This window comes from Acinonyx jubatus, chromosome A3 (assembly GCF_027475565.1).
Source record: "Acinonyx jubatus isolate Ajub_Pintada_27869175 chromosome A3, VMU_Ajub_asm_v1.0, whole genome shotgun sequence".
NCBI lineage: Eukaryota > Metazoa > Chordata > Mammalia > Carnivora > Felidae > Acinonyx > Acinonyx jubatus.
In genome coordinates this window covers 28,700,919-28,830,609 of record NC_069388.1, presented here as the reverse complement: position 1 = coordinate 28,830,609, position 129,691 = coordinate 28,700,919, and the positions used below count along the sequence as shown (strand labels likewise).

Sequence of the window (129,691 nt, the reverse complement as noted above, 5' to 3'; positions counted from 1 at the left end):
TTCCTTGGTCGGCTTCTGGTTCCCCTGCTGAAGCAGAACCAGTACCTTTGGTAGGGCCACGTGTTGCTCGCCCCGTTGAACGCCCAGTTCCAGGTGAATGGAAGCTGCTTCCAGGCCCTCTAGGACGGGGTTCTGGGCAATCTGGTGACTTTTGAAATTCCCTTTGCTTTAGTAATGAATATTAGAGCTATAAACCCCAAACCTGGTTATCCTAAAGTAGTAAATATGCTGGCAAATTAAAAAAAATCATTTTAAGGGGATTTTTATTCCATATATCCCCATAACTAAAGCGCATTTATAAGTTGAACATATTTTCTTCTTAGGCAATTCACTTCCTTGGTAAACAAAATCCAAGTACTGAGCTCACTCTTAAAAATAGGAGGAACCTTAAAATCTCATAATCTCAGTATTGCTTAAAATGTGATTAAATTCTTATTACATATATTCTTGTACAGTCATGAATCTGAATCAGTTACTCTTTCACATTAAAAAAAATTTTTTTTTTTTTTAGAGAGCGTGAATAGGGGAGAGGGGCAGAGGGTGAGAGAGATAATCTTATGCAAGCTCCACACTCAGTGGAGAGCCCAAGGCAGGGCTTGATCCCACAACCCTGGACCTTTGGCGGTGGATGGTAACCTGAGCCAGAATCCAGAGTCAGATGCTCAGCCAAAGGAGCCACCCAGGTGCCCCACTCTTTCACATTTTAAGGAATTGCAAAATTAATCTGTTACATCAGTATGTTAAATTCTCTTAAATTATAAATACCAAATTAAGTAGATGTTTCCAAAATGTAACAGAAAATATTAATGCTATGACTGATTTTTTTCATTATTTCTGTACTTAATCCTAAATATTCCCGGGGTTACAGGTGCTTACCTGCTAAAGTAGGGGTTTTCAAGGTAAAGTCAGAATGCATCAATGGATTGCAGAATTAATTTAGACATTCTTGGCCAGCATTAGAAAAATAGGATGTGGGACACTGGGTGGCTCAGTTGGTTAAGCATCCAACTCTTGATTTCAGCTCAGGTCAAGATCTCATGGTTCATAGAATGGGGCCCCCCACTGGGCCCTGTGCTGATAGTGCAGAGCCTGCTTAGGATTCTCCCTCTCTCTCTTTTTCTCTGCCCCTCCCCTGCTTGTGCACACTCTCTCTCTTCTCAAAATAAATAAATAAAAAAAATCGGAAGGAAGAGAATAGAACATAATAGTAGGTCACATAGAGGATTGATCTGTAAGACGTTTGCTTCAGCTAAGCATACATAGAAATATGTATGTATGTATGTAAAATCCATATGCACACATGCAAATTTATAGTGTGGGTGTATATACATAAACATACATTTCTGTGGATTAAATTCAAGAGGCCTGCGAGTCACCGAGCTGAAAGTTAACCGTAGATTTGAGCTGTCTGGTTATAAAGGAACTGTGGTAGAGCCCTTGGCTAACTTACAGAAATGGCAGAAGAGAATAGCACTTCAACTGGTGAAATACACACACGATTAGATGGGATGTGGTGTAACCACTAACACTATTTTGGCTTCCTCACTTCCACCTCTTTGCTTTTTAAATTAAACAAATTTTTTTTATTTTTTTATTTTTATTTAGTTTTGAGACGGAGAGAGACAGTGTGAACTGGGAAGGCGCAGAAAGAGAGGGAGACAGAATCTGAAGCAGGCTCCAGGCTCTGCGCACAGAGCCTGATGCGGGGCTCCAGCTCACCAACTGCGAGATCGTGACCTGAGCCGAAGTCAGACGCTTAACCGACTGAACCAGCTAGGCGCCCTTGCTTCTTATTTTATTTATTTATTTTTGAGAGAGAAAGAGTGCGAGCAGGGGAGGGGTAGAGAGAGAGGGGGACAGAGGATCCGAAGTGGGCGCGTCACGGACAGCAGTGAGCCTGGTGCAAGGCTCGAACTCCCGAACCATGAGATCGTGACCTGAGCTGAAGTTGGACACTCAAACAACTGAGCCACCCAGGGGCCGCTCACCTCCAGCTCTTTAACTAAGTTGTCTCATTGATACGTCATGATCCTGACCTCGATGGGCATCTCTGCAGCATGTGATATTAGAGACCATATCTTCCTTCCCTTTGGGCTGCGTTCATCCCTACCTAGGTTCAGTTCTTGGCCACCAAAGTGGCAAAACTTCTGGCTTCCCCTTCTCTAAGCCATCTTCCTCGCCACTGCCAGAATGATCTTCCTAAGGCAGAGAATCCAATCACGTTCTGTTTGTAGGTGCTCATTGTAGTGTGAAGTAAAGGAAAGATGAAGAGCTTGGTGTCTCAGGAGCTCCTTGTGGTAGCTCGTCTCCGAAGATGACCGCCAGTGATCCATTCCTCCTGGCATTAGGTCCTCGTGTAGTCCTCCCACGAGGAACCAGGCTGGGCCTGTGATTCATTTATTTTAGCCAATAGAATGTGGTAGCAGTGATACTGTGCCAGGGCAAAGCCTCAGCCTTTTGCGTTCTTCGGAGCCTTGAGTCGCCTAATGAGAAATTCAGCTACTCTGCTTGCGAGACCTCGTAGAGAAGGAAACGCCCTGAGACTTCACGGACAGGTCCAGCTTTCTGAGCAGCTCAACAGAGCCCAGACTTCCAGCTGTCCCCGTCAAGAAGGTAGATAAAGCCATTGTGTGTGTTCCCGCCCCAGCCACCGTCTGACTGCCGCCACACAAACAACCCCACACAAGGCCAGCAGAAGAACCACCTGTTGGAGCCCCATCTACCCGCAGAATTGTGAGAAATGACCTTGTGGCTCAAAGCCACTAAATTTGGGGATGATTTGCCAAGCAGCCATAACCATGAATCAGTCAGCAAACGTGGGTTCATTTGGCTCATTAATGTAAACCTTTCTTTTTGATTCTGCATTCCCTCCAAAGTACTGCTTTCACTGTAGTCTACGCGTTTTTGGTGTGCAACATTTTCATCGCAATTCAATTCCAAATGTATTCTGGTTTCTTTTATGGATGCTGTGAGGACCCACATGTTATTTGGATTGGTGATAAAGGTTGATGTCCTCCCTGCTTCCTGTTGCTGCTTTCTAAGCGTTATTTCCTCCTCTTTTTCTTTGAAAAACTTCGGCTACCCATCGCTGCCCGGTGGCATCCAGTTATGCACTGTGAGGGCTGTTGCTTACTTTTTGGATAAGGAGGCAAGATGCTGTTGCAAAAATGGGGGGGGGGTGCCATAAGCCGGTGAACTTCCTAACCTCAGATTTACTACCCTGATTGTATCATTTCAGCTCAGTCTTGTAGATCCTGATGTGGTCCTGACCTCTGGCATCGTTACATGCATGAGGCCCAGGGGACTCCCCTTCCTTCCCTCCCTTCTTCCTTCCTTCTCCAATGTAGAACCCAACATTGGGCTTGAACTCACAACCCAGAGATCAAGACCCAAGCTGAGATCAAGAGTCAGACGCTTCACCAACTGGGCCACCCGGGCGCCCTGGATTAGGCCCAGGTGATTTCTTTCAGCGTGCAGTCACCTTACAGACAGGAAGATGGGCTGGTGGCAAGTGGTGGGGGGAGGGAGCAGAGAAGCAAGCCCAAAGCTACCTCCATTCATCTCAGAAGCCACACTAAACAACTGAATACAGCCAGTCTTTTTTGGGCTAGTCTTTGAGGATATAGGTAGGTTTCAAGCTAGCAGGCACCTCGGACGCTGTACGATCCGACGTCTTTTCGCAGAGGAGGAATGAGGATGTTCAGGGGTCAGGATGAGGAATCTGGGTATTCAAGAAGCGACAGCATCAGTGCATTCTTCTATTCATCCAAAAAAAAAAAAAAAAAAGATTTTAGGGCACCCGGGTGGCTCAGTTGGTTGAGCATCTGTCTCTTGATTTTGGCTCAGGTCATGATCCCAGGGTTGTGGAATCTAGCCCCTGTTGAGCATGGAGCCTGCTTGGGATTCTCTCCGCCCACCCCCCCTCAGTCACTCTCAAAAAAAAAAAAAAAAAAAAAAAAACAAAAACACGGGAAAAAAGGTTTTTTTGTCCCTATAGCATGCTAGGTATCTTTCTAGGTGCTGAGGATACCGTAGTAAAGAAACCAAGTCACTGCCGTGGCAGAGTTTACATTCTAGAAGGAGATAAAAAAAATTAAGTAAATGTGTAGTGCAACAATACGGAAGGTTGCGTTGTTTTACCCAGGCCCTCAGGGAAGAGGCGGCATCCAGCAGAGATACAACGGTGTCATTGACGCTAACCTGTGACCTCTGACCTCGGAGACTTTATAATCCCTGGAGTGGAGCATCACCAAGGGCTTTAGTGCAATAGTGTGGGAGGCTGACCGGAAGACAACTTCCTGGGGAAGTTCCTGGGGAAGACTTTACAGCTAGAAGAGGTTTTAGGTAGTTAGGAGAAGAATGTGTGGGTCATTTAGAGATCGGGATGGGGTCTCGGCAGATTAAGCTTCTGACTTCGGCTCTCACGGCTCGTGGGTTAGAGCCCTGCATCGGGCTCTGTGCTGACAGCTCAGAGCCCGGAGCCTGCTTCGGATTCTGGGTCTCTCTCTCTCTGCCCCTTCCCCACTTGCCCTCCGTGTCTTCCTCTCTCAAAAATAAATAAACATTAAAAAAAAGAGAGAAATGTTTGAAAAAAACAAAACGAGCTATAGGATGGAACAAGAGTGCTGGTTGCCAGGGCATGTTCCAGGTTCAAGCTTTTTTTTTTTTTTTTTTTTTTTTTTTTTTTTTAAAGTTTATTTTTGAGAAAGGACAAGCAGGGGAGGGGCAGTGAGAGAGAGGGAGACCCAGAATCCAAAGCAGGCTCCAGGCTCCAACCACAGAGTCCCAACGCAGGGCTCAAACTCACAAACTGCAAGATCATGACCTGAGCCAAAGTCAGACGCTTAACTGACCGAGCCACCCCGGCGCCCCAGGTTCAAGCTTTAAAGCCATGTGGCACCTGGAGCCTTTTCTTTCTCCCTGTAGATAGAACTGTCCATTCACTGGGAAGAATCATACTCTATAGCATCTATTCTGCTTTTATTTAGCCCAGGCTGTGGCTCACTGTGTCATTTTGGTGTAAGTTAGCCCAGAATTTTCACTCCTGTCGACACTACTGGGGACCTATGGAAATGGAAGATGCTTTTTGAATTCCAGCGCGTAGGGAGAACTTCAGGAAAGGAAATTGCATGAAACAACCTCAAGATGGCGGCACTCTACACTCATTTCTAGAATGGAAAACCCTCACACTGAATTTGAAAGACTTCCAGGAATTCCTTGGCCCTCTTCTCAGATGTGGAAATAACCCCTGCAACAGTCTTTGGTAATGAGTTACACATATGAACAATATTTCCACACACACAGAAGAATGAAAAGCGTCCAAGGAAGATCATTGAGTTCATAAATTTTTGATCTTAAATTTTCTTTTAATGTCTATTTTTGAGACAGAGAATGAGTGGGGGAGGGGCAGAGAGAGGGAGACACAGAATGCGAAGCAGGCCCCAGGCTGTGAGCTGTCAGCACAGAGCCTGACACGGGGCTTGAACCCTTGAACCGTGAGCTCATGACCTGAGCCAAAGTCGGACGCTTAACCGACTGAGCCACCCAGGCACCCCTCCAGGATGTTTGATCTCGTCCACGCCTGTGATCATATCTGTTATTTCTGAGCCTGTAGCACCGTGCTTGACTTACATGTGTCTTACACGTGTCAACTTGTAGGATCTTTCTAACGGAATTTGGAGCTCAGATTTCTATGGCTCATTTTGCAGACATGGTCCGGTGACAGAGATGTCTGTAATGCTCTGTATACCTCATCTGCCCCAACCCATTATCTTGGGCCTTTCTTCACGCTTTCTAAAACCAATACTGCATCGCAGAATAAATTACCTGGCACAGTGCTGCAGAGAGCTGTCTTTAACAGCAATCCTCAGCACTCAAAAACAAGCCTAACTTACAAAATTGGATGGCCCTCACACCCCTGGTGATTTTGCCTTTGAAGATTGTATTTTAGTTTTGTTCCCTAGGAACAAAAAGGGATAAAGTCCCTACTGACTCTAGCCTTAGGTTTTAAAGGTATCTCTTAGAAACAGCACACGGGATTATAAAATATTCATCTGATAATCTCTGTCCTCTATCTGCAGGGCTTGGTCTATTTGCATTTGTTTTGATTGCTGATATATCCTATTTCTCTCATCTTACACGCTTTCTGTTCGTTACACTGTTTGTTGTTGTTGCTTTGCCTTTCTGCCCCCCTCTTTCTCAGAGTGCTATGAACCTAAGATCACTTTAAATTAAAATTTTCCATTTGAGGTTTTGGGAATGCCCAGTTGGTGTGGGAGCTGAGATCCTCTGTGTGAGGGTTGCCTTGTGGGTATAAATTCTCAAGGGAGACTTTTTCCTCCTCCACTTTCTGCCAAGGTCAAAAAAGGACAAACGTCCCTTTCTGCAGTGCAGGTTTTTTTTCCTTATTATCCCTTATAGGAACTTGGGTGTCTCAGCTTTGGGTGGGCCTCTCCCGAGAATGACTGAAGGGAGTTTACTGAATTGAGGGTCACCAGCAGAGTGGATGCTCTTGGTACATGGCCCAGCTCCCCTTACTGGCTGGTGCACCATACCCCGGTTTCTGTGAGTATGCAAGCCATGGCGAGATCAGGTGTCTTCCTTGATCTTCCCCAAAGATGTGTTCCTACTTATGTGAGTCTGTGTACAATGACGTTCTTTATGGTCATAGAGCGCGATTATCGGAAATGAAAGGATCTGACTGCAGAAATAACCCCTGACAGATAGAAACCAGTGTCCATCTCATTTTCCCCCAGTAAGAAATGCACAAACAAGGTACCATCAGTAAGACACCAGCCGTAGTTCTCTGGATAAATTGTTAAATAGACTTTCTATTTCAAATCGTTCTTAGGTGAGCTGAACAAGGAAAGACAGAGAGGGAGACAGAGGGAGGGAGGGAGTAAAAAGAAGAAAGAGTGATCTTCATGTCTGATGGCTCCTGGGTAGGCTGAATCGCAGATAGGACCGTTTTCTAATAACACGCCCCCACTGTAAAGCCACACTGTATCAACAACACCCTTCCTCTCTTACCCGTGCCTTCTTCCCCTGCCTCTCTCCCTAGCTCGGTGGAAGATTCCTGTTGCTTGAGGGTCCTGGGAACCACCTTAGCTAATTCTCTGATGGACAACTCTCGAAAAGGCTTTAGAGTCTGACCGAAGTCTTGCGACTGTTTGAGTTAGGAAAGCTCCTTTTAAAACACGTTCAAAAATTCTTCGATAACTCCCTTCGAGAGATGGGGCCTAATCTCCTACCCTTGAGCGGGAGCTAGACCCAGTGACTGAGTTCTAATGCATGGAAAGTGGTAGGATTCACGGTGTACCTTCTGAGACTAGGCTATAAAAGGCACGTGGCTTCCTCCGCGCGCGCGCGCGCGCGCTCTCTCTCGGATCACTTGCTCTGGGGGCGTGGATGGGGGTGGGGACCAGCCGCTGTGTTGTGAGGACACCCCAGCAGCTCCCTGGCGAGATCCACATGGGGAGCAATCGAAGTCTCCTGCTAATAGCCAGCAGGGAATGAAACCTCCCGTCAACAGCCATGTGTAGGAACCATCTTGAGAGCAAATCTTCCAGTCCCAGCCAAATCTTCCGGCGCCTGTAACCCGGCCTGAGATCTTGAGCGATACCCAGGGGCAGAACTGCCCAGGAAGGCCACTCCCAAATGGTTGACCCACAGAAACTGTGAGATACTAAGTGTTGAAGCTGCTAAGTTTGGGGGGTAATCTGTTATGCAGAAACAGACAACAAATACATTCCCTCACATAAAATTGTGCATCCTCAGGACAGGATCAAGTGTTTGTGGGGCACCTGGGTGGCTCGGTCGTTTGAGCGTCCCACTTGGGCTCAGGGCATGATCTCCCGGTTTGTGAGTTCAAGCCCCGAATCGGGCTCACTGCTGTGAGCAAAGAGCCTGCTTTGGATCCTCTGACTGCCTCTCTCTCTGCCCCTCCCCCGTTTGCACTCTCTCTCTCAAAAATAAATCTTAAAAAAAAAAAGAAAAGGATAGTGTGTTTGTGTTTATAGTGGGTGCTTAGGCATCTGGGTAGCCATTGGGAGCCGGACAGGGATCACTAGGAGGCTGAGGACTCAGGCTCCTCTCATTCCCCTCCCCAGGGGCTGGCATTATCTAGGCGGGTGACTCTGAAGGTCAGGTGTCTGACCTCCCAGTCCTGGGTGGTTGGGTTAGGCAGCCTGGATTCCCATGTCGAGGGGTCAGGTAGGTAGTAAGCTCAAGACCAGATTGTGTCCTCCCAGAAGAAGGCACATGACACACAAGAGTTTGGGATTGAGGGTTGGACCTGAGTTCCACAAACATCTTCGTTAGCCTCGCCCGGAGATAGGGGAGAAAGAACTGATCTGTTTCTCCCCGTCATGTGGTCCCCGTTCCCACTCCGTTCCAGGTCACACGGGAAGCATTGGTGCTGGGTTGGGAAGGGGAAGGAAGTGGGAGGGAACCTGGGACTTATTTTAATTTATAGCTTATGAAATCTCTGTAAAATCTCCATCTCCCCACCAGGACTTTGCCTGACCTCCAAGGTGTGGGGGCTTCTCCTGAAAACCCCTGGGGCCATGGTTGGGCCGTGGGTCGGGGAGAGGACTCCCCTTAGAGCACTCAGAGACCAGGCATGAGATGATTCTGAAGCCACATGGCTCAGGGGGGCTGGGAACAAGGGGCAGAGGAGGGGAGGAAACCACCTGCAGGATACCTGCGCTGTCAGTGTCCTGGGCTGTGACTCGCTCCCTGCCGAGCCTCTGTCCTTGCTGGCGAGGCCTTCTCCGTGGCTTGGGGCTCCCTGGCTTATGCCCCCGAGGAGACATTTTGCAGAGAACCGCATCGTGATGCTAGCTGAACATCGAATCGCCAGACAAGGCGATTGCATTGCATCCTTTGCAAAACTCCTCAGAGAAACCATCTTCAACATTCCCTAGACAATAAGCAGACTATCAAATTCTTTTAAGAATTTGATGCTTGAGAAGGATTTTCTGCCCCGAGCAATCTAAGTCCTCTTCGGTTGGAAGAAACACTTGCTTGTTGCCTTGCTGCTAGAAGGCTCCGGTGCATTTTTTGCTGCTTAATGGCCTCAGCTCCCCTCAGGCTGGGTTCTGGGGGAGAATCATCTTCCCACTCACCATGGCTGCGCTTTGGCTCATTTACCTTTGCTTTCAGTGCTTTCTTGCACCTTTTATTTAAACCGCCTCATCTCCTTTGGATAGGGCTGACAGTTAAGAATGTGGGCCCCTCCTCCCAGTTAGTAAGGCTAGCAGAAACCAGGGTCCCAACATGGGTGCCATGACAAAGTCTATGGTGATGATCATGGCCCTGGTCCCTCCTCCCAAAGTCTGGAGCCGAGAGAACCATGGTGAGTTCAAGGTCTAGGCTGCCTGAACCAAGATACTAGGAAGGGCAGTTTAGGGGGAGTCGGGAGGCTCAGCTCCCCTAAAGAGTGGATAAAGCCATTGTCCTCCAGTTGTGGTGGCCAACAAGTGCCTGAGACTAAGTAATTGAAATTCCCACATTCAATGAGAGGAGAGAGAACGTGCGTGCATGGGTATCGTGTGTGTGTGTGTGTGTGTGTGTGTGTGTGTGTGCATGAAAGAGAGAGAGAGAGGAAGAGAGAATGAGAGAATATCGTTTTGGGTGTGTGAGCTGGCGGGGCCCAAGGATCAGCCCCACAATGGTGCTTGTGTATCCCCGCTATCAGTGGGGAGGTCTGGGAGCGCTCTTTCCTGAGGCTGACCTCCAAGGATGGGTCTGAGGCCGAGGTTGGCCAGAATCTGGTCTGACACCAGGAGGCCGAGATCCGGGCAGGTGCTGGGAGACAGGCAGCGTGATCCTGCTGGCAGAACTGGAGATCCCAGGATCCTGGGCCTTCTTGCCTGCGGTCTGGCTTTGGCCGGCAGAGTGAGGCATGGTCCCTGGAAAAGGAACCAAGACAAGAATGAGGGCGTGGGAGGATTTGCTTCAGTTGCCCGCTATCGAATCGGAGCCCTTCTGGAGCTGCCCTGCTCGGCCTGTGGATTTCAGTCCCATCTGGTGATGTGACAATGGTCAGGTGGCCCTTGGGTGTCTGGGGGCCACTATTGGGCCTCGGCCTAGCCTTAGCATAAACGGATCTGCCGGAGGAATATGGTCTGCTGGCCGGAGAGCTAGACTTCGAATGTTGGCCTTAAGCTGCACTCCCTGAGCCTGGGTTCTCTTGAGCATGACGTTGGGATGATAATAACAGCCTCCCCGGTGGCTGACAGGGTCACAGACGATGCTGGAAGGGCCTTTGCAACCTGTGTGGCATCATATCCAATTTCCAGTGCTCTCGCTTACCCGTGTCCTTCTCTTCCCCTCACTCTGACCTCGGGGCAATTGCTGGCATGTTCTTCACCAGACCCAGTTCCTGGGACACAGAAATGGACTAGGTTCTCACGGTGGGTGAATGTGGCCTGTGACTGAAGTCCAGGCTTTGCCCAGCCCCACTTTCAGGTGTCCTCTGGCCTCTTCCCCCCGCACCAACCTGATGCGGGTGGAGTCACGGGATGGAAGGAGCCAGCGTCCCTGCGGGTGTCACTTGCGAAGAAAGTGGCCGTCAGGTGAAACACCCAATTTGGACTTTACGTGGAGTGAGAAGGAAACTTTCGTTGTGTTTGAGTCATTAGTTGTTTGGGCCTGTCTGTTACAGTAACTGGTATCATTCTAGCAAATTCTTCAAGAAGAGAAGCTAAGTGAGGGCAGCGATGGAGGCCATGAGTTTTTCAGATGAAATGCTGGCCATCTTCCTAGGTGCTCCCCCGCCAGCCTACTCCCGCTGATGTGTTCTAGATCACACTAACTTTTTAAACATCAAACACTGCAGTGCTGAGTTACTCAGTACACAATTGAAAGGGCTTTGGATTTGTAACAAAAATTCAAAAAAGGTTTTTAAGTGTTTGTTTTTGAGAGACAGAGGAGGGCACGTGCGTCTGGTTGGGGTTGGGGAGGGGGAGACGGAGAGGGGGACAAAGGATCTGAAGCAGGCTCTGCCCCGGCAGCAGGTTCGAACCCACGAACCCTGAGATCGTGACCTGAGCTAAAGTCGGACGCTTAACCGGCTGAGCCACCCAGGGGCCCCTGAAAACTCACATTTGGAGAAGGGCAGGCTTGAAAGCAGCAGCCAGAAGGGCAGGGCGGGGAAGGAGTGGGTAAGAGGGACAGGCACATTGGGACTTGTGGGGGCCATGACACTACCACTGCCAAACCAGTGTGCGTTTCTTGGTTTCTCATAGAAAACCTTTTGTACATCTATTTTTTTCCCCTTCCACACTTAAGTCTATTGGCGCCCAGATATGTCCGTTCCATTTTTTGGTCTCACTTCTGCTGGTGAAAATACAACATAACATCGCATTTACTCCATTTCCTGTCCCATGTGGGAAACTGAGAAGATTTCAAATATTTTCTTCAGCTTTACGATAAGCTGCCAGCCAGTCACTCTTCTGCATCTCATCCCTGGACACTAAATTTTTTTTTTAAATTTATTTTTGAGACACAGAGAGACAGAGCATGAGCAGGGGAGGGGCAGAGAGAGAGGGAGACACAGAATCGGAAGCAGGCTCCAGGCTCCGAGCTGTCAGCACAGAGCCCGACGCGGGGCTCGAACCCACGAACTGTGAGATCATGACCTGAGCCCAAATCAAGAGTCAGATGCTCAAGTGACTGAGCCTCCCACTCGCCCCTAGAATTTACCTTCTTTGGTGAGCTGGAGCTGGGTGGCATTTTTGGAGTTGCCTTTAGCTGTGTCCTCTGAATCTCTGGCTGTGGTCCTGCCTTTGACAGATTTGTGGCTCTTCTCAACTTCACGGAGCTGCAGGAGAAATAATTAGTTCTCAGGGAAATGAGTGTTTGAGGCTCAGAGCCTAGGATGTTGAGATCTAGGGGGACAAGGACTCCGTCTTCAGTTCTTGTCGGTCCTCACCACTGGTTGAAGAGGGACAGCCCAAGACTAAAGTTTGCACAGTATTTGAAGGAACATCTGGCCAGGGGAGGACAGAAACCTCGCCTGTCCTCCATTTCAAGGCTTTCTGGAATCTGGGCAGGAGGATGGTGAGATTAACAGAGGGAGATGTGGATAGGGAAGTGGCTGCGAGGCAAATGAGATTATTCCAGAAGCGGGGGGCAAGGAGCCAGGAGGACAAGGCTCAGAGAGGGTTGGGGTCTGCCCTTTCCCATGTGTAGGAGGGGTTTGGGGGCTGGGAGAGTGGAAAAGAGCAGTCAGAAGTCAGCTGGTGGAGAGAGGGAGAGGGCGAGAGAAACAGTGGCGAGGGGCTTAAGAGACCCCTTAGGCCCTGGGCACAAGCACTAAGTCATTTTGACAATATTTTCTCTAGTGTTTACTGTGTTAGCTTTAAAATGTAGGTATTGTTATGGGTACTGGTTTTACTGAAATTTTTACTGGTTTTATTGAATTTCTCCTGTTCATTAGCAACCTCTCCAGATCGAAGGCGTTATTATTGTGTGCCCCCCAAATATCCTCAGAACATAAATGCGTGTTGTTCGATCTTACAAGGCTTCCTGCAATATGGATAGTTTGGGATTTCGTTTAGAAGAAAGCCATGTAGATCGTACAGTTGGGCTCAAAGAGCGAATCAGCAGAAGACAAAAACGTGACATCTGTTTGAGCGAAAACTCCCGACAGACTCACCGCTTGGATTTTCTTTCTCAGCTGGGCATTCGCTCGGGAAAGGCTTTTGGAAACCGAGTTCAGGTAGTAGATGGCCAGGCTGCAAGAGAAAAGTGAGCCTCCTGTGATACCGCAGTCTTGGAAAGTGACAAGAGCTGGACCCCTTCCAGAGGAATCAAGGCTGGCTTCCCGGAGTAGGTTGCCTCTGGGCAGACTGGAGGGATAGAACACCTACTCTCCTGTCTCCACTTAGTGCGGGGGAGGTTCTGGACACCTGTGCCTTCTGTTTTATTCAATGTGGAAATGACATACACATTTTTAGCTCTCAGAGTGCTCAGTAAAGCCTTCCTTCTTGGAAATCTGAAGAGGTGGGGGAGGGGCAGGGTCTCCTGACCCTGCTTCCTGGGTACCTGCCCTGTGTCAGGCTCCGCGCCACATGCATCCCACTCCACATCTCAGCGGTCTTCACCAAAACCCCATGAGGTAGAAAGGACGATCTTTTCCAGATCAGCAACCTGGAATGGTGAGACGTTAAGGAGTTTGCCCGAGGTGGCCCCATCTATCAGTTCTTGGGGGAGCCCGCATTTAGCTAAAGCTCTTTTCCACAGGCCTCGAGGGCTGAGAGAGGAGAGTCTGGGAGCTAGGTGCCTGCTCCAAGTTTGCTTGAAAACACAGCTGCCAAAGTCCTGGAGGTCCCTGCTTAGGAAGCACTGTCTTGGGCTGATGGTTTTCAAGGTCCAGCTCCTACCGGCTGCCTAGGCATCCTTTGAGGCCAGAGCGTGGGCTTCCCTTTCACAGGACCTGAGATCGGGGGGGTTGTGACTTGGGTGCACCACCTGAGAGGACAGGGGCCACAAAAGCCGAGGTGCCACCCGGATGGGGTGCTGTGTCGGCCTGTTCCTTGGGGGCTTTTGTGGTTCATCCTTATTTGTCACTTTTCTCCCTGGATTTCAAGCCTTAGCTGCTCCGGCTTGGGTCTTCTAAGCTTTCCCCTCACGGTGGGGCCCGCTCAGGGCAACTCCAGTCGGCCAGCTCCCTCCCGCCAGAGGGGAGGAATCACCTTGTCTTCGGGGCACAGCGTGGGCCCCAGACTGTCATGGGAGCCTCCTGCAGGAGAGACTCAGAGGAGAGAAGGGAGGACGGGCAGGGGGAGCAGAATCTGTTGTGCAAGTCCCTGCTCTGTGCCAGGCCTCACCTTCTCTCCTAGTTAACAACCCATTTATTAGGGAGGAATCGGAGGTGGGAGAGGATGAAATCCTCATGGGTGGCTGTGTCCCTCCGTCCCCAAATTTAGCACTTCCTGGTGCCACCTGCAAGGGTCAGGCTTGGTGTGTGGGTTCCAGAATTTCCTCAGGCGGTCAAGGCATAGGCCAGGTTGTCACCATCATCCCAGTCCTCTCCCAGGCCAGCATGAGAGAAGCTGATGTTCCAATCAAGGATGGGAGGAAATACACCTATTTGGGGGAGCACTTCAGCACTATCTAAAAGGACTGGAAAGGGGCACCCGGGTGGCTCAGTCGGTTATGTGTCTGGACTTTGGCTCAGGTCATGATCTCATGGTCTGTGAGTTCGAGCCCCATGTCAGGCTCTGTGCTGACAGCTCGGAGCCTGGAGCCTGCTTCGGATTCTGTGTCTCCCTCTCTTCTCTGCCCTTCTGCTCTGCCTCTCTCTTTCTCTCTCTCTCTCTCTCTCTCAAATAAATACATACATGCATACATAAAATAAAACAAAACAAAAGAAAACAAAATTAAAATAAAATAAAATAGAAAGATTGAAGAAACCCATACCCACAATTCCCTACTCCACTTCCCTTGGTCTGTCCTAGGGAATCCCTCACATTTGCCCAACGACCACATCTGCAGTAGCAAAAAAGTGGAAACAATCTACCCACCTCTAGGCAGAGGGGTGGATAAACTGTGGTTTAACCATACAGCAGATGGGAGTAGAGCCATTAAAATGTGTGCTCAAACATAATGTTGAGTGAGGAAAGCTATGCTGGGTGAACCATTCACGAAAAAATTTAAAGCCCAGGAAACAATAGGACACGGCCAACGTGATGAAAATACCAAACCGTGCGTGCAAATGGTTCCAAGAGTGGTTACTTTGGGAGAGAGAGAGAGAGAGAGGGAGGGAGAGAGCAGGATTAGGTGGGACTTGAAGTTATCTGTAACATTTTATTTCGTGGAAAGTGACAGATCTGAAGCAAACACTGCAAAATATTAACATCTGTTTACTCTTGGAATCATGTTCATGGTTGTCTCTACTTTTCTGTAGGTTAGGAATATTTCACAATACATAATTTATTTTTATTTTTTTACTAAAAAAATTTTTTTAAACATTTATTTATTTTTGAGACAGAGAGAGACAGAGCATGAACGGGGGAGGGGCAGAGAGAGAGGGAGACACAGAATCGGAAACAGGCTCCGGGCTCCGAGCCATCAGCCCAGAGCCTGACGCGGGGCCCGAACTCACGGACCGCGAGATCGTGACCTGGCTGAAGTCGGACGCTTAACCGACTGCGCCACCCAGGCGCCCCTGCATAATTCTTTTTAAATGTTTGTTTATTTTTGAGAGAGACACAGAGTGCGAGCGGGGGAGGGGCAGAGAGAGAGAGGGAGACACAGAATCCAAAGCAGGCTCCAGGCTCTGAGCTGTCAGCACAGAGCCCGACACGGGGCTCAGACCCACAAACCTCGAGCCAAAGTCTGATTCTTAACTGACTGAGCTACCCAGGTGCCCCAGGAATATTTCACAATTAAAAAAAAAAGCATGCCAAAAAAAGATTTTTATGAAGAAAAATACCCTAATATTTTCACTAGTACATTAAAAAAATTTTTTAACCTTTATTTATTAAAAAAATTTTTTTAACGTTTATTTAGTTTTGAGAGAGACAGAGAGACAAAGTGTGAGCTGGGGGAGGGACAGAGAAAAGGAGACACAGAATCCGAAGCAGGGTCCAGGCTCTGAGCTGTCTGCACAGAGCCCGACGTGGGGCTTGAACCCATGAACCATGAGACCGAAGTTGGGCGCTTAACCGATTGAGCCACCCAGGTGCCCCAACATTTATTTAGTTTTGAGCCACAGAGAGAGTATGAATAGGGAAGGGGCAGAGAGAGAGGCAGGCACAGAATTAGAAGCAGGCTCCAGGCTCTGAGCTGTCAGCACAGAGCCCGATGCGGGACTCGAACTCACAAACTGTGAGATCATGACCTGAGCTGAAGTCGAACGCTTAACCGACTGAGCCACCCAGGTGCCCCTCACTAGAACATTATTGATGACAGTAATTCAAATTCAGGACTCTTGCTTCCCACCTTCTTTTCTCTCTTCCCTCGTTCCTTCCTTGACTATTTGTCATTTACTTCCTATGGCCTAGGCTGGTGTTGGGGGTAGAGAAATCATCAAACCCACCCACTCACTGTCCTTGGGGCTTTCTCAGTCTTTGGGAGGGATAGTGGTGAGACCCAAATGTGCAGGTGCACGGCGTGCCCTGTGGAGAAGTCCTCCGGGCCCAGCCAGGGACAGGCTGAATCAGCCCTCAGAGACTCAGAGCCCAGAAATCTTTGATATTTCTAGCGAACGTTTAGGAGGGTGCTGCAAAATACTGGCTTGCCCATCTGTATTCCTTGGACCCCGTCTTTTTTTTTTTTTTAACGTTTATTTATTTTTGAGACAGAGAGAGACAGAGCATGAACGGGGGTGGGTCAGAGAGAGGGAGACACAGAATCTGAAACAGGCTCCAGGCTCTGAGCTGTTACCACAGAGCCCGACGCGGGGCTCGAACTCACGGACCGCGGGATCATGACCTGAGCCGAAGTCGGACGCTCAACCGACTGAGCCACCCAGGTGCCCCTGGACCTGTCTTTCAGCGTGCTCCCCGAAAGACTTACAACTGCCAGTTCCTTCACCTCTGTGCCTGGAGTTTCTCTTCCATTCCCCTGCGGAATCCGTTCTACCCGCGAATGCACCTGACTCAAATGGCTGAGGAAACAACCCCTCTCCCCTTTGATCTCACCCAACCAGTGACCGATGGATGCTGGTCTACGAAAGCCCCATCCCTCACCCTTGAGCAGGATGACTCAGACACACTGTTTCCCGGAGCCCCCCCCCCCCCCAAACCCCCATCCACATCCACATTAAAATCATCCCAGTGATAATGACCTTCCTCCCTCACCAATTAACTATTTGCGTTCGAGTCTTCGTCTTGGGCTCTGCCTCTGGGAAGTGTAGATTAAGTAAGAGGGCAGGAAAGGAGGACCCGCCAGGGGAGTCTCAAGGGCAAGGGGAGGGGCCCTGGCTGACTTACAACATCAGCAGGATGGCTGGGATGATCAGGCCAGGGTTGGCGAGGAAAGCAAAGATCTTGCCCAGGAAGGTTGGAAAATCATTTTCAATCGTCTCTTGGATGACGTCATACATTCTGTTTTTCCCACTGTAGAGAGAACACATTACGGCACGTCAGAAAGCTCGCCTGACACACAACTGTGCCCCTGCCCCTGTGGGTCCAAAGCTGCCACTCACCCCTGCTTCCCTGGAAAACCCAGAGCTCTGCTCCAAATGGGCTGCAGGTGAAAAATGCCCCACGAGGAGCTGCCATTTGGCTACGGTTTAGAGCTGGGGCAGAGCCCTGGTTCGCCAGCTTCATGCTGGCCCCTTGGTCCCTCAAAACTTCTCAGACCACATGGGTCTCCTGTGTCTGATACCTTCCTCCACAAGATGAAATGGGTTTTCTACGACACTCTCGTGGGAGAAAACTGCCTGCGAGATGTACCCGTAAGCCCAACATGGAGCTCCCTCTGGACCCCCTGGCTTGGAAACAGCTCTCCAGAGGCTTACGTGATAGACAACCTCATGGTGACTCTCAAAAACACCTGCAATCAGTCTTCAGATTATAGTTTCAGGAGAATGGACCACCTGGGACGGGCTCCTGGACAGGTCACAGCGGTAATTTCAATTTTCTTCAAATACCTAAGAACCTCTACGTAGACTGACTTCCACAAGCACCTGCCCAGAAATCATGGTCCACTGCTAGCTTTGGCTGGTCATTTCAGTGCCAAGACAATGGACTTTAGGGCTTGAAATTCCTGCTTCAAGTCCTTGCTCCTTCATTTATTAGCTGTGGGACACCGTGGATAATTTACTTATTCTCTTTCTTCCTGTGTCTATCTTCCTGTATCCCTCACTCTCCCCATTAGAGCAGTATTGTCCAGTGTAGCTATTGAAAAGAAACTAAACATTAAGTAAAATTAAGTAAAACTAAAAATTCAGGGTTTTAGTCACTCATTTCAAGTGCTCGGTAGTCATATGACTTGTAGCTACTGTATTTGAAGAGGAGATATGAAATGTTTTCCCTTGCATAGAAAATTTTATTGGACAGTGCTGCAGGGGTTTGATATCTTTGGCCAAGGTACTGAAAATTTCTCTTCCCTAGTCGCCTCTTCTGTATAATATAGTATAATAATAATATAGTATAATATGGGATTATAAGCATAATAATAGTATTTGCCCCCGAGGGTAGTTTAGAGGACATAGATATGAATTTATATATAACATCGTGTATGGGACCATCAGACTGTAAGTGCCCTCCAAAATGTTATAGCCAGAAGCTTCATTTTTCTTTTCTGGAAAGTATTGATCAAGGATTGGCAAATAATGGTCTACGAGCCAGATTTGGCTTGTTATTTTCATATGGCCCGAAAATGAAGAATGGTTTTTATGTACTTAAATGGTTGGGGGGGTAAAAAAAAGAAGAATATTTTGTGATCCATAGAAACTGAAGTAGGAAATTCACATTTCGGTGTCAGTAGGGAAAATGTTATTGGAACACAGCCACGCTCATTTCTTTATATATGGTCTAGGGTTGTTTTTGTGCTACGATGGCTGACGATGAATAGTTGGGTCAGAGACCATTTGTCGCCATCTCAATGCTGAGCGCTATCGCACAGCAAACTATGAATTGCCCTGATGCAGTTATAACGACAGCATTTCAAATGCCCTGCGTATGACCATATTATGACAGGTAATTAATTTTTTATTATTATCAGCACCTACCCGTCATGTAAACACAAGAAAAGCAAATCTCACGTGTTCTGATTTCAAGTCACAGTCAAGCATGGGTTATTTTGTCCTTGAATCGTGATGTATTAGATGATGTATTAGTTTCCAGTATGCGCTACAACAGATTCCCACACGGGTGACTTCAAATAATACAAATTTGTTCTCTTATCGTTCTGGAGGCCAGAAGTCTGACGTGTTTCACTGGGTTGAAACCAAGGCGTTGGGCATGGCTGCGCTCCCTTCAGAGGGAGGTTCCAGGGGAGAATCTGTTTCCTTGCCTTTTTTCAGTATCTAGACCTTTACTCCTTACATTCTTTGGCTCATGGCCCCTTCCTCTTTCTTCAAAGCCGGTGCCATAGAATCTTCAAATCTCTCTCTGCTTCCATGGTCACATCACTTTCTGTTTTTTCTGTGGTCAAATCTCCCTCTGTCTCCTTCTAATAAGGACACTCGTGATTTAGGACTCACCTGGATAATCTAGGATAATCTCCCCATCTCAAGATCCTTAACTTAATCACATTGGCAAAGGCCCATTTGCTGAATAAGCTACCACCCGCAGGTTGCAGGGATTAGGACATAAATATTTTGGGGAGCCATTATTCAGCCCACCACTGCATCCTCTCTGGTCCCTGAAGATTCACATTTGTCCCACCTGCAAAACACATTCTTTGCCTTCCCTTCCTCCCCCAAAGTTGCAGCCCATTATGGCATCAACCCAAAGTCCAAAATCTCATCTAAACATCATCAGCTCAAAAGTCCCAAATTTCATCATCTAAATCAGGTATAGATGTGACTCTGGGTAGGATTCATCTTGGAGCAAAATTCTTGTCTATCTGTGGACCGGGGAAACCAGAAAACAAGTTCTTTACTCCACAAATACACTGGTCAGTCGGCCATAAGATAACAGTTAAAGCTGGCTTATATAACATTCTTAAAATTTTTTTAAATTTTTTAAATTTATTTTTGAGGGAGAGAGAGAGACAGAGCATGAGCAGGGGAGGAGCAGAGAGGGAGGGGGACACAGAATCCGAAGCAGGCTCCAGGCTCTGAACTGTTAGCACAGAGTCCGATGCGGGGCTTGAACTCATGAACTGTGAGATCATGACCTGAGCCGAGGCCAGATGCTCAACCGACTGAACCACCCCGGAGACCCGGCTTATATAACATTCTTAAGTACCTGGTGGGTCTTCCATGTAGGTTGTGGGAATTCAGTCCCTTAGACCAGAGGGTGGTACCCAGATCTTTTCTGGAGAATTCTATCTCTACTTTTGGCTTCCGCTGGGGTCATTGAGAGGATCCCAGTCACAAGCTTAAAAAAAATCCTCTGCATGAATGAATATTCAGGTTTTTTGATTCTTCAGAAGCACTAGCAAAAAGTTGCCCAGGCTGCCCCTTTGTTTTCTCTTTCGAGTGTGCTTTCCTGACCATGAATTCGTTTTTAGGGTCTTTTTCAATCTGGATAAGGTTTTCCCAAATCATCAAGTTCTGGTTCCTTTTCTCTCGTCAGCTCTTTTCTCAATTTATCTCTTTCCTCTCACGTTTCAGTTTAAAGCGAGAAGAAACCAGGCTGCACCTTCAACACTGTGCTTAGAAGTCTCCTTAGCCAAACATGCAAGTTCATGATTTATAAATTCAGATTTCCATACACTTGTTGGACATAATTCAGCGAAGCTTTCTGTTCTCTATATAGCAAGGACCCCCCCCCCCCCCCCCCCCCCGCCTTCCTCCGCTTTCCAAAATTATGTTCGTCACTGACCAGTGGTGCAGTAATTAAACTGCGTTTGATTGCAGGAGCTGAAGAAATGCATCTGGAGAAAAGAAACTTACTTAAGACTTTTAGAGTTTCCGGCAAAAGCAGCTGCTGGAAGAGCTGAGGACACTGAGAGCAACATTGTATTCAAAGGACGGCAAATGACCTCGAGTGCTTTTCTTTGGCTCTTGACGGGTCCATAGATGTTACTGATGCAACTCAGTTGTTCATTTGAGGAATTAATGCTGAGTTTGAAGTGGCTGAAGGACTGATTTCTGTGAATATACTGTGTGGAACAAATTTGGCTGAAAATTTCTCAAAGAAGTTAAGTAAACCCTAATTTGGTACAACTAGCCCCGAATTCCATCGAGAATGTACCCATTCCATTGAATGGAATGGAATTCAGTGTGGGTGAAATGAAATGGATCTGCTAAGATGTGCTGTAGCTGATAACGGTCGAAGTATGTGTAGAGCAGAAGACGGCTTAGCTGGACAAACTGACAAAGCTCGTGAAATTTTGGATGTGTGCAGACTATGGTTATTCATTCTCTTATTCAGCTGTAGGTAATTTGCAGAAAATAGATGAATCTGTCACGCGCAATCGCCATCAGTAGTGTCGATGGTGGACTTCTTTCGCTCTCATGACTTAGTCCTTTTCCAACATGTACGTTTTTGTCAGAGACAGAAGCCCAGGGGCGCCTGGCTCGCTCAGTTGGAGGAGCGTGTGACTCTTGATCTCAGGGTCGTGAGTTTGAGCCCCACGTGGAGTGTAGAGATTAGTTAAATACACAAAACTTTAAAAAAAGGTAAGAGATAGAAGCCAAGTATTCTGACTTGTCCTACTGCACAGCAGTTCGATGGCTTAGCAGCAGGAAAGCTTACTGGCAATTGTTTTCCTATGGGAGGAGATGTGTCGTCACGTCTGGTACAGTGATGGATCCGGGCGGCAAAGGTGGCCATCTGAGCGGTGAAATTGACGTTTGATGACGGGGAACAGTAACTTTGAGCCTCTCTTATGTGAAATATTATCGCCCCCTCTCATAAAAGAACTCCATTCTTTTCACTGGTAGACCTATATTACAAAAAATTACTCTCTCTTGTCCTATCTTGAATTTCGTCAACAAAAACTTTGTGGCCATTTCTTTCTCTTGTTATATCAGTACTTACATGATATGCTTGATTTTTCCTCTTGATTCCTAAAGCCTAAAATATTTGCTCTCAGGCTCTTTACAGAAAAAGTTAGCTAAGCCCTTGTGTAGATAATGCCTCCCACCTCATAGCATTGTTACGAGTCCCAGCTCCCCCCCAGTTTGGCCAGGGCTCAAGTTTGGCTTACTGTGGATTAGCACACTCCTTTAAGTACTTGGCAAATAATACACTAAATCTTCAAAACAACCCTCTGGGGTAGGCACTACCGTTGTTTCCATCTTAGAGGCAATTAGCTTGTGGTGTTGGGAGCTAAGTAACTTCTCAAGATGACCCAGCTGGCAAATGACAGAGCTGACTGGAGAGTCTATGCTCTAAGTCAGGAGGTTGGTGATTTTTTTTTTTTCTGGAAAGAGCTAGACAATAACAATCTCAGGCTTTTTGAACCGGATGGTCTCTGTTGGAATGACTCAATTCTGCTGTTATATTGAGAAAGCAACCGTAGATTAGAAGCAAGCAAGTGGGTGTGGCTGTACTCCAATTACACTTTATTTGCAAAAACTTTATGTTATGCAATACTGCCCATCTCGTTCATTTATGTTGCCTGCCTGGATCTGGTTGGAACCCTAAGTCCCTCCCTGTACAAGTGAATTTTTGTGACGTGAAGGGTCTAGTTTGAGCGGTGACCATAAACCAGATGTGCTCTTCTAGACGCCGCGTATGAAGCAGCGAGAAAGGAAGCAAACATCACACCCTCATGGAGCTTCCTTCCTGGCCTCACCTTACTCCTGGCCCTGGATGGTTGTTACATGAAGAAAGAGTCTGTGGTCAATAAGGCTGGAGAGCCACAGAACTCCTTCTTACGAAGTAGAGAGATGGCTTTCTTTCCAAGGGGCCTCACACTTGGAAAGATAGCAACAGATGCATATGGCTTCTCAATGTACCTCCTTATGCAATTATTTATTTCTTTACGCAACGCCTAGCCCCCTAAACTAGTCCGGCTTATCTCCTGAGCCCACAGCACTGACAAATGCTCTGCAGAGCGTGGGGACCCAGGCCAGGGTCTCAGTGGCTGCTTCACGCTTGAAAGGCGCTTGCAAATGTATGGTTATTTCGTCTTCAGAGTATCTCCCATTACTCATGCTACAGTAAGGTAATCCAGGGCTGTAGATTATCCAGATGTTAAAAGGTCAGATCTGTGCTGTCCAACATGGTAGCCTTCGGCCATGTTTCTCGTTCTTTCAGTGAAAATGAATTGTAATGAAGTATAGAAATTTAGTTTCTCGGTCCTCATTTCAGGTGCTCAGTAGCCACGTGTGGCTGGTGGCTACCATATTGGATCGCGCAGCCATAGAACCCTTCCGGCCCTGCAACAATCTCTATTGAACAGCCCTGATGATTTGCCCAAGGCTCCATGGCCCTTCGCAGCCCGATGTGACGCTAGACCTGGCCTTCTGAGCCAGCACTCTCTGAGCGGGCTGCCTTGGGAGAGGAGCTGCTCCCGGGCCACTAAGCCTGTGCACCTGAACGGCCCGCAATCAAAGGAGGGCGGGAGGGACATGATGGCGTAGGCCACGGGCAGGAGGCTGAGGAAGAGCACCAGCAGCAGGAGGCCCATGTAGAAGTTGTTGGATCGGGAGGCTTTGAACACGCGCTCGTGGGGGACGTTGCTGCTCATCACCGCCCAGCACTGGAAGTACATGGAGGTCAGCAGACGCAGCACGTTGACGCCTACCAGTCCCGGGGCATAGAAGGAGCCCATCCTGGAAGGGCAGACATCACACACCTGGTTGGCCCAACAGCAGGAGAGGCCAGGGAAGGAAGACAGGAGGAAACGGGACCGAGAGGTTGGGAGCACGAAGCCTAGCCGCTTTCCCTGCAGGTCCTGAGGGCTGGGGTCTCCCACGTAAGCAGGACATTTCTCACCAAGCCTTGGCCACCGGTTCCTCAGGGGAAGGAGGCGCTCTGAGCACCCCCGGCTTGGGCTCTGGCCAGGATTTAACCACTGTCTCACCACAAGGCACCTAGCAAATTTTTTGGCCTCCTGTCCATTTCTCCGTGGCCCCCCTAAAACAGCATTGCTGCCCAGCAAAGTATCTGAAGTCCTTAAATTGAGAGCATTGGACACTGGCTTGCGGCGAGCCCCTGGAAGTCTTGAAAGCCTTTGGCTGAAGTTACGCAGCCTTTTCTTCCAACTCATGTCTCAGAGGAGGGAGCCCCTTGGCTCCTTTACTCTTCTTCTCCTTCTTATTTTCTCCCTCCTTCCCTCTTTCTTTCCTTTCCCCTCTGTTTCTCCTCCCTCTCTCCCTTTTTTCTCCTCCTTCCTCCCCTCTCTACTTCTTCCTTTTTTCCTTCCTCCTTCTCATTCCCCTCTCTTTCTTCCTACTCTCCTCCCCTCCCCACTCTATGGTAGCACATGGGTTGGCCAGACACTGCCCTGGTTCTCATCCCATCCTGTCCTCTATTTGTCATCTCAAAAGAGGCAGTTCAGAGAGGTCTGAAGATTTGTCCAGCCTCTCCCCAGCTAGCTGGGGGGCAAAGCCTGGGATGCCACTTTTCTGACTCCCCCAATGAGGTGGTCCCCAGATAGAAAATGCAGAGCTCACCAGATCATTCCTTGATTGAAGATCAAACCGAGTACATTTCCACTGATATCGAATTCAGCGTAAGAGGGCTGCAGGGGGAGGCAGACAGAGAGAAAGGAATCCATTAGGTATCAGCCAGCCTCTATTACCAGCCAACTGGCTAAGCCAAGGCCACTCTATCCCAAAGGGCCTGCTCTGGTGACTGAAGAAACTTGGGTTTCACGGCTCTGTTTCTTTAACACGTTTTCCACGTTTCAAGAGAAGATTTGAAGTTCTCAAAGTTGAAATTTTTTCCAATGACTTTTTCGACGAAAAAAGTGAGAATTTTTACCTTTAAGGGATTGCAGGCCAACAGTGTGTTCTTGGGAGGGCACTAGCCCCTAGGAGAACATTTTATCAATGCTCTAATCAGAGATGGACCTTGAAATTATAGCCGAGGCATAAATTGAATAAATAACCAAATGCGAGTAATCAGATGAGGAGTCAAATAAAACTATAGTTTTGAAAGCAAACAGGCAGGGGCACCTGAGTGGCTCAGTCGGTTAGGCAACCGGCTTCTGCTTAGGTCATGATCTCACACTTGTGAGTTCGAGCCCTGTGTCGGGCTGACAGCTCAGAGCCTGGAGCCTGCTTCAGATTCTGAGTCTTCCTCTCTCTCTGCCCCTCCCCTACTTGCACTCTGTCTCTCTCTCTCTCTCTCAAACATAAATAAACACAATAAACATTTTCTTAAAGCAAACAAAATAACTAAACCACTCTTTCAATTCTCTTTTCTCCTTTTCACCTTCCTCTAGTCTCAGAGCAGTTCATGGAAAGGAAAGAGCTCAGCCAGATTCCTATTTTCAGCCTGAATTTGATTTTCAGAGTTTCGGAGATCTGTCAACTATGTGAAAGAACGCAAAGTGTGTGAGCACTAGGGAGTTGGGCCTCCTTATGCAGCATGCTTAAACCGACTTCCCCATTTGTCCTTCGGGGAATGGAGGTCAAAGGTGACGGGGGGGGGGGGGAGGAGGAGGAAGAAGTCAAGAGAGAGAGAAAGGAAGGTCAGGCATGGATCAAGGGAGGAAACATACGTATTCCAGATACGTGAGGGTTAAATCTTAGAAATTTGAAATTTAACATTTAAAAATATTTTTAAAAGCTTCTCATCTGCTGGGTTTTGTGTCCCGGTTAGAAAATTTTTCCTCACCCCAGGGCGCCTGGGTGGCTCAGTCAGTTGAGCATCCAACTGTTGATTTTGGCTCAGGTCATGATCTCATGGTTCGTGAGATCGAGCCCCATGTCAGGCTGTGCACTGACAGAGCACAGCCTGCTTGGAATTCTCTCTTTGCCCCTTCCCCCCTCCATAAACAAAATAGATTAAAAATGAATATTAAAAATTTTTTCCTTGGGGGGCGCCTGGGTGGCACAGTCGGTTAAGCGTCCGACTTCAGCCAGGTCACGATCTCGCGGTCGGGGAGTTCGAGCCCCGCGTCAGGCTCTGGGCTGATGGCTCAGAGCCTGGAGCCTGTTTCCGATTCTGTGTCTCCCTCTCTCTCTGCCCCTTGCCCGTTCATGCTCTGTCTCTCTCTGTCCCAAAAATAAATAAACGTTGAAAAAAAAAATTTAAAAAGAAAAAAAATTTTTTTTCCTTGGGGCGCCTGTGTGGCTCAGTCCGTTAAGTGGCCGACTTCAGCTCAGGTCATGATCTCGCGTTTCACGAGTTTGAGCCCTGCGTTGGGCTCTGTGCTGACAGCTCGGAGCCTGGAGCCTGTTTCCGATTCTGTGTCTCTTTCTCTCTGACCCTCCCCCATTCATGCTCTGTCTCTCTCTGTCTCAAAAATAAATAAACGTTAAAAAAAATTAAAAGAAATAAATAAAGATTGAAAAAAAATTTTTTTAAACGTTTTTATTTATTTTTGAGACAGGGAGAGACAGAGCATGAACAGGGGAGGGTCAGAGAGAGGGAGACACAGAATCTGAAACAGGTTCCAGGCTCCGAGCTGTCAGCACAGAGTCCAATGCGGGGCTCGAACTCACGGACCACGAGATCATGACCTGAGCCGAAGTCAGCCGTTTAACCGACTGAGCCACCCAGGCGCCCCAAAAAATTTTTTAAATAAAAAAATGAAGATGGCATTCCCTTTGAGCATAAAGTTCATTACTCTTGTTCTCAGATGAAATTATGAAGTTTTCCTTGCTATGAGGAGGAGTTGAAGAGGCTTGTGTAACATTGTGGTTGGTGACTAAAAGAAAAAAAAATATGACACAAACCTGTACTGGAGCCCTTACCTAGGCCAGGCCAATTCTATTGCAGGCCAAGATGAAAACGACTCAGGTAAACAAGATATGGAGCTCAGTTCAGGCAAAGTGCCCCCCACCCCAACACCAGTGACTACAGGGTCAGTGAGTGATGCGTTGTGAGAGAGCCACACACAGGATGGATGAGGCCAGAGATTCTGCCATATCACAGAAGGCCACCCAGAGGGGAAATGACCCACATTTAGAACGAGCAGTTTCCTAGGTAGGTGGGGAAGAGGAGTATTCCAGGTGGAGGGAATGAGTCCAAAGAGGTTTCTCAGAGCATAATCCAGAAGACTGCACCAATGGCGACTGTGTTCTTTGGGTGTTCCAAGACTTTCTGAAACAGTCATGTCCACATCTGCCCTCTCCCACCCCGAGATTTCACAGAGTCTCAAAAATTACGAGCTACCTTGTCCCCTCATCCACTTCCATTACCGTTCCCATCGCTTGCTCAGTGCTGACTTCAAAGGCTAGTGTTCTTTGCCTTCTCGAATGAGAGGCGATGCCACTGTGGAATTTCTTTACTACCGTCTGCTCAGCACTGAAGCATGGGATCCACTTTTCCCCAGACCAAATGCCCCATTTCCCGGATAGGAAGGCTGCATTGTTAATTACATGGGGGCGTGGGGGAAGTGGAGTTTCCTCTGAGAAGGCAAATATGACACTTAAAGGACATACACATGGGATACGTCAATACTTCCCAGAGCAGAGATTGGCATCAATTATCTAAATAAATGCCTAGGAATGCGTCTGGCTATATCAGACAGGATGGCTGAGATGCCTTCCTGCGGAAATGTCCCTGAAACGGTGACCTACAAACCCAGCCTCCAGGTCCCAGCACCAGCAATAGTTCATGAACCGGACGAAGCAAGCTCGCACGAAGTCCCCCAGCAGGATGGTGATGTAGGTTACCAGCATGTCAGACACCGTCAGCCTCATGAATTCCTGCAAGGCGGAACACAGGAAAAGGGCCTGGTTAAGGTCAAACCTTGCCCATCCCTTCCAGTGGACTGCAGCCATGCAAAGTCTTCCTCACCCACCTGAATCTTCTCTGCGACCTTCTGGTTCTTGGGGACAGAGAGGTAGTGCAGAAAAAGGCCCCTCGGCTTGGGAAAATGTTTATTTTTAGGTCCTAGCTCTACAAATTACCAATTGCATTGCTTTGGAATAATCTCGGGGCCTCTCAAAGCTGATAATGATATCAGCCTTGCAGGGTTATTGGGAAGCTTAGTGATTATGCATGCGAATTGCCCGGCACATTGGCAAGGCCCAGTATATGGTAGTTATCAGCACTGTTGCACAGAGAGAGGATCTGAAGTCTTCCTCCTTGCTTCCCCCACCTCCTCTGACGTGCAGCTGCCCCCAGCTAAGACTGAATCTGACCACTTGCCCTCAGGACAACAGCCAGCATTCTTCATCTCCTGCTAATTGGATGTTTTGCTTGTTATATGGAGATAATAATGCAGATTTTACACGAGGCACACAATGGAAAAGCCAAAAGCAAAGCTTTTCTCTGCTTTATAGGGTGAATATAATTTATTAATTTAAAAAGGTGGAAAAGATCCACCAGGCATTATCACAATTTTTAAGATGTCTTGGAGTTCCTATGGGGCACAGGGTCTGCTTTATTCATTGTTTGCATCCTCCAAGATGATTAATAAATGCTGGATGAACGGCTGATGAGTTTTCGGTAGTATTCCTCAATAATAATTCAAGTTAATGCTCCTAAGTAAAAGACAAATCAATGTGTATCAGGTCTCCACGTCTGGGCAAGGTGATGCTCTGGGGCCTGGGGTGGAGGTGGTGGAGGGTACAGGTGAGCAGTATTTAACAGCTCACACTCGTCATTGCTACAGGTTCAGAAAGAGACAAGCTTTAATCAGCGTTTGGAACGGTGATGGGCATTCAGGCAGGAAATGAGACATTCTACCGCAGAATACTCCAAAGGAACCATGTAGGTAATAAACTCTCTTCGGCCTTCTAAGGAGGGTGGGTTTCATTGACTTGAGGACGCTTTCTCTGTTACACATGTGAGGGCTTTAGAAATGCATGAGCTAGGGAAGCTGGGTTGCTTTGTACAATAACGAAGAGGAGGATTTAAAGAGTATGGGGGAATCTGGACTGGAGGAGACAAGAAATGGTGTCTGAGCCCTCCATGGAGGGAAGGCTCGGGGGGCAGGAGGGAGAAAAGGCCCCCCAGGGCCACATGGGAAGGACACTGTGCAGCAGGAAAACATCTGCTCGTGGATTCATAGGCAGTCTTTGATGGACTGAGTGATGTAATCCCCTCCTTCATTGTACTTCGCCATCCTCAGTTAAAAACACTGTTGTCTGATGCGGGTGGATGTGAGTGGGTTCTTCAGGGAGCCCACAAAGAAGTGATAAACTCTGCATCTCAGCGGGGTGGCATACGAATAGAAATCCTGTGCAAAAATTGAGGAAAAGAGGGCCACTGATCCCTGTGTTGCCTGCAAATACTTTAAGTGTCTGCCCAGGAAGGCGAAAGACATTAGCCTTTGAAGTCCACACGGTGCGACCCACAGGAACAGTGGTGACAGTGGTTAGGAGAAAGGGTAGTTATTAATTGTTGAGACTAATCCAAACCATTAATTCTCTTTACAAAAATGCACAGAGGCATATACACACACGAATCCTGCATTCAATTTTTAGGAGTACTTATTCATTATTTCCGGGTGGAGAAGCCTCAGGCTTTCAGTGAAATCTGCAGTAAAACTCTAAATGAATACAAGTGGCATTAGACTGCTGAACAGAGCATTCAGAGAAATATGTGGGATGCTGAAAAAAAAGGGAGAAGAGAAAAGGTGAAACTTTCCGAAGAAGAATGAGAACAGGGATCACTTTTTCAGGGAAGCAAAATTACTCACAATGCCCACAGCTGTCTCCCAGCAAGAACCCCGGGGCACATCTGCAGGGTGCAGGGGTGGCCGGGGGACACTCTCATTCCAACCCGAGGAGTTGTAATAGTTAAACAGAGTCCAGTGAGTGAGGTTCTTTATTTTCTCTTCATTAGAAAGCTAAAATGGAAGATGGAGATGTGGATTGGAAGGAGCCAAGGGTGGTCCAACTGTTTCCATGGGAACAACAATTAAAGCAGAATATGCCACTACCCTGCCACCTAGCCTCTGTCCTACCCCACAACAGTCTTTATAAGAATACCTTCCCAGCCTTTCAGTCTGTACAGGAGAGGGGGGCATTTGGCTGAAGTCCTTGGGTCTTTTCTACGAAGTTATCTTTTCAAAGTTATTATCCATCCACCCACCCATCCATCCATCCATCCATCTATCCAGTCGTTCATTCTTCTTTTGAGAATAATTTCTTTGAGAGTCTATTCTGGGCATGCAAGGCAGGGTGACACAAGAGTGCACAAGAGAGACAGGCTTCCCTCAGAAAGTTCACAGTCTAGTAGGTGACAGAGACGGAGGGATAAGAGCTATGGGAAATATCCTCTGGGGACCAAGGAAATCCACGTCAGACCCTGGGGGCCACAGAGAATCTCCTGGAGGCAGTGACATCTGAGACAAAACCTCGGGGAGGATTAGTCAACTAGTCAAAGAAGGGGAGAAGGGTGGAGAGACAGGCAAGAGAAATTTTTGTCCAGGGGAAGAAATGTGAGGTTCAGGAGAAGAGAGCAGTTCACTGGGATAGGAGGAAAGCCAGAAATGAAGGTGGAGGGGTAGACAAAGGACAGATACAATTACTTCCCTGCTTAGAACCTTCCAATAGCTTTCTGATAACCTCAGGTAAAAATTCATGCAGCCCAATAATGAGGAGGAAGGGGTGGGGAAGAGGACCATCATCATTTGACCCTTCCCTTAGGTTCATTTTCCCCTTCTTCCCTCTGTTCCTTTCTTAGCCATCCTGCAGTTCCTTGTTTGGACCAGCTGTTCCCTCTGTTTTTTCCAGTGTCTTGTAAGACTCTCAGGTTGGGCAGGGGAAATCTGGAGTCCCTCCTATGCACTGCCATGCTGCCTGGGCTTGCCCCCATCGAAGCACATGCCACAGCACGCTGTAATGAATGAGTCTGTCTCCCACCCTAGATGTGAATACCCTTGGAACAGCACCATGTCTTGCTGTCTGCTGTACCTTCAGGGCCTGACATACTGGGTGCTCCATAACCGCCAGGTGAGCAGTGATGAAAGGTTGGGTCAATCATGCCATATCATCTCAATGGACACTTATTTGGTTGGTAAACATTTATGGCAGCTACGATACAACATAGGAGAGGCTGCAGATAAAATATTAAGGGGACCAAATGACATGTATATGATGTAAAAAAAGACAACTAAGGAAAAAACCGTAAAGACCTGCAGCGCAATGTTAACAATGGTTGTCTTTGGGTCATAGGATTCTGGGGATATTTTTTTCTTCATTTTCATTTCCTCAACTTTCCAAAGTTTCTTCGCTTAATAGGAATTACTCATAAGGAAATTATTACAGTGGAAAAAGGAAATTTCGTGGGCACAAGGGATTAGGGGGAGTTGGTGGTCTTTACCTTGAGGTGAACATCATCCATCAGGGCCAGGAGAAATGTGTAGAGGTTCCCCAGGAAGAGTGCAAAGATGCGTCCGAGCTGCCACTTCAGTCCAATGCGTGGGTGGTAATTCTCCAGGGCAGCGATGGTTTCAAACAAAGGGGGACAAAACATACCAAGCAGGGACATCACAATTTCTACCTGAGAAAATCAGGAAAGCCTGGATGACTTGTGCCATTAATATCACTTGCTTGGCCACCGTCTCTGCACTCCCTAGGGCCATGAATCCCCGGCTCCTTCTTGCCCCCCCTCTGCCTCTGGAGATGCCCTCTGGTCTCCACAACTTGCTGTGTGGCCTTGGCTAAGGGACCAACACACCCTGAGCAGTCACTGTATGTCCCACACATCATACCTGCTCTGTGACTGGTTGCTCTCATGATGTTGCCATTAGTCTTGATAGAAATAACAAACTTTCTTTGAGAAATAAATGAATTAACATATGGAACAGTGTTTTGTGTTCTGTAAAAGTCATGAGCTGGGCAAGAGTCACTGTGGTAGCTCTTATCTCAGGAGCATGGAAGACAGGCAGCTCAAATCACAGGAGGGAACTAATAGCAGGGAGATGTGGTTAAGAGTATTGCATTTCAGGGTGCTGGGGTGGCTCAGTCAGTTAATGGTCTGACTCTAGATTTCAGCTCAGGTCGTGATCTCACGGTTCGTGAGATTGAGCCCTATGTCGGGCTCTGTGCTGACAGTGCAGAGCCTGCTTGGGATTCTCTCTCTCTCTCTCTCTCTCTCTCTCCCCCTTCTTCATCTCTTCTCTCTCTCTCTCAAAAATAAATAAACTTAACAAAAAATTTTAAAAATAGAGTATGCCATTTGGAGTTAGCTCTCTGGGGTTGAGCCCCAGCTCTATCATTTGCTGGCTTTGTAATTTAGGAAAAGTTACATAATTCCTTCAGAGATAGGAGCTCAGGCTCCTTGTTTCTTCACATATAAAGTGGGAAAGACAGTTCTTGTTGTGAGAGTCAGAATAGATGATGGATGTAAGTCTACTAGCCCAGAGCCTGGTAAGCATTAAATTTTGGCTCCAATTTTGGGAGAATCCTACTCGTGTAACTGAACCTAACCACAGTAGAACATTCTTTCTGAAATTAAAACTGCTCATCTAGTGGAGAGTAAATCCTTAAACTGCTGACCAAGGTACAGGTGGGTCAACTCTTCTGGGCTGGTTCTGACTCCCTCACATTCTGTCACACTGACTGTTGGCTTGGTTTTTCATCATCTTCATACCTTCACACCGGCTCATGCAGTGCTTCCCACCTGGAAAGCCATCACTGCACCTCTTCCACTGCTACCTTTCTTCACATGTTTCTTTAATGCACAGCCTAATTCCTGCCTTTGCCACAAACTCCCTCTGTCTCTCCAGCTCACATTGGCCTCTCCACCTGCCACACATCTGTAACCCAAAACATCTTATTTGATCACTATTCCAGCCTATTTCTGTTCGTACTTTGGTTTATTCTTGTCAAATCTGCTTCCTAAGGAAACTACAAAATCCACTTAAGGGCAGAATCCATCTCAAGCATCTTTTGTATCCCCCTCACAGCTTAGTGACCTGATGTTTTAGATAGGTTCATTGTAAATAGCATGTAGTTTTAAAAAAATTCAATCCAATTATCATTGCCTTTAAACTGTAGTTGTAATCCATTTACATTTATTGTAATCACTGATAGATTTAGATTTAAATCTGTCTGATTTTGTGCTTTACATTTGTCCTAGAAGTTCCATATTTCTTTTTTTATCCTTTCTTGCTTTGTGGGAGGAAATAGATTCTTTTTATTTAATTTATGTAGCTCATGATTCTGTGGGTCAGTATTTTGTTCTCTGGGCTTAGGTAGGTGGTTCTTTTGCTGGCCTCACCTGGCTTCATTCGTGTATCTGTGGTCAGCTGATGGTTGATGGCTTCATTCATATGTCTGGTCATTGGCTGGCTATAATGTAGAATGATGAGATAAATGGGTCCTGTATCTCTCATCATTCAATAGGCTAGTCTGGAACTATTCACATGGTGGAGGTCTCGGGGTTTCCAAGAGAGCAAGTTCTAATACACAAGCCCTTTTCAAGTCTGCTTATATCATGGGTGTTACAGTCTCATTGGCTAAAGGAGCTTACATGGCCAAGCCTAGTTGGATTCAAGGGATGGGGAAACAGATTCCACCTCTTCATGAGAGGAGTTAGAAAATCATATTGCAAACAAATATAGGAATACAATAAGGGGAAGAATTTGTAGCCATTTTTGCTAGCTACTAAGATGTTAGATTGCCAAAAGAGATTTACGGATTTAATATAATTACAATGAAACTTCAATGCATCTTATTGTGGATCTTGTTGGGAGGGAACTCAGTCTACCCGATATCAATACGTACTATAAAGCCATAGTTTATCAGTGTGTGTTTAGTGCAGGAACAGGTAAATAAACCAATGGAATAGATTAGAGATCCCAGAATCACACCCACACATTAACAGATACTTGATTTTTGATGTATGGCACTGTAGAGCTGTGAAGAAAGGATCACCTTTTTAATAATTGGTGCTAAGACAACTGACTATTCAGTTGACTGACATGCTAATTATAATGCAGCTTTATCAACCTACAAAAGCCTTATAAGAGGTGACTCTTGGTTCAAATGTTCATGCTACCTGACTAGAAAGGGATGTAATGTCACTCTTTAAAACATGTCCCATAATCCAGATTTTCAATTAATTCAGCAGAATGGCATAGGAATGAGTATAATTTCTGTGTTTGCCCTCAATATTCACTTCCACAGAGATGTCCTCTTTACCTCATTTCTTTCATACCAGCTGACATTCTGCATTTTGGAGAATTCCTGCGATCGCTTCACCACAAAATAAATGAGGTATCCACTTCCACACAAACAGCAGATGATGAGAAAGTTGGCCAGGACCCGGAGAAATCTTGTCAGATGGATATTTTCTTCTTTGTTACTCTCTTGTTCATCCACTATCGATTCCTTAATGTGTGGAAAGGAGATGTGAATAATTACAGGCCAGGAACCAACAGGAACCATTGTTGTTGGGTTTCTGAGATGACTATTTCCTATATTTTCATACATGAAATAATACAAAGGAGGTGGTGCAGAGCACTGTTGCCCTATGGAGAATAATTTTCTTTAAGACGATATAGCTTATTGTTATTGCTATTTTGGAACATGTGATAACAAAAGCTTAGATTTATTGAATACTTACTATATGCCAGACGTGGTACTAAACCCTTGCTTTGCATTATCTCTCCTAATCCCCAAAACAAACCAATGGAGTAGTTTCTATTATTACCCATATCTCAGATACTAAGGCCCGGAAAGATTTCAGCAACTGTCTGACTGGGATTGTTTTAAAACCATAGATTAAATAGATTAAAATGAAATGTTAAGAATATTGAGTCTTCTAATCCAGGGGCCAGCAAACATTTTCTAGTAAGAGCCATATAGTATATAGCTTGGGCTCTGCAAATCATATGGTCTCTCTCACAACTCCATGAAAACAACCTTTGACAATATGGCAATAAATAGGCATGGCTTTGTTTTTTTTTTTTTTAATTTTTTTTAATGTTTATGTTTATTTTTGAGACAGAGAAAGACAGAGCATGAACGGGGGAGGGGCAGAGAGAGAGGGAGACACAGAATCGGAAGTGGGCTCCAGGCTCTGAGCCATCAGCCCAGAGCCTGACGCGGGGCTCGAACTCACGGACCGCGAGATCGTGACCTGAGCCGAAGTCGGACGCTCAACCGACTGAGCCACCCAGGCGCCCCGGCATGGCTTTGTTTTAATAAAATCTTATTTACAAAAATAGGCAGGAGGCTGGATTTTCCCCTGGGCCATAATTTGCTGATCCCTGTTCTAATCTATGAACATGGTATATCTATTTATTTAGAGTTTCTTAATGTCTTTCAGAACTGTCATATTTTTTGGTGTAGCCATCTTGTATATTTGTTGTCGTTAACTCTGTTCCTAAGAATTTTATGTAATTCATGTAATTTTATTGTAAATGGAATTAAAAAATTTTTTCCAATTGTTTGCTGTTAGTATATAAAAATACAATAGATTTTTTTTTTATTATAAACTTTGCATCCTGCATCCGTAATTCTCTATGAAGACACAAGATGGCAGTATATGGCAGACCAAAGATGGTAAATGAGGCCTCCCAGTTTCCAAAGTACCTGGAAGGAGACTTTTCCACTCAATAAACAGTTACTATATTCAGGTTCAGATTTAACTAATTTATGAACCCGTTAATATACCTCAGCTCATGCTGTTGGCACATGTGTCCCGTTATGTAAGGGTTTATCCCTGGTTTTAATAGACTCGGAGAAGCAGCTTTCACCTTCCCAGATGTTTAAAGTGCCTCATAGGCATTGGCCTTCTCTGTCTTTCTCAGACAGGCCTGGAGGAAGAGGCAGAGCCCTCACTGATCCCTTTCCTGCCCTTGGATGCTCTGTCAATGGGCCCCGGTGCTGGGAGAAGGGGAAGGGTGGAGAACCCAGGCAGCTCCCTGAGCTCCCCACTGCCAAGCTGTCAGGACTGTGGGCTCATGAAACCCATGTAGTGAGCTGCTGAGCCCAAGCTCTGCCCCTGGTGGGTGCCCCTGCCGTCTGTCTGCATTGCAGCAGCCCTCTTCGGCCAGGAAGGGCAAGGAGAGAGGGGAGGGAAGAAGACAAGCACACTGATGTCGTGCATCCGACCTTTGGCAGGTCGTGAGGGAAGAAAGTCTGACTGGTCGCATGGGGGAAATATTGAACTATCAATAGCTCTGAATGGTGTTGACAGTCATGGAGGAAAAAAGAAGATGCCCAGTGCTTTGGCATACCAGTTTCTGCCTTCATTCATTTGCTTACCCTTAGGTCTGCTTCTATTTTTTAAAATAAATAGAGATGTATAGGCCACCTCACATATCTTTTGTGACAAATCGATGAGGTAATTAAGTATGGAGTGGCACATTTAAAAAAAAATTTTTTTTTTTAACGTTTATTCACTTTTGAGAGACAGAGAGAGACAGAGCACAAGTGCGGAGGGGGCAGAGAGAGAGGGAGACACAGAATTCAAAGCAGGCTCCAGGCTCCGAGCCGTCAGCACAGAGCCCGACGCGGGGCTCGAACCCACGAACCACGAGATCATGACCTGAGCCGAAGCCGGACGCTCAGCCGACTGAGCCACCCAGGCGCCCCTGGAGTTGCACATTTAATTGACTCCCACAACCAGCATTCGCTACTCTTTCTAGGTTTTCTAATCTGTCAGAGAGCTTCGAAAGAATCCATTGCCAGGAATTCCCCAGCCCCTGACCAATGACACCAGAATCTCTGGGGGTTTGGGTCCAAAAGATTTTTAAAGCTGCTGAGGTGATTCCATCGTGCATAAAAGGTTGAGAACTGCAGCCTCACGTGAGTCCTTCTACTCCCTCTGGCAGAAAACAGTTCCACGAAGAAACAGGCAGGACCAGGTCTCCGCCATATTAAAAAACAGATGGTGGGTATCAGTCCTGAGCATCCTTTCTGGAAGGCTTGAGAGCGAGGCCCACACTTCTGGTAGAGCTCTTACCACAAATTACTTGGGGGATCTTATCCACCATGCCCTAGCTCGGTGACGTCCCCTAATGACCAGCGGGGCCCGAAGCTCCCCCCAGGAAGTGGGAACTACTCTAGGCACCTACCTTGAAGCTGGTGGTGATGGAGGCATACTTGTTGTCGGCTGTCTCTGAATTCCCGATCAGGTAATCCCAGCTGGTGAACATCTTGAAGCTGAAGGTGAAGTTAGCGCTCTCCCCCTCGCTTGCGCTGCCCTGGGTATTGCTGGCCATCCTGTAGGGTGCACACCACTGCTGTTACGACTGCCCAGGGAACCTTGGCCTCAGTGGGTCTGGGGCACAGATAGCAGACATCCAATGCAGAGGAGAGAGCCAAGACAATTTGAATTGGGCTAACGATAGCCAGGACAGGTCGCGCCTCTCCGTCTCATGTGTTGGCTTCCGGGATTTGCTACTCCAGGGGCTTAGTTAGCTTTCTGGCTCATCGGGGAAACATTCCATATCTCTGTACTTATCTGGGATAATAGCAGGGGGAAAATGTAACAACATGAGGGCCAAGCTCATCTCCTTGCTTTTCTTTGTTGCCTGATGGAGCTGGCCAGATGGCTGCCTATCACCTGGTGGTTACTGTCACGTTCAGGGCAGGCCCTGGCGGACGGCAGCGTTTTCTCCCGAGATGATGTGATAGAAAGCCATGCTGGGCCCGCACACTGCCCTTTCAGAGGTCCTATCCAGGCTCCCAGAGTGCCCCACTCTTCTCCTGCAGACGCAGCTACTCGTACGCTTCTGGGAGGAGTGAGCTCTTACGGCCTTGCTGAAGGGTGGGTAGGCCCTGGTAGTCAGGTTTGTGCAGGAGACGGTGTCCCCCACCCTGCACCAGCCTGTGCTGATTGGGGTCCCCTGGCTTCGAAGAAGGCAATTCATGGGCCAAGGTTTTTCTTCAGAGAATATAAATGAAGAGGCACCGACGAATTAAAAGGCCATTTCTGACCACAGAGACAGGTGGAGTTGGGGCTAGAGAGGACACCATCGTTAACCCATCGTGAATCGCACCATATACGTTCCTTTGCGCTGTTTTGTCTATAAGTGAGGGGCTCAGTGCTGACATGCAAGCTAGAGTTACAGAGGAGCGGGAGAGTTGTTTTTTGTTTTTGTTTTTTTTTTGAGGAAGCTGAGCTCCAGGGAAAGCAAAAACAGACCTCAAAGACTTCTCTGGTCTTACCTTATCAGGTACTTGCTCCCTCTCAAGCCACACTGGCCTTTGACAGGTTTTGGAGCTCATTAGGATATTTGCTGCCTCAGGCCCTTTGCACATGCTCTTCCTTTGCGTAAAATGCTGTCCCCCAGACTTTCAGTGTGATTGGCAGTTCTCAGCATCATGTAAAGATGCTTCTATCCCATTTCCCCAAACTTCCCCTATTACCCTGTTTATGCCTTTTATACTACATACGACAATCCATATCTGCATTCTTTGTTTCCTTATTTTCTCTCTAAATTCCCACAGGAAGGTAAGCAGGCACAGAGTGGCCATAGGAGCGGGATGTTTGTGTGAAGGAAATGAAAAGCCTGTGAAAGACACGGTCATACTTACGATCTAATGACAATCATCAGGCTATAGCCGAACACGCTGACCCCCACCATAAAGTAAGCCATGGGCAACCTGTACCTCAGCCACCCGATAGTCCTCTGGTTGTTGTAGTAGCCGTAGAAGAGAGCAGAATACTTGATGTAGCCCTGCGGGACAGCAGATCAAACACTCCGGGTTTGTAAGCTTCGTACATATAGTCACCAGACACTTTTATTCTACCGGGAATGTCTTTCTCAGGGGGTTAATGAGAGTCTGAGAGGAGAAAGGAAGAATTGTGGGTACCTTACTTCCCCCAGTGCTCCCGAGTCTATCCATGTCTCCATGTCTTTCCTTTGTTCTCTTTATTCTCCATTATACAGAATGCTTACAGATACAGGACGAGGAGGACAGCATTGCTAACATCCCGGATAAAATTGGGGATAAGGGGATGTGTGTATGTGTGCGTGTGTGTGTGCACACGCGTGCACGCTCACAGGCATGTAGAGCTCCAAATTCTTTCCCCCACAATGCCAGGGTCTTGATTTAACACTCTGGAAGCAGGTGGGAGTCTGTGAGCTTTCTCAGTGCAAAACTTACAGAGAAAACTATACATTATAAGACTCACAGTCGAATCTGAGCCTCAAGTCTTTTTTTCATTTCTATTTAGGATTTTTGCTTTTTTTTTCAAGTTTATTTATTTATAAAGTGTATTTATTTATTTTGAGAGACAGAGACAGAGAGAAAAAGAGAGAGAGAGCGAGTGTAAGTGGGGGAGCGGAAGAGAGAGAGGGAGAAAGGGAATCCCAGGCAGGCTCTGTGCTGTCAGCACAGAGCCCAACGTGGGGCTTGAACTCACGAACCGTGAGATTGTGACCTGAGCCAAACTCGAAAGTCAGACGCCTACCCGACTGAGCCACGCAGGAGCCCCTTTATTTTAATTTTATTTTTTTAGAGAGAAAGAGAGAGCGTGCACAAGCAGAGGAGAGGGGCAGGAAAGAAAGAGAGAATCTCAAGCAGGCTCCACACTCAGCATGGAGCCCAACATGGGGCTCGATCCCACGACCCTGGGATCATGACCTCAGCCGAAATCAAGAGCGGGACGCTCGACTGACTGACCCATCGAGGCACCCCTGAACTTCAAGTTTTAGTTTGGTTTTCAGATATAATTTGGTTTTGGGTATAATCAGTACACTTTTTATTTGTAACAGAAGCTTAGAATTTTGGCACTTCTTTGACATCTTTGCTGAATGTAAAGCGGGGGGTCATTCTGGCCTCACATAGATATGTAGCTGGAAAGGGGAGGCAAATCGTAACAGTCTCTTCATATACCTAAGGTTGTTTCTTCTTTAAAAATTTTTTTTAATGTGTATTTATTTTTGAGAGAGGGAGAGAGAGAGAGTGCAAACAGGCGAGGGGACGAGAGAGAAGGAGACACAGAATCCCAAGCAGGCTCCAGGCTCTGAGCCATCAGCACAGAGCCTGACACGGGGTTCGAACCCACGAACTGTGAGATCGTGACCTGAGCCGAAGTCAGACGCTCCACCGACTGAGCCCGGGGCCCCTGGGTTGTTTCTTTGATATGATACGTAAGCTCAATAAACGGTCATCTTAAATGTTAGTTGTCATGTGGAATCCGAATCACGTAATTAACTTTTCATACCTTGTTATATTAAAATCCATCGCACTCCCCAAAATACCGAGTAATTAAAAAGAGAAAAATACTAACTTTATGGCAGAGAATTCTGGCAGACACTACTTTAACCAACTGGGCACTGTTAACATCACCACTAATAACACACATCAGCATAATGTAACCCCGATCTGACCCCCTGAGAAGGGCATATTATCTCTGTGGTAGGCTTCCCAGTGATGTATAACCTCACTACAATCGTGAGAGAACAGATACCCAGATTGAGGGACCTTCTCCGAAACCACTGTCCAGTACTCTTCAGAAGTACCAAGGTCACTGAACGACAGAGAATTGTCATGGATTTGGAGGAGACTAAGGAGACATGACAAATACAGTATGAGATTTTGAATTGGGTCTTGGAATAGAAAAAGAATATTAGTGGAAAAATTGGCGAAATCCAAATAAATATCACACTTCAGTCACTATTCTACCAAGATTAATTTCTTAGTTTTGATCATGTAAGATGGTGTCATAAAGTGAAGTTGGGTGGGGGGGTACATGGGAACTCTGTACTATTTACGCAGCTCTTCTGTAAGCTTCAAATTGTCCCAAGATTTTAAAAAATTATCTCGAGATTTAAAGTTTTTAAAGCTTAATTGTTCCATCCTGTACTACCTTTTACCCACACGTAATTCTGTAACAGCATGTATTTGGTCACGTGGAACATAATGGTTCCGTACGTTATAAAAATCTGCCAAATGTTAACATACTTCTTACACCGTATTTAAAAAGTCACCTTTGTTAATATCTTCGTTGATCTCATCAGAAAAGGATTTAATCACTGAGAAACGGACACTGTCGCTTCGTGGTGATGGATAGAAGTTCTCCAAAACTTTAATTCTGGCCTGAGACATTTTAGGGGCACCTGGACTGGCTCAGTTGGTGGAGCATGTGACTCTTGATCTTGGGGTTGTGACTCTGAGCCCCACACTGGGGGTAGAGATTACTTTTTTAAACAGCGCGTTACAAAAAATAGAAAAAGAAAATTTGCCCATTGGGAGCAACAGCGACAACAAAACAGAGGATTACTGTTGAGTAAATTCAGTTTGTTTTAGGCACATAGGATATTCCATAGGAGTCCTTGAGTGAAATAAAGAACAACGGAGGGGCGCCTGGGTGGCTCAGTCTGTTAAGCGTCTGAGCGTCTGACTTTGGCTCAGGTCATCTCGCCGTTTGTGAATTTCAGCCCTGCCATTGGGCTCTGCGCTCACAGCACGGAGCCTGTTTCCAGATCTGTCTCCTTCTTTCTGCCCCTCCCATGCGTGCATGCAATCTCTCTCTCTCTCTCTCTCTCTCTCTCTCTCTCTCTCTCTCAAAAAATAAATAAATGAAAGAAAAAAAGAATAAAGGAAATCCTTAGGGGTAATACACGGTAGTAGTTGTATATAATACTTAGTTGTGTAGTATTATTTGAAACACACTTATTCCAAAGTCTTAGAAAAATACTCCAACTCACTTCCACGCATACCTGAGAGGTCTCGAACCTGCCTAGGAGCGTGAAGGATAGCAGCAGCAATGACCTGTTGCCTGAACCGTCACAGCCGGGCCTCTCAGCCTCAGGAACTCCTTGGAGCTACAGACCAAGCCCTCCAGAGGCACGGAGGTGAGGGGATTCAAAAAGGAGGGAAGTTCGTTTCAGGCAGTGTCCTGAGCCGAAGCAGGGAGGCAATGATATGTGATGGGTTCAGGGATCTCTCCCAAACTTGACAAATGCAGGAACATAAGGTGTGAGGGCTGAGATAGAAATGGAGCTGGAGAGGGAGGGAGTGGCCAGATGGTGAACGGTTCTTTCGTAAACCTGATTCAAAACACTGGATTTTATTCCATTTGGGAACGGGAATAGATGAATATCCAAGGTAGCGAAGTGAGAGGGCCAGGTTTGCCTTTCAGAAAGATCACGCTGGCAGCAAAGGGAATGGAGATTTTAGGAGCCAAGTCAAAGCAAGGAGCAGAAGTAGAAGATTCGGACATGGTCCTGGTACGGTGGGGACATTATTGGAAGAAGAGGCAAGAGGGATGGGGCAAAGGGGACGGAGTCAAGATGGGTTTAGGAGAAAGGCTCAGACTGAGTGGTTGGTTGGTTGTGGGCGTGGTGGTGGGGAAGAGGGGGAAGTGTAGGATGACTTTCAGCTTTCACACCGTGTTCGGATGGATGGTGGTTCCAATAAAGGAGATGGAAAAAAGCGATGTGGGTTTGGCTGGACAGGCACTGAATTTCAGGAGCAGGTAGGACATTCAGTTGAGGATGCCATGTGAAGCTTGGGAACGGCTGAACTGGCGCGAGCCCTGGAGTCTTAATGTGGGTGTGGGGAGAGAAAACTACCCTGTAAGATCATTTAGATGGACCTGGCAGAGAGAGGGGGGCAGTGTGTGGCTGGAGAAAGGACCCACGGAGGGGACTTAGGAGGACATGATTGGCTGGCTCATTTTGCATAGTGGGGGACCCCATTTGAGTAAAGCACTGGTTTTCCAGTGATTCAATGCAATATTTCACACATATCCACGCAATCTTTTAGGCCTCACAATCACAGAATAGAAGCGCATTGGCTTGTTAGTGATGGTACCTCAAAGTCCCAAAGGACCGAAAAATCCATGGCTTTTTCTTCCTCAGCCCGAGGCACTGTCTTTCTGGGAATACTTCCATAGGGCACGCCCATTAGTACCTTGTGAAGGGACAGGACGACATGATGACGTGTGGAGAAAATACAAACACATGGAGACATTCATACCCGGCGTGAAATATTTCCCTTCTTAGAGCAGGACATACCCATTTTCTCCTTTAGATGACATTAATCACTTCTCTGGTTTTAGACCTATCACGTACTCGTTGTAGAAAATGTGAAAAAGTGCAGGAGAGCATTAAAAAAATTCCCTATCACCTCCACATTCCGAAGATAATGACGGTTAGATATTCGTATGTTTCCTCGTAGTTGTTTCTGAGTTATATATATATTATGTAAATATATAAATTTATATTAGATAAATATATAAAATATAGAATTATATACATTTATATTATATATAATTATATGCATTTATATTATATAAACATATAATATATAAGTATATACATTTATATTATATATAATTATATAAATTCATATTACATACATAACTATATACATTTATATTATATAAAATTATATACATTTTTATTATATATAATTATATACATTTTTATTATATATAATTATATACATTTATATTATATATAATTATATAAATTCATATTACATATATAATTATATACATTTATATTATATATAATTATATACATTTTTATTATATATAATTATATACATTTATATTACATAAACATAATATATAAGTATAAAATTTTATATTATACATATAATGATATAAATTTATATTACATATATAATTATATAAATTTATATTATATATAATTGTATACATTTTTATTATATATATTTGTATACATTTATATTATATAAATGTATAGTTATATAAATTCATATATAAATATGAATATCAAATAAATATATAAACATATATAATAAAATATATATTAGTGTGGTTATTTAGCATAATATTGTTCTTCGTTTTATGACCAATTCTTTAAAAAAAATTTTTTTTTTATGTTTATTTATTTGTGTGAGAGAAACAGAGTGTGAGTGGGGGAGGGGCAGAGAGAGAGGGAGACACAGAATCCGAAGCAGGCTCCAGGCCCGACGTGGGGCTCGAACTCACAAACTGCGAGATCATGACCTGAGCCGAAGTTGGACGCTTATCGACTGAGCCACCCAGGCACCCCATTTTATGACCAATTCTATACGGCAGGTAGTATGTCTCAAAATAAAATGACTTCAAAATATCTAACCACATGTATCTACCATAAACTTACTTAACAAATTACCTTTTGTTGGACATTAGAAATATTGCTAGTTCTTTGCATGTATCTAGTTCTGTTATCAATACTTTAATATATATGCCTGTGTTTGCATCCTTAATTCTAAAAAAATCAGAATTGTATGAACTTTACATATTGATTTAGGAAGAATTGACTTTTTTTTACGGTATTAAGTTTCCCTTCCAAGAATAAGTCACCCTGTTTATTCAGTCATATATTGGTCCTGTAATGCTTGATGGTATTCCTCACAGAAATCTTCTAATTTGTTAAATTTCCCTTGGGAAAGATTCCAGGCCCACACTGGAGACCTGGGATCTCATTCACTGCAAACTTACTGTGTGACTTTACATAACTTGCTTACTCGTTTTTTGTCTCTCAATTACTCATCAGTAGGTAAGGATGTACTTACATCTGTGATAAGGGTATAGTGGGAGAACAGTGAGGAGTGCTATTTAAATGTGAGGGTTTTGTTTTTAAAGTTTATTTCGTTCTTTATTTTGAGAGAGAGGGAGCATGAGCGGGGGAGGGGCAGAGAGAGAGAGAGAGAGAAAGAGAGAATTTCAAGCAGACTCCTCACTGTCAGCACAGAGCCTGGCGTGGGACTTGAACCCACAAACTGTGAGATCATGACCTGAGCTGAAATCAAGAGTCAGACGCTCAACTGAATGAGCCACCCAGGCGCCTCGTGAGGGTTCATTTTTGTTTGTTTGTTTGTTTTGTAATAAATTATGATAGAATGCATTCCATCTCTTTTTTTTTTTTCAGAGTAAAACAAACAAAAACTTACTAAGATATTAATTCTCTACTGATTTTAAAGTAAAACAAAAGATAGAAAAGTGTGGGGTCCACTTCTTAATTAGGAACAGAAGTATTTGGTTCCATCCTCTGTCCCGAACTATCTGGGCAATTGATGGGAGTATAGAATTTAAAATGAACGACTGGTTCTTGGTAAAACAGAAGAGTATTTGATTAAAGAGGGTGGTGTCATGATAAGCCTCAACGCTATCTGAAGATATAGGAAGCCCTTGTCTTACCTCTGGGATTATAACTAAGCCAAAAATTAAGCCAAAAAGGACGAGGTTAACTCCATACATCCATCGGAGAAAGATGAAATACGATGCCACTGAGGAACCAAAGTGACCTGGGGAGAGAAAAGATGGTAGGATTTAAGCATCGCCGAAGGAGGACGTTAGCACTACCAAGCGCTTTGTGTGGGTGACGGATTCAGTTTTCACATCAGCTGTGGAACGTGATGTTCTCATCTCCATTTTCTTTTTCCAGGTAAATGACCTGAGGCTCTGTGGGATTAACCACTCTACCTAAACTCCCACAGTCAGACAGTGAAGAAACACAGTTTAAATCTTGGTCTGACTAGTTCCAAGCCCATTCTGTTTTCCAGTACAACAGAACCTATGAAAGAATCTGATCAGTTGGTCACGAACGCAACCCAAGCCCTTAGAAAACTCTAGCACACCAGCTACAAACGCTGACACCAAAATACTCACTTTCAATGTCCTTGATCTTCATTTCCCAGGGTATACACTGAGTCTTGAAATTATCAAAGTCTCTCTTAAACTTGACCCACTTCTGAAATTAAACAGGCAACACACTCAGTTCATTACCATCCCGCCTTGGGGCCTGGGGGGACACACTGATGCTGACACATCACCACCAAAATCAGGAGCAGAGGGTAAGAGAAGCCAGAACAACATAAAGTCTTGTGTTGGTCTGTGGCGCTGATAAAATGTCAAGTTTGGACCGTGTATATGTGAATTTAGGAATTCTGTATAGGACGTGTGGTTTGGGGGATCAAATTGGGTTAGCAGCCTCTGACACAACTTTTTTTTTAATCTTAAAACAAAAATTGAAGGGCAAAAAGAAGTCTCGTAGCTCTCAAGCCCACATTTAGCAGGCACTCAGGTGTCTAAATCTGATAGGAATTGTCGCTCCAATGCGGTGCTGGTAAAATGAGTAAACCCCCTCAAACCATGGCTTCCATTCTTCTGGTGAAACAACAGCCCGTTTCTTTGTTTTTGTTTTTTGTTTTTGCTGAAAGGAGTTAGAAAGGCATTTTGCTTCTTTCCATGGTCTGTTTCCAGGTCCAACACTCAGAGTTCATACCAGTCAGGAACTTGAGTGGCTGTCTGGCTGCTGGTTGGGTGAAAATTGGTTAGCTCTCAAGGGGCTGCTCTCCAACAACCCCACTCCCTGGCAATGAATCCATTTGGAATTGAACAACAACAACAGAAACAACAACTCACAGAAAACAGAGGACAAGGAGGTAGGAGGGAGAAGACCCTAAGGTCAGTTTCCATTATGATAAAGGTCTCCTAAGAACATGTTCCTGAAGGAAATGAGGTTTCCCACGTAAATTCACTAAAGGATCAAAAGGGAAGTTTATCAGACGCGTTTCTAGATCTGTAGGCTTTGACCGTAACCCGATGGGGTGACTGCTATATAAGGAAGGAAACCATGTGTGGAAGAGGGTGGTGGTCACAGATGCAACAGAGAAGACGAGCCGAGGGCAAAACCTGGTTGAGAACAATGGCAGAGATATCCCTAAGACCAGAAGGGGAATAGCAGACTGTGGACATTGGGCACTTCAGTCCCATGGCTTTATCTGCCTTTCTTAGCTCTGATTCCACGCTCAAAATTCATCTTTGGCTTGGGGTGCCTGGGTGGCTCAGCTGGTTAAGTGTCTGACTTCAGCTCAGGTCATGATCTCGAGAGCCTGCTTTGAATCCTCTGTCTCCCTCTCTCTGTCCCTCTTCTGCCTCGAACTCTCTCTCTCTCTCAAACATTAAAAAAAATTAATCTTTGGCTTATTTGGCTTTCTATGTAAGCCTGTCTCTAAGGAAAGCATTGCCCGTCACCTGGGCTGTGAGGATTTTGGTTTCGAACGCAGTGTTTTGTCATTGCAAATTAATAAAATGGAATTGGGATTATGGTTTAGCCACCCGTGTAAGTAACTCTACTATCAAAAATAAAAGGCACTGCTGATGTGGACTTCGCATTTCTAGTTCTGTCATCGGTCATTTCTCCTTGTAAATTAATAATCCACCACCTGGTTTTACCTATCGGTCTCAGAAGCTTTATTAATAGGAGTCCTCCCTTGAGAGATCAATCCCCTGTCGGGATGCTGATAAAATCAGTACAGAATGTAGGCTTGCAAGGCTGAGGCCAATAGGGGTAATGAACATGGCTCAGGGAGTCCCCTGGGGACCGCCTGCCAGTTCGTTGATCACTCGGCAACCAGCTGACAGCCCCTCAAGACTGTGGGCATCTCGGCCTGAAAAGTGATGCCCTACAGGTGGGGCAGAGGCCAAGAAGGCCTTGGGGAAGCTCTGTAGTGAAGCTCTTATCCCTCATTGGTTTAGAGAATCAGAAAACTGGGATGGGACGTGGGCAGAAGACCTCAGCTCCCTTTCTCAGAGCCAGGTGAGGCAGGAGCTGCTCTCCCAGGACTGGGCGATGAGATATGCTTGTCTCTGGCTGGCTACAGAAACAGGCTTTCTGATAGCGGGCAAATAAGACACAGGCAAGCTACCCATTCTGTCCGCGCATGAAATCCAGATCTGGATGACTAAAACAGCCAGCGAGGCCTGAAAAACAGTATCGCAGAACAAGGAAAAAGGGACACACCTCTTTGTAACTTTTGAAAAGCATTGCCTCTAGGCTCCATAACTAATTTTTGACAAACGAGCCTACATTCACAACAGGATACAAGAAATGTGGTTTCTAAGTAAAGGATAACACTTTGAGTTTTCAAAAAGAATGTAAGGGAAGCATGGAAGGATTACAAAGTAACTAAAAGCCCAGTAATTGAAGGAGAAGAAACATTATAATAGTATAATAAAGCCTATGACTGAAGCAGAAGAAAATGGGTTCAGTGATACTGAGAATAAACCTGAGACATTTCTGAGAATGCAAAGAGAGGAAGTAAAGAATTTAAAACAATGAGGGAAGGTAAACACAGAGGATGGACAGCCATCCTTTTCCTAAGGAAGGAACTAGAACTATTTGCAGGGAAACACGATTAAACAGAATCATTTAGCAAAGATATGCTTGAAGAGCACATTCCTCCGCTGGGGTGGGGCCGGGGGGGGGGGGGGAGACCTAAGTGTGCAGTTATTAAGTAGTAAATAGTCTCTAGATCAAATTAATAAAATGACCCAAAGATAGTTATTGGGCAAGTAAAATTGAAAAAGGAGAAAAAACAGCTCAGGTCATGATCTCATGGTTCGTGAGTTGAAGCCCTGCCTCGGGCTCTGTGCTAACCGGGTAGAACCTGCTTGGGATTCTCTCTCTCTCTCTCTCTCTCTCTCTGCCTCTCTGTCTGTCTGTCTGCCTTTTAAAATAAATAAATAAGCCTAAAAAAATTTTAAGGAAAAGGAGAAAAGAGAATATTAGGAATAAAAAGACTCCAACCCAACATACACAGAAAGTAGTTCCAAAAATTATGGGACCCCCACCTGCAACTTTCTGGTAATACATACGAAGATCTTAATTAAATGATTGAGTTTTGGGAAGAATACGAAATATCAAAATGGCCCCAACAAAAAGTTAAAACTCAAACACACCCATGAACAGGGAATACAGGAAAAAACGCTCAAAGTGTTGCATAAAAATAGATGATTTATCAAACGAACTGTCCTGATTTGGGGCTTGGAAAATAAGATCCCAGTGGTTTTAACCTCATCAATTATTTTATTTTATTTTATTTTATTATTATTATTATTATTATCATTATTATTATTTTTAACCTCATCAATTTTGTGAGCTTAGTTCTTCACTGGGGAGGAAATGAGTCTCAGATACACCGGAGCCCTCACAGATAAATGTAGAGAAATTGACAGGAAACAGTTGGTTTCCTTTCCCGGACAAATCGGTCAGTCGGCTGGACCTCGCGCTGAGGATTTGGGGGGGAGCCGGCCACAAATGCAGAGGCTTGGCAGGTGCCTGTGATGTCACCCAGGTTCAGAGGCTGAGCAAGCCCTTCCCCGGGGTTTGCTGCCTCTCTATCACCCACCTTAGCCATCAGCATCCTGTAGGCGTAGAGTCGCTTGCCTTTCCCCTTTCCTAAGGCTCCTTCATACTTCTCCACAAATTCTTGGGCCTCTCTGGTTAGGAAAAAAAAGGGGGGGGGTGAGGGGGGTAGAGGCAGAACTTTAATCCCAAACTGAAAGAAATCTGAACTATGAGAGTGTACATGTGGCTGGAAGCCTTATGTGTTTTTATACCCCTAGTTAGAATGTAAGCTCTGTGAAGGTAGGGCATTTGTCTGTTTCATTCACTGACATTTCCCAAATGCTAAGAATGGTGCTTAGTACATGGTAGGCACCTGTAGGCAGAATTTTGGCTCCCATGACCTTTGCCCTCTGGTGGTACACCCATGAATGTCGAAAGGGACTTTACCGATGTAATTAAGATTCCTGACTTAATTTAAAGATTTTTTTTTACATTTATTTATTTTTGAGAAACAGAGTGAGACAAAGCATGAGCGGGGGAGGGACAGAGAGAGGAGATACAGAATCTGAAGCAGGCTCCAGGCTCTGAGCAAGCAGTCAGAACAGAGCCTGATGCGGGGCTCAAAGCCACGAACTGTGAGATCATGACCTGAGCCAAAGCCGGATGCTCAACCGGCTGAGCCACCCAGGCACCCCATGACTTAATTTAAAATAGGGAGATCCGGGGTGCCTGGGTCAGTTGAGCATCCAACCTCGGCTTGGGTCATGATCTCACAGTCCATGGGTTTGAGCCTCGCGTCAGGCTCTGTGCTGACAGCTCAGAGCCTGGAGCCTGCTTCAGATTCTGTGTCTCCCTCTCTCCCTGTCCCTCCCCTCACTAGCACTCTGTCTCTGTCTCTCAAAAATAAAGAAGCTTAAAAAAAATTAAATAAATAAAATAGGGAGATTATCCTGGATTCTCGGGAAGGGCCCAGAGTGACCACATGAGCCCTTACACACAGAAGAAGGCAGAAGACTCAGACAGATGTAGCAGAAGGGGAAGTCAGAGGAATTAGAATGAATTTTTGACCCTCTGTTGCTGGGGCCCCTCAAGAGGACACCACGTGGAAAGCAAGGGAAGGAATTGAATTCCGCAAAAACCAGAAGAGGACCTCTAGCCCCACATGGGCACCTCAGGCCTGCTACTACTTTGATTTCAGCCCGGTGAGACCTTGAGTAGAGAATCCAGCCATGCCACGCTGGACTTCTGGCCAGCAGCACTGTGAACACGTAGATGAGCACGGTCTTAAACGGTTACACTTGTGAAACTTGGGTTGCGGCAGCAATAGAAATAAATATGGCAAAGCAGATGAAGGGGATTGAGAGGTAAAAGATGCCAGTTATAAAATAAGTAAATCACGGGGATATAAAGTGCAGCCTAGGGAATACAGTCAATAATATTGCAAGCGTGTTGTATGGTGACAGATGGTAGGCGGACTTAGCGCAGTGAGCATTGCCTAATGTATGTGAATTCGAATCCCTACGCTGAACACCTGAAACTAACAGAGCGTTGTATGTGACGCTTCAGCGAAGGAAAAGGAAACGAACACAGTGTTCACCAGACATTTGTGGACTGCCTGAATGTTGAATGAGTCAGACACCGATCAGTTGGTCAGAACCGACTCCTGCCTGAGACCCGACTGCTAAATATTCAGGAACTTGACCCGCGAGCTGTTAAACTGTTGGTAGCTTGAAATTGGCCACGGTGGGAGTCTTTAGACCACAGAAATCAGCAAAGGTTACAAATCAGGCCCCTTCTATCCCACCCCCCAGAGACCCAGTTTGCCAGCAGCCACCGGATTGACCTGCACAAGGGGGTGAGGAAGGAAGTCCATCTCAGGGGGGGCCAGAAGAATACCTACCCCACCCCCACAGCGCAGGCGTGGGCAGATGACAAGAGTCAAAGTCGCATTCTAACCTCACGTCAATCCTGAAGCTGGTTTTTATTTTTTCCGATGTCTCAAATTAATGAGGCTGACTGTTTAGCTCCTGAGCCCAGGGTCAAAGCCTGGTCTGTGTGGGATTAAGTCTCTGTAATGGGATCAGCTCCCTGTTGTCCCCTAGGCAGGACATGTCCAGTCAATGAGCTATCTGGAGCTACCAACATAGCCATGTCACAAAAAAATGTTTTCATAAAATGTGTATTTCTTTTTTTTTTAATGTTTTATTTTATTTTTTGAGAGAGAGAGAGAGAGACAGAGAGACAGAGTGCAAGCAGGGGAGGGGCAGAGAGAGAGAGAGGGAGACACAGAATCCGAAGCAGGCTCCAGGCTCTGAGCTGTCAGCCCAGAGCCCAATGCGGGGCTCGAACCCAGAAACCATAAGATCATGACCTGAGCTGAAGTCGGACGCTTAATCGACTGATCCACCCAAACACCCCAATAAAAATGTGTGTTTCTGTTCTCTTCTTGTATCTTACATCGAGCAGAGGCTTGTAAGCGCTGGGAATTTGTGACTTTCAATGTGCCAGCTTTTACGATTTGGGGACTTCAAATGAGGATTCTCAAAAGTAAGAGCCAGCTCTTGTGCCTGAGCCATTGAGCCTGGTGGCAAATGCTTCTCTTCTTGACGTCCAGACTCTGTGTCTAGACCCCCAAAGGGCACTCAGGGGAACAGAGGGCCCTGCCCAGCGCTGGGTGCAAACTCTGAGGACCATTCCCAGTGAAGGACCCACCTCATTTAAGAACACTGATGGATGCAGCAAGCTTTTCTGGGTCCTGCAAAAGGATACAAATAGTAACAACTACCTTTTTGCAGCGCACTCCTGTACCCCTGTCACCTGCAAACCAGGCTCTCGTGTTCTTCCTTACCAGAGAATATTTGGTTTATGGAAACCACTCGCTCCTGCCCTGCACTTCCTAATCGTTGCACATCTCACTTCTGTAAGGTGCTTCTGTCCCCTCCTCGTCACCAACGGTCTTTTGAAACGGGAACATGGCACAAACTCGCCTTTCTCCTCTCATCGGATGGTGTGCGGTAAACGCAGTGAGAAGTCAAGAGAGGAGGGACCCGTTTATTTTGAGGAAGCTTCAAGGGGCCTGGATCTCCAGGTCACTCCTGGCAGTGATGATGAGCCCCTTAGGCGCCTCCAACACTCGGCAGAGGAGGAAGCTATGGAGGAAGGGGCTTTCAGGCGCGGTCACCCCACAGACAGCGCTTCAGAATCCCCTCACGTTTGCCTCCCGGAGGACCCTCCTTGGAAATAAAGTGGCCCAAACCACAGTTTGGAAAACACGGTTGGGAGGGGGCCAGTGATTGCTGCTGGGAGGGAAGGAGGTGTATTGCTCCAGAGTGGAGCCCCAGGCGGGGTTCTGTGCCTCCCAGAGTGGCACTTTTCATCTAGAAATGGGGACAAGGATGTGAAAATTGGAGGTGTGCATGCTCGCAAGGTGAGCATAGGGACTTCATTCAGCAAGCAGCCACCCCTCCCCCTTCCGAGGAAGCAGCAGTTTCTGGGGTGGGCAGCTAATAAGCCTCTGCCAAGCTCAGGAGCTGGGGTGGAACCTTCTGCTCTCCCAGGTGCCGTGACAAGGGGCTCAGTGACGTGGCCTTCCACAGTGGAAACACTCTGAAGTTGACCCAAGGCATCTCTCAGAGACATTACATACCTCCCCAAACTCTTCCCTGATGAAGGAGCTCAGATTCAAAATCACACTTAATTTATAGATGCAGACGTAAAACTAGACACAGAGCCACTGTGTGCTTGATCCTCACAGAGCTTTGCTGTCCCTTGCAGGACACTGGGAGAGAGCATCAGCCAGCCTGACATCTAGAAGACACCTGGAAATAGGAAGGATGCACTCGAAGGTCCAAAGGAGGTGGCGAGGGGCTGGAGGTGCAGAGTGGTTAAAGGCGGCCTGGGCCAGGCTGGCTTGGTGTCTCTCTTTGTCCCCAAGCAATCTCCATTTTCAGCTGTGGAGACAAGGGTCAAAGAAACCCTGAACTCATGGAAATTCAGATCAGTCAGGTGAGGCATCTGCTCTAGAGACCTCAGTGAATCAATCTGAGGGAGGGGAGGTTAAGCGAGCATGCCTGGCTTCCAGAAGTGGTGGTTCAAAATATGTCACCAAATTATTATTCTTCCCTTTAACATGGAGAACCAGGGGTGCCTGGGTAGGCTCAGTTGGGGTTGAGCGTTGGACTCTTCATTTCAGTTCAGGTCACGATCCAGGGTTGTGAGATCGAGCCTCATGGCAGGCTCTACACTGAGTATGGAACCTGCTTGGGATTTTTTTTCCCCCTCTCTCTCTTCCTCTCTCCTGCTCTCTCTCTCTAAATTAAAAAAATAAAAAATAAAAAATAAAATAAAATGGAGAACTAAATTCTTCTCCCCTTGAATGCAGGCCAGACTTAGTGACTTGTTTCCAATGACTAGAAAGTGGTAGAAGTGTCAGTTTATGACTTCTGAGATGAGGACATAAAAGGTATTGTGACTTCTTCCTTGAATACATCCTCTTCTGAGGGAAGCCAGCTGCCATGTCATGAGGATATTCAAGTATCCTCTGAAGGGAAACTGAGGCCTTTTTTTACGAACCAGCACCAACTTGTCATCCACGTGAGTGAGCCACCTTGGAAGTCGATTCACCAGCCCCAGTCAAGCCTTCAGATGAATGCAGCCCTGTCCAACATCTTAACCCAACCTTATGAGAGACTCCCAAGTCAGAACTGCCCAGCGAAGCTGCTCCTGAATTTCTGACCCATAGAAGATAATAAATGTTTCTTATTGTTTTAAACTACTAAGTTTTGGGGAAATGTATTATACATCCTGAGATAATATACTGTAGAACTCAAACCACTGCTATTTTTGGTGCTTACACTTTTAGGTTTGTTACATCTTCCTCTTGGTGGATTGACCCTTTTATCATTCTATAATGTTCCTTTCAGTCCCTGTCAATTTTCTTTACTCTGAAGTCAAATTTATTTGATATTTACATAGCCTCTTCTACTTTATTTTGCTTAACATTTGCATGGGATATGTCTTTTTACCATCTTTGTACTCTGAACCTGCATATATCATCATATTTAAAGTGAATTTATGGACTCACTTTGTGGACTGTATGGAGTTAAGTCATTTTAAAAATTACTCTGCCAATCTGTCTTTTAGTTGGTATATTTAGACCACCTACATTTAATGTAACTGTTGATCTGTTAGGGTTTAAACCTACCATTTTATTTTTTGTTTTCTGTTTGTTCTCTCTGTTTTTCATTTCTGTTTTCTTGTTCCCTGCAGGTTACTTGAACATTTATTAGGATTCCATTTTGGTTTATCTATGATGCTTTTTAGCATTATCTCTTTGTATGGCCTTTTCAGTAGTTGCTCTAAGCAAAATATTATGTAATATATTTTATTCTATTAGTGTAATCAATATATTATTATATTAATATAATATAGTTATATTAATATATAATAATTAATATAATATAATAATTAAATATAATTTAATTATTACTGTATATTATCATATAATATAGTATGTAATGTAAGGTGTGTGTTTGTACACAACACTCATATATATATACACACATATATATCATATACATATACATATATATCATATACACATATATATATCTTATCAAAGTCTACTGGAGCTGACATTTTACTAGGTGAAGTGTAAAAGTGTTACTTCCCTGTGTGTTCCTTTATCCTCCCATTTATAATTGTCTTAAATATTTCTCTACATTCATTGAGAACCATATTAGATGATGTTAGGATTTTTTCTTCAACTGTCAAACATAATTTTAAATACTCAAGAGAGGAAGGGAAATCTATGACAGTTTTCAGTATTTTTGCTCTTACCATGTTCTTCCTTCCTGATGTTTGAAGATTCTTTCTTTTATCATTTCCTTTTTGCTTAGAGAATTTGCTTTAGCCATTCTTTTAGGATAGTCTGCTGGTAACAGATTTTTTTTAGGTTTTCTTCACCTGAGAATGTCTTGATTTCTTTACTCTTAAAGGATATTTTGCGGAATATAGAATTCTTTTCATTTAGCACTTGAAAAGTTGTTGTGCTCCCTTCCTCTGTCCTCCAGGGTTTCTAATGACAAATTTTCTGTCATTCTAATTGCTTTCCCCTTTAGGCAATGCACTGTTTCTCTCTGACTGCTTGTAAATATCCTGACTGCTTGTAAGAAGTTTGACTATGATATGTCTGGACATAGATTACTTTGGGTTTATCCTGCGGGAGGGTTTCTTTAGCTTTCTTGAATCTGTAAGTTTTGCCAAATTTGAGAAATTCGGGGGCATTGTTTGTTTGAAGACTTTTTCAGCCCCACTCTGTTTCTCCTCTTTTCTGGGACCCCTCCCCCAACCGTCTCATATTCAGGGTGAGGGATTTGGAAGAGACGCTAATGTAAGAACATTTATTATAGTCCCACATGTCCCTGAGGTTCTTTTCACGTTTTCTCCCAGACCATTTTCTCTCTATTGTTCAGATTGGGTAAATTCTCTCGTTTTACTTGCAATTTCATTGATTCTTTGCTCTCTCCATTCTGCTGTTGGGCCCACTCGTTCGTTTTTTAAAATTTTAGTGATTGTATTTTTTGACTTCGAAAATTTCTAGTTGTGGGGCACCTGGGTGGCTCAGTCGGTTAAGCGTCTGACTTTGGCTTAGGTCATGGTTTCACAGTTCAGGAGTTTGAGCCCCGTGTCAGGTTCTGTGCTGACAGCTCAGAGCCTGGAGCCTCCTTTGGATTCTGTGTCTCCCTCTCTCTCTGCTCCCCCTCCCCTGCTTGAGCTCTGTCTCTCAAAAATAAACAAACATTAAATAAGTAGTCTCAAAAATAAAAATTTCTCATTGTTCTCTATATCTTCTATTTCTTAGGCTTTCTATTTCTTCGTTAGTTTCATATGTTCATAACTGCTCGGTGAAGCACTTTTGTAATGGTTTCTTTAAAAATCTTTGCCAGGTGATTCTAACATCTATATCATCTTGGTGTTAGCATCTTTAGTTGTCTCTTATCATTCAGCCCGAGATCTTCCTACTTCTTGGTATGATGAGTGATTTTCAGTTGAAGCCTGGACACTTTGGATATTATAAGACTCCGGATCTTGTTGAAATCTTCTGTTTTAGCAGGCCTCCTCTGACACTGGCCCAGTGGGTGAAAGGGATGCTGTCTGGTTACTTCCAGATGGAGGTCCTTGTTCTTCCCTTGGCCTACTTTGGCACCTGGGGCTGGGTAGGACTCTTCATCACTGCTGAGTGGGAATGGGAATTCAGGGAGGCTCAGAGGGCTTCAGGGAAGGAAATCATCCGAGTGGCACTGGACAGCCAGCCAAAGTCACCTAGATGCAGCAGAGGTGTGAGCACAGCCTTGCCCCAGTTCACCTCTGTTCTTCATGCACCATCATCCTGCTTCGATTGTCACAACAACTTTGCCCGGGTCAACCAGCTGCCCGAGTGGGCCAGAGACGGGTCCCCACACCATTGCTTCTAAAAAAAGAAGATGTAGTCTGGGAATGCTACTTGTGATGGGAGGAAATCATGGAGGACGCGAACATTCTAGAATATTTAGTAACCCTAGACAGATGATTACAAATTAAGAGTGTAGGTGGGGCGCCTGGGTGGCTCAGTCAGTTAGGCCTCCATCTGACTTTGGCTCAGGTCATGATCTCAATGGTTCTGAGTCTGAGCCCTGCATCGGGCTCTGCACTGACAGCCTGGAACCTGCTTCTGATCCTCTGTCTCCCTCTGTCTCCCTCTCTCTCTGCCCCTCCCCCGCCTGCTCTCTCTCTCAAAAATAAAACAAATAAACAGACAAACGCAAAAGACAGATTAAGAGTGTAGTTACCAGAGCCAGAATTCTTGAATTCAAATTCGGGCCAGGCCCCTTACCTCACCTCGTAAAACTTGGGCAAGTGACCTGATGGCTCTGTGTTTGCTCATCAGTAAAGTGGGGGCAATAACAATGGAGTAAAGGAGTTGTTACCAACAACTGGTTTGGTATGTAACTGGTTGTTACATACCAGCATTCAGAATAGATCTGGTACCCAGGGGGCACTCAGCAAGCAGTGGCCATATGTACAAAAAGAAAGAGTACTGAGAGATGTGTTAGACACAGCTCTGTGGACAAGAGCATCCAGTTGAGTGAGGACACCGTGCCTTGGGCATCTGAGGGGCAGTAAATAACTCAGCCTGAATGTGGGGCGGGCGGTGGGGGCTTCCCCGCAGAGGGCACGCTTGGCCCGAGTCTTACAGGGTTGTAGGAATTAGCCAGGTGGGCCGGCAGAAAGCAAAGGTCTTCTAGGGAGAGGCCCCAGCTTGCTTGGAGACCCAGAGGCTGTCCACCTTGGACCTGACTCTGGGATAAGGAGTCTTGGGAGAGGGAAGAGGAAGGAGGGAATCGTGAAGGGAAGAGGCCAGTGTGGGTTGAGGAGACCTGCCCCGGAGACAGATGCCTGGGTCTGTTTGATTTCCCAGGCCTTAGCCGCTGGTACTGGGGGCGGGAACTCTGCCCTTCGGCTGGAGGAGATGTCACGCATCTCCTCTGGGCAGTCGAACAGCCCTCAAGAAATGTTCACGGTCCCCGAGACTTCAGCCTGCTGGAGATCTCATTTCCATGAGCACCTTGGTTGCTCTTTTTCCGCTGTTAATAAAAGATGTGTTCAGGTGACACCTGAGTGGGGGCGAGGTGGTGTTAGAGTGACAGATGGCTGTTCTGGGCCCCCTGACAGGAGAAAGAAGCTGGCCCTGAGGGATCAGGGAGAGGAGACCCAGAAGACAGCCCCTGCCCACGCCTGCACCTGTCACCCGAGCCGTAGCCAGAGGCCACGAGGGATGATTTCATTTAAATAAATTAACATAGAACAAAAAATTCAGTTACTCGGTCACACTAACTGCTTTTCCAGTGTTTCCCAGCCACATAGGGCTAGCGGCGGCAGTAAGAGTGTAGCTTTAGAGCATCCCCGTCACGCCCCAAAGTTCTGTTGGTCAGCACTGGCCTGGAGGCACCACAGGGAGGCATTTCTTCCCGTAGGAGCCTGGGGCACCCGGTAATAATTTGCTTGGGTGCGTAGAGTCAGCTGGGTTTACCAGAACTCCCTCAGGGTCTGCACTGTGTGCAGCCGGCCTCTTCGCTCCACCTCTTGGGGGCAAACGGGGAGGCCGAGTCAAAATGCAGCTGCCAAATTGTTCTATATAATAAAGGGTGAGGCAGTTGGCAGACTGGAAACTCAGGTGTGACAGGAGCCAGCAAAAGTGGCTTTATGAAGAGGGAAGGACAAGGGGAGTGTTCCCCCCCGCCCCCAGCCCCCAGTGGCAGAAAAACCAAGGGGGAACTTGGGGGGGAAATGGTAATATTGGGTGGGATTTTTTTTTTTTCCCAGTAGAAAACCAGTTAAACAGTGTGACCCCTGGCCTTATCTCAAGACTACGGCAGAGACGCGAGACTCACAAAACGCTTGGTGTGCCGGCCTTTCGTGTGGAAACGGGCGAAGGGCTGAGCTGAAAACAGGAGTCAGGGGCTTGGAGAGGAGGAGGCCCGAACAACATTCATGGAGCGTCACCTCAAGCTTGGGCCTTGAGCTGTCGGGCATCTGGGACTCGAGAGTAGCTGAGACAGACACACTCCCCGTTCTCTACACGCCCAGCGTGAGTGTGCCACTCACAAAGAGGTTCTGGGGCCCAAAGAACACAGAGGGCGTTCTGAACGTGTCGAGGTGGGGAGGGTGGGGGCTGGAAAGCCGCCCAAGGGAGGCACGTCGGTGCTGGGTTGTGAGGGAGGCGTAGAAGCCGCCAGATGAGAGGAAAGGGACACGAAACAGAAAGGATGCCAGGTTGGGTGTAGGCCAGAGCGCCACGATCCTCTGTCTCTACCGCCAGACCCTGTCAGTGCTAGCCAACGGAAGGGCCTCAGTCAATAAACAGTCACTGCTCACGCCTGTCTAGGCTCTAACACCCCCCCCCGCCCCCCCCCCCCCTCGCCAGGCGCTATGCTTGTGTTAGGGATTGAAGGGACCAAAGCAGAGTGGGAGGGTGAATCTCCCTTCCTGTCAAGGGGCGGAGAGGGGGAAGGGACTCCGGGCCCATCAGAAGGAGCTGAGCCTCTCAAACATCAAGAGGCCCCCGGCCGACCACCACCTGCTCACCTGAGCTCAGTCAGCTTCTTCGCCATGGGCCAGGGCTTGCTCCGCACGGTGGCAATGAGCTTCTTCTTGTCTTCTAGCTGCTCCAGGATTCGGGCCAGTTCCTCCTCTGACAGAGACTCCCCGACAGAGGCACTGGAGGCCAAGGAGGGCGATCTGGAGGCAGAGCCCGGGACAGAGGAGGGGAGAGTGAGAAGTTGGTGTCTTTAGACACCCTGCGGAATGTAGGGGAGCCCACGGGCAAGGCAGGCGGGCTGTGTTCCCTGACCCTCCCAGCCCTGACCACCCCTCAGAGGCCCGCCCCTGCTCAGAAGCCCTCAGTGACTCCCAGCCCCCATCAGAAGAGACTGCCACTCTGTCCTGTAGCCTAAGACACCGGGAGGGTCGCCTCCCCCAACTCGATTTCTCTGCATGCTCCCTGCCCGCCACATTCTAGCACAGTGCTGCCCAGGAGAGATACAGCCTGAGCCACGTATTGTCATTTGAAATTTTTCTTTTTTAATTTAAAAAAAAATTTTTTTAATGTTTATTTATTTTTGACAGAGAGAGAGACAGAGCATGAGCAGGGGAGGGGCAGAGAGAGAGGGAGACACAGAATCTGAAACAGGCTCCAGGCTGTCAGCACAGAGCCTGACGTGGGGCTTGAACTCACGGACCGCAAGATCATGACCTGAGCTGAAGTTGGCCTCTTAACCGACTGAGCCACCCAGGTGCCCCAAAGTTAAGTCGATTTCAAAACTACAGCTGTCCATCCACGTGAAGTAAATTCACTAACTTTTGTGTCAGCTCAGTAGCATTAACACCGAATTAAAATGAAGTTAAGTGAGGGGTGCCTGGACGGCTCAGTCAGTTAAGCAAACTCTTGGTTTCAGCTCAGCTCATGATCTCACGGTTCGTGAGATCGAGCCCCAAGTTGGGCTCCGTGCTGGCATGCGGAGTCTGCTTGGGATTCTCTCTCTCTCTCTTTCTCTCTTTCTGCCCTTTCCCTGCTCGCGCTCTCTCTCTCTCAAAATAAAAAAAAAAATAAATAAACTTAAAAAATAAAGTGAAGTTAAATTAGAAATTCAGCTCCTTGGTCACACTGGCCACATTTCAAGGGCTCATCATGTGGCTGGTGGCCGTCGTACTGGATGGCACGGGGGAGGAGACTTGCATCCGGAAACCTTCTCCCTGTGTAAGGAGCCTCAACATCTCACAGCTGAGACCACATGTGTTCGGCTGCCACAAAATTAAAAAAAACCACATTTTAAATGTTTACTTATTTTTGAGAGAGAGAGAGAGAGAGAGTGCAAGAGGGGGAGGGTCGGAGAGAGAGGGAGACACAGAATCCAAAGCAGGCCCCAGGCTCCCAGCTGTCAGCACAGAGCCTGACGTGGGGCTCGAACTCATGAACCACAAGATCATGACCTGAGCCAAAGTTGGACGCTCAACCAACTGAGCCACCCGGGCATCCCCAGCTGCTGCAACATTTAAGTTGTTGTGTGTGTTCCTCACAGTGTCCTTTGCTTGCGGAAAAAAACTCTGAGCGGGACAGCTGCCCATGGGGTGAGGGAGTGCGTGGGGAAGGCCAGGCCCAGGCAGCCTTCTTAGCCACTTCCATAAATGTAAATACAGGATGTGGGCTTGGGTCCCTGCAGGTTTTAGAGAACAATTTGCAGCAGTCCCCATGAGTTTTAATTTCTGAGGAACTCAAAGAACGGAGGAGACCTCATGGGCCAGAGGAGAGAAGAGGGGTCCAGCACCTCGCTGGACAGCCGAGGGCACGGGGGTGTCTTGCCATGCCTCATGCACATCCCTTGACAGCTTCCTTTGAGTCTCTCCTCAGGGGTCCCTCGGCCTGGGAGTGCGGGGCATTCAGGCTTTGCCTCAATTCCCCGTGTGCTTCAGGGACTGGCCGAAATGCTTACCTGCTCGATGGAGAAACCCGGATGCCTCAGGGCCCCATGGAAAAGGCATTTCATCAAACCCTTTCTCGAGTGCATATTGCTTTCCGCCTTGTCTTATGATGACTGATGCCCATGTCCTATCTTACCTACTAGACTGTCAGCGTCTGGGGAACACGACTGAGTCTTTTCCGTCTCTCTCTGCCCTGCCGCGACACTCAGCTGAGAATGGCACCCCTCGCTTTGCCTCTGCCGTCCAGACACCTGCGGTCTGCTTGGGGTGGAGCAGCCTCCCTCGAACGCTCAGGACACTTCAGGGCTTGATCAACATGCATTCAAGTTCTCTTTAAGTTGCTCCGGGCACCATGCACTCTTTACCCCTTTAGCTTATGTCCAAGGACAATCAGGCAGGAGACAAAAGCCCTAACCAAGCCGGAGATGACCGGCATGGGTGACAGAGGAAATCAGTGGCCCTTTTGAGGGCCTCAGTTCCCTCTGTAAAGGCAGGGAGGGGCGGTGGAACACCCTTTTGAGGGGGTTAGACCCCAGTGGGAAGGAACATCACCTTCACCCTAGCCCTGCTTCCTTCCACTGTTTCAAAAGCCTCTGCAGCCATTATCAACAGGGATTCTTAAAACATCCCGGGAAGTGAGGAAAGCTAAAAGGTGGGGGGGGGGGGGGGGCAAAGAGAAGGAGATGTCCCATCAAAATTGGCAGCAAAGAATGGAACCCAAATCGTGACTTGCTGACTCCTGAAGCTGGCTCTGTCTGTGAACCCACATGTGCCAGCGCTAATGGAACGAAGGAAAAAAACAAACCCCCCACATCCTAGGTTTCAGGGCTGGTGGAATCCTCGAGGGTCCTTTAAATCAGTGCCACCTTTCACAGAAGAGGACACAGGTCCAGACTGGGGAAATGGTGTGCTTAAGTCCTACGATGACTCCTAAATCCAGTTTTGTTCTTTTCTCTCAGTTCCTCTTCAAGAGCTGCGGTGAGCCACCAGCTGAAATTTAGGAGACTCGGGATCTGGTCCCACCCCGCTGCCATGTCACCTCCCCACTCAGTACGTCCACTTGCACCTGCCGGACATGAGGCACTGCGGTTGAGAGCACCCAGTGTCCCCTCCGCCTAGCGTGGCCAAGACCCTCTTCCCATTTCTGCCCCAGATGGGGAGAGCAGGGTGGTGGAAAAGCGGGGGACAAACAGAAGCAGGAGATTGGAGGGGTCACCTATACCAGGGGAGGGGACATCAGCCCTTTGTCACGGGAGGGAGAAAGGCCAAAGGAGAGGAGGGCACTGATCATAAACTCACTGGATCAGAATCACAACATACCTGTGCTTCTTCAGCCGCTTCCACGTCTCCTCCTTCCTCGGCACCTCCTTTTCCTTCTTTGAGGGTGCTCTCTGCTCCTTGAGGGAAGTCCTCCCATCCTTCTTCCTCCTCTCTGTGCAGGTCCTCTCTGTGGAGCTCCGCCCCCGTTCCCCCAGCTCTTCTGGGTGTCTCCTGTGCTCTGCCTGCTTCCTCCGGGGGGACCCCGGCCCTGGGCTGCCCCCGGCCCGTTCCTTCTGGCCAGGCTGGGCTCCGCGCCTGCCCGCGGCACCCTCGGCTCTGGGAGCCCGCTTCTTTGAGGGTCTCCTCCCGGACCTGTCACCTGCAGGGGCAGGAATTGGGCAGTTCTGGCCTCACCCGCCTCCACCCCAGGAAAGTGCCCCCGGCTGTGAGACACCAGATGTCCAAGATACTTCCTGGAGCTTGTTGGCTCCAAAGGCCACCTCTTTCGGAGCCCCTGGTCTGCGATGAGAATTAACGTCTCCCTCTTCTGACCGGTTAGCACTCCCACACTCTTGCCTAAACCTCAGGTAGATGGGGGGCCACCTGGGTGGCTTAGTCGGCTGAGTGACCGACTCTTGGTTTTGGCTCAGGTCGTGATCTTACCGTTCGTGGGTTTGAACCCCACGTCGGGCTCTGCACGGACAGTGTGGAGCCTGCTTGGGCTTCTCTCTCCCTCTCTCTGCCCTCCCCCACTCATGTGCACGCTCTCACGCTCTCTCTCAAAAAATAAATAAACATTACAAAAAAAAAAAATAAAGCTCGGTTAGAGATTTAGGCACATGCCTTTCCTCTTTGTGGGTGTGCAGCTCTTTGGGGTCAGAGCGGAGTCATCTCCTGACCCCCAGGGCCAGGCCAAGCCCCCGTCTCTGTTTGGCAAGGCTCTGTCTGGACCACTGACAGGCTCCTTTCTCCAGGGGCTGCTGTCTCACGGGACCCCGCCCGTGAGTGTGTGTATCAACCATGACTTTGTAGCATTGGCAAACGGCCTGGTTGAACAGAATCTACAGTATGAAATTTCAACAGTTTGCCCGACAGCTAGGCTAAGTACTAGGCTAAGTACAACTATTCACAAAGTTACGAATTACATGCGGGCAAGGTTATCATGAAGTTCTGGTATGAATAACCAACCTCTTCGTCACTTACTAGCTGGGTGTCTTTGAGCAAGTCACTTGACCTCTCTGAGCTCCCGTCTGCCATGGGGATGTTCATACTTTCTCCACCAGCTTTTTAATGAACACAGAACAGTGACTGACATCTGAGAACGGATGACACTCCCCTGATAATTTATCCAGAAATAAAGTATTAAAAAAATGTTTTTAAATGTTTGTTTATTTTTGAGAGAGATTGAGAGCATGAGCGGGGGAAGTGCAGAGAGAGAGGGAGGCAGGATTGGAAGCAGGCTTCAGGCTCTGTGCTGACAGATAGCTGGATGCGGGGCTCGAACTCATGAACTGAGGTCGAGATCATGACCTGATGAAGTTGGAGGTTTAACCGACTGAGCCACCCAGCTGCCCCAGAAATAAGATATTTTTTACTTCTAGAAAGAACACAGGTTACGAGCTATGTTGGTTTGCATGAAAAGATCATGTCTATCATTTATTATCTCTGTGGCCACAAATAAATTACTTTTCTGCACCTCAGTTTCCTCACCTGTAAAATGGCTCTAGTAACCCTTATTTCCTTATGTGGTTGGGAGGTTAATTAAAAGCACGAGTAGGGGCGCCTGGGTGGCTCGGTTGGTTAAGCGTCCGACTTTGGCTCAGGTCATGATCTCACGGTTCATGAGTTCGAGCCCCGTGTCGGGCTCTGTGCTGACAGCTCAGAGCCTGGAGCCTGCTTCGGATTCTGTGTCTCCCCCTCTCTCTGCCCCTCCCCCGCTCATACTCTATCTCTGTCTCTCTCTCAAAGACAAATAAACATTAAAAAAATAAAAATGAAAAGCAGGAGTAAGAAGTCTGGCCCATGGGGTGTATTCAACGAAGGCCCCTTCCCCTCCTGTCTCCAGCCTGCCTCCCGCTTTTGCCCCCTGAGGCCCTGCCTCTGAGTGGGCAGTGCCTGGGAACTCTTCTGCAGGGCACTTGGTCTCATTGTCCGCAGGAGCCACCATCCAGGCTTTTGTGTCATGGCCAGGCAGATTTCCCCAGCTGCATTGCAAGAGCCCCAACTTTGGGCAGAGCAGAGTAGAAGTTCATCACCTGCCATTCCCAGCAGCAGTCATGGAGGCTGGGACGTGGACTCTCAGCTTCCCAAATTCTCACCTCTACCCTGCTCCTTATGCAGTCTCTCAAGGCTGTGCATGCAATGCAGTGGCCACAGAGAGCTTTCCTAGCTGCTTCCCTGCCCCTAGAGATTTTACATTCTGAGAAGCAGGCCGCCCTGTCAAACAGCAACCAGAACTAGTTTGTGGTAGGTGGGGCTGGATTTGGGCAGGCGGAGTTGGGGACTCAGAGTCTGGCTGTCTGGGTCTGAAGTCTGGTTCTGATGGTTATTATCTGGGTACCGCTGGGCAGGTTGCTTTTTCTTTCGGAGTCAGCTTCCTTGTGGGTACTCTGGTAAGTGCTGCCCCTGGTCAACCCAGATCCCATTACCTGGCCACTGCATCATCCCCTGGTTCCTGGGCATGGAGGCTCTAACAGCTCACAGGCTCTCCCTTCTCCGGGGAGCCTTTGGTTGACGGGAGCCATCTTGCCGGGAAATGCCCAGATGTTTACATCCCTTTCCTCTCCTTGAGTCAGCCCATGGCCAATTACTAACTGATACAGAGGTACAAAAGTCCAGTCTTCTGCCTCAAGGCTGAGCAAATCTGTGGCTCATTCATACTCCAGAGCTTCCTGTGGGATCACAGGATGGTTAGAGTCCATCTGAGCATACATCCTGGCTCGATTCCTTCCCTTGCCCTGTCCTGCTTCCCTCACTCCTTGTCTCTTGACAGCCATCCTTGATAAATCACATGCCCACGAATCCCCATATCAGGCTCTGCTTCCAGGGAACCTGATCGATCTATAGGCACCTACCTCAAAGTGTGGTCGGGAAATCCAACCGAGATGGTATCAGTGCAAGTGTGATGGGAGCTGGAGTTAGATTTAGTGAGAGCAATTTGCATTGAGGTTCCGAGAGAAGCTACTCAAAGTTCTCTTTTTGGGTTTCAAACCAGGATATTGGTGGCATATTCAAATGGGCAATGTGCCTGCCTGCTTGGCTACAGGCCACAGCAGCAAATGAGATTGACAAGATTCTGTCCCTCAACACATTTTGAGTTAGTGGAAGAGATAGCGTGATCAGTTCTATGATTCAAGACGCACAGGGGTGGGCTTCACCCAGACTTAACGAAGGCCTTTCGAAGGAGGAAACTGATAAGCTGAGATCTAAGGTCTTATTCTTAACTGATCCAACAGATAAGAGTTTGTTTAACATAGTAATAGCAAAATATATTGGATGACTATAGCGCATGGATAAGTGAAATGATCACTTATCCATCATTGGATGGATGGTGATAAGGGGACAGGAAGGAGGAACTGGAACAAATCCTCTGTTATAAGGAATCTGCACCACCCATAAAGTGGTGTAATGTTATTTGAAAGTGGACTTGTGTTAATTATAAATGGATATTGCAAGCTCTAGCGATATTTAGTTGTACTAAAAAAAAGTACAACTGATACGCTAAAAAGGGGGAGAAACTGGAATCATAGGACATGCTCAGTCAAAACCACAAAATGTAAAGGAAGAGTGGAAGGCAAAACTAGGAACAAAAAACAAGGGCAATGAATAGAAAACAGCAACAAATATGGCAAATATTAATCTAACTATATCAATAATCACTTTAACCACAATGGTCTAAATATACCAATTAGAGAAAGAGGTTGTCAGAGCCGATATTGGGAAAGACAAGAAGTCCATTTTAAATATAAAGACAAATACAGATTACAAGTTAAAGGATGGAGAAAAATATACCATGCTAATGCGAACCAAAAGAAAGCTAGAGTAACTGTACTAATTCCAGACAAAGCAGATTTCAGAACAGGGAAAATTATCAGGGAAAAAGTAGGGCATTACATAATGCTAAAGAGATCAGTTTTCCAAGAAGACATAACAATCCTTAACATGTATGCGCCTAACAACACAACACCAAAAGCTGACAGAACTGCAAAGAGAAACAGGCGAATCCACAATTACAGGTGGGGAGTCCAGCCCCTCTGTCAGTAATCAACAGACCCAGCAGGCACAAAGTCAGTAAGGACATAGTCGGACTGAACAACACCATCAATCAACTGGATCTAATTGAAGTTTATAGAATACTTAATCCGACAACAGCAGGATACACATTCTTCTTGAGCTCACATGGAACATTCATGAAGATAGATTACACTCTGGCCTGTAAAACAAATGAGTAGCGAGATATGGTTTCTAAGGCACCATGATCCTATCTTAAGTGTTCAAATCTGACAACTGTTGATTTCTTTTTTCTAAGATTGAGTCCTAAGTGTAAAACGAAGAAAAATAACTTTCAGAATATCTTTTGTATCTAAAACTATCTTTGAGATTTCCCAGAAGGTCCCTGGAAAATCACAAAGACTTATTCTTCCACCTTATGACAAAGAGAGGTGCCAGAAACAATTAGGATTATTTGATATGTTACTGTTGGAGTTTCATGGGAAGAGTTGTCAAATCAGAGGAGACGCTTAGCCTTTCCTAGGTTAAATTGGGATAGGTCAAATGTTTAAATATTTCAGCAACTGTATGCCCTATGGGCAGTTCTGAGAGGTCTGCTGCATGCCCTTGCTGTCCATGACTTATTTCCATTAATCAGAGTCCTGCGGGTGATTTGCCTGATGTTAGGCAACAGTATAATAATCAGTCACAACTCAATTATCATTTAAAATGTTTACTTGATAACAATATTCTTTAATTTGAATCTGGCATCTTTTAGGCCAGTGCTTTACAACTGGAGATGCACATCAGATTTACCTATAGAGTTTTATTAAAATACACATGCTGGGGCGCCTGGTGGTTCAATAGGTTAAGTGTCCACCTCTTGATTCTGGCACACAGTTGTGAGATCAAGCCCTGCATCAGTCTCTGCACTGGCTGTGGAGCCTGCTTAAGATTCTCTGTCTTCTAAAAAAAAAAAAAAAAAAAAAAAAAGATTCTCTTTCCCTCTCCCTTTGCCTCTCCACTGCACATGTGCATGTGCTCTCTCTCTCTCTCTCTCTCTCTAAAAAAAAAAAACAACCCACACAAGCTTAGGACCTACTCTGGACTGAATGAATCTCTTTATATAATATTCTTTTTAAAAAATGTTTATTTCTTTATTTTGAGAGAGAGAGAGAGAGAGAACACATGTACATGAGCTGGTGAAGGGCAAAGAGAGAGGGAGAGAGAATCCCAAGCAGGCTCTGTTCTGACAGTCCTGTGTGGGACTTGATCTTACCAAGCATGAGGTCATGACCTGAGCCAAAATCAAGAGTCAGACACTTAAACAACAGAGCCACCCAGGCGCCCCTCTTTACATAATTTTCTTGATCTATTTTTCTTATCTGATTGATATGTTCTTGTTATATTATGTATATGTTTTTATCTAATTATACATTATATCTCAAGACATTTTTTCTCTGTAAAGATTATGTTTAACCAACTTTATAAGTCAGATATAATGTTCCCTGTCTATACAAAAACATGCCTACTCATTATAAACGTTTTGCCCAAAACTTTTAGATTGCCCTATTATGTTTGTTTTGCATCCCATACAAACAACCAAATTTCCTGGCCAGTTTCATTATTGCTATGAAATATTTCACTTTTGTAAGTTATTAGTAATAAGCTAACCATAGCCATTTTAAGTCTCTGTCACCTACAGATACTACTTGTTTTTACCCTGAAACTTCTTTGAAATCTCAGCTGTAGTCTAGAGTTTTTGTCTTTAATCAAAGGACTGTCTCAGAACCCCGACTGGAAGGATTCTAGCAGGTATTCTTAACAACTAGCACAGTAGTGAAACTCTCAAGGGGTCGATTCTTGGATTCGTGTCCTTCGACTGAAGAGACATCACCATCTTCAAATTACTGGAAGACCATCGCTACTGGTAACCTCAAGCTGAGGGTGCTTAGAAGCCCTCTTGAAGCAGACAGTCTTTGGATATAGATAGTTGTGCCCGAGATCCATGGAACAAGACCATAGATTGCCACTTTGTAACCTGTATTCCCCTGTTTTCTATCCTTTAACCTAAATTCCATCCTGCACTAACGTAAGGCTGTATTTAGTTGTGTTACTAATAAAGCCCTGTTTGCTTCCTTAATCACTCCTTGGTATGAATCCAATACCCAGTTACAATTCACCCATGAACTTGCTAAAGTGCATATTTCCCTTGGGAACCACTCAGCTGTCTTTGGTCCCAATTCCATGTAAGAAATCAGTTGGTTTTCTGGCAAACTGGACTCAACCATTGCGTGATGTTTTAGATGGTAAATTCCACAATAGGCCAAGTGGCCGGAAACCCAAAACCCCCATCACATTCTAGGAGGGCCTTGACTCTGCTGAAACAATAGTGTCACTGAACTAAAGCTTAGAAGGAGATCAGGGGACAGGTGGTGTATTTTTGGAGACTGTCTCGCTTTTGCAGATCAACAAAACACGTTACTTTTCCTTTAGACCCACCTAATAACCTCGATACTACAACATTCACTACCTGATACCAATCTATTTTTGATGAACGGTGTCAAAACTTTACAGCATTATTTCCCAATCCCATAGTAGTATTTTGGCCCAAACCAGATCATTACGTGGCCCCCAGTGACCGGTATCGGATCTGGTACAGAAGCCTACTATTACCCGCAAATCAGACAGGAACTTGTTACTTAGGTAAACTAATACCTATTCTCAGGATTGCTTCTGACATCACCCAGGATCCATTTTGGCCCAGTAGTTTGCCCTCTAGGAAAACAAGATTAGTAAACAGTTTCATTGAAGAAAGAAAACTTGGGCCTTAATTCCAGAACTGAAACTCCTACTTATTCTAGGGGTATTGTGAAATTCAGGACTTTCATTTCCATACTTTAGAAGAAGTCTGGATGGTAAAATGAAACTTACGTGCTATTATTGAGACAATAAAAGGTGATTAGATAATCCACCAAGAATCCATCTCCTGAGAGGTTTATGACATTGGACGAGAGATGATTTATATCAGAGCTGCTTCAGATATATGTTGGCCTTTCGAGGGTAATGTGCAATGTTCAGGGGAGGAATGTTGTACTTGCATTCCTGAAGACCTCTCAGAGATCTTTAACATGACTAAAAAGATCCAAGAAGTAAACAAAGATATCAGGAAGCGGGGGACTTTGATCCCATATTTGGTTCCATGGACTTTTCCGATTGTGCATGAGATTTGTTATTTTATTTAGTCTGGGCATTCTTGGCTCCTGGCTGAAAAGTGAACTATGCACACTCTGGCCATAATCCTTCTCTTTGTATTTGTCTGTGTACCAGTGTTCAGATGTGTGATCTCCAGAGTTTTAAATGCTGTTGCATACCTGCTATGCATCAAATGATTCAGCAAAAGGTCATGCAGAAGAAAGAACTGGAAAACCCGACACACAGGTTGAAACAACTATCCCCAGAAACTGGGAGGTTGAAACAACTATCCACAGGTGATTGACATGCAATTATGATACCTCAAACAACGGTGAAGATCTGGATTGATGTTCTCAGATATTGATGGTCTGACCTTCAGTTTGGGCTGAATAATGACCACAAGGACCAACTGAGAACAGAAACCATCTATCCCACACTCCGCCCAGACACAGAGAACCCAAAACTACACCTTAGGGTCCTCATTAAGATGACTTTGTGTTATACCTCTGTCTTCATTAGCATGACTTTATTTTTTCCAAGAGTCTCCTCCCCCAGGCAAATGGCTTGATTGGTCATTGCAGGATTTTCCCAAAGACTCGTCAACTCTTCAATGGAAAGCATCACCAAAAATTTGCACCCAAAGATTCTTTGAATGCTTTGCCTCAAAATCCTGACCTTGCCATTGTTGACTCTTGTATTAGAATTCTCATCCAATTCCAATCTAGCCCCCACTTTGAAAGTCCTGCCTTAAATCAAACTTTCAATTTTCAGTAAATTCTGACCTTCCCTTCCCTTTCCTGAGACCCTCCAAAGCTTTTCTCGCTATAAGCAATAAAGCAGCTTTATCTTATCAGTGGGTTGTGTTGGTGATATTTAGGAAGCCGGTTTTTGACAACAACTTAGATAAACACATTTCGTTTTTAAAAAGAAGGAATAAATATGGTGGGCCAAAAAAAAAAAAAAAAAGTCATGGAAATAAAGAGAGAGAGAGAGAGTGATAAAGTATAACTGGGATGATTGGAAATACTTAGCAAAGAACTGATGTTCACTCTGATTCTGGAAGAATGAACAGGATTTTGCCAAGAGAAGAAGGGGAGAAGGGGGTGGCAGTGCTAGCAGGGTGGGGGGATTCTAGGCAATGGAGGGGCTCCAGTGGAAATGCCAAGAGGTCTGATGCATGGGTGAGCAAGGCAGGGCAGAGTCTGGGCTATAATCTGGTTGCTGGGGTGGGGAGTTCGCACAGGAGAGGTTGCCCAGAGAGCTGTACCCATGGGGCAGCTGGGTTGAAATCTGGAGGGTGAGGGTGTGATACTGGAGCCTGTTTTGCAGGATGTGGTCTGCATCAGAGAATGCTGGTAGAAGCACTGATGAAACCGTTGTGGGGTTGGGACACCGGTTCCCGGTCACTGCAGGGCAGGCCCCGTGAGCATGTTCGCTGTGAAGGTAAGAAAAGGCACCAAGCAAGGGTCTGACTCCACCATTAACAATCTTTGGGACTCGGTTTCTCATTGTTGCAATTATGGCACGAGGTAACTGGTGTCAGCTCATTGAAAAGCAATGAGCGTTGTTTCTAGATGCAAAGACAGGTGATCCTATGTGTGGCCGGATAGGTTTTCTTGGTTCCCTCCTGCCCTGATCTCTTTCTTCTCTGACTCCCCTCCTACGGGAAAAGGGTTTCGGTCGGAAAATGTGAACGCAAGATTATTTAAGTGTAATGGTAATTCATCCAAGTTAGGAAGCAGGTCAGTATCAGCCAGTGAGAGATGGGTTTGTCCTGTAGATGTTCTTCCGCATGGCTCTGGAAGGCTTCGGCCCCCATGATGGAGGTGGGGGGGGGGGTGGAGCCAGAAACTACGCCACCCTGTCCAAAGACCAGGAGCGAGTGTGAGAAAGTGTGTGTTACTGCAGCTGTGACCCTTTAGAAGAGTTCTAGAACTGAGCTATGCTCTCAGAGAGGACAGAAGAGCAGAGAGTGTGTGCAACAGGTCTCCTGGGTCCCATCCAACACCAGCTGCATGTTGCTTGAAAGAACTGGGTAAAAATGTCGATATACGTCTGCATCTTCTTCTGAGCTCTGTGTGTCCTCAATCAGCTAACAAATGGTTTTCTTTCTGGTAATGAGCTATACCAAGCATTTTTTTCAAACGCTATGGATGAAAGTCGAGGGTTCATGCATTTTTTACAGGCTGTAACTCCTGTTGTAATGTTATTTCCCAACTGAACGAAATCCATACGGAATGTGGAAAGCAAGCCAGAATTTGCTCCTCAATCTTCCCCAAGCCTCTTCTACTTTTTTAGTTTTTCTTTACAGCCAGTGTTCCGTGGACTCCACACAATGAATAATTTAGGAGCCAGAAAAGCAGCTGCTACCTTAGGAAGACCTCCAAGCCCCAGCATGTACTCCCTCACTCGTAACAGGCCTCCTCGGGCTCATGGACCTGATCCAAAGTGAAAATTGGCTGAGGAGAAGCTGGAAGGCCCAGCAGGGTCTGGCTCACCCTCCAGCTCGGTGATTTTCACCGTTAAATACGTTTACCGAAGGATCTGGAAGGCGGGAGAGTTCTGACCCTCCTCTTCGACTAACGGAATGACAGATTGTAATTATTTTGAGAAAATAGCTTTGTATTCTCAGACATTTTCCCCCCTCAACATCCTAGAAGCTGAAGGAATAGGATATCAGGTCCCCTCAGAGGTGACCCCAGAGGAGATTTAAAATGAAAATCTTTATGTAATCGGGCTTCAGTTAACCTAATGGATTCCCAATATTTAACTTTGCTGTATTCCTTAGCCATCTGGACCCCTGAAATGAAAATTCATTTCCTCTTTTTTATGGGAGAAGGGAGCATGGCAAGGCGGCGGGGGGGGGGGGGGCGGTGAGTGGCATATTTCAGTAGGAAAATGTTTGTGTTTTAGGCAAAATGACTTTCCATCTCAGTCCTGCTTGAGGGCCATGTGCCCACCCATGACACCAAGGCCAGCCCCCTCAGCTGGGGCAGAGGGGAGCCAGGCTGGGTGCAGGAGGGACATGGGCAAGGAGAATGGGATGTGGAGAAACAGATCTGTGCATCCTACATCTAGACAACCGTCACCAAGCGAGCTGACCCTCCTGTGGGGAAGGGGTTTCTCATCCAGCTACACGCAGGCACAATTTCTAACGCTTGTCCCCATGTCTGGAGGGAAATAATGACTGGATGGTGGGTGGAGTAGGGAGGACAGACAATGGCCAAGGGGCAGCTCTGGAGCTCTGGGGGCAGAGAGGAGGGCTGAGATGCCAGTTGGTGGTGCCCTGGCCCCTCCCTCCTGCCCAGGGTCCTGGCTTTTCCACAAGCCTTGCTCTTGGGTTCTTCCCCACCCGCCCCCCGACTTGTCATGATGGGACTCGGGCCCCTGGCTGTGGGGAAGCAGAGGGTGACAAGAGGGAAGGGCTTGGCAAAGGAGACAGACGAGGTGGATGCTGGCCAGTTCATCCGAGCCAGTCCAGCGTGCCTGGGTGGGGGCCCAGACGAGTCCCTCCCCCTCAGAACTGGCTGGGGGAATCTCTACTACCCTCACCCTGGATGTCCATCCTTTCCTGCAATTCTGCTTCCTCGCTTATCGGGGGGATTCAAGAAAGAGAAGATGGCATCATAACATCCACAACACGTCTCATGACCCGAAGCATAGGCTGCCTGACCTGTGAGTACGGTCTCTGCCCTCCTCATGGCCTCGAAGGGTCCTCTCTCCTGCCGATGGCTTCCTCCGGCTCTTCCTGGAGCAGGTGGCCCCACTTTGGGTACAGCCTTCCCCGGCTCACAGAAGAGCTGTGGCCGCATTCCTGATGGGAAGGTGGCCTAACCCCACTACTGCTGGTACTTTGTGGAGGTGACGAGCGTGCTGTCTGGAGTCAGGCGGCCTGGGTGTGAGTCCTGGCTCCACGACCAACCCGCTGCCTGGACGGCGCTTCCCTGCTAAATGGTCACTGCTTCCTGAGGCTCGACTCAGTGTCCCTAACTCTGGGCTGTGGGCAGGGCCTCTCTGTGCAGCATCCCGTCCCTTCCCCAATGAAAGCACCTGCCTCCCCACCCCCCCCACCCCCGCCCTGCCCCCAGGAGTCCTTACAAGGGAGGGGGGAGGGGAGAGGAGGGTGGAAGAGAACGCTGGGTGGTGGCCAGACCAGGAACGCGTCACCCCATCTCACATACACCCCAACTCAGGCATCACCCCACCTCACCTGTGCCTGGAGAGCCGCTCCTCACCTGTCCTCTCACCCCACTGCCTGCTGGAAGAGATGAAGCATGACAGATGGCCGACCTCTGGGCGTCCCCCTCCCTGGATCACCCCCATTCTGCTGTGGGGGAACCCTCAGCCGGTCCCCACTGCCCCAGATGACGACCTGGCCCCAGTAATTTTACTAACAAGCATCCCCAGTCCTGACATATCTCTGCCACCCTGGAGCAGACACGAGATCAGAACATCCCCGCATCCCCCATCCACCCCGCCCCAGACAGACAGACGGACAGATAGAGAAGTTTGCTGAGGGGATTGCTGAGGAAAGGTGATTCTAACCAAGAGAGCAGGAGACTGAGACCCCCTGCTGGGGTCTCAGGGTTCTGCCAACACCAGCACCGTGCGGGGCACTTTACATGTGCCCTTGGCAGTCCCTTCGATGGTCCTGCCTGGGAGCAAGTTGCCTTCGTCCATCTCATGGGTGAGGCTGGGAGAGGCTGGATATCCAGATTGGGGCCATTCAGCGGGCAAGTGGCAGACCCTGGGCTCAAGCCCGGTCCCTGTGCCTCAAGAGACCCCCTTTGCTCCCCTGGTTCGCTGCTGCTGCTCCAGAACACTGTGGGTGGGCCCTTCGGAGCTGGGACCACTCACCTTCCTCCCCCAGGCTCTTCGGCTGGCGGCTCATGGTCAGAGGAGCACCTCAGCCCCCGCGCTGGCTCACACCGATGGCTGGCCCACGTGCACCTTCATTCAGCCTGGGGTGCTCTCCTGCCCTCATGGTGGCCGGGCTTCCTTTCTGGGCCCTGATGGCAGCCGGGGCCCCTTGGCTTGTTCGAGATTGAACTGGAGGTGGGTGAAGGTCGGGAGAGAGGTGAGGAAGGAGGCGGGGAGTTCCCAGCCCTTCAATCCGGCCACACACTCCTCCGCTCAGGTTTCCCAGCAGAGGGGCAGTGTGGCCTCACGTTTCAGGCATCACTTACACACGGAGGGGCCCTGGAGGGGCCAGGAGCTGCCAGCTCACCTCCCAGCTCTGACGCCACCTGCACTCTGGCCGCGGGGGATGTGAAGAGCATCCCAGGGCCCTTTCCCTCTACCCGGAGTCCCTAATTGGGACAAGGCACCAGGAAAGTTGTGGGATGTTGGTGAAAATTATCACCAGGCCTTCTGTTTAAAACGCAGGTTCCCTGGGGCGCCGGGGTGGCTCAGTCGGTTAAGCGTCCGACTTCGGCTCAGGTGATGATCTCGCGGCCCGTGAGTTCGAGCCCCGCGTCGCGGGCTCTGTGCTGACAGCTCGGAGCCTGGAGCCTGTTTCAGATTCTGTGTCTCCTTCTCTCTGAGCCTCCTCCGTTCATGCTCTGTCTCTCTCTGTCTCAAAAATAAATAAAGGTTAAAATGCAGATTCCCGGGGCGCCTGGGTGGCGCAGTCGGTTAAGCGTCCGACTTCAGCCAGGTCACAATCTCGCAGTCCGTGAGTTCGAGCCCCGCGTCAGGCTCTGGGCTGATGGCTCAGAGCCTGGAGCCTGTTTCTGATTCTGTGTCTCCCTCTCTCTCTGCCCCTCCCCCGTTCATGCTCTGTCTCTCTCTGTCCCAAAAATAAATAAACGTTGAAAAAAAAAAATTAAAATGCAGATTCCCAGAACTGACACTGGGCATTAGAATCAGTAGGTCGGGGCAGCGCCTGAGGAATCTACAATCTGAATCCTGATGCCGAGTCCCTGGGCCCCTCTGATGAACGGTTCCCGCTCCTGCCACCTGTCACTTGCTCGGCTACTCTTCCCACTGTTGCCCGCCTTGCAAAAGGGCACATCTGGCTGCTTTGCAAACCAGAGGTTCAGAATTGATTCTCTGGCAGGCAGCCACAGGCCCTAGGGTGTTGGGTTCTTAACCTGGGATCCCCGGGAGCAGAAAAGGGGGGAAACATAACCATTTCATTTTTCCTTGTCTTCAACTGAAATTCAGCATTTCCCTCAAAAACGCGTGAGTTTTGTCCCCCCAGTGGAAGTCATAGACATTTTCTCAGCACGTTAAGCTGTGGGGGGGAATCTCAAAGTTCCATGTATGCCTATCACTACTTCGAAATTATGACAATTATAATCCTGTTGCTAGACCTTGTTATTTACTTATCAGGAGGGCCTGTCGCCTGGCCACCTTGGTGAAGGGAAGGGCCAAAGAACCCCCACGTGAGGGAGCATCTGAAACGCACACACTTCAGCTCAGGCTTTAAATCTTTCTCTTTGTCACCTGGCCTCTCCCCAGCCCCAGGATTCCAGGACAGTGAGGGGACTCTTGTACTCTCTGGCCTCCACGCTGCAGCCCCGGGGCCCTGGAGTGACTACAGCCAGCCTCTCTCCCAGCCAGGCAATCCCTGTGGCTGAGGGGGCTCCCAGCTTGCCTGCCCGCCTCTCCTAATGAGTGGGGACCCTCTCAGCCCTTCCCGGTTCTCTGGGGTCTGAGGGGGAAAGGCTTTCTACATTACCTTCACTCCCGCAAGGGAATTCCCTCGGGTTCCAGCACCTGGCCTGTCTACACCAGGGAGCACATCACTTCTCTGTTTCCCCCAGAGAATGCCGAGCAGGCACCAGGGCTAGACCCAGTTCTAGGCACGGGGGGATGATCAGTGAATAAAGCGGAGACCCCTACCCTCGAGGGGCCGTCTCTGCCGTCCCAGGTGGGCGGGTGAGGCCTTGGCATCTGAAGGGGGAAGCTGGGAATTCAGAAATTCTCACAACAAAACCTATGACAACTGTTGTTACGGAATTCCAAGTCCAGGTTTGGGAGTCAAACCGAACACGGAGTATTTTGCTTTATTCGTGGCACACCACGTAAATGTCAGTTCCGGGGCTTGCTGAGGTAAACACACGTGCAGGCATCACTCTGCCCTGAGGAAGGGAGCAAGGTCACTCTGTCCTCATCTCCAAAGGGTCCACCCACAACAGCAGGGGACGGGGAAAGCCAACAGGGTTTGTGAGGCCCAGGGACCTGGGGTTGAGCTACTTGCTCATGGGGTGACAAAAAGAGGTGACATTAACATTTTATAACTCTAGGGGGGAGGAGCCAAGATGGCAGAACAGCATGGAAGTTTTTTGTGCCTCTCGCGTCCATGAAATCCAGCCAGAGCAACACTAAACCATCCCACACACCTAGAAAACTGATTGGAGGATTAACACAACAATCTGCACAACCTGAACCACAGAATTCAGCAGGTACGCGGCGCGGAGAGGTGAACTTGGGGAGCTAGAAGGCGCAGGAAGGGAGGTGCTTTTGCGGGCGGAGAGAGGACAGAGACTGGGGGCGGGGGAGAATACGGGAAAAGCACCCCTCCCCAAAAGCAAGAAAGTGGAAAGTTGGAAACAGCCGCAGGGACTAAACTAAAAAGGGAGAAAGGAGAAAGGAGAGGGTTTAAATTCCATTAAGAGTGTAAACAAGGGGAGCGCAAAGGCTGCAACTCCGCAGCTCCATACCTGGCGGTGCTCTGGTGGGAAAAGTGAATCCCCAGCAGCAGAGTGGGGTCCAGGAGGCTCTCGGGCCACACGGGGAAAAGCGGTTCCACTGCTGGAAGGACATTTGGTAGACACTGTGGAAGCCACCTGGTCCCAGCAGACCCCAGAGAACGGCCACATTCGCTGGTGCTGGAACAAGGTCGTTAAGGGTGAAGCCTGGTGCCAGATGTGTGTTGTAATGTTCCATAATCCCCGAAAAGCTGCTGCTACACTATCTCGCAAACTTTTTCTGGGGCGGGCTGGCACCTGGCTGCCGACTCGGGGCACCGGCAGCAGCAGGATCCAGCAAGTGTTCCTGGGTGCAGCTGACATTTGCCATTGCTCAGTGAGACCCTCCCGCAGAGGGACAGAACGGGTCAAAGCCATAGTCTGTCGGAAGTGAGGGGCCGGGGAAAACAGCCGCATCTGAGACAAAACTCGGGAGAGAGGTACTGCCTGGGGCCTGGTCACGGAGAGTGAAGGAGCAGGTAGGGGATGAGAGCTGAGAATGGAGGACGGGTGCGCCATTGGTGATCCGGGAGGACAGACTGGGTAGCTGGGTGGCGCCATTTTCACCGCTCCCGCGCATGCGCATATGCACCTACGAGTGCCACAACACTCCACCCCAGTATGCTAGCAGCGCCATCTAGTGGAGATCGGAGCCATTACACTGGCCCCAACGGGGCCAACCTCGCTCTTCAAGAACACAAGTCACACTGCCGGCTTAGTTTATGGACTATAAAGCGCTTCATAGTCTGACTTCTAGGGGAAAACGAAGTAATTTCCGTCCTACTTCAATATGTTAGCAGGTCTATCTATTCAATTTTCTTTATTTCTTTCTTTTTCTCCTTTACACTTCTTTTCTTGAATACAGAAAGAGAAAAAATGCATTTTTATTTTCAATTTTTATTAAAAATATTTTCTTTAATTTTATTACTATATTTTTTACTCTTGTGTAAATTTTTTCAAATTCTATTTTACTTCCATCATCTCATTTTAGTCTACTTCAGTGTGTTCACCTTTTCAAATTTTCAAACGATTTCCTTTTTTTCTTTTTTTCTCTTTTTCGTTTCTTTTCTTTTTCTTGAATGCAGAAAGTGAAAAACTTCATTTTTACTTTCAATTTCTATTAGAATATTTTTCTTTAATTTTACTACTATATTTTTTGCTTTTATATAAGTTTTTTCAAATTCTATTTTACTTCCATCATTTTATTTAGCCTACTACAGTGTATTCGCTTTTTTCCTTTTTTTCTCTTTTTTGTTTCTTTTCTTTTTCTTGACTACAGAAAAAGAAAAAATTCATTTTTATTTTTAATTTTTCTTAAAATATTTTTTCTTTAATTTTTTTCTACTGTATTCTTTACTATTGTGTATATTTTTCAAATTCTATTTTACTCCCATCATCTCATTTTAGTCTACTTCAGTGTATTCATTTTTTCAAATTCTCAACCGAATGCCTTTTTTTTCTTGCCCCCCCCTTTTTTTCTCTAATATGTCAAACCACTTTCAACACCCAGACCAAAACACACCTAGGATCCAGCATCATTTATTCGATTTGTGTGTGTGTTTAATTTTTTAATTTTAATATTTTTTTAATTTCAATTTTTCTACCTCATTAATTCCTTTTCTCCCTTCAAAATAACAAAATGAAGGAATTCACCCCAAAAGAAAGAACACAAGGAAACGACAGCCAGGGATATAACCAACACAGACACAAGCGAGATGTCTGAACCAGAATTTAGAATCACGATAATAAGAATACTAGTTGGAGTCAGAAATAGATTAGAATCCCTTCCTGCAGAGATAAAAGGAGTAAAAAATAGAATGAAATTAAAAATGCTATAACTGAGCTGCAATCACGGATGAATGCAGGGGTGGCAAGGATGGAGAAAGCAGAACAGAAAATCAGCAATCTAGAGGACAAACTTACAGAGAATAATGAAGCAAAAAAAAAAAAAAGAGGGAGATTAAGGTAAAAGAGCACAATTTAAGAATTAGAGAAATCAGTGACTCATTAAAAAGGAACAACATCAGAACCATAGGGGTCCCAGAAGAGGAAGAGAGAGAAATAGGGGTAGAAGGGTTATGTGAGCAAATCATAGTGGAAAACTTTCTTAACCTGGGGAAAGACACAGACATCAAAATCCAGGAAGCACAGAGGACCCCCATTAGATTCAACAAAAACCGACCATCAACAAGGCACATCATAGTCAAATTCACAAAACACTCAGGCAAGGAGAGAATCATGAAAGCAGCAAGGGAAAAAAAGTCCCTGACCTACAAGGGAAGACAGATCAGGTTTGCAGCAGACCTAGCCACAGAAACTTGGCAGGCCAGAAAGGGGTGGCAGGATATAGTCAGTGTGCTGAATCAGAAAAATATGCAGCCAAGAATTCTTTATCCAGCAAGGCTGTCATTCAAAATAGAAGGAGAGACCAAAAGTTTCCCAAACAAAAATTAAAGGAGTTTGTGACCACTAAACCAGCCCTGCAAGAAATTTTCAGGGGGACTCTCTGAGGGGAGAAAAGATGAAAAAAAAAATATATATATATCAAAAGCAAAAAAGATTAGAAAGGACCAGAGAACACCACCAGAAACTCCCGCTCTACAACATCACAATGGCAATAAATTCATATCTTTCAGTACTCGCTCTAAACGCCAATGGACTCAATGCTCCAATCAAAAGACATAGGGTAATAGAATGGAAAAGAAAACAAGACCCATCTATATGCTGTTTATAAGAGACTGATTTTAGACCTCAAGACACCTTCAGACTGAAAATAAGGGGATGGAGAACCATCTATCATGCTAATGGTCAACAAAAGAAAACTGGAGTAGCCATACTTGTATCAGACAATCTAGACTTTAAAATATTTTGGGAGCGCCTGGGTGGCGCAGTCGGTTAAGCGTCCGACTTCAGCCAGGTCACGATCTCGCGGTCCGTGAGTTCGAGCCCCGCGTCGGGCTCTGGGCTGATGGCTCAGAGTCTGGAGCCTGTTTCCGATTCTGTGTCTCCCTCTCTCTCTGCCCCTTGCCCGTTCATGCTCTGTCTCTCTCTGTCCCAAAAATAAATAAACGTTGAAAAAAAAATTAAAAAAAAAAAAATAAAATATTTTATAACTCGGGGCGCCTGGGTGGCTCAGTCGGTTGAGCGTCCGACTTCGCCTCAGGTCATGATCTCACAGTTTGTGAGTTCGAGCCCCACGTTGGGCTCTGTGCTGACAGCTCAGAGCCTGGAGCCTGCTTTGGATTCTGTGTCTCATTCTCTGTCTGCCCCTCCCCCACTTGTGCTCTGTCTCTCTCTGTGTCTCAAAAATAAATAAAAATGTAAAGAAAATTTAAATATTTTATAACTCTTATTCATGCCACGTGTGTGTTGCACAGGGCCATGTGCTCTGTCCTGGCCAGGAGCTCTCAGAAAGATCTGTCTACTCCTTTCTGCCAGGCATGTGCCAAGCTCTCAATGATTTATTTAATCATCACCACAACCATCTAAGGCAGATCATCTCATTACTTTCTTCTTCTTCTTCTTCTTTTTCTCCTTCTCCTTCTTTACAGACAGGGAAAGTGAGGCTGAGATAAGTAATGTGTCCCCACATTCCCCAGGGAAAGAGGGAAGGCGCCTCACACCTGGGCCAGGCTTTTATCATGCACACTCTTCACCTCTCAGGAAAACTCTGGACCACACCATATCATATCGTTCCTTCCAAAGGTCCTTGCATCTGCCGCCCCCCCCCCGCCCCCCTGCCCGGCCACCTGGCTTCTGGTCTTGCCCCTTCAGTCTCTCTCCTGGACGGCAGCCAGGGGAGCCCCTAAAGCAGAAGTTGACCCTGCTTTAAAACCCTGCCTTGGAACCCCATGGCCTCAAGATGAAATCCAGACTCCCTGTTGTGCCATTTAAGGCCGGAGAGCTCTGGGCCTTTCCAGGTCCCCTCTGTCTCTGCTTTTCAGTCCCCATTCCAACCCAATAATGCAACTCGCTCTTCTTCCAGGACTATAATTTTCCTTTGCTACTGTCCTTTCTGCCTGGGGCACAACTCTGAAGGACGATGCCCTCAGGATTTGTGGTAGAGCCTCGGACACACTGGGCTCACTGCTGTCAGCCTGTCAGCGTAGAGCTCACTTCGGATCCTCTGTCTCCCTCTCTCTCTGCCCCTCCCCTACCGATGCTCTCTCTCTCTCTCTCAAAAAATAAATAAAAACATTAAAAAATAAATAAAAAATAAAAATATGACTTGGAACGATGTTTCCCAGCAGAGTTCTCTGGCTTTAGGTACTTACTACTTGAGTTATATTTGTTGGACCTTCAACCCAACATAAATAAACATTGGAGTGGTTTGCTCTGAATATCTCACCAGGATGGTGAACATTTATCTTGCTAGGGTTGAGGATGGTGAGCCCTGTAGTAATCCTCTTTCACTGGGAGCGGCCTGATCCGAGAAATAAAACCCTAAAATCCAGTCTGACAACAACAAAAATAACGTATAATTTCAACTAAAAGTCACAAGGCATCTAAAGCCAGTGGTGCTTTTATATCCAAAGCTTTTGTTAATGTGGAAGCTTCTTGGGCCATCTTGTTAACTTATCTCTCCAGTTACCAAACCCCCCCCCCAAAAAAAATATATATATATACATACATACATCAGGGGGCCTGAGTGACTCAGTCGATTAAGCTTCCAACTTTGGCGTGGGTCATGATCTCACAGTTCACGAGTTCGAGCCCCACATCAAGCTCTGTACTGACAGCTCAGAGCCTGGAGCCTGCTTTGGATTCTGTGTCTCCCTCTCTGAAGAGTTCAGAGGGGTCTCTGGGGTGCCTGCTCACCGTCACCTGGCTCACAGCCACAATGCGTGGGCCTGAGGTGCATCTCGGGCCCCACTTGTTATCAGGGCACAGACCAGCCCCTTTTCTTCTGCTCCTCTGTGCACCTGCCACAGAGCTCTTTAATGTGTGGAACTGCTTCACTGAGGTGTGATCACAGTGGCAGGAGGGTCAGCCTCACCCCGTTACTGCCCCACCTCTGTCTGGCCTCTGCTGTGGTCCCTCCGGCTCCTTTGGCTCTGCGGGGTAGTGGTTTCTACTCTATTCCACAGATCAGCACCAAACCCTGACCATGGTGTGCGATTATCTTCACCAGCAGTCTGCGGGTCACCGATTGAGGTTATAGCAGAGCTCTGGGCAGGAAACCCTCAACAGGGACAACCGAACAGCTTGAAGATCCTTGGCCACCTCTGCCGAAAGAATTCCCCCATCCCACAGATGTTTTCTTCTGCTGCTCTGTTTGGAGAGCCCCCTCTTCTTAGCGAGACAGGGCTCATCGGATACACTAGAACGTCAGGGTAATTCTGCACAATTTGGGGTGGAGAAAAAGCACTTACACTGAGCAGGAAATCCGTGCTTTTAAGATCCCTGCGAAACCACCAGACCAGGGGCTGCATGGATCAGGACAAAGAAAGCCGGACAGGATGCAGAGGACTTCCCTTGAGGTGCAAATGTTTGTCAGGGACACCATTTATCTCCCTTAGTCACTTGGTAAACTCTTGTGAGTCCTCATTTTTTTTTTTTTGAAGTTTATTTTAATTGTCTGTGGGTCCTTGATCTCAGTCTCTGGAGCCGAAGGTGGGGACTTGCACCTTGGGTCAACAATTCTGGATTCCGCTTCTGGGGTGAACAATTCGGGACTCCTGAGGGAACAGTGGGGCCGGAGCCCCTAAAGGGAGAGGAGAGCATTGGGTGGGAGTGGCCGGCGGGATTCAGGTAGACTTTGAGTGAAGGATTCAGTTTCTGGATTGAGAATGGGTGAGTTGGCCTCTCAGGATGGCTGCAAGCAAGGTCCCTCCCCACCAAAGCCCCCACGCTCCTCCCATGCCCCCCGGTGCCTTCCACCCTCATGGTGCCTTCCCCTCGGATCCAGGCGCTCACCCATCCGCCCCCGGACTAGAAAAATCCGCCAGGGGGGCGCCTGGGTGGCTCGGTCGGTTGGGCGTTCGACTTCGGCTCAGGTCATGATCTCGTGGTCCGTGAGTTCGAGCTCCGCGTCGGGCTCTGTGCTGACAGCTCAGAGCCTGGAGCCTGTTTCAGATTCTGTGTCTCCCTCTGTCTGACCTTCCCCCATTTATGCTCTGTCTCTCTCTGTCTCAAAAATGAATAAACGTTAAAAAAAAAATTTAAAAAAAAATTGGCCAGGGAAGCTGCTCGCAGGTGCTTGGTCCTGGCCGGTCCGTCGGGCGCCCCCTGTCGACCAAGCCGGGACTTGGCGATTGCACAAACCCGAGGTTCAGCGTCTGGGGCAGGCAGTGGGGACAGATCCTGCAGCAAGGACCGGAACCAGCCCCGCGCAGGGGCCTTGGAAGACTGAGTGAGCTGCCGCCCGGGTAGATACTAACCGGCATGTGTGAAAACAACCTCAAAATCGCACCGTTCTTTGCCAAGGTCAGCATTTGTTAGGAGTTAGAGCAACTTTAGAGAAATCGAATTTAAAATACAGTTTTAAAAGAGGCTACTTTTAAATTGTAAAAGTAAATTTTAACATAGAATTTAAGAGGCTCAGAACTTTGATCTCAAAAGTCGCTTTTTATTTTTTATTCTTAAAAAAATTTTTTTTAAATGTTTATTTTTGAGAGAGAGAAACAGAGAGAGAGCGTGTGAGCAGGGGAGGGGCAGAGAAAGGGAGACACAGAATTCGGAGCAGGCTCCAGGCTCTGAGTTGTCAGCACAGGGCCCATCATGGGGCGTGAACTCACACACCATGAGATCATGACCTGAGCCAGGGTTCGAGGCTTAACCGACTGAGCCACCCAGGCGCCCCTATTTTTTATTCTCAATATTAGAATTTCTCAATATGGTAGGATAATTGGCATTAGTAGAGATTGAGAGTAACATTAGCTGCTGTAGTCAATGATTATTTTTTTTGGCTGAAGATTTCTGCGTTAGGTTATTAGGCATTCCCAAAGAACTTCAGTTTCCCAAATATATTTTCCTTAGAATTCATAGGAAAACAAAGGAAGAGCCTGGAACGGCAACAAATTATGTGGATGACTAAAATCAACATTTTACTACGGCTTTGGTTGTGACATAAGAAGGCAGAACAGGTGTTCACCAAGACGTTGCAAGTCTGATGCAGACAGGCAGAACCAGATTTGTGTTTTTGTAGTAAAAGTCACTTCTTTGTTTATTAAAATAATTTTTTTTTTTAATTTTTAACATTTATTTATTTTTGAGAGACAGCGAGCACAGGTTGGGAAGGGCAGAGAGAGGGAGACAGAAGATCTGAAGCAGGCTCAGTGCTGTAAGCTCATAGCCTAGGCGGGACTCAAACTCACAAACTGTGAGATCAGGACCTGAACCAAAATCAAGAGCCGCTTGATCGACTGAGCCACGCAGGTGCCCCAGAAGTCACTTCTTATTGTGAGTTAGAGCAGATAAAAATGTAACTAAACAGTTCATGTTAAAATTAAGACTAAGCTATATTGACTTCTTATCGGGAGCTAGGGCACATTAGCTCAGAAAGACAAATTAACAAATTGGCCCAGAAAGATAGATCTCAAACTAAATATCTTATTGCAAGTTAGAGCAAATTAAGATAAATCTAAGTAGCATTCTTAAACATAACTTCCCATGGAAAATTAGAACAAATTGCATCTTTGTGAAATCAAGCTCAAAATCATTCATTTGTGATAAAATATATGAGCTTTAAATTTTTTTAATGTTTACTTTTGAGAGACAGAGAGAGAGAGCGAGCATGAGAAGGGGAGGGGCAGAGAGAGAGAGGGAGACACAGAAGCTGAAGTAGGCTCCAAGCTGTCCGCAGAGCCCAACAGGGGGCTCAAACTCACAGACTATGAGATCATGACCTGAGCTGAAGTCAGATGCTTAACTGACTGAGCCACCCAGGCACTCCAAATGTATAAGCTTTAAAGTGCTATATAAGAATTTTTGATGTGCACATAAACTCAGAAACACACCATCACCTCAAAAGTTCTTAGTGCAAATTAGAGCAAATTAAGTAGGTTAAGTAAAAACAGTGTCACATCACACATTTATAGGTAAAGTAAATCAAAAGTAACATGTTGAGTTAGTGAAAATAAAGATGAAACTAAACTATGTGTACAAACAAGCAATTTTTCTGTAAACAAGCTCAGAATCAGACATTCCCCTCTAAGGAAACTTCTAATGGTGTGAAAGCAAATAAAAATGAGTTAAAACCAATTTAGATAAGTGGAAGCGGTATTAGGGAATATGTCATTATTCCTTAATCTACCTTGTTAGAAGGAATTAGAGTAAATATATTCAATTCTAAGCACTTTCAGTGAAATCAAGTTCCAAATCACTCATTCATTTCAAATGAAACTTCTTATTGCCCCTTAAAGAGAATTCAAATGTAACAGTTGATATTAACACGAGAGCCACTCGAGCGTTCTTAAAAGGACATTCTTAGAGTAACTTAGAGTGTAGCTAAGAGTTTATGTGAAATCAAGCTTGAAACCACTCATTCATTTCAAACAAATCTTGTAAGCTTCGTAAGTACTTTGTAAACTTTACATGTGCAAACAAGCTTAAAATTTCCTGCTTCTCTCACTCACTGGGAGGGGCTCTTCAGGTCTGGCATAAAGGGCCTCTCTTTTCTCCAGAAATAAACAGTTTTGTGTGAGACCACCAGCAGCTATGTCCTTGCTTTCCCCTCCAGAGACAGTCCAGATTTCGGCTCCAGGAGCTAAGTCTCCATCTTCCATTTGAGGAGTTAAGATCCGGCTCCCCATAACAGAGGCTAAGATCCTACTTTTCCATACAGAGGCAGAATCCCCACCACATGCCCTGCTGGCTAGGTCCACGTTTCCCCTTGCAGAGGCTGAGTCTCAGTTTTGGCCGCAGCGGTGACCTGATGACCCAGAGGCTACATCTCCCTTCCTGAAGCTGAGTGCATTCCTATCTAAGCTAACTTCCTATGATGATTTAGATAAAATTGATATAAAATAAGCAGAATAATTGAAAACAGGCAGGAAACCACACTTTCAATTAAGGTCCAGGTTCAGGTCCAGTAATATTTCAAATGAAATTTCTTATTGTGAGTTAGAGCATGTTTAGACCCAGACCCTGACCCCGACTTGCACACTGAACCAGACTCTTTTTGACCCTGACAGTCATTCTGATCCTAACCCTAACTATGACCTTGACCATGACACTAACGCTGATCATGAAGGATACGCTCAGACTCAATCTCACTACCATATTCATCCTGACCCTGAACCTCCTACTCATCTGCCCCCTCTCACTTTGATTCTGAACATCACCATGACCCTGATCCTGACTCTCCCCCTAAATCTGTCCCTAAGCCTCATACTGGGACCTGACTCACACTTGACTTTGACTTTCACACTCATTCTCACCCTGACCCTCAGCTTCATCTTGGCCTTGTCCTGGACTCTAAACAAGACCCTCCCCTCCCCTTCTTACTCATCCTCATTCTAAATTTATTCTTCAAACAGGTGTTTATCCTGACATTGACCTTGACCTCACTCTCCCTGTTAAGAGTCCTGACATTGACCCTCACACTCTGCTTCCGTTCTCCCTCTGACCCTGACCCTTGTTGTGATCTACTTTATCCTAAGTCAAACACTGACCCCGCCCCCCACCCCAGCCTGACTCTAACAATGACCCTGGACCTCACTCTGACCTCACCTTCACCCTAAACCATACCCGTAACCTCTCCATGACCCTGACCTTCATCCTCATCTTGATTCTGACCTGAACCAAACACTCAGTCTGACTCTTTCCCAAACCCTATCCCTGACCCTCACTGTAACTCTCACCCTCATTCACCCTGACCCACATCCTCACTCCATCACCTTCACACTTGGACACTTACCCTCATTCTGACTCTGACCTTGACCCTTAAAATATCCTGAGTCTGACTCTCTTTGCCCCCTCACAGGACCACTGACCCTTGACCACTGACCCTTACTCTGATCCTCACCATGACCCATATGGATCATCTTCCTGACTGTGTAATGTTCACTCTGACCCTACCACCCTGACCCTGCCTCTCACCCTCATATTGACCCTCACAATCTAAAGTTGAAATCCATATCTATGGTCAAAGTCAAAGCAACAGGTTCAGCAAAGAACCTCTGAATCATATATTCCTCTTAACCATAATTTATTCCTTGTTAATATTGAAAGGGCGGGCCTACGCCAGCCGACTCCATCTTGTTCTGTGTCCTTCACCTTGACCACACCTCCTCCCCTTGAGTAACCCCCCCCCCTCACCTGCCTAACAGGACTCGACCCTTCCCCAGGACCCTTCCCCAGCCAATCGGCTGAGGCCATAGCCATTACCTCACCAACTGCCCCCAGGCCCCAATAAAACCTTTGTCCTTTTGAAACTCGCTCTCTTTCCCTGGTATCTCACCGCTGCGTCGGTGCAGGTAGGGGATTGAGCTCGAGCTAGCTCGAATAAAGGCTCTTTGCTTTTGCATCGGACTCGGCTCCCTAGTGGTCTTTGGGGATCACGAATTCTGGGCATAACAATGTAACTAGTGAGAGCTAGCACTAGTAGAGATAACAAGATAATCCAGAACTACATAACTAGGTATGATTAGAAAACTAGAGAATGTAAAAGAGAGGCTCCAGAAGATACACGTGTCTGAAGTTGTCACTATTTATCTAGTTATGCTAATTTTAACAAGAAAAAAAAAAAAGGAGTTTCAGTGCTTTTGAATACTTCTGTCTTTTGGAATACTTTTGAATGTTCCTTGGAGAATAATAAGTGATTCTGAGCTGATTTCACAAATACTCTTAGACTCTTGGTGCACTTTACCTCTCAACGAAAAGGATTTTTTAACATAGTGTGTGATTATGGGGTTGTTGATACAAATCCTGCTTTGGTTTATTCTAATTCCTCCGCGTCACAATAAGAAATCTTTTGAGTGCTTTTGACTACATTTGAAAATTTATTGAAAATTGATATGTGATTCTGAGCTCATTTTTATAAGTGTCATAACCGATGAGGAGAACGAAGGCGAAAGAAATGTAGATAAAATTAAATTTCCTTACGACTTGCAGCCCATCGATAAATACCCGAGACAGGCAAAGTATGGTATTCCTCAAGGAACTCACAACTGCCTCTTTTCATGCTTTGCTAGAAATAACAAGCAAACTTAGCTTGGCATTATCTGGACCTCCAGGATCCTGTAAGTCTTCTTTAACAAATGTAAATCTCTATAGAGACTTCCTTTATCTCTTCCCACCCCCCAACTTAAAACTATACAATCAATCCCTCCTCACAAGCACAGTGCAGCTCTTATAGCCCGTGGGTTATGTCCCTGTGCTATAACGAAAGCACTTTTTTGCACCCCAAACCTCTCAAGAATTCTTTCTTGACAGCTCGCTCCAGGTCCACATCACATCACCAAGGACCACATTTGCTGGATCATGTGGTTAAGAGTATGTTTAGTTTTATAAATAACTGGCAGCTGTCTTCCAAAGTGGCTATACCATTTGTTACATTTGACGGCGCTCAGAGAGGGTGGTGTGTATGTCACAGAGCCTAAGGCTAGGGAGTTCACCTCTGTCCCGGGAGGAAAGCAAACAAAGCTGAAATGCAAAAACCCGGGCCGGTAGCCAAACCAAAATGCCTCGAGAGGCGAAGACCCCCGCCCTCCCACCGAGGATCTGGATCGGGAAGTCGTGTACAGAGCTGCCGCAGTAGCTTCTGGGGAGTGTAGTTTCTCCGGAGAAGGGGCAGAGGAGGAGCGATTTTGCACAGAAGCCAGTGCCTGTTTCACGCCGGGGTATTTTATGCGTAGGCTGTCGTTGCAATAGCCATTGTCCTAGTGAATCAACCGCGGGAACCAGAAGCTGCTGCGTTGGCCCCCACGGGGGGCGGTGCCTGCGGGGATTCTGGGAAGTGTAGTTTTGGCGAAGACCGGCCGGGGCCGAGGGCTGGCTGGACGGTCCCGCCGGCCCCGGTGACCGAAGCCGGCCCCCGTCCTTGGCCCCGAGAGATCCTTCCAAATGGGGACAGGGAGGGCCTAGGGTCTGGGACAAGTCTAGAATGGGGAGTGCGGCGGCTCAGGCCCGCGGGTTGGGGGGTTCAATGTTAGGAGGTGTGGTGGGGGGGCGCATTTGGGGCGGGGGAGTAGGGTGACGCTCAGCCAGCCCTGAATCCCTGAGTTGCTGGGCGCTGCGCGGAACCTCCTTTCCCGACTGGGACGAGTGACATGGAACTCCACAACTTTTCATTTTTGAAGGGGGTGGATATATTCAGAGCCAAACAATTTCCGAATGGGGGGAGCTCCAGCGTGCATCCTCTGAGTTTATTTGGGTGTGGGGATGAGTTCAGCCAGGGCCAAATAACAAACATCCCCTGGGGGGGGGGGGGCGGTGAAGGCGCGCCTAGGGCCATATATGCTCGGGTGTGTTTTGGTGGGGAAGCACTTACTTGGGTCCTGCGTTTCGGTGTAGTTGTGGAAACCCGGGACTGATAGAGAATGTCAAGCTTTGGGTTGGTTGGTGGTTTTTGGTGGGGCCGAAGGGGGCTTCTTTACTATTCCGGGCCCATAATCAGGGTGTTTGTGGAACTTCTCAGGCCTCACTGTGCGTTGGTTTGTTGGGGATGGGTGGAGACGAGCTTGATGTCGGTATAATAGATACACTTAGGGAGTTATGGGGGGAGTGTCTAGAGTCCCTGGGTTTTTAGGGGGTGGGGCAGATTTTGGCCTGGGACACACGTCTATCAGTGATGGTGGACTGCATCGCTGGGGCTTACATCTAAGCAGCTTTTTGACTAAGGGCAGGTCTGCTGCTCTGGGACCTGTGGTCCCAAGGTTTGTCTAGGCATTCTGCTTTGTGGCAGGGATCTCGGGTTTGTTTGTAATGTGGGTGGCCAGTTTGGCTGATTCCCCCTTGTCTGCTTCTCCCTTGTGCTTGGGGGTCAAACCTGTTGCCTGGAACTTAGTGGGAAACTTTGAGGGCTGTTGGGCGATTATCCAAATCTCCTCTGGCATCCTATGGGGCCCAGGTGTCAGGACTATAATTTTATTTTTAATTTTTTGGCAAGGACAAACTGTAAACCTACCAGTAGAATAGTACAGTGGACCCCTCCCCCCCCCACCATGGACCTATCGTTATATTCAACATTTATTAATTGGCAGCCAGTCTTATTTCATATACATCCCCTCAACCCTATGTGTGGATACACTTTGGGTACTGTCACACCCCACAGGGCTTGACCACTAGTGACATGACCACTGACCCAACTGCCTTGGCACTCTGCAGCTAGAGTTCAAATCTAGGGATTTTGTAGCTTTGTCAGCTTGAGCGAGATTTATAACTGCCTCAGTTTATCCCAAGACCTAGCTTATGTAAACGTTAACTATTCATAATAATATTACACCTTGAGGCCCATAGATAGAAAAAGGATCAGTTCCCTATTTATTTATTAAAAGAAAAATTTTTTTTAACGTTTATTTATTTTTGGGACAGAGAGAGACAGAGCATGAATGGGGGAGGGGCAGAGAGAGAGGGAGACACAGAATTGGAAACAGGCTCCAGGCTCTGAGCCGTCAGCCCAGAGCTTGACGTGGGGCTCAAACTCACGGACCGCGAGATCGTGACCTGAGCCAAAGTCGGACGCTTAACCGACTGCGCCACCCAGGAACCCCTCAGTTCCCTATTTAATAAGAGCCTATCAGGGCAGGTTGTGTAGTGATGCCCATACCCAACTCTGTCCCTCAGAAGCTGTCCACGTTCTTCTCTGGCAGATCTGAGGCTTTCTTTTTCTTTTGCCTTGAAAGGAAGAGGAGCACTCCTCACTGAAACTTGGGGATTTCTAGCCGGGTATCTGGGTGCTGGGAGACAGAACTGAGGTTCTCACCCTGCTTCTTTCATCCTTGCCACCTGCTGTATCCCTTCTTGCCCAGGGAGGACTGGTAGAGAAAGAGAGGGCTTCTGGGCTCCTGACAGCCCACTTTTGGCTGTGTACCACTCACCCTTTACATTCCTACAGTGTCTTCCGAGCTCCGCATCATGGGCCGGTTTCCTTTGCCTATTCTGACATCTTGTGTCCTACAGTGTCCCATTTGAGGCTCAGATGCCTTGCTCGGTCCCCTAGGATCCAGGACTGATTTAAGGGCAGGAGCCTTTACAGAGAATATTACCCCGGACCAGATTACCACCATCCTTGTCCCAGCAACATTTCTCTGTAAGTTTATTCCCATCCGTCTGTGTCCGGGATGCATTTGGAAATGTTTAAAAAAAATTTTTTTTCTTAATGTTTTCATTTATTTTTGAGACAGAGAGAGACAGAGCATGAGCAGGGAAGGGGCAGAGAGACAGGGAGACACAGAATTGGAAGCAGGCTCCAGGCTCTGAGCCATCAGCACAGAGCCCGATGCGGGGCTCAAACTCACGGACCGCGAGATCATGCCCTGAGCCGAAGTCGGACGCTCAACCGACTGAGCCACCCAGGCACCCCTGGAAATGTTTTTTAAAAGGTAAGTTTCCAACTATTTCTGTCAGTATTTATAAAAGGACAATTGATGTTTGTATATTGACCCTTTAAATCCTGCCACCTTGCTAATTTTAAATTCAACTATTGAAGTTTTTTTTGTTTTTGTTTTTGTTTTGTTTTGTTTTTTTTGGATTCTAAGACACTTTCAAGACAGATTTATTTCCCATAGATAATCAGTTTTGTTAACTTTCTGTGTATCCTTCTGGCATTTTTTTTGATGTAAAGACGATCAGAGATTAAATACACACATACATGTTTATGCCCTCCCCACGTTTCCTAGAGGTGTCTTCTCCCCACGTTTCCTAGAGGTGTCTTTGGTTAAACGGCAGTATTTTTTTAAAATTTTTTTTTTTAACGTTTATTTATTTTTGAGACAGAGAGACACAGAGCATGAACAGGGGAGGGGCAGAGAGAGAGAGGGAGACACAGAATCTGAAACAGGCTTCAGGCTCTGAGCTGTCAGCACAGAGCCCGACGCGGGGCTCGAACTCACGGACCGCGAGATCATGACCTGAGCCGAAGTTGGACGCTTAACCGACTGAGCCACCCAGGCACCCCTAAATGGCAGTATTTAATTGATATGTAGTAATTGATATGTATTCACCTCTTCCTTAATGGCTTCTGGATTTTTTTTTTTTTTTTTTAAAGATCTGTCTTTCCCCAAGGGCCTCTGTATGTTCCCCTGTATGTTTCTAAATGGCTGTATTTTTGTTTCTTTCTAATCTTTAGCTCTCACACTACTTGGAATTTATTTTTATGCAAGGTGTGAGCTAGGAATCTAACTTCCAATCTGACAGCGGCTTGTCTGAACTCTTTCACGAAGAGGCCATCCTTTCCTAGCTGTGTTGAGAGGCTGTATTACCTAAAACCCCAAGAATGTGTGGGCTCTCTGTTCTGGTCCACTTACTGTCTGTTGCTGCACTTACACGGGTTTTATTTTGTAGAATTTCATTTTTATTATAAAATGAATTGTAGAATTCATTGTAGAATTTCATTTTTATTATAAAATACAACACAGGAAGTAAAGCGCACAGAAGGGATAGTGTAGAACGAACAGGAAGTGAACACCCAGGTCAAAAAGTAGTGCTTTGTTGGTCTCCCCAGATGGTCCCCAGTCACAACTTTGTCCCTCCCTTCAAAAGCAACTTTCCCTGAGTGTCTCTAAGGTCCGTCACCTGAGTAAGCATCTCTAAACTTCATAGGTTAGCTTTTTTACCTTTTATTTTGCTATTTTTATATTTACTGATTTATTTAAAGAGAGATGGAGTGCGGGAGTAGGGGAGAGGAGCAAAGAGAGAGAATTTTTTTTAACGTTTTCTTTATTTTTGAGAGTGAAAGAGAGAGGCAGCGTACGAGCAGAGAGAGAGAGGGAGACACAGAATCCGAAGACGGCTCCAGGCTCCGAGCTGTCAGCACAGAGCCCGACGCGGGGCTCAAACCCGCAAACCGTGAGATCATGACCTGAGCTGAAGTCGGACGCTCAACCGACTGAGCCACCCAGGCACCCCGAGGGAGAGGATCTTAAGCCGGCTCCACACTCAGCGCAAAGCCCAACATGGGGCTCGATCTCATGACCCTGGGATCATGACCTGAGCTGAACAAGAGTTGGACTCTCAACCAACTGAGGTACCCTAAGTTTTTTATCTTAAAAAAAAAAAAAATCTAGTAGTGATTTTTAAAATGTTGTCTTTTAAAATTTATAGATTCTTGGGGCACCTGGGTGGCTCAGTTGGATAAGTGTCCCACTTTGGCTCAGGTCGTGAGCTCACAGTTCGTGGGTTCAAGCCCCGCATCAGGCTCTGTGCTGGCAGCTCAGAGCTTGGAGCCTGCTTCCGGTTCTGTGTCTCCCTGTCTGTCTGCCCCTCCCCTGCTCATTCTCTCTGTCTCTGTCTCTGTCTCTCCATGTTTCTCAAAAATATATAAAACATTAAAAAAAAATTAAAATTTATAGGTTCTTTCATCCTCTTCCTTTTCTGCCAGTTTATCTGTTGAAGGACCAAGACCGTTTGATATGTAGAGGTTCCTGCAGGCTGGATTTTGCTGATATATTCTCATTGCAGATAAAGGTATTCCTTTGTATTTCCCCCACATTTGGTGTGGAGTTTCATCACACTTAGGTTCAATCCCTTTGAAAAAAATCTAAGTGATGTATGCTTTTATCAGGATGCATATAACATCTGCTTTTGGTTTTCTTTGATGTTAGCCGTTCTTGATTCGCAATGCCTAGATGTGTTCATTCACTGAGGAATGTAAAATGGTGATATGCTAATTCTGTCATTTTCTTGTCTTCGCTGGAATAATATTATAAGGAGACACTTCCCCTCATCTACTATTTGATTACCCAGAGGCACGATTCATATCGGGAAGGAGATTAAATGCTTCAATCTTTCATTTAACGAGTTTTCAAGAAAGTGAATTGGTTACCTGTTATTAGAAGTTGACCTTTATTTTAAAAAATATTATAAACTCGTAGGTTTGAACACATCTGATGGGTTTCAATCTATTGCGAGTCATATTCTTGTTAAAACTAACATTGTCCCATCTCTGGCCATTGGCAGCCTTATCTAGTTAACCACGAAGTCATAGTGATATGATTCTAAAGAGTCTTTGTAAATCCTTGCTTTCTGGTATGTCAAGATATTTCAGGCTCATCTTGTACATTTCCTGCAACAAATCAGGCATAAGCCATTTTCTTTTTTCTGGAAGCACGTATTTCTTTTAATGGGAAATATTAAGTCAAGACCACAGTCTGGGGGTATCTTGGTGGCTCAGTTAGTTAAACATCTGACTCTTTTTTTTTTTTTTAATTTAATGTTTATTATTTTTGAGAGAGAGAAAGAGAGAGACAGAGCATGAGCAGGGGAGGGGCAGAGAGAGAGGCAGACACATAATCTGAAGGAGGCTCCAGGCTCTGAGCTGTCAGCACAGAGCCCCATGTGGGACTCGAACTCATGAACTGCAAGATCATGACCTGAGCCGAAGTCGGATGCTCAACCGGCTGGGCCACCCAGGCGTCCTAAGCATCTGATTCTTGATTTTGGCTCAGGCCGTGATCTCACAGTGAATTCGAGCCCTACTTTGGGCTCCCCGTGCTAACAGACAGTGCAGAGCCTGCTTGAGATTCTCTCTCTCTCTCTCTGCTCCTGTCCCACTTGCACCCTCTTCTCTCAAAAATAAATAAATAAACTTAAAAAAAAAAAGGCTACAGTCTGGAAATCAGGGATGGGCACTGCAGTTGAATTGGTCACTGTAGCCTTTGGCAGGGGACAGAGCTAAGAAGTACCTCATTCTTCACACTGATATTCCTGATCCAAATTCAGGATTACTGGGATGTTACCTAACCTTTTGAGTATCACATTTGTGTCTCCTTACTTCTATACCAAAATTCTAGATTTTCTAGTCCACGGGGGTTGATGGAATTAGCATATCCCATAATTACTCATTTGCTTCAGAAGGAGATTTGGTTCAGATAGCTTTGTTAACCTCTGTTGCTTCTGTGTATTTTATTCCAATGGCTCCCTCCCTACTGGGTCACCACGGGTTAATGGTGTACCTCTGCCGAAAGCCAAAACTTCTGCCAAACAACCCTCTCTCAATGACTCTAGCTCCTGAACCTGGTAACTGCTCCCTCCACCTTTAGACCTGGCGTTGGTCGAGACCCTGGGCTCTCGTAAGCAGCCGTGGTGCTAAAGCATCTGTTTGTTTTCCCCTAACTCTGCTCACACCTTCGTAACTAGTCCCTAGGCTAAGCGTTCCGCGGTTACCCAGTTTGAATTGCTACCAGACCAACACAGGGTCAGTGTACTTGAAACATCGTCGTTACCGGCTTTGGAACAAATAAATAATAGCTGGAGAGATCCTGAGAAAAAAGTGCTGACCCAGAAGGCAGAGCAAGTTGGAATGTTCTTGTGTTGTATCAAATCAAATGGTTAGTGGGAAACGGAGATCCCTTAAAGCCGACTCTTCCGTAATTCCACAGGAGCCTGAGGAAGATTATGCACTTCATGTGTTCATATTTTTTATAAGGGAATAGATTGGTCACAGTGGACTTGGCAAACAGAAGACAGTGTGTGGCGAATCTGGTTGCACTGTATAAAAAAACTGTGGCAGTTTCCATCTCAGGGACACCTGTTACAATCGAACGTCGCTGACACAAGATCCCGTCCTGAGGTGTTGTTGAGACGTAGCATTTTAGGACCCAAGTCGTGCTGACAGTGTTTTCTGCAGGTTTCACATCGCACTTTCTTTCTAGCCGTAGCGTCTCATCCTTGAGGTCTCTTACAATGGCGTAAGAGATGTATTTCTTTACCGTTGGGAGAACAAGACAATGTTAAATTGGTTTCTCTGGGAAATAGCAATGTGCAGATTGAAGTTGGTGTTTTACACTCGTTCATAGACCGTGTGAATATGGAAGTCTTTTTGGATCCCATTTGCCCCCAACGTTTTCTTCTGACGTTTTACAGGCATGCAGAAAAGTTGAAAAGTTTGCTGTTCTGAATGTCCACGTACTCGCCAGTATGGATGGATAGATGTGATAGAACCAGTAGACCAAAATGTTGACAACTGGGTCGTATGTTAGCAGGAAGATTCTCAGGTAGAAATATTTTACCACATATTTATACATATGCACACACATACACACAGACACACATACACAATCAGCTTACTAAAAGAAGGAAGTTTTCCTCACCTAGTAGGTTTTCTGACACTACACCGTCCTGTCCCTTCCTGGGATAAAGTCTACTTGGTGACGATGTAGTCTTATTTCTTGAAGGCACAGCTGGATCCAGTTCGCCAACGTTTTATTTAGAACTTTTGCACCTCGTTTTATTTTTTTTCTTTCTTTTTTTTTTTTTAATTTTTTTTTCAACGTTTTTAATTTATTTTTGGGACAGAGAGAGACAGAGCATGAACGGGGGAGGGGCAGAGAGAGAGGGAGACACAGAATCGGAAACAGGCTCCAGGCTCCGAGCTGTCAGCACAGAGTCCGATGCGGGGCTCGAACTCACGGACCATGAGATCGTGACCTGGCTGAAGTCGGACGCTTAACCGACTGCGCCACCCCGGCGCCCCTGCACCTCGTTTTATAAGTGGCATTGACCCCTGGTTTTCTTTCTTCTGTGGGGTCCTTGCTTGCTCTTGGTGTCCTTGATGAATGAGCTAGGAAGCTGGTTTTAATGCTTTGGGGCACTTAAGCTTTATTACAGAATGACCTATTCCTCGAAGTGTTGCTGGAATTGGCCAATAACATGGTCTGAGGCCCGTGCCTTTGGGAGAGACCTTTGTCCTTTGCTTTTCTTTTTCGGTTAATAATTGGTTGCTTTTTTTTTTTTTTTTGGACTCGATTTTGGGCAATTTCTGTTCTTCTAGGAAATCCCCCATTTCTCCTAGTCTTTTCCTTTCTCTTCTCTCCTTCTCTCTCTTGGCCGCCCTGCCCCCTTCCCTGCAGAGCCCCTTCTTGGCTGGCTGGGCCCCCTCTGCCTTACGCTCTGAGTGGCAGCATAATGTTCACGGCTGTAGGTCTTCTGTGACAGAGCCCTGTTCTCCTGGTCGGCATCCCTGCTTGTTCTTAATGGTGTGGCAAGTGTAAGGAATCGTGCCTTTAGTCTTATGGCCTGGGCACAGCCACACATCCCAGCACACTGAACTGCCAATCACAGTGGGGCCTGGGGGAGGCGGACAATCAATTTATGGCCTTTTGACCCTGTAGTGGAATGCCATGTCAACGTTTCCCGGACATCCTGACATCCCTCTTATGTGGTCTCTCCCTGCCCTATTGAACTCAGAAGTGACCATGTGTCTCGATTTGCTAATGAGCTATATCCGAGGTGTCACTTTGGGTAGAGTTGGTAAGAGCGTGAGTACCGTTCTCTATCTTACATTTCCCTCTATCATTCCTACTGACTGTTTTCCAAACAGAGGCGGTCCCGGCAGCCGTGGTCCTGGACTGAAGATGGCTTTGAGCACAGTTGCAGATGACACATGATGGACACAGAGCCGGGGTGAGAAAGAAACTTCATAACTCTAAGCCACGGAGATCTGGGGGGAAGCATTTGTCACTCCAGAATAACTTGGCCCATCCTGACCCCTCCTCCCTTTTGCTCTGAGGGTCCTGTCTCCTTCAGGGCGAACTCAGAACCCTGTGGACATACGCTTGCTCTCGGCATTTTCATTTAGCATTACTATAGCAACGCTGAAAGGAACGGGCTTTGGAATGAGAATTCTGGATTCTAGGCTTGGCCCTGACGCTTGGTAGCTATGATCTTAAGGACACATCAACCGACCTCTGAGTGCCTTAGCTTGCCCCTCTGTGAGATGGAAAGAATAGCAGTGCCTTCCTCTTGGCTATGTGGTAAGGATTCATGAGCTCTGGACAGTACTCGTTTTATAGATGTTGGTATTACTAGGAGCAGAGGGCTCTATCAGCTTAGGCCAAGCTGTGCTGCAGTGACACGTGACCCCCAACTCTCCGTGGCCCACCCAGCTATCTGACCTTAACCCCAGTCTAATTCCTCTTCCTTTGTAGGTCAGCTTTGGCTCTGCACCGTGATCATTTACAGTAGAAACCAAAGCCCCTTCTGGGGACATGCTTCTTTCAGAACGTGAGTGATGGTGGAATCAGGCAGTGCTTAGAAGTGGCACGGCGGCCTTCAGTCACATTTCATCGCCCAAGGCAAGTCACAAGGCCAAGCCTGATGTCAGGGGCAGGGAGGTGCCGTCTTTGTATAGAGAAATAAATAATTGGGAACAGTGGTAAAAATCCACCATAAAGGCCTCTTTTATCCTAGTCCCTAGGATTAGCAAAATGACTGAGATATGTTTCTTCTTACAAGAGGCTCAGAATATAGTGAAGGTAGTCAAATAAATAGAAACTTTGCAACGTGGTATGAAGAAGGTGAGATGCCCAGGTTGGACAGAAGAGGGAGTGAGTCTCTGCCTATGGAATTAAGGGATGAATCCTAAGGGGGACCTGGCCAGCCTCCAAAGAGTACTGGCAACAGGGCGACCACAGTCCTCGGGGCTGAGATCCTGGGCGGGCCGTCCGAGTTGCTTCTGATGGTAGTTTAGCTTCGACGCCACCTGCCTCCTTTGGGACCGCATGAATGGAGGATCTCCTCTTGGGTTCATCTGGAGACACAGATGCACTGTTCTGATAAGGCCATGTGATAAGGAAGGTGGGGGTTACCTTCACAGAGTCACTGTGAGGCCTGGAGCATGACCTAAAGAGGAAGAACTCAGTTGAGACCCCGAGCCCTCAAGAGTTCAGGGACATGGGATTGAACACAGCTGGAACCAGGGCCAAGGGAGGCGGGAGCTGAGTTCTGCATGCCCAGATTGGTCTGGGAGGAGACATTCTGCGCCTCTTTATCCACAGGCATTATGCCACGTCTTCACTCTGACTCACGCTCCAGGGAGCAGAGACATGGAGTTTGAATCCGCAGCGTGAGGGTGGATAGGAATTGTATATTTTGACAGCTGAGCAAGAGGGGCGGGGGACAGACTTGAGGGCGTAGAGGCTGGAAAGGGGTGAAGTAAAGAAATCCTAGAAGTCCTGAAGCCCGAGGCGCCATGTTGAATGAGGAGACGTGAGAGGACAGGGCCCCTGTCCAGGAGGCATGGGCTCAGGGCCCATGGTACAGCTCCCGGCAACGTTGAGTGACTTTTCCATCGCCCAGGTCCTGGCTTCGTGGAAGCAAGATGGGCTTTCACAAGTAAGGCTCTGAGAAGTCACCCCAGGCAGCAGAAGTTGAGACGAAGTAACTTCTCCCCGGCCCTCTGGCAGAGTTTCAAGGCAGACTCCGGGCTATCCGTGGGGCCCCGACATCGCCTGATCCTTCTGCCCACTGCGAGCAGGACCTGGGGGCAGGTGTTGCCTCTGGAGGGCACTTGAGGCCATGAAGACACAGATCAAAATCATACAGCAGAAGGTGAGAGCTGGTGGGTCTGGAGAGGCACCGTGGTGGGGGGAAGCGAGCTCGGGTTCAGGAAGAGCGCCCCAGTGACCACAGGTGCGCCCAGGGGCTCCTTCCTCCCTGCGGGGCCCAGAGTCGCTGCCTTGGAAATGCCCATGGGCCGCCTGGCGCCCCACAGCTGCTGCTGCCCCTTTCACCGGGGCTGCCTTCTTGTGCTACTGACCGGCTCCGAGAAAGAGGACAAGCCCCAAATGCTGGGGAGGTGGGTTACTTCCCCACCGCCCTCCCCGAAATGCTGGCTGGTTTCCCAGAGAACACCATCTATTCTCTCTCGTGAAAAGGGGAAAGGCGGTCGTCCATGCCTGCGTCAGACACTGACTCACTTCATCATGAGCGGCTCCTGCGTTGGTGTGTTTGATTGTCTTTGTTGAAAAATGTACCCAAGATTAATATTAAGGGTTCAGGAGACTTTTCAACACGCGGGGTATTTTTGAAAAACCGACTATTGAACATTCTAAATGCACTATCAAGTTTGACCCCATATCCACCCTATCTAATGCTATCGTGCTCTGGACATCTTTCTTCTACCTTGTTATCGCTGAAGTTTTGGAACATACAGAGAAGTAGGAGCAAAGTTGTAATAAGGCCTCGGGTCCCGTCAATACAGCTTCAGTAGTCACCTATAATGGCCAGTCTTATGCCATTTCGATCCCTCACGTCCCTCATTGGATTATTTTAGAGACAAGTCTTGGACATGATAACATTTCTTCCATAATTCCTTTGAAAAAATTTTTTTAATGTTTTATTTATTCGTAGAGAGAGAGATTGGGAGAGAGAGCATGAGCGAGGAGGGGGAGAGCGAGAGAGGGACACAGAATCCGAAGCAGGCTCCAGGCTCCGAGCTGTCAGCACAGAGCCCGATGTGGGGCTCGAACTCACGAGCTGTGAGATCATGACCTGAGCCGAAGTTGGACGCTTAGACGACTGAGCCACCCAGGCTCAGTAATTCTTAATAACAGCTGTAAAAGGGTGGTGGTGGTGGTAATACAATTTATTTCAGAAGGAGAAAGTCTGGCCTGGAGGGGCGTGTGACTGGTACCTGGCCACACTCCTCTACCACACGGTGGAGCCAGGATTTAAACCCGGTTTTCCTTGACTCCTAAGCTCCTATAGCTTCTAATGTGTTGAATAGCCTTCTTGCTGCAACATAAATCCCAATCTAAAAAATGTGGGAGCATATTTTCCAACCCTCAGGAACGGGTCTGTATTATTTGACGAATGACGCATATGGAATGCTGTCGTCAGCAGTTTTCTGGGAAAGAAGCAATTTAAATGTCAGGAAAGCACGAACTCTCTCGCCCGGCCAGGGTAAGGTGTTTCTGTTTGTTTGAAATTTGATGGAAGTGTAATAGATAACAACGTGCGTAGTTCAAAAATGTACTCAGGGCGCCTCAGTGGCTCAGTCGGTTGAGCATCTGACGTGGGCTCAGGTCATGATCTCACGGTTTGTGAGTTCAAACCTGCTTCAGGTTCTCCACAGTCAGCGCAGAGCCCGCTTCAGAGCCGCTGTCCCTCCCTCCCCCCCCCCCCCCCCCCGCCCATCCCCTGCTTGCGCTCTCTCTCTCAAAAACAAATAAACATTAAAAAAATGTACTCTGATTTTCAGAAAGCGAACATAGCCATGGGACCAGATCGAGATGCAGAACACTGTCACTTGTGAGCATTACATGCGTGTAAGCCTTCCAGTCCTCCAGTCTCCCCCGAGGATAACTCTATCCTGACCCCTAGCATCACAGATTACGCTTCCTATTTGGTTTCTAATGAATGTCATCACATCGTCCGCACTCTTCCGCGTTTGGCTTCTTTTATTCAACCTTGTGTCTGGGATTCGTTTGTGGTAAGATTCGTACCTCATTTTGCACTGCAGTTTGTTTTCATACGCAAAGGCCCCAACTAGCCAGGGTATTCTTGAAGAAGAACCAAAGCTGGAGAAAGATCTGTCATGGTGCCAGTGTCATTAAGGCAGCAGGGGATTGGCATAAAGACAGACGGGTAGACCAGTGGCACAGAAGAGGGTACAGAAATAGGCCAGCACATAGACGGTGGCCTTCTAGCAAAGGGGAGCTGCGGGAAGGGAGCCTTCCCAAGAAGTGATGTGATTGGTTACTGGTCACGACGCCATCTGTCACTTACATAGTGATTGGCGGACTGGAGAGCTAGCGGCAGAGCTCACGCTTGCGGTCACCATATCGCAGTAACTGACGTTTGAACCATTGTGGTTGGGGTCTGGTGTTATTCAGCTAAACCGTGGCAACTCCGATTTGTGCACATCGGAACCGTGCAAAGCAAGGGGTGCCTGTACTTGAAAGGAAGGGGTGAGTTTTATGAAGCCGTAAATTTTGAATTATATCTTGATAAAGCGTCAGATTTTTGAAAAAGATGAAATGATCTGTAAGTGTCCCTTTCCTTGAAGATCCCTGCCATTCCCCTTGCCAGCTGTTTTGCATATGTGACATACTGCGCTACGTGATGAGTGAAGCATTAGGGGCTTTTTTATAAAGTTTATTTATTTTGAGAGAGAGGGAGAGAGAGTGGGCACGGGGGAGGGGCAGAAAGAGAGAGAGAGAGAGAGAGAGAGAGAGAGAGAGAGAATCCCAAGCAGTCTCTGTGCTGTCAGTATAGAGCCAGACCTGGGGCTGGAGCTCAAGAACCATGAGATCATGACCTGAGCCAGAATCAAGAGTCAGATGCTTAACTGCTTAACCGACTGAGCCACCCAGGCGCCCCAGGACTTTATTTTTAAAATAGCAGGCAAAGACAGCTTTTTACAGATCCCACTTAGTGACCTGCATCCCTCAAACATTCTCCCTGTGGTCCCCGTCTGTTCACTCCCGCTTTTCTCTATAGCTGAAGATTGTTCCGTTTTCTCCGCTAAATCTTCATCATCCCCCGATGCCCAGCACAAGCCCCGTGCTTCCACCTCAGAATTCCCCCAGAATGATCCTCAAGGTCACTTTCCCCGGCACTGCTTGAGGTTTGCAGGTTGAGTCACCGATCATTTCTGCGAGGAAATCCCAAGCGTCTGAGGGCCAGAAGTGTGTTTCATGCATCAGCTGTGCGTCCCTCAGATTTTAACACAAAGCCTAGGAATGCCTAGAAGAGCTTTATAGGGAGAACCGTGTGCTTTCAGAGAACTAGATCAATTTCTCACATATCTGGGCTCTCCAGGGCCACCGATAACACCTCTCACTCTGAGAAAATGGATGGTTGGGGCGCCTGGGTGGCTCAGTCGGTTGAGCGTCCGACTTCGGCCCAGGTCATGATCTCGCGGTCCGTGAGTTCGAGCCCCGCGTCGGGCTCTGTGCTGACCGCTCAGAGCCTGGAGCCTGTTTCAGATTCTGTGTCTCCCTCTCTCTGACCCTCCCCTGTTCATGCTCTGTCTCTCCCTGTCTCAAAAATAAATAAACATTAAAAAAAAAATTAAAAAAAAAAACAAAAGAAAACGGATGGTGATTTGCTGTCCGTTAACTTACTGCTTATTTGTAGGTGCCGGTTACATTCCAGGATGTGGCTATGATCTTCACAGATTCAGAATGGAAGGGACTGAGCTCTGAGCAGAGGAACTTACACAAAGAAGTGATGCTGGAGAATTACAGGAATCTGCTCTGTTGGGTGAGGCTGTGTTCTTTCCTTTATTTATATTGTCGAGATTTGGGACGCCTTGGTGGCTCAGTCAGTTGGGCGTCTGACTTTGGTTCGGGTCATAATCTCCCTGTTCCTGAGTTCCAGCCTTGCATCGGGCTCTGTCTGTGCTGACAGCTCAGGGCCTGGAGCCTGCTTCAGAGTCTGTGTCTCCCTCTCTCTCTCTGTCCCTGCCCCGCTAGTGCTCTGTCTCTGTCCCTGTCTCTCTCAAAATAGGAATAAACCTTAAAAATTTTTAATTAAAAAATATTGTAGAGGGGCGCCTGGGTGGCTCAGTCGGTTAAGCGGCTGACTTCGGCTCAGGTCATGATCTCGCGGTGAGTTCGAGCCCCGCCTTGGGCTCTGTGCTGAGAACTCAGCGTCTGGAGCCTGCTTCAGATTCTATGTCTCCCTCTCTCTCTGCCCCTCTCCCACTTGCGCTCTGTCTCTTTTTCAAAAATAAACATTAAAAAAAATTGTAGAGATTTATTGGCTACCTACTATGTGCCAGAAAATGTTCCAGACACTTAGAACACGTAAGTAACAAAATAGTAATCCCTTCCTAGTCTTTACTAGTAACCGCCTTCTGATCTTTACTTTCTAGTGTGTGGAGACAGGCAATAAACCATAAGCTTCATACCCAGGAATATCATAACATGGTAGGTTGGAAAGTGATAAACACTACATAGTATAAAATCATAATAAACTAGAGCAGGATAAAGGAGTATGGAGTGCGAGAGGGTGGCTGGCTGACTTTTGCAGTTGGGGATTTGGAATCAATGAGGAGGGACCATGGGACCCACAATATAACGTGGTGAGGGAGTTAGAACTCTGGGGATGTGGGGGAGGAGCATTTCAGGGGCAGGGACTCGGTGCTAAGACCTTTAGGAAGGGATGTGCCTGTGGCCATGAGGAGCGTGCCAGGAGGCCAGTGAGACAGGAGACACAGTCAGCGAGGGGGAGAGAAGAGAGAGGTGCCTTCTGCAGTGGAAGGGACAATTACGTGTCAGTTTGTATGGCTTTGGCGTTTCATAAGTCCTATTTTTTGCGTTTTCACTTATTTAAAAACTTACATTGGTTATTTAAACCTAGATTGATAAACACTTTCAATTAGGACATTCCCCTGGATCAGGAGTTGGCCGGCTTTTTCTGTAAAAGGGCCACATAGTAACTGTATGGTCTGTCTGTGGCTGTTCCCAGGTCTTCCCTTGCAGTGCTAAATGCAGACAGCATGTAAATGAATGAGCGAGGCTGTGTTCCAATAAGACTTTATTTGCGGGCCCCGAATTCTGAATTTCGTATCAGGTTTATGTGTCATGAAATATTATTATTCTTTTGACTTTTCCCCAACTATTTAACAATTTCAAAGCCATTCTTAGTTTGTAGACTCTCCAGAAACAGAGAGCCGGGTTTCGTGGGGCTCGAACTCGTGAACTGCAAGATCACGACCTGAGCCGAAGTTGGCTGCTTAACCAACTGGGCCACCCAGGCGCCCCAGACCCCGTGGCTTTTTATGTGTATCAGTCTTGTTTTATAATAAGAAAACTCATGAAGGTGTCCACATAGGTCACAGAGACTGTTACATCCCATCAGAACTGAACTGTAGACAGTACGTATCACTGTGAGTGCCGATGGCTTATTTAGTAGAAAGGAAAGGCTAAGGGTAATTGAAGCTGATTATAGCACACAGTGGCTACTCGCAAGGTTCCTACGCTCACGTGTAGAAGATGATTTTGCCCGACTTTGCGGATTGCAGTAGAAAATGGAATGTGCGGAAATGGACTGTGAAGGAATTACTGGTGAGGAACAAATTGTGCTGTATGTTTATTACTAATTATAGATGTGGCCATAAGACGCGCTGTCCTAGGATAAGGCAAAGCAGCCCAGCGGCCCCACTGAGGGCTTCTCTAACTGAAAAACTCTCTCTCTTCAGCAAAACCAAAGGCAGAAATCTACCCCCATGCCTCCTGCCTTCTAGCCGTCTCCTGCCAGCAACTTCTCAGCCAACATGTGCCTCAGATCTTTCTGGGCTTCTGTGTAGGGCATCACTCCCATCCAGGGGGTCCTGGCCCAGGGCATCAAGAGCAGCAGTATCCTGCTCAGAGCTGCTGCACTGGAGACACAGAAGGTCATGGGAGGCAAGGTGGCCTCCCTGGTGTGCGAGGACAGAGGAGACGGAGACTTTGGGCGCATTCCCCAGCCCACCCCGAGGATGGTCCGCAAGAACTAGAGAAGGCAACGTGGCGGGTCGAGAGAGGGCCCCCCTCAGCCCTAGCCCGTGTGCAAACAGACAAAGGAGTGAAAAAAGCCACAAGATCTGGAGCAGCCAGCTGTACGGAATGTGAACTAGACCATAGCCCCAAATCAGACCTCATTACAGAGCAGACGGCCCACTTCCAGGAGAAACCCGATGTTTGCAGGGAGTGCGGGTGAGGCTTTAAAGTGAAGTCACCCCTCATCAGACACCATCGGACATGCTCAGTGGAGAAGCTTTATGTGTGCCGGGAGTGTGGGCGGAGCTTTAGAAATAAGTCAGTCCTCATTGGACATCAGTGGACTCACTCTGTGGAGAAGCCTTATGTTTGCGGCGAGTGTGGGTGAGAGCCTTCAGCGAGAAGTCCTCCTTCCTCAGACATCAGAGGACACGCTCCTGCTCCCGGGAGAAACACTACGCATGCCTGGAGTGTGGGCGAGGCTTTAGCCATAACTCAAATGTGAAAAAAATTTTTTTAAAATTTTTATTTATTTTTGAGAGAGAGAGGGAGCAGGGGAGGAACAGAGAGAGAAGGAGACACAGAATCTGAAGCAGGCTCCAGGCTCTGAGCCGTCAGCACAGAGCCTGACACAGGGCTCAAACCCACGAACCGCGAGATCATGACCTGAGCGGAAGTCAGATGCTTAACCGACTGAGCCGCCCAGGTGCCCCACGTTGAATCTTATCAGACGCCAGAGGATACACTGAGGCAAGAAGCCTTTTGTGTGTGTGTTTGGGGGGGGGGGGGGTGGATCCTGGGCAGGACTCTATTAATCAGTCAAACCTCATCCTGCACCAGAGAGACAGATGGGGAGGCATCCCTATCTGTGCAAGGAGTGTGAGTAAAGCTTCAGAGGCATGTTGGTCCTCAACAGCCTTCAAGGACACATTCAGGAGAGGAGGCTTATCTGTGCAGAGTGTGGGCAACTCGGCAGCCGTAAGTCAACCCTCACCGAACAAAAAGGATGCACGTAGGTGGGAAGTGCTGTGCGTGCAGGGACCGCGGGCGGGGCTTCAGCGATAAATCCGGATTCACTGAACATCCAGCGGCCGACTTGGGAGAGGCGGCCTGTGTTCAGAGACCTTAGGAAAAGAGCAGGCAGGCGGGCACCAGGTGGCACCTTCGGGGAGGAGCCGTGTGCTTGCAGGGGGTGTAAGACTCTCGTGCTCAGTCAGCCTTCTTCACACACCGGAAGGGTAATCCGTACGTGGAGATCCTGGGGAGCTCCGTCCAGATGACCCATTCAGGGGTCAGATTACCGCCCCTGGCGGCTGCACAGAGGAGTTCCTCACTAGGACTTGCTTGCAGCCACAGGGAACTTCACCCTCCCCACGGCGGGGGCTCCTGGGCAGTGACCGATTGATACGGGGAGACAGAACTCCAACCCTTGATCCAGTAGGGATGACCCCAGAGGGTCATCTCAGACCCAGAGGCCCCCATCGGACTGAGTGATTTGGTTGCAAACATGTCGCAGGGCTGCTGCTTCCTCTGCCCAGTCCTGCCTTCATTCCCCCAGTAAACCACTCAACCCCCGTTTCATGGTCTCTCCGGGGAATCCACTCCGAGACATCCTGAGTGTGCGAGGAGTGTGGACAAGGCTTTGGCCATACATCACCCCTCAAGAGACCCCAGGGTATACCGAAGAGAAGCTGTGTGTGTGTGGGAGGGTGAGCAAGGGCTCAAGGAAAGCCTCCGTATCCACCAGAAAATAGCTCATGTGGGAGAAGCCTTCCGTGGACAAGGAGGAAAGCTTCGAGAGGCTTAAGCAGGATGTGAGGCCCCATCTCGCACCAGCGGACACACTCAGGGAGGGCTCCCGGGTAGAACTTTATCTTGATGTCCCTTCTGGACAGACTCATGAGGACAAAGACTGGCCACCGCAGACCACTATGTCACTCACCTCTAAGGGGCTTTCAGAAGTCTTGATGAGAGGGAAGATGGCACTCACAGCTAGAGACCTGGGTTTTCCACTGTTTGTGGTCAGATGGAATAAAAACATGGAAGGCTTTATTTAAGTAATCCAAGAACGGTCTCGTTTAATTTTCATACACCGATTCTTTCCCAGGTCCTCTTGTCCTTTTGTTCTACTGAAATCTTTGACAAGCTCAGGCTGGGTGCCTTAGTCTCTGAGCAATCTGGAAAGGAATTCAAGTCCACAACCTGGATTTCCTGCATGAATTCAACCCTTGAGAATAAAGGAGTCCCGAATCAATCCAATAGATTTGTAGGGAATTCTGAGCCTTTGCATGGGGAGGACCACCTAGGTTCTGGAGACATGCCAGCTGAAGGGAGGGCCCTCCCAGGTCTCTGGGGGACAGGTTGCCTCCTCTCCTAACTGGTCTCCTAACTGGAGATCTCCTAACCAGATCTCCCTCTGGTTTCTGTGACAGCTCCTTTCTCGGGAACGTTCCCTTCCTTCCTTCTTTCTGGTCTCTCTTCAGGTCCCTGCTGAATCCTTCTCTACCCTCTGGAAGCACTGCTGTTCCTTAATGGTCTGTTTATGTCCTCCAGTTCTGGGGATCCTTTCACCACATTCCTTCTGCGGCCTTCCAGATTCCAGGATCAGGTCCTTTAACCACACCCAACCTGTTCTCCAGCCATGAATCGTTGCTTTGGGTTGCTTAGCTATTCCCCATGTCAGTTCATATGTCTAAAGACCCCTAAGCATGGCTCCAATACGGTGTCCACTCAGCCCTCCATTCCTCAGAGCCAGTCCTACTAGTGACCCCACCATCATCCCTCTACTCACTGGTCAAAGACAGACAGCCTAGTCATACACCTGCCCTTGTTTTTCAGCACTGAGATTCACAGCATAATCTTTTTCCTAATGGAAATGTGCTATAATACCATGCTATGCTTTTTTATTTTCTTCTAATATGTATGATATGTATAGGGGATAAAAATCCATGTTCTCCTTATGTAAAGATTATTTTTGTCTAGCCCTGTATCCTCGTCACTAATTTCAATCTAGAAATTGTTTTGGAGAATAGCCAAACACTCAGAAATGGACCCACAATGTATGGCCAACTACTCTTTGACAAAGCAGGAAAGAATATCCGATGGAATAAAGACACTCTCTTCAGCAAGTGGTGCTGGGAAAACTGGACAGCGACATGCAGAAAAATGAACCTGGACCACTTTCTTACACCCTACACAAAAATGAACTCAAAATGGATGAAAGACCTAAACGTAAGACAGGAAGCCATCAAAATCCTAGAGGAGAAAGCAGGCAAAGACCTGTTTGACCTTGGCCGCAGCAACTTCTTACTCAACACATCTCTGGAGGCAAGGGAGACAAAAGCCAAAACGAACTATTGGGACTTCATCAAAATAAAAAGCTTCTGCAGAGCGAAGGAAACAATCAGCAAAACTAAAAGGCAACCGACAGAATGGGAGAAGATATTTGCAAATGACATGTCAGATAAAGGGTTAGTATCCAAAATCTATCTCACACCCCAAAACCAAACAATCCAGGGAAGAAATGGGCAAAAGACATGAATAGACACTTCTCCCGACACATGAAAAGATGCTCAACGTCACTCATCATCAGGGAAATACAAATCAAACCACAATGAGATACCACCTCACACCTGTCAGAATGGCTAACATTAACAACTCAGGCAACAACAGATGTTGGCGAGCATGCAGAGAAAGGGTATCTCTTTTGCACTGCTGGTGGGAATGCAAACTGGTGCAGCCACTCTGGAAAACAGTATGGAGGTTCCTCAAAAAATTAAAAATAGAAATACCCTAGACCCAGCAATTGCACTACTAGGTATTTATCCAAGGGATACAGGTGTCCTGTTTCAAAGGGGCACGTGCACCCCAATGTTTATAGCAGCACTATCAACAATAGCCAAAGTATGGAAAGAGCCCAAATGTCCATCAATGGATGAATGGATAAAGAGGATGTGGTATATATATATACAATGGAGTATTACTCAGCAATCAAAAAGAATGAAATCTTGCCATTTGCAACTACGTGGATGGAACTGGAGGGTATTATGCTAAGCGAAATTAGTCAGTCAGATAAAGACAAATATCATATGACTTCACTCATATGAGGACTTTAAGACACAGAACAGATGAACGTAAGGGAAGGGAAGCAAAAATAATATGAAAACAGGGAGGGGGACAAAATATAAGAGACTCTTAAATATGGAGAACAAACAGAGGGTTGCTGGAGGGGTTGTGGGGGGAGATGGGCTAAATGAGTAAGGGGGCATTAAGGAATCTACTTCTGAAATCATTGTTGCACTATATACTAACTAACTTGGATGGAAATTAAAAAACAAATAAATATTAAAAAAATTTTTTTGAATGTTTATTTTTGAAGGAGAGAGAGACTGAGCATGAGCAGGGGAGAAGCAGAGAGAAAGGGAGACACAGAATCCAAAGCGGGCTTCAGGCTCTGAGCTGTCAGCACAGAGCCCGGTGCAGGGCTTGAACTCACAAACTGAGAGATCATGACCTGAGCCATAGTTGGACGCTTAACCGATTGAGCCACCCAGGCGCCCCACATGTGTATAGCTTTTGTATGAAAGCAAAAGCATGAACTTTGTATCTGCAGTGAACCCGGCGATAAGCCAAAGAAACAATGCAAGTCAAAGTTATTGTTACTACTAGCTGGGGCTATGGCCCTGAACCCAGACACAGAAATATAATGGTTTGGACCCTGTGATGGGAAACTACAGGCCTGAAGGCCAAATCTGGCCTGCCACCTGTTTTTGTAAAGCGTGTGAACTAAGAGTGATTTTTCCATTTTAAATGGTTGAAAGAATCAAAAGAAGAAAAGTATGTGTGTCTGTAAAGTTTTATTGTAACACAGCCATATATTTGTTATGTTGTCGATAGCTGCTTTCATCCTATAATGGTTGAGTTGAGTAATTGCAGCAGGGACCACGTGGCCCACAAACCATAAAATACTAGCTGGAAAAGGTTGTCAGTCCCTGTTCTAGACTGAACCTTAAGAACACTTTACCAAAGGCCAAGTGAATTCATGACCCCCTTGTCCTGGTTTGTGGAAATTGACAGGCCGATGGTGGCTAGGACTGGCATGTTAGCAGTGGAACAGATGACAACAGTCAGATTCAAGGCATTTTGTAAGTGAGGTCCCCAGGATTTGCTGACTGATTGATTATGAGGTGGGAGAGAAATAGAGGAATCAAGGATGCTCCCAAGTTTGTCATTTTGCTTTTTGTTTTTTAACTCGAGAAACTCCTGAGATCGGGAACACTGGTAAGAAGTGGGTTTGGGAAGAAAAGGAAATACAACAATCAAGAATCCAATTTTCACTGTGTTAAATTTAGGATACCTATTAGACATCCAGATCAAGCAGGCGGTGGATGTAAAAGGCCAAGAGTTAAATGAAAAACCCAGGGTCAGAGGAATAAATTTGAGATTCCTGAGCATTTACGTAATATTCAAAGGTCATAGGACTGGATGGGATTGGTTGATTGACTCATTCATTCATTCATTCATTCAAATATGTTTTGAGCCCTTGTTTTGTGCTAAGCAGTGTTCTAGGCATTGCAGTAACAAAAAATACACAAAGGAAAATCTGTACCCTCAGAATTTCCATTCTAATGGGGAGGAAAAATAACAAATATATAGTATATTAGGGATCATTGTTAAGGAGAAAGGTAAAGCAGGGATGGGTGGGAAGGCTGCAGTTTTCAACGGGATGGCTAGGGAAGTCCTCAGTGGGAAAATGTTATTTGAGCTTAAGTCTTCAAGGAAGTGAAGTTGTGCACATACCTGGAAGACTAGCATTCCAGGCAGAGGCGACAGCAAACGCAAGCATGCTAAGGTAGGAGCGCGTCAAGCAAGTTAACAGAAAAGCAAGGGCGGTGGCTTCAGGAGAGCCGAGGGAGAGTGGTGGGAGATAAGGACCAAGACAGAATGGGCCGGGACACGGGGTGGAGGACAGAAAGGAAAGTGTGGAGGAGCATCTCAGGAACGGACTGAAACTAGGAAGGTGACCAAACATCTCCGCGAAGTTCAGCTTCACGTTAGCCCCGCCCCAAGCCCCGCCCCAAGCCCCGCCCCAAGCCCCGCCCCAAGCCCCGGAGGGCTACTTGCTCACAGCTCCGCCTTTTGGCCGGAACTCGTGAGCCCGCGCAGGGACCGGAAGTAGCTTCCGCCCGACCCCATTTTATACGAGGCCGCTCTTCCGGTAGCGGCGGCGGGAAGCGGACTACTGGCGGGCGTCTAGGCCTCTGCCGAGGGGAATCCGGCGGGAATCGGAGCCATCAGAACCGCCACCATGGTGAGGAGGCGCAGGCGAGAGGCGCGGGAACTTCCGAGTCTGTTGTGGAGTGGGCGCCGCGACTGATCGGGAGGAGGTCACGGGTTGGGGGTTCATGGCGGTGAAGGCCCGGGCCGCGGCCGCCCGGTCCGGGCAGGGGAGACCCGGACCTTGGCCATTCGGTAGGGTGGGGGAGGGGAAGGCTGGAACTGAGGAACGGAGGCCTGAGTCGCTCGGTGGTGGCGAGGATAGCACTCCGGCCCTCCACGCCGCTGTAGCCACAGTGCTTGGGTTCCTGCAGGCACGAAGTAAACTTTTGCAGAATAAATGCATGTCTGGGGTTTCGGAGCAGGCATTAGAGCCGCGGGAGGACTGGGGAAGACCCGGTGAGAGACTCAGACGTGTGAAACGGGGTCTGAGGAGGAGTTGCGGAAAGAGGTGGGGAAGACTTGTGGCCGAATCTAGAGAGAGTGCTTGGGTCCGGTAGATAGGAGGGACTGGGAGGGTGAACGGCAATGTTTCGGGGGAAGAATTCAGCTCGTTTGTTCAGCGTGTCTGTGTTTTAAGTATGCCTGACTTTTCAGGCCCTGGAGCTACATAATGAAATGCTTCCTTCCTTCACCCAGTTCACTTTCTCGGTGGGGACACAGATAATCTAATCCAGAGTGATAGGTAGTTAGGCATTACGTAAAAGTAACAGCGAGGGAGGGGCGGGGTAAGAAGGCCGCCTGGAGTAGAGGATTCCTGAGCAGAGCCCTTAGACGTTGTTAGAAGTGTCTTCCCAGCGAAAATGGAAGGGAATATTCTAGTTTGGAAGGACTACAAGAGCAAAGCAGGAAGGGTAGCACTATTGAAAGTTTCTGAAGGAGGAAGAGAGGAAGAAGGCGGGAGGAATTTTACGTGCTGTTACATACAATCCTGTGGATGATGAGGTATACCAGTCAAGGATTTAGCCAGCAAAATGACACAAACTTAGTTGTGTTCAGAAAGATCACTGTGTTCTGTAGCTGTTACACTTGGGGGGAACTGAAAGCAGGGAATTGTTTGTGGGATTGGTTGGAAGAGTGGGCACTGGATTCAGTCTGTCTAGGTTCCAACCCGGCTTCCTGGCTGTGAGACAGGACAAGCTACTTATCCTCTCCTGGCTTCAGTGGCTGTTGTCTATAAAACAGGAATAACAGTTCTGATTTCTCGAATTAAATGAGATGTGCAGTGCTTGTCACAGTGCCTGGTACACAGTGAGCACCAAGGAAGCGTTAAGCTATTACGAGGTAGACCATAGAGGTTCAGATCTGTGTGGCTAGAAGCTGTGCAGTTACAAGCCAGTTAAAATAGTCGTTTGAGGGAGAGTAAACCACATAACCAGGGTCTCCAGGGTGTCAGTCAAGGTTCTGATCCATACATTTGTGGGCTCAAAACCCTGTTCTGGTCCAAGCTCACAGAGATGAACAGCAAGCACGGTGCCTGCCACAAAGAAGGCACTTGGATGAGTTAGGACTGGCCCACACCAATCAGGCTGACAGGAGACTGATCTGCAAACGAAATGCCAGGTTGTTTATTTCTAGAGAGAGAGAGAGAGAGAGAGAACTGCCAAAGACATCTGACAACTTGCACTGCAAGATCTATTTTGTCTCTTAGCAAAGCTACATTGGAATCCGGGCTACAAAGTAAAAAAGGTTGTTGGATTAATAAAGAAGTGAAAGCAAGTTCTTTATTCTTAAAAGACCATTATGTGTTCGAACTGATTAGCGCCCTGACCACCAGAAGGTCTCCCTCTTAAAGGTAGTCTTGGAGGCACGCCCGTGTTTTTTTGCTTTAGAGATTCCATGCCTCTTGCCTCCAAGCCCATCATCTCCTTTCTGATGACGGATTTCTCATTGATTGGATTTCAGTGCCAATCATTCCATCACCTCTTTTACTTGGTCTTTAATTTATTTGTTTATTAAAAAAAAATTTTTTTTAATGTTTATTTTTGAGACCGAGACACCCCGAGTATGAGCAGGCAAGGGGCAGAGAGAGAGGGAGACCCAGAATCTGAATCAGGCCCCAGGCTCTGAGCCATCAGCACAGAGCCCGATGCGGGGCTCGAACTCACAGACTGCAAAACATGACTTGAGTCGAAGTCAGATGCTTAACTGACAGAGCCACCCAGGTGTCCCTTTACTCTGTCTTTTAATGGGCTGTGGGTGTTCACGGCACTGGAGTCACACACCTATAATCTGCACAGTGGCAGATGGCTAATTTGGTGGAGGGGAGTGCTGGATTCATTTGGAAGTACTTTTCACCCTCACTCCTGATACTGACACAGCATAGACATAGGCAATTGTAATATGCCTATTCCTAAAAAAAGAGATGATTTTAGGGGCGTCTGGGTGGTTCAGTCAGTTAGATGTCCGAGTTCGGCTCAGGTCATGATCTCGTAGTCCGTAGGTTCGAACCCCACATCGGGCTCTGTGCTGACAGCTCAGAGCCTGGAGCCTGCTTCCGATTCTGTCTCTCTCTGTGTCTCAAAAATAATAAATCATAAACATTCAAAAAAATTGAATGAAAGTAAAGATGATTTTTTTTTTTTTTTGAAAAAGATTTATTTTAAGGGCAGGGAGTAACCGGGAAGTGGGCAGAAGTTAGGGCTGAGCACAGGGTGATGCGGGGGAATTCCCAGGGGAGGGCTGTGGCTGGAAGACAGAGCTAAGACTCGACGGAGCAAGATAGCCTGGTGGAAAAGAAAGTCACAGCTGAAGGTTTTAGGAAGCGCCGGGGATATACAGGTCCAAGAGAGCTGGCCTCTCATCCCGTTGCTTTCTTCTTGCAGACTGTGGGCAAGAGCAGCAAGATGCTGCAGCACATCGACTACAGGATGAGGTGCATCCTGCAAGACGGCCGCATCTTCATTGGCACCTTCAAGGCTTTTGACAAGCACATGAACTTGATCCTCTGTGACTGTGATGAGTTCAGGAAGATCAAGTGAGAAGTGGGCCGCACGGGGGGGTGGGATGTGAGTTGCGAGGGAAGTGGAGCGGGTGGGTGGGCCAAGCGACAGGTGGTCGATGTAGCTGTAGCTGGTTCCTTGGTCTGCTCTCCTGCGTTAGAGGGCAGATTTAAATGGGGACGTTGGACTCCAAGAAATCTTCCTTAGCCCAGCAAGCCTCGCTCTCTAGTTCTAGCGGAGTACACGTTGTAAGGAGGGCTGCTAGGCTTTTTGTTTCTCTGACTGTGTGTGCCCCTGGGTACTGGGGTAAAGGGCTCTCATGTTCTCCCCACAGGTGTGTGAGGGGGGAGAGCTTGATTTTCTGGCCTCATTGCCTATTTGTAAAGCTGTAGCCTAAAGGGCTCTCCCAATGCAGCCTGGTCTGAAACTGCTTTAAGAAGCCTCTGACCCTCTTCAGGGTAAGTGCTCAGCTTCCCGTGTGGGTTTGGGGCCAGTGATTTTTGTTGGCGTTTATAGACACGATCAGATCTTTTCTACTTTTCTACAATTCCATATGCAATTGGATAGCTCCCTTGTCTCACGACTCACAGATCGGGAGCTTCTGGCCTCTTAAAAGACGTGGGCTAGCTTGTCGTGCATATTACATTCGAGGCATCTTGAGGCCCAAAGAGGTTATGTGACTTCCATGATCAGTCAGCTCTCTTCTGCCCCATGCGGTGGTCCATATTAGGTTGTCGGTGGCTGTGATTTCCTTTTAATTCCCCTTGGGGCTGTTGTTTTCTTTTTGTGGCAAGAGGTCAAGAAGTATAGGATACAGTGTAATAAGGATGGCCAAGTGCCAGGGACACAGTAGAGAGGGGCCAGCAGATCAGTGTAGAACTATTCCAAATGGTCTCTTCTGTCTTTTATTTATTTATTTTTTTAAATTAAAAAAAAAAATTTTTTTTTTTACATTTATTTTTGATAGAGACAGAGCACAAGTGGGGGAGGGGCAGAGAGAGAAGGAGACACAGAATCCGAAGCAGGCTCCAGGCTCTGAGCTGTCAGCACAGAGCCCGACACGGGGCTCGAACTCACAAATCGTGAGATCATGACCTGAGCCGAAGTCGGACGCTTAACTGACTGAGCCACCCAGGCGCCCCTAAATTTTTTTTTTTTTGAATGTTTATTTTTGAGAGAGAGCGAGACAGAGCATGAGCGGGGGAGGGGCAGAGAGGGAGGGAGACACAGAATCCGAAGCAGGCTCCAGGCCCCGAGCTGTCAGCACAGAGCCCGACGCGGGGCTCGAGCTCACAGACCGCGAGACCATGACCTGAGCTGAAGTTGGACACTCAACCGACTGAGCCACCCAGGCGCTCCATCTTTTATTTTTTTTAAATGAAATTATTCTGATAATTAAAAAATGTCTATTAGAAGATACATTTTAAAAATACATAAAAGTATATGAGGAAAAATTTAAATACCCAGAAAGGTTTTTTTTTTTTTTTAATGAAAGAACAATACGTGTTTTTAGTATTAAAAAAAAAAAAAGAAAGAGAAAATAAAGATAGGCCCAAAAGAAAAGGAAGAACTATCTACCCCCAGAAAACTCTTAATTTAATATAAAAAATATCATTAAAAGGAAACCTTTACTTTTTTTTTTTAAATTAAAAAAATTTTTTTCAGTTTATTTATTTTTGACAGAGAGACAGAGTGACGGGGGGAGGGCCAGAGAGAGGGGGAGAGAGAGAATCCCACGCAGGCTCTGCACTGTCAGCACGGAGCCTTGTGTGCGGCTTGACCTCATAAACCGTGACGTCATGACTTGAGCTAAAACCAAGAGTCGGGCGCTTAACCGACTGAGCCACCCCGGCGCCCCAGAAACCTTTAAGCTTTTAAAAATCCAGGCATTTTGTCTTTCCTTTATTCTTAGGGTATTGGTTTTGGCTTTTTCTTCCCTTCCCCTGTCTTGTTACGGTTATTTTATTTCCCAGTTTACATTTACAGCTGACCCTCGAACAACCCAGGAGTTGGGGTGCAGACTCCACACCATTGAAAATCCACGTGTAACTCTTGACTTCTCCCAAACTGAACTACTAGTCTACTGTTGGCCAGGAAGCCTTACCAACAAGATAAACGTTTGATTAGCATGTAACTAGTGTGTTCTGTTGTGTATATACTGTATTCCTACAGTAAAGTAAAAGAAATGTTTTTAAAAATCATAAGGAAGAGAAAATACATTTATAGCACTGTATCAGAAAAAAATCCGCATCTAAGTGGCCCCGCATGGTTTAGACCCAGGTTGTTCAAGGGTCAGCGGTATATTTTGTTCATCCTTTTCTGGTTGTTGCGTTGGAACTTTCTGTTTTTGTGCTTTGAGGATAGAGGTGTAACTTCTATGAAGTTATTTTTCCTTTCTTCTACTTCTGAGGTGACCTGAGGGATGGAGTTAATAGTTCTGCGGGGTTGACTTGATGGCGGAAGGAGGCTTGCGCGCAAGAAGGCTGACTGGGATTCGGTCGACTGGAGTTGTTCAGGCTGCCTCTTCACACAGACGAGGCCTTAAGCTGAAGGGAGGGAATAGGGTAATGGCAAAGAAGAGTGGACTGAGGAAAGACCTTCACCATGGTTACAGAGTAACATTTGAGCCAGGGCTGGGCTTTCTTAACTCTTGTCCTATCTCTTGGCCAGTGTGTCCTCTTGGCGTGGGAGACAGCCACCTAAGGGGTTATGAGTCAGCTTGTGAGGACTGTGCAGAGGAGTTGCTTTAGAGCAAGTTTTTGTACCATTTGTCGAGAGATACAGTGTAAAAATCTTGGAGGCCCCTAGGCAGGTGAACGGGAGCTTTACCCCCTTTCTGATGCTTACTTTTTTTGTTTCTTTCCCTAAACCCATCCCCAGGCCAAAGAACTCAAAGCAAGCAGAAAGAGAAGAGAAGCGAGTCCTCGGTCTGGTGCTGCTTCGCGGGGAGAACCTAGTCTCCATGACTGTAGAGGGACCTCCTCCCAAAGACGTAAGTCAGCGTAGAGCAGAGCTCGCCAGTGCAAGGCCAGGAAGCCTTGGAGAAGGGAGCCCCTGCTGTGAGCCAGGCTCTGCCTTAGCTTCTCTGCATTTCATTGCATAATTCACAGGCATCCTCAGATTTTTGTCCTCCTTTTATAGACAATAGAATCTCCAAGAGGTTACCCTCTAAGTAGGAAGTAGCGATGGGGAACTAGAATCTGAGGGTTTCCAACTTTAAAGCCCTCTCTTCTTCCTCAGTTGAGGTACAGAGTGAGTCAGGAGAAAAGGCACTTAAGGCCATCTGGTCAGTTCTTAATGTGATGGCAGTCTAGCTGGACAGTAAAAAGTCCTAATTCCAAACAGCAGAATGTATATATTTTGTACAGTTGGAGAAAACTAGTTAACATTTATGAAACATCTGCTGTGCGAAGCACTTCAGTATTTTAGCCACTTCTTGTAAGCCGTTTTTTTGAGATAAATCATTCCCACTTAAGATAAAACAAACTGGGGGTTAGTAACTTGCCCAAGGTGTCTCAGCCATTAAGTGGTGAGGCTGGCATTTGATCCCAGGCAATCTTGGTTCTGTAAACACCAGCCTGCACTTAGAAATAGACTAGACTTTAGAGCATCTAACCAAGTTTTCTTGTTTTCGTTTTAAGACATTGTCATCAAAGAAGTAATTTTTCTTATTTTTGTCCATGTACATGTTTTTTTTTTAACACATAATATGTGTGTAATACTGTGTTCTGCTTTTTCCCTTAACATTGTAAACATTCTTCTGATTGCTGTATTTTTTTCTTTTTCTTTTAAGTTTGTTTATTTTGAGAGAGAGAATGGGGGAGGGACACAGAGAGAGGGAGAGAGAGAACCCCAGGCAGGCTCCACACTCAGCACAGAGCTTGAACTGTGAGTTCATGACCTAAGCTGAACTCGAGTCGGACTCTTAACTGACTGAGCCACCCAGGCTCCCCTGCTGTATGCTTTTTAAAAGGCATGTTGATGACTTAAAAATATTCCCTTAAGTGAGGACAGAGTAGTTATCCTAGTCATCTCCCTCTCTCTTTTTTAATGTGTATTTAATTTATATTGGGAGGGAGAGAGCGGATCCCCCAGGGGTCGAACTCCCCAACTTTGAGATCATGACCTGAGTGGAAATCCAGAGTCGATGCTTAACCAACTGAGCCACCCAGGTGCCCCCTAGTCATTTCTGTCTTTTTTGGACTCATACATTGAATCCAAAGGGAATAGGGAGCCTTTCCAATTACAAATGCCTGCAAGGGGTTTATCACATTTTTTGGTTGAAGCATACGTCTGTATTCGTAACTCCTGGTGTCTGTTTCCAGTACAAGTTGCTACTCACTCTAAATTTTCATGACTGCAACTGGTTTTGTTATAACCCCATCATTTACAGGTGAGGAAACAGCCCCAGAACTGTGGGATTACTTGCCCACTGTCACCTGCTAGGTGAGAATCAGAGCTGGGACTGGACTTCATTTCTCTTTGATGCCAGGTCAAGTGCTCTTGACTACTATACCCCCCCTTTTTTTTTTTAATATTTGTAATTTTAATTTTATTATATTTTGGGGTGTGCCAGCAGGCAGGGGAGAGGGACAGAGAGAGGGAGAGGGAGAATCTCAAGCAGGCTCCACACTCCCCATGGAACCCAACACAGGGCTCGATCCCATGACCCCGGGATCATGACCTCTGAGCCAAAATCAAGAGTCACGCGCTCAACCAACTGAGCCACCCAGGAGCTCCTGTGGTATATACCCTTCTGAAAGGAGCCCTGGCCCTTTGTTGGTTTAATTTTCATAGGAATGCACGTAGGTTGAGTTGTGGTGTGTTTTCTCTAGACTTACTCTTCAGTTTTTCTAGCCTGCGCAGGGGTGACAGCTAGGCACGTGATCTTGGATGGAAGAGGAATGTCATTAACACGTGGGTGGCTAGGTAGTATTTTTAAGCTGTTTGGTTTGATGTCCTGTGAATCTGAGGGCCTCTTGGCAGTGGTGTTCCAAAGTGCACGGATTCTCTAGGCCCTAAGCATTTTAGCATATTTCTTTATTTTTTAGACTGGCATTGCCCGAGTGCCACTTGCTGGAGCTGCCGGGGGCCCAGGGATCGGCAGGGCCGCCGGCAGAGGAATCCCAGCTGGTGTTCCAATGCCGCAGGCTCCTGCAGGACTTGCCGGGCCAGTCCGAGGGGTTGGTGGGCCGTCGCAACAGGTAAGGGGTTGGGGAAGGGCACCGACCTCTCGTGGTTAAAATGAAGGATGGAGAGGGGCCCCACAGTTCGGGAAGAGTCCAGAAGGACCAACCTGTGACTCTCAGGCCGTCAGTATGTCATTGTCCTTCGTATGTAGTCCCAGACTCCCGTGAGAAGGGAACCCGAACGTTGTAAATTAACGTTGATGCTACTGAAGTAAAGAGATGCATGAAAGGTATTTTGGCCAACCACATCGGGGCAAAATGTTTCCACAACAGCATGTGAGGGAATGCTCTCTTCACAACCAGTTATCCGTCATACTTGAAAATGCAGTTGCCTTCCCTGATTTGGAGTGGGCCTCCTCAACTCCGGTCTAGAAGGTGGGAATTGAGCATTCAGGCTTGATCTTCTCTGGCAGGTGGTTTCAGATAGCCTGATGCCGATGCCGGGAGTTGGCAGCGTGGGGGACCGATTGGGTGTCGGCTCCGTCTTAACCACGTCGGGGGCAGGAGAGTGGGATGCTGCATTGCCCTCTGCTGTTCTGCCTGACCCTGATCCCGTGTCCTCTTAGGTGATGACCCCGCAAGGAAGAGGCACTGTGGCTGCTGCCGCCGCCGCCGCCACAGCCAGTATTGCAGGGGCCCCAACCCAGTATCCACCCGGCCGTGGGGGTCCTCCCCCACCTATGGGCCGAGGGGCACCCCCTCCAGGTGAGAAGCCTGTAAGGAGACCCCTGCTAATTGATGGGAGGTGCCTGCGCTGGATTCGTGATGAGACATAACGTTGACTGAAACTGGTGATGAGTTTGTGTAATTAAGCAGGATTACTCTGAGATCCAGCCTTGACTGACTGACCACGGAACTAGCTGGACAGGAGCCATGGGGAGCCCCACCTCTTTGGCTCAAGGCCCAGAGACTGGGAGGGTAGAATGGTCCGTCCTCAGAACTTGGTGGACAGCTTTGTTACGTTCCCTGCTACCTTTTCAAGACAGACACTTGAGCTGTGTTCTTGGGGCTTTTCTCTCGTAGGCATGATGGGCCCACCACCTGGCATGAGGCCTCCCATGGGTCCCCCGATGGGGATCCCCCCTGGACGGGGAACTCCGATGGGCATGCCCCCTCCGGGGATGCGCCCCCCTCCCCCGGGGATGCGAGGTAAGTGCCAATAGCAGTGATTTTGGACTTCCTTAGAGAGCATGTTGGGATGGGGAATGGAAGGAAGGTTGAATTTTGACCATACCCTCTGGGCTTTCAGGCCTTAAGCCTAAGGATATGCACTCTTAGAGGGCAACTTTGTCCAGAAAGGGAAGAGGGGAAAAGTAGTTCTGAAATTGGCCTTCCCTCCCGCTTAGAGCAGTTAGGGCAGACCTACACCCGGGTACTTCTCAGTGTCCACGGTGGTGTTCTCAGGGCCCTGTGCGATCATGCATTCTGAGAGTCCTCCACAAAGGTCATGGGATTGTCCTGTGTCCTTTGGCTTGACAACGTCTGGTAATGAAGAGGTTGCCGTACTACTTAATATGTATATCTCTCAAACTCCAATTTGAGAAATGCTGACAGACTCGTCCTCTCACTTTATAGATCAGGAAATGGGCCCCGAGAGCTTAGTGTCCTGGCTCCCAGATTGGTGTTCTTTGCAGCAAGCCATGGTGGTCTCGAAGATAACCCACAGCCACACTGGTTGACCCCTGTGTCTCTAGTTCAGGTTTTTTGTTGATGGGTTTTATAAGCCTAGGAACCCAGTCTGTCCCAGAGAAGTCCCTAGTTAGCATATATGTCGTATATGTCCCTCTGATCACCGGGTAACTGCAGGGTGTGGGAGGCTGGGGTGGGGCTGGGGATTTGAGTTGCAGATCAGGCACTGACTAAACTTCTTACTCTTACTTCAGGCCTTCTTTGACCCTTGGCCACAGAGTTACGGAAGTAGCTCCACAGAGGCGTGGGCCCGATTACCACAGACCTGTTTGTTTGTTATGCCGTTGTTCTCGGAGTCTCACGGGATTGTCTGGTTTCCCTTTCAGGGCCCCCTCCCCCGGGAATGCGCCCACCAAGGCCCTAGACTCATCTTGGCCCTCCTCAGCTCCCTGCCTGTTTCCCGTAAGGCTGTACATAGTCCTTTTACTTCCTTGTGGCCTGTGAAACTAGTTTATAATAAACTCTTAAGAATATTATGAACGTGTCTGGTGTGTCTGTTCAATTTTAGAAAGCCTTTGTTGGGTAGTTAATAGAGTCAGGAAAGGTTGCCTTGGAAAAGCTAGCCCTAATCTCTGCTGCTTCCCTTATGAAATATTTTACAGCGCATTTGCAGAGAAGCACAAACTTCTCTCCTACTGAGAGAATTAGCAACATTGAACTGCGAGACATTTTCCACGTATCAGACTGGCAAAATTAGTTTGTTGAAGTAAACACTCACATACCCTTGGCGACAGTTGTGAGTTGGCAGATCCTTTTTGGAAGGCACTCCTTGATAGCCTCTTGTGCATTACTTGAGATTATATTCATTTTTATATGATAAGGGAGGAGGCAAGTAGTAAACATGAAAATCCCACTGGAAGAGGAACAGTTTTGGTATAACTCTCCCACTGTCACACGTGCATATAGCCTAAGTCGTGGGGCTCCGTGATTTCTTCCCCCTAGAGTCCATGTTCAGTTGATGGTCACTGAGCAGTACTGTAGTGCTTAGTACATCAAGCTTTGAGGTTACAGAAATAGGAAGTGGACGCTACTCAGGTTACTGTCTGGGGGAAGACGATTCTAGATGCAAAGGAGCCCTTGAAAAAAAAAAAAGGTGATGCACTACTGGGGTGTTAGGAATTTCTTCAGGAACGTGAGGGTGGTTCAACACACAAACAACAGAATACCCCGCATTGATACAAAAAAGTCCCTAATTGTTACGTCAATAGATGCGGAAAAGACATTTGACAAAATTCTGACACGCGTGATAAAGACACTCCGCAAATTAGGAATAGAAAGGAACTTTGTAAACATAGGTTTATTTGAAAAACCTACAGCCAACAGAAGAGGAGTGAAAACTCTCCCTTTAGTGGAAGGAAGCAGTAAGTGTGCCCGCTTTTAACACTGCTGTTCAACATTGTCCTGGAGGTTACAGCCACAGCAATTAGGTAAGGATATAGAATGAAAGGTCCACTTGGAAGACTTGATATTGTTAAAATGGCAATACACTCCAAAGTGGTCCACAGATTCAAGTGCTGTATCTGTCAAAATTCCAATGGCTTCTTTCTGTTTGTTTCTTTCAGGAACAGAAGCAGATCCTGGAGTTCGCATGAAGCTATAAGGAAGAGGCCCTAATTAGCAAAAATGATCTTGAAAAATGCTCAAAGTGGATGTCTGATTGTAAAACCTAGTACAAAGCTTCAGTAATCCAAGCAGTGCGGTACTGGCATAAGAGTAGACATAGACTAATGGAATAGAATTGAGAATCCAGAAACAAACCCTTGCGTGCACGGCTGGTATAAGAAGTCTCCAACAAACAGTGCTGGGACAATTGGATAACCACCGTAGAAGAATGAAGTTAGACCTGTGCCTCACTCCGTATGTCACTCATTAACTCAAAATGGATCAACAGTCTGTAGGAGCTAAAACTATAAACCTACTAGAAGAAAACAGGTAAATCTTGACCTGGGGTCTGGTGACGGTTTCTTCGATTTGATAGCAAAAGAACAACTCTTGTGCATCAAAGGATATTATCAAGAATGCGATAAGGCAGTCTGTAGAAGGGGAGAAAATACTTGCAAATCCTAGATCTGACTTGGGTTTAATATCCAGACTCTGTAAGGAACGTTGACGACTCAACAGTAAAAAGATAGACGGCCCAATTTAAGAGCAAAGGAATGGCCATTTCTTCAAACAAGATCTATATACAAATGGATAACAGCACTGGAAAAGGACGGTTAACATCCTTGGTTATTAAAGAGATGCAAATTAACACCACAATGAGCTACCATTTCATACCCCCTGGATGGCCTTCATGGAGAAAAAGGGCCAGAGGTGGGGCTGGGGAGGATGGGGGAAAAATGAACGCTTGTGCTCTGCTGGCAAAACAAAATGGTGCAGCCAGAGTGGAAAACAGTTTGGCGGTTCGTCAAAAAGTTAAACATAGAAATACCATATGATCCGGCAATCCCACTCCTAAGTATATACCCAAGAGAAATGAAAATAGATGTCAACACAGAAACTTGTATGTGAATGTTTACGGTACATGAATCATAATAGCCACAAAGCGGAAACAACTCGACGGTCCGTCGATGGATGAGTGGAGAAACAAACTGGGATATTACGTTCAATAAAATCTTATTCAGCCATAAAAGAAATGTAAGTATTGATACGAACTATCTGGATGAATCTCAAAAACATTGAGCAAAGAGAAAGAAGCCAGAATCAAAAGGACCCGTTATAAGGTTCCTTTTATTTGAAATGTCCAGAATAGGTAAGATCACAGAGGCAGCAGATTAGAAGCTACCAGGGCGTAGGGATGGGGCCAAGGGAAACGAGATTGATTACTTAGTGGATGTGGGGTGTTTCTACCTGGTGATGAAAAGGTTTTGAAACTAGAGATGGCTGGTTATTGCACAACATAGTGAATGCAACTAAATACAGTTGGCTTCTAATGGTCACATTAAAGTGGTTAATTGTTAATGTTGGGTGAATGTTGCCTGAATTAAAAAGGAAGGAAGAGACAGTTTCTTTGTGGAGAGTTTACCAAGGCTTTTTATTGTGGGCGGGATATGTTAGCAGAGGAAAAGGCCGAGGAGTAAGGTGCTTGGTGGTAGATTTTGGCAGAAAAATCAGTGGCTGGCTCAGACAATGTCACCGGAACCTATACCCTGAGTTGCACAAACCGCAAAGCAAGGCTGAGGCACCCGCCCCCCTCCCCCGGCCAGCTTCCCATTTGCCTACCAGGTATGACCCAGAAGGGTTTTGTATTCTTAGCCTGAGCTGGAAGGCATAGACTCTCATTTTACCACACACAAAAAACATTTTCTTCAACAAAGGAAAAATATAGAGTCACGCATTGCCAAGCAATTAGCAAAGTAAAACTACTAGATGCTTACAACTATCCTTGAAAATCCATAAAACCCTCTTGAAGTATGGTCTGCATGGTTCTGTGTATACAACCATATGCAGAAAAATCCCTAGGAACCATTTACTAAACAAGAAAAAGAAAGTCTGCTGTCAGACATCTGGGCATTCCAACTATTTTCTCTTGAAGATAATTCCTGTGTCTCTGGTGGTGAAAGAGGTTTGGGATTGAATGTACATTTTGACCTGCCTGTAGGCTTTTCTCGGCTCTGGTGTTTGTATTAAGCCTTTCTAACATTAGTTCAGTTAGTAAATTGGTCTGTGGCTTGAGGATTGAAAGAGACAACAGAGTAAAACCATCAGGTTTGCTGTGGGTTTACATCCAAATTCTTGGTCAGACCCATATGCATACTATTCCATAGTTTATATATTCTGCTGGTTTCTTTTAAGAATATTTAATTGTATAAGTGTTCATTTAAGAATGACTGTAGAGGGGCGCCTGGGTGGCTCAGTTGGTTAAGCGGCCGACTTCAGCTCACGTCATGATCTCGCAGTTCGTGGGTTCAAGCCCCACGTCGGGCTCTGTGCTGACAGCTCAGAGCCTGGAGCCTGTTTCAGATTCTGTGTCTCCCTCTTTCTCTGACCCTCCCCTGTTCATGCTCTCTCTCTGTCTCAAAAATAAATAAATGTTAAAAAAAAAAAATTAAAAAAAAAAAAAAGAATGACTGTAGAAAAAATACTCGGTCCTAATACTCTTAACGTTCAACGTGAATCTTTGCCTCCTTGGGTTTTGTGATCTTGCTATAGCCTCAACTTTCTGTTTGTTTTAACATCAGAACATCTCCAGATCTTTGCAAACATTATAATGACTTTAGTGTCTCATTAAGGGAACACTGAACATATCACTGTTTACTTAACCAGATCTCTGCAGTTGGACATTTAGCATTTTCGCTGTCAAATAACGTGATAATCGTACTTGTGCATAAAGATCATTCTGTTTTTAGGTAATTCAAAAGGAGTTTCTGAGTCAAAGGTTGCAGATGTTTTCGTTAACTTTATTAAAACCCGAGTTGATTTGCCCTGTTCCAAAACACACGACTACACTTTTCACAGAATCCTCCTGAGAATTGATAATTGTCATTAAGAAGAAATACACTCCTGAAAATGGTATATCGTTGTTATATCATTGTGTTCTTTTTATTTCCAAGGGGAGATTTCTTTTTCTTTATTTTTTCCAAAGTGGTAGGTTTTATTTATTTATTTATTTATTTATTTATTTATTTATTTAGTGCCAGTGTGGGAGAGGAGCAGAGGGAGAGAGGGAGAGAGGGAATGCCTTCCAGCTCAGGCTAAGAATACAATACAGGTTCCATGCTCTGCTTAGAGCCCAGTGAGGGGCTGGATCCCATGACCCTGGGATCATGACCTGAGCCAAAATCGAGTCGGACAGTCAACCAGCTGAGCTACCCAGGCAGCTTAAGTTATCAATTTCCTCTTTTGTGTATGTCTTTAAAAAAAACTTTTGTGATAGACGTTTTCCTGTTATTACCTAAGTCCTAAGAATGATGATGGATGGATGTCACCTGATCCTTCTTATTTTGGGAATTCATACTATCTCTGATTTTTCATGATTACAACCAGGCAGTAATGAATATTGCGTGTAGAAATACTTTCTCTTTGGATTTTGTAAGTTTTTAGGAGAAATACTCATGATTCAAAGGCGGGCACTAGAAAGAAGGAAGTTCTCATTTACTGAATGGGGGCGTGTGCCTACACCCTCTGGAGGAGCTATGTACTGGGCTCAGCCAGTTAGGTTGCCTGTGGGGAAAGGAATCTAGTCCCAGGGGAACAGACATGAAAGGAAGTTCCCACTGTATACCATGTAGAACATTTAAACTATGAACCATGTGAGCGCATTACCTCATTAAAAAAATTCAGTACGTTTTAAACGTTAAAAATGGTGAATAATGAATGTACTTAAAAACAAATCCACCAGGAGGCAGCATTGCTCTGTCAGGAAGGGAGCCTCCAGTGTCTGAGCTCAGTCTTGCACCTGTGCTGGGATTGTGGGTTGATCTTTTTTCTTCCTCATCTTCTGTATTGTTCTGATTTTCTACAAAGACCCACACGGAGATAAACTACACTTTATTTAAGCAAAGGAGGAAGTGTCAAGCCCTGCCCCTCTTTGGCTGTGGGCCATGCCTCTGTACGTGTGTATAAATTCCTGAAAGTAGATTACCAAAGAAGAGAATGGATACGCTTAAAATGCTGTTAGATGCACCAAATAAATAACCCTCCAATTGTGTTATCTTGCACCGTTTGTAACAGTGTAGGCAGGTGCCTGTTTCTCACATCCTTGCCAAGTCGGTGTGTTGATACATTGTTAGATCTTGTTCAATCTGATAAATTTAAAAAAAGACTTGTTTTAATTAGTAAATAGTTATAAGGAAGGATAGTGATGTTTTCATATATTTATTTTTTTGTGAGAGACTCTTCCCACTCTAATGAGGGCAGGAAATTCATCCATGTTGTTTCCCATGGCTTTGTGCACTCCACACATGTTGTTGAATGAATGAAAGATAAATAAATTTTCTAGGCTCTGGTTTCCTCATTTGTAAAATGCCAGCGTTGTCTTGTTGGGGGGATTGACACCCCTCCCATCCAAATTTGATTGAATAGCTGGGACTGATGACCCTACACACGCATCAAGGGGATATGAAAAGTTTTATTGTTGACATAAAGTGGCTTTTGTGGCAGAGCGGGCAGGCTCCTAAGCAGGTGTGAAAATGGCTTGAGAGAGCAAGGAGAGGTGACTGTCCCATTTTATTGTGCTTACAGGGTGGGGCTGTGGTGAGGGTCCCTTGAGAGGGACCACACGTGCCAAGGGAGGGAGCCCAAAGGCTTTCTTGTGGGCTTCAAAGCTGTTAGCAGTGAAACATAAAAAAATGAAATTGGACTTTGTATTACAGGGTGATGGAACAGCACCTCACTGAAGATTAGACGACGTTATATAATATACATAATAAGGTTAGCACAAAGGAAGCCGGCAAATACTTGTCATTAGTATTGTTCTTGAGTCTTTCAATTTTAACTTTGTAAAGGGATTTTTTTCTTTTGAATATAACCCTAGAATATTTTTTTTCAGGAGTGGGATCTATAGTTACAGGGTTTGGCTACTCTTATATAGGATGTGGCTTGTTTTTTTCATCCCGGTGGATTAGCTACAGTGCTTTGCATGAAGTCAAAGATAGAACATGCTCATTTCCAGAATGCCTTGTATTGAGGGCCTTGGATAGTGCTGGGTGCTTCACATGTGTTATGTCAGGGAATGCTTGTTGACATGAAGGAGAGAGAATATCCCTGGGGTGTGGGGTGGGGAGGCTGGCTGGTAAAGCTGAACATATGCATGTTCTATGATCCAGCATTTCCACTCGTAGATGTGTACCCAACAGAAATGCTGGCATATGCTCACAAAAAGAAATACACAAGAACGTATATAGATAGCAACCCTATTCATACACAATAGCCCAAACTGGAAACCACCTAAATATCCATCGACAGTAAGCGGGATAAATTGTAGTATACAGTTTGAAAGATAGGAAAGATAAATTGCAGTATACCCACACCGTGCAATATTGCACATCAAAGAATATGACAGATCTACAATAATTCGCAGCAATATAGATGAATCTTCTATTCGAAATGTCAAGTGACAGGAGTCAGGGCCAAATAAAAGATACATATGTGCAATTCCATTCATATAAAGCACAAACACTAATCTTTGCTTCCACAATTTAGGATTATGGTTACTCCGGGAGGGGACACAAAGGGAGCTTCTAGGGTGCTGGGAATATTCTATTTCTTGATCTGGGTGCCGGTTACCTAAGTGGGTTGTTTGTGAAAATGCAGCAATGCTGCACACTTTTGATATAAATACACTTTTGTATGCATGTTAAGCCCCTATAAAAATTAAAATGAAATTTTCATTGGGGGGAAATGTAAAAGGAAGCTTCCCACTATGCTAACTGTGGTAGTGTCTAGGCGAGGAGACTCTGGCTGGTATTTTCCCTACTCTTTCTGTATGTTTTTTTTTTTTTTACATTTATTTATTTTTGAGAGAGAGAGCACAAGTGGGGGAGGGGCAGAGAGAGAAGGAGACACAGAATCCGAAGCAGGTTCCAGGCTCTGAGCTGTCGGCACAGGGCCTGACATGAAGCTCGAACTCACAAGCCATGAGGTCATGACCAGAGCTGAAGTCGGACGCTCAACCGACTGAGCCACCCAGGCGCCCCTCTTTCTGTATGTTTCTGATTTACTATAATTCATTCATTCATTCATTCATTCATTCATTCATTCAATAAGTATTTACTGCATGCCTCCTATGTACTAGGCACTGATCTATTCAACTCTGCTGGGTATAAGAATGAACAAAATAGGAGAATTCTCTGTACTTGATGGACTTACATTCTCCAAGAAGGAGATGGACACTAAATAATAAACATGTAAGTAAATTATGTCCAATGGTAACAATTGCTACGGAGCAAAACAAATCAGAAAGGGAGATGCAAAGTGCTGTGAACATGGTACTATTTCATTAGGGTGGTCAGGGACCGTCTTCTGATAAAGAGCAGTTTGAGCAGAAACCTGTTAGAATAAGGGAGCAAACCTGGTAGGTGTTGGTTGGGGATGGACCCTAAGGGTTCCAGGTGGGTGGTACAGCGACTGCCAAGGCACTGAGGTCGGAGCGCTCTGTATTTTTCAGAAAACGTCAAGAAGGGCACAGACCCAGTTACAAATTTATTCCATCTCGGCTCCAAACCCACCTTTGTCAGTAGAGGGCGCCGGAGAGACACTGAAGGATGGAGAGGGCTTGCTTTCTCGCTTCCGGCGTGCTCTCGGCGGGCTTCTGCAGTTTC

General features: G+C 46.7%; 2 protein-coding genes and 1 long non-coding RNA gene across 6 annotated transcripts; 2 read left to right on the top strand and 1 right to left on the bottom strand.

Annotated features, from left to right (window-relative positions):
* Positions 1-9,070: 9,070 nt before the first annotated feature.
* On the bottom strand, positions 9,071-74,221 carry TMC2 (transmembrane channel like 2). Its single transcript, XM_053201381.1, has 20 exons — positions 74,188-74,221; positions 73,936-74,033; positions 61,987-62,330; positions 58,774-58,926; positions 48,710-48,800; positions 45,186-45,267; positions 44,715-44,821; positions 42,374-42,472; positions 38,144-38,286; positions 36,679-36,826; positions 33,797-33,985; positions 30,972-31,151; positions 29,344-29,493; positions 27,275-27,403; positions 24,197-24,264; positions 23,114-23,353; positions 16,944-17,069; positions 12,662-12,740; positions 11,707-11,824; positions 9,071-9,911 (listed from the first exon to the last, which is right to left on the bottom strand). Exons 1-20 carry the CDS (start codon positions 74,219-74,221, stop codon positions 9,694-9,696), a joined length of 2,796 nt encoding a protein of 931 aa, XP_053057356.1. The 3' UTR covers positions 9,071-9,693.
* Positions 74,222-89,145: 14,924 nt separating this feature from the next.
* On the top strand, positions 89,146-103,300 carry LOC106986041 (uncharacterized). 3 transcript variants are annotated; one of them, XR_008289179.1, is made up of 7 exons: positions 89,146-91,510; positions 92,858-93,153; positions 93,508-93,593; positions 95,991-96,121; positions 98,054-98,204; positions 101,111-101,337; positions 102,987-103,300. It is a non-coding gene; the product is annotated as an uncharacterized LOC106986041 (long non-coding RNA). The 3 variants fall into 3 exon arrangements; XR_008289178.1 differs by having other exon boundaries at positions 98,054-99,455; positions 101,107-101,337; XR_008289180.1 differs by lacking the exon at positions 92,858-93,153 and having other exon boundaries at positions 98,054-99,455; positions 101,107-101,337.
* Positions 103,301-111,484: 8,184 nt separating this feature from the next.
* Positions 111,485-121,906, top strand: SNRPB (small nuclear ribonucleoprotein polypeptides B and B1). Of its 2 annotated transcripts, none has more exons than XM_027069726.2 (7): positions 111,485-111,644; positions 114,436-114,587; positions 117,433-117,544; positions 119,604-119,756; positions 120,308-120,446; positions 120,765-120,890; positions 121,757-121,906. In XM_027069726.2, exons 1-7 carry the CDS (start codon positions 111,642-111,644, stop codon positions 121,792-121,794), a joined length of 723 nt encoding a protein of 240 aa, XP_026925527.1. In that variant the 5' UTR covers positions 111,485-111,641; the 3' UTR covers positions 121,795-121,906. The 2 variants fall into 2 exon arrangements, with proteins under 2 accessions (XP_026925527.1, XP_026925528.1); XM_027069727.2 differs by having other exon boundaries at positions 121,625-121,906.
* Positions 121,907-129,691: the final 7,785 nt, after the last annotated feature.

Bases quoted from the DNA above. Each gene is read 5' to 3' on its own strand.
- SNRPB (XM_027069726.2), top strand. The intron at 120,447-120,764 runs GTGAGAAGCCTG...TTTCTCTCGTAG, and splicing joins CCGAGGGGCACCCCCTCCAG to GCATGATGGGCCCACCACCT. The intron at 120,891-121,756 runs GTAAGTGCCAAT...TTTCCCTTTCAG, and splicing joins CCCTCCCCCGGGGATGCGAG to GGCCCCCTCCCCCGGGAATG.
- TMC2 (XM_053201381.1), bottom strand. From the start codon at position 74,221: ATGAGCCGCCAGCCGAAGAGCCTGGGGGAGGAAG. The intron at 38,287-42,373 runs GTACCATCACTA...GCTGTCCCGCAG, and splicing joins CGGTCCTTTGGGACTTTGAG to GGCTACATCAAGTATTCTGC. The intron at 17,070-23,113 runs GTGCACAGGCTT...TTCTCTCTACAG, and splicing joins TTTGATTGCGGGCCGTTCAG to TGGGAAAAACAGAATGTATG.